The sequence below is a fragment of the Jaculus jaculus genome, chromosome 2 (genome assembly GCF_020740685.1).
Source record: "Jaculus jaculus isolate mJacJac1 chromosome 2, mJacJac1.mat.Y.cur, whole genome shotgun sequence".
Lineage (NCBI taxonomy): Eukaryota > Metazoa > Chordata > Mammalia > Rodentia > Dipodidae > Jaculus > Jaculus jaculus.
The window spans coordinates 12,568,152-12,691,696 of NC_059103.1; the positions used below are offsets into that span (position 1 = coordinate 12,568,152).

Genomic DNA, 123,545 nt, shown 5'->3' on the forward strand with positions numbered 1-123,545 from the left:
ATCTTACACTGTATTCCCTGGCTGGTCTTGAACTCACAGCCAATCCTCCGACCTCTGCCTCCCGAGTGCTGGGATGAAAGGCATGCGCCACCACACCTGGCTACAGCCTAACTTTTTCAGCACACACTGTGTATATAGATGTGGGTGTGGTGTCTGATATGTTTGTAACATATGTAAGTGTACAGGTGTGTCTATCATGTGCACATGTATGTGGAGGCCAGAGGAGGATGTCAGGTGCCTGCTTTTCATTCACCTGCCTGTTTCCTTGAGACAGGGTCTCTCACTCAACACAGAGCTGCCATTTCCTTTTTATTTTGCTTTATGTATTTATTTATTTTTCTTTTTGGTTTTTTGAGGTAGGGTATCACTCTAGTCCAGGCTGACCTGGAATTCACTATGTAGTCTCAGGCTGACCTTGAACTCACAGTGATCCTCCTACCTTTGCCTCCCAAGTGCTGGAATTAAAGAAGTGAGCCACCACATCTGGCCAGAGCTGTCATTTTCAATGTAGAGCCCACTATTTCTTACTTCTTATTTTAAAAAATATTTTTGTTTCTTTTCAAGCAGAAAGAGAGAGAGGGAGAATGGGTGCACTAGGGCCTCCAGTGGCTGCAAACTCCTGGCACATGCTCCACTCTGTGCATCTGGCTTTACATAGGTCCTGGGGAGTCAAACCTGGCTGGCTGGTTAGGCTTTTCAAGCAGTCACCTTAACTACCAAGCCATCTATCCAGCCCTTTATTATTTATTTCTTGATTTATTTTTATTTGTGTTATTGCTATTTGTTTTTTCCAAATAGGGTCTCACTCTAGGCCAGGGTGACCTGGACTTCATTATGTAGTCTTAAGGTGGCCTGGACCTCACAGCAGTCCTTCTACCTCTTGAGTGCTGGGATCAAAGACGTACACCACCACACCTGGCTACTTATTTATCTTTCATTGTGTACTGTTTTTTGAAATTATGATTAATTAATTTGCACATTGGTCACATTCTCCTCATGTTATCTTTGGTTTGGTTTGGTTTTTCAAAGTAGGGTCTCACTCTGGCCCAGGCTGACCTGGAATTCACTATGTAGTCTCAGGGTGGCCTCGAACTCACGGTGATCCTACTAACTCAGCCTCCTAAGTTCTGGGATTAAAGGTGGGCACTACCATGCCCAGCTGCATTTGTTTTTTAATTGAAGGAACACACACACACAAAAAGGCATCAAAATACAATGATGGGCTGCAGAGATAACTTAGCACTTAAGGTGCTTGCCTATGAAGCCTAGGGACCTAAGTTTGATCCCCTAGAACCTACACAAACCAGAGGCACAAGGTGGTGCACGCATCTGGAGTTCATTTGCAGTGGCTGAAGGCCCTGGTGCACAACCCCATTCTCTATCTGTCTCTTTATCTCCCTCTCTCTGTATGTGTGTGTGTGAAATAATTTTTTTTTTTAATAGAAGGGCTGGTGGGCTGGAGAGATGGCTTAGTGGTTAAGTGCTTGCCTGTGAAGCCTAAGGACCCCAGTTCAAGGCTTGATTCCCCAGGACCCAAGTCAGCCAGATGCACAAAGTGGCACATGCATCTGGAGTTCATTTGCAGTGGCTGGTGCCCTGGCATGCCCATTCTCTCTCTCTCCATCTCTTTCTCCCTCTTTCTCTCTATCAAATAAACATAAAAATAATATTTTTTAAAAAAAAGTACAAGGGCTGGAAAGATGGCTTAGCAATTAAGGCACTTGCCTGCAAAGCCTAAGAACTCATGGTTGGCTTTCCAAATCCCATGTAAGCCATACACATGAAGTGATGCATACCTGCAAGGTTTACATGCACACAAGGAAGTGCACACGTCTGGAGTTTGTTTGCAGAGGCTGGAGGCCCTGGTACACCAGTTCTCTCTCTCTCTCTCTCTTTCTCTCTCTCTCTCTTTCTCTCTCTCTCTCTCTCTCTCTCTCACACACACACACATACACACGCACACACATTAAAAAAGGCCAATCTGGGCTGGAGAGATGGCTTAGCGGTTAAGCGCTTGCCTGTGAAGCCTAAGGATCCCAGTTCAAGGCTCGGTTCCCCAGGTCCCACGTTAGCCAGATGCACAAGGGGGCGCACGCGTCTGGAGTTCGTTTGCAGAGGCTGGAAGCCCTGGCGCGCCCATTCTCTCTCTCTCCCTCTATCTGTCTTTCTCTCTGTGTCTGTCGCTCTCAAATAAATAAATAAATAATTTTTTTTTAAAAAGGCCAATCTGTTGGGCTTGCTTCAAAATAAATTAAATATATATATATATAAATAGCCAGATGTGGTGGCACACACTTTTAATCCCAGCACTCAGGAGGCAAAGGTGGGAGGATCACCTTGAGACTACATAGTGCCACCCTGAGACTCCATAGTGAATTCCAGGTCAGCCTGGGCTAGTGTGAGACCCGACCTCGAAAACCCAGTACCCATTAACACCAGGTGCACAAAATGGCACAGATGTCTGGAGTTCATTTGCAGTAGCAGAAAACCCTGGTATGCACATTCTCTCTCTCTCATATAAATTAATAAATAAAAAGTTCAAGCCAGGTGTGGTGGCACATGCCTTTAATCCCAGCACTCGGGAGGCAGTGGTAGGAGGATTGCCACGAGTTCAAGGCCACCCTGAGACTATATAGTTAATTCCAGGAGAGCCTGAGCTACAGGGAAACCCTACCTTGAAAAACCAAAAAAAAAAAAAAAAGTTCAACTTTTGTGAGGCGTGGTGGTGCAAACCTCTTAATCCCAGCACTCAGGAGGCAGAGGTAGGAGGACTGCCATGAGTTTGAGATGATATAGTGAATTCCAGGTCAGCCTGGGCTAAGTGAGACTCTACCTTGAAAACACACAGCACACACACACACACACACACACACACACACTCATTCACTCACTCTCAGCCTGGGCTGAGACCTTACCTTGAAAGTACACACACACACACACACACACACACACACACACAGTTCAACTTTTGAGCTGGAGAGATGGCTCAGTGATTAAAGGAGCTTTCTTGCAAAGCCTGAGCCTGTGTCGATTCTCCAGTACACAGATGCATCTGGAGTTTGTTTGCAGTGGCAAGAGGCCCTGGAGTGTCCTTTCTTTTTCTCTCTCTGCTTGCACATAATTTTTTTTTTTTAAGGTCAGGGGCTAGGGCTGGAGGGATTGCTTAGTGGTTAAGGCACTTGCTTGCAAAGCCAAAGGATCCAGTTTCAATTCCCCAATACCTGCAAACAAACTGCAGACACATATGCTACCTTGTGCATCTGGCTTATGTGGGCCCTGGCATGCCCATTCTGTCTGTCTAAATAAAATTAAAATTAAAAATAAAAGCCAGGCATGGCAGCACACACCTTTAATCCCAGCACTGGGGAGGCAGAGGTAGGAGGATTGCCATGAGTTTGAGGCCACCCTGAGACTACATAGTGAATTCCAGGTCAGCCTGGACCAAAGTGAGACCCTGCCTCGAACCCCCTCCCCAAAAAAGTTTGGGGCTGTGGCTGCAGACATGGCTTAGTGGTTAAGTAAAGTGCTTGCCTACAGAGCCAAAGGACCCAGGTTTGATTCCTCAGGACCCACATAAGCCAGATGCACAAAATGATGGTGCATGTGTCTGGAGTTCGTTTCCAGTGGCTAGAGGCCCTGATGCGCCCTTTCTCTTCCACTTTCCCTCTCTCTCCCTCTTTCTGTTTCTCTCTCTAAATAAATAAAATTTTAAAAAATATTTTAAAATATTCAGGGAAAATAGATAGTGGTTAAGACGCTTAACTGCTAAGCCTAATGACCCAGATTTGATTCCCCAGTACCCACATAAAGCAAGATGTATAAAGTCGTGCATGCATCTGGAGCTCATTTGTAGTGGCTGGAGGCCCTGGTGTGTCCAACCTCTCTGTTTGTCTCTCTCTGTTTGCAAATAAGTAAATAAAATTATATATTTTTAAATGTTCAACTTTGGGCTGGATGTGGTGGTGCACACCTTTACTCTCAGCACTCAGGAGGCAGAAGTAGAAGGATCACTGTGTGTTCGAGGCCAGCCTGAGACTACAGAGTGAGTTCCAGGTCAGCCTGGGCTAGAGTGAGGCCCTACCTAGAAAAAAACAAAAACAAAAATACCAAAACAAGGGCTGAAGAGATGGCTTAGTGGTCAAGGCACTTGCCTGCAAAGCCCAAGGACCCACATGAGCCAGATGCACAAGGTGGCACATGCATCTGGAGGTCGTTTGCAGTGGCTAGAGACCCTGGTGTACCCAGTCTCCTGTTCTCAATCTCTCTCTCCCTTCCTCCCTTTGTCTCTAATAAAAATATAAAATATAACTTAAAAAATAGCAAAACAAGAAAAGTTCAACTTTGAATCCCAACAGTCTGGCCCTGAACCCTTCAACCTTCTGCCTCGGCCTTCCAGGTGCTGGAATTACAAGTGCCACCACACCTGGCAGAGAACTTGGGGAGGTATTTCTCTATTTACTTACTTATTTATTGTGCTTTTATTTTTGTTTTGTTTTTAGAGAGAGAGAAAACTGGCGCACCAGGACCTCAGCCATTGCAATCCAACTCGAGCTTGCACCACCTAACGTGTGACCTTGCGCTTGCCTCACCTTTGTGTGTCTGGCTTATGTGGGATCTGGATAGTTGAACATGAGTCCTTGGGCTTTGTAGGCAAGTGCCTTAACCACTGGACCATCTCTCCAGCCCTTGTTGCTTCTTTCCAGGTAGAGTCTCTAGCCCAGGCTGACCTGAAACTCACTTTGTATCCCCAAAGTTAGCCTTGTATTTACAGCAATCCTATCTCAGCCTCCCAGTGCTAAAATTAATGGTGTGTACCACCATGCCTGGCCTGGTTTTGGTTTTTTGTTTTGTTTCCATTTGTGTGTGTGTGTGTGTGTGTGTGCGCGCACTAGGTTTAAAGGTGTGTGCCACCACATCCAGCTTGGTTTTGGTTTTTATTTATGTATTAGACAGAGACAGAGAGACAGATAGAGAGAGAATGGGTGCTCCAGGTCCTCTAGTCACTGCAAACAAACTCCAGATTCACGCGCCACCATTTGCATCTTGCATCACAGGTACTCAGGAACTGAACCTGGGTCCTTAAGGCTTGCAGGCAAGTGCCTTAATTTCTAAACCATCTCTCCACCTCCTCTCCCCTTTTTTTTTTTTTTTTTCTTTTCCCCAAAGTAAGGTCTCTGTTCTAGCCCAGAATTCTGACCTAGAATTCAGCATGTCGTCTCAGGGTGGCCATGAACTCAAGATGATCCTCCTACCTCTGCCTGCAGAGCATTGGGATAAAAGGTGTACGGCACCACATCCTATGTGGATTTTTGTTCCTTTGTTTTTCCAGGTAGGGTCTGGCTTTAGACCAGTATGTCCTTTCAGGCTGGCTTTGAAAATTCTGCCTTCTGAGTGCTGGGATTAAAGGCATGTGCCACCACACCCAGCTAAATTCTGTATTTCCTGTTTGTTTGCTTCAAGGTAGGGTCTACTTCCAGCCCTGGCTAACCTGGAACTCACTCTATAGTTCCAGGCTGCCATTCAACTCACAATGATCCTACCTCAACCTCCCAAATGCTGGCATTTGGTTTTTGAGGTATAGTCTTGCTTTAGCCCAGACTGACCTGGAATTCACGATGTTGTCTCTGGGTGGCCTTGAACTCACAGCAATCCTCCTACCTCTGCCTGCGGAGTGCTGGGATTCAAATTTTGCAATACCATGCCTGGTACATTATTCAGAGATTTTTTTTTTGTTGTTGTTTTTGTTTTGTTTTTCGAGGTAGAGTCTCACTCTCTAGACCAGGCTGACCTGGAATTCACTATGTAGTCTTAGGGTGGCCTTGAGCTCACAGTGATCCTCCTACCTCTGCCTCCTGGGTGCTGGGATTACACCCAGCTCTATTCAGAGAAATTCTTAATCAGTCTTTTTGCTCTTATTCATACCTTCAACTGAGAGGATAAAGGCCACCAGGTTTCGGAGTGATCTGTTTTAGTGTGCCACTTCAAGCCTCAAACACCTCTTCCAGATACAAGTTGCCTGTGTCAAAATGTTGAGGGGCTCAGAACTGTGTAGCTCTGGTGGAGGTGCAACCAGCGCTGTGAGGTCATGACTGCACCAGTCCTTTCCTGTCCAGATGACAGCACCCCAAATTACTTCTTCCCAGCCTATGGCTCTTACCCTCTTTCCCGCCCTCTCTTCTGCAGTGTGCCCTGGTCCTTAGAGGGCCTGACAAAGGTGTCTTGTTTTAGTGTTGACTCTCAACAGCCGCTTATTTTGAGCTGTATTGAGTTTTGAGTCTTCTCAGTGTCTACTGCCATCTCTATAGAGAAGCATCTCTGGCTAGCAGTGGGAGGGGCGCTCATATTCTTTCCTCCACTGCTGACCATTTTTTTCTTTCTTTAGTTTTTCTTTTTGGTGTTTTGAGGTAGGGTCTCACTGTAGTCCAGGCTGACCTGGAACTCACTATGTAGTTTCAGGGTGGCAATTCTCCTATCTCTGCATCCTGAGTGCTGGAATTCTGGAATTAAAGGCTGTGCCACCACACCTGGCTTTTTCTTTTCTTTTTTAATGAGAGACAGAGTCAATTAGCACACCAGGACCTCCGGCCACTGCAATCTACCTCCAGACACGTGTGCCACCTTGAATATGTGGCCTTACACACTTGCATCACCTTGTGCATCTGGCTTACATAGGACCTGGAGAGTAGAACATGGGTCCTTTGGCTTCGCAAGCAAGCGCCTTGACCGCTGAGCCATCTGTCCAGCCCCTGCTGACCATTTTTTTTTTAATTTCATTTTATTTATTTGAGAATGAGAGAGAACGAGGCAGAGATAGAGAGGGAGAATGAGAATATTGGCATGCCAGAGTGCATGTGCCACCTTGCACATCTGACATTACATGGGTACTGGGGAATTGAACTCAGGTGCTTAGGCTTTGCAGGATAGTATCTTAACCACTGAGCAATCTCTTCAGCCCCCGTTGACCATTTTTAATCATCATGTGTGTGTCTATGAGAAGTGTGTTTATGTGTGTGAGTACAGACACAAGTGTGCCACAACACATGTATAGAGGTCAAAGGACAAAGACAGGTTTCTTGTTCCACTGCAGCGTATGGTAGGCTAGCTAAGCCCAGTGCTCCTGGGAGTTCTCCTGTCTCCACTCTCAGGTGTGCGCCACCATGCCTGAACTGAGGTCCTCATGCTTACCCAACAAGCACATTACTTACTGAGCCATTTCCCCAGGCCCTTGTGTGTGTGTGTGTGTGTGTTATGTTCACTTGTGTTTGGAAACCTCAGGGTGTTAGTCCTTGCCTTCTACCTTGCTGAGACAGGGTCTCTTAGGCTGGAGGGATGACTTAGCCATTAAGGTGCTTGCCTGCAAAGACTAAGGACCCAGGTTCAATTCCCCAGTACCCACATAAGGTCAGATGCAGTGGCATATGTATCTGGAGGCTGGAGGCCCTGGTGCACCCATTCTCTCTCTCTCTTTCTTCATTCTCTCTCTCTCTCTCTCTGTTTGCAAATAAATAAAACAGTTCAAACTAAGAAGAGATGGGTCTCTCGTTTTATCACTGAGAATGCCACACTAGGGAACCTGTGATTTCAGGACTCTCCTGACCCCACCTCCCATTGCCTTAGACATATCGGGATCACAGACAAACAATCTGCTTGCATCCAGCTTTATGTGGGTTCTGGGGATTCAAACTCTAGCCCAGGTCTCAGGCTTGCACAAGTGCTTTTAACTACCGAGCTATTGCCCCAGCCCTTGATTTCCAAGATAAAGTGTCATGTAGCTGAGGCTGGCCTCAAATTTGCCATGTATCCAAGAATGACTTTGAACTCCTAATCTCCTGCCTCCACTTCCTAAACCAAAGGCTTAGATTACAGAACCTTTCTTTCTTCCTCTCTTCTCTGGGTTCCTTTTTTTGTTTGTTTGTTTGTTTTTCAAGGTAGGGACTCAGAGGCCTCAAACTCTTGGCAATCTTCCTACCTCTGCTTCCCAAATGCTGGGATTAAAGGCGTGCACCAGCACACTGGCCTCCTCCTTCTGGGTTTCTTGAATGGGTGGAGGAGTCTTTAGTCACTACCTCTCTTTCACTGTCCCACTGAAAGCTATGAGGTTTTGTTGTTGTTGTTGTTTTGCATTTTTCAGGTAGTGTCTTGTTCTAGCCCACCCTGTCCTGGAATTCACTATGTTGTTTCAGGGCGGCCTTGAACTCACAGTGATCCTCCTACCTCTGTCTCTCCAGAGCTAGGATTAAAGGAGTGCATCACCATGTTTGGGTTCTTTCTTTTTGTCTCTGTGTGTTTATTTTCATGGTAGGGTTTCACTCTTGCTTAGGCTGACCTGGCATTCACTATGTGTCAGAGTGGCCTCAAACTCAAGGCTATCCTCCTACCTCTGCCTCCTGACTGCTGCTCTCTTTTTTTTTTTTTAATTAATTAATTAGAGTAAGAGAAAAAAAGCAGACAGAAAGAGTACGGGTACACTAGGGCCTCTTGCCTCTGCAAACCAACTCCATACACCACTAGCTTTACATGGTTACTGGGGATTCAATCCAAGGCAGTTAGACTTTGTAAGCCTTTAACTGCTGAGCCATCTCTCCAGCCCCAATTTTTGTTTTTAGATACACTATTTTCTCACTGATTTTTTTTTAAGACTGTCAAATTGATTGGCTTGTGTTTTTTTTTTTTTTTGTTTTGTTTTGTTCTGTTTTTTTTTGTAAGCAGTCTTTCCCTAAGTTGGCCTAAAATTCACTCTGTAGCCCAGGCTGGTCTTGAACTTTATGGCCATCCCAAGTGCTAGAAAGTCATGCACTACCAATAAGGTTGATTGACTTAATGAACTCCAGACGCACGTGCCACCTTGGGCATCTGGTTTATGTGGGTCCTGAGGAATGGAATGTCTATCCTTAGACTTTGCAGGCAAGCACCTTAACAGCTAAGACCTCTCTCCAGCCCTGACTGATTTTTTTTTCCTTCCTTTTTTTTTCCCCTCCGTGGTAGGGTCTCCCTCTGTTCCAGACTGACCTGGAATACACTATGTATTCTCAGGGTGACCTAGCTCTCAGGACGTTCCTATCTCTACCGCTCGAGTGCTGGGATTAAAAGCGTGCGCCATCACGCCGGGCTTTTTTTTTTTTTTAATTATTTATTTATTTATTTGAGAGCGACAGACACAGAGAGAAAGACAGATAGAGGGAGAGAGAGAGAATGGGCGCGCCAGGGCTTCCAGCCTCTGCAAACGAACTCCAGACGCGTGCGCCCCCTTGTGCATCTGGCTAACGTGGGACCTGGGGAACCGAGCCTCGAACCGGGGTCCTTAGGCTTCACAGGCAAGCGCTTAACCGCTAAGCCATCTCTCCAGCCCTTTTTTTTTTTCTTAAAACAAGATCCCACCCCCACACCCCGGAGGTAGTGTCTCCTTGTAGCCCAGATTGACCTTCTTTTTTTTTTTTTAATTTGGTTTATTCGAGATAGGGTCACACTCGAGCCCAGGATGAACTCGAACTCGTGATCCCCCTGCCCCCTTCCCGCAAATGTTGAGATTACAGGCGAGCACCGCCAGGCTTTGTGCCTGACTTTTTGGGTTTTGTTTTGTTTTGTTTTTCGGTAGGGTCTCGCTCTAGCCCAGGCTGGCCTGGAATTCACTATGTAGTCCCAGGGCGGCTTCGAACTCACGACGATCCTCCTACCTCTGCCTCCGCAGCGCTGGGATTAAAGGCGTGCGCCCTCACGCCCGGCTCGGAGCCTAACTTTTAATGTAACTTCTGTGCAGCCCACGCGGGACTGCCCGAGAGTGAAAAGCGGGTGTCACACTGGCGGCATTTTTCGAAAGGGAGACGAAATCTCGCGCCAGTCTCCAAGCGTGAGCGTTTCCACCCTCACAGCCGGCGCGCCTGACGCGTCGCGCACGCGGTGACGTCACGGCGCGCCCGACGGCGTCGCGCGGCGCGGTGCACGCTGGGATATTTAAGTCTTCTCCGCGGCGCGGAGCCGCGATGTCTCCAGCGGTCGAGGCGGCCGGAGTAGGCGAGCGGCGGTGGCCCATAGCGAGCGCCAGGGAGGGCCGGGGCCGGGGTCGGGGCCGCGGCGGGCCAGTGGGAGCGGCGCTGCTCGGCCTGTCGCTTGTCGGCCTCGTGCTGTACCTGGTGCCGGCGGCGGCAGCTCTCGCCTGGCTGGCCGTGGGGGCCACCGCGGCCTGGTGGGGACTGAGCCGCGAGCCCCGGGGTCCGCGCGCCGCCGCCGCCTCCTCCACCTCCTCGGTCGTTCGCGACGCTCGGCGCCAGCGGACACTGCTCGCTTCGCCCCCGGCCAAGTCGGTAGCTAACGGAAATCTCCTAGAGCCCCGGACCCCCCTCGGACGACCTGACCCCGCCGAACAGCTCCTCATGGGCAGCTACCTCGGCAAGCCCGGCCCGCCGCAGCCTGCCCCGGCGCAGGACTCCAGGGAGCTGCGGGACAGAACCGGCCGCCGCCTGCCCGCCCGCTCCCCGCCGCCGGCCCCCGCTGCCCGGCGCGTCCATCATTTCCACCCCGCGCTGCCCACTCCTCTCCTCCGATCCCCCAGGAGGCCTTCCCACCGGTGAGCCACCATGATCTTGTCTACCCGCGCCTGCACCTGCGGCCTTTAAACCGAGGCCCTCGCTCGCCTCTCCCTCAGGCCCAGACAGGGTCTCGTAACTCAAGCTGGCCTTGTGCTCCTGATCCTCTTGCCTCCACCTACAAAAATGCCGAGATCAAAGGCTTGAGGCCAGGCATAAAGTGAGATTTTCTTTTACATCCAGTCCCGAGTAGTCTGAGTGGTTGTGACCTCTTGTAGAGTTTGTCGGGATTCTCCTGTTGTCACCTCATTTAGGATGAGCCATGCCACTTTTTGGTTTTTGAGACAGGGTCTCACTAATGTAGCCCTTGCTGGCCTGGGAACCCGCTATGTAGCCCAAGCTGGTTTCAGACTTGTAGGAAATCCCTTCTGCCTCAGCCTCCCAAGTGCTGGGATTATAGGTGCCACACCTACTCCCCCCAGTGCCCAGGGCCTCCTGCCACTGCAAATGAACACTAGACACATGCGCCACTTTGTGCGCCTGGCTTTATGTGGTTACTGGGGAAATGAACTCAGGCCATCAGGCTTTGCAAACAAGTGCATTTAGCTACTGGGCCATTTTCCCAGCCTCTTCTTCCAGTTATTAAAACTGCCTGAGGGGGAAAAAACTGCCTGAGGGCTGGAGAGATGATTTAGTGGTTAAGGCACTTGCCTTCAAAGCCAAAGGACCCAGGTTTGACTCCACAGGACCCACGTAAGCCAGATGCACAAGGGGGCATACACATCTGGAATTTGTTTGCTGGCGCTCCCATTCTCACTGTCTACCTGCCTATTTCTGTATCTCTCTCTCTCTCAAATAAATAGAAATAAAACTGCCTGAATGTTAGTAAAGCCAAGATTTAGGAGAATACTTAGTAACTCACAAATATACTTCTGCATGATGTTAAAGGGAGTTTTCTTTGAGTTGCATTGATAGTGTATTTAGCTGGGGTTTTTTTTTGGGGGGGGGTGGGCTTCAGGGTAGGGTCTCACTCTAGCCCAGGCTGACCTGGAATTCACTATGTAGTCTCAGGGTGGCCTTGAACTCACAGCGATCCTCCTACCTCTGTCCCCAGAGTTCTGTGAAGGGTCTTATGTGACCCAGGCTACCCTTGAACTCATTATGTAGCTGAGGGGTGACTTTGAGTTCCTGATCCTTCTGTCCCTGCCTCCTGAATGCCATGCCAGGATTTTTGTCTTTCAGTATACCCAGTTTAGATTTCTGTTTATTTATTTATTTTTATTTTTGAAGGTAGGGTCTGTAGCTTAGGCTGACCTGGAATTCACTATGCAGTCTCAGGGTGGCCTTGAACTCATGGTGACCCTCCTACCTCTATCTCCCAAGTTCAGGGATTAAAGGCATGCACCACCACACCCAGCTCCAGTTTAGATTCTTTTTTTGGGGGGGGGGGTTTGAGGTAGGGTCTCACTCTAGCCCAGGCTGACCTGGAATTCACTGTGGAGTCTCAGGGTGGCCTTGAACTCACGGCGATCCTCCTACCTCTGCCTCCTGAGTGCTGGGATTAAAGGCGTGCGCCACCACGCCCAGCTAGATTCTTGATAAATGTTTCTAGTTGAGATGGGTACTGGTTAATGTTTGGCTTTAGCCAAATTATTGAAAATGTTTCTCCCAACAACACATGTTCCCACCACACACACACACACACACACACACACACACACACAATATTTGTATGGGTAAGGTTTTCAATTTCTCTCAGAATTATCCAAGTCCATGACAGCTGTTGAGCCTTTGGATGGAATCAGAAAAAGTTGCTGTACAAATGGTGTGTTCTCTGTCTTAAGGGTTGGGTGGTTGTTGCAGTGGCAGAGTTAGATTAGCATGCACAGGTTCAGTCCCGACCCTGCAGACGAACAGGGAAAGGGGTTGAGAGAAGACAATCAGGAGGGAGATTGAGATTGAAGCTCTCTGGAAAAATGTCCACACACCTGTGTTTCTGTCCCTGTTTGAGCTGATACTCTTGATTCCTTTCTAAGGTTCTTCGAGGTTCCAAAACATTTCCCCCAATCTCCACAGGGATTGTGGGACATTATCCAATCGGTTTGTCATAACACCCCGAAGACGCTATCCGATCCAGCAGGCCCAATATTCCTTGCTGGGGGCACTGCCCACAGTGTGCTGGAATGGTGGGCACAAGAAAGCAGTGCTGTCTCCTCAGAATTCTAGGATGGTGTGCAGCCCCGTGACTGTGAGGATTGCGCCTCCAGACAGCAAGAAAATGCATTCTCCATTGTGAGTATTATTGTATCTCTAATTAATCTCTCCTCCTGTGTACTTTATTTTAATTTTTATTTATTTGTTTGCAAATGGGGTAGGAGGTGTGGGGCCAGAGCCTCTTGCTACTGCAAACACCAGACACTCAAACCAGTTTTTGCACCTGGTCTAAATAGGTGGCTTGGGGACTAAACCTATGCTAGGCTGCCAGGCTTTGCAAGCAAGTACCCTTAACTGCTGAGCCATCTTCCCAGGCCCACCCACCCTTTTTTTTTCTTTTTGGTTTTTCAAGGTAGGGTATCAGTCTAGCTCAGGCTGACTAGGAATTCACTATGTAGTCTCAGGGTGGCCTCGAACTCTTGGCTATCCTCCTACTTCTGCTTACCAAGTGCTGATATTAAAGGCATGGGCCACCATGCCCATCTTCCCCTTTTTTATTCTATAATTGTTTGACAAAACAGCAACAAAAAAGGGCTGGCGGAATGGTTCAGTAGTTGAAGTGCTTGCACAAGCATGGGGACCTGAGTGGTTCCCTAACTCCCACATAAAAAACCCTGCATTTCTCCATCTCTCTCTGAAATAGAGTCTTGCTCTAGTCCAGGCTAGCCTGGAACTCATTAGCCCTGGCTGACTTTACACTCAGGGTGGCCTGTCTACCTGCCTCTGCCTCCTCTGTGCTAGGCTAGTAGGCAGGAGCCACCACATGGACGGTGTTAAGCTTCTGCTTGTTGGTTATGTTCTGGTTCTAGTGAGTTATTGCTGTGGTGTGTGGCATGCTGGGTAAAATAGCTTACTGCTACAATCCTGTCTTTACAGGCCAGACCAGATGATCAATTCAACACTGTCCTCGCCATCAAATAATACCCCTGACCCATGTGCGAAGGAGACTGTATTGAATGCCCTCAAAGAGAGGAAGAAAAGGACTGTGGAGGAAGAAGACCCAGTATTCCTAGATGGCCAGGAAAACAAGAGAAGGTAAGAGGCCCAGAAACACTAAACGGGCCTCCCTGTGGAATCCAGAGAATTGGTTGAAATACAGATCATGTCTATGAAGGCACAGAAGCCAACTCCAAACTTAATGGGCCCTTTGTTTGGCTTTCATTGTAGTACTTCCTAAGGTATGTAAATACTGAAATACTGAAGTTCTAAAGATAAGCTGAGAACTCTCACCTGTGTTCCCCTCTTAGGGTCTCCCCCTGCCCCTCCAAGGTAGGGTCTCACTCTAGCCCAGGCTGACCTGGAATTCACTCTGTGGGCTTGAACTCACAGCGATCCTTGTATCTCTGCCTCCAAGTGCTGGGATTACAGGTGTGCACCACCATTCCTGGCTCACTTTTTCTTTTTCTTTCTTTCTTTCCTTTTTTTTTTTTTTTTTTATTTATTTATTTGAGAGCAACAGACACAGAGAGAAAGACAGAGAGAGAGAGAGAGAATGGGCGCGCCAGGGCTTCTAGCCTCTGCAAACGAACTCCAGACGCGTGCGCCCCCTTGTGCATCTGGCTAACGTGGGACCTGGGGAACCGAGCCTCGAACCGGGGTCCTTAGGCTTCACAGGCAAGCGCTTAACCGCTAAGCCATCTCTCCAGCCCTTTTTTGTTAATTTGCAAGCAAAGAGAGAAAGGAAATGGGCATGCCAGGGCCTTATACCACGGCAAATGAATTCCAGACACATATGCCACTTTGTGCATCTGGATTTTACATGGATAGTTGGGATTTGAACCTGGGCCACCAGGCTTTACATGCAAGCACCTTTAACCTCTGAGCCATCTCTCCAGCCCTTTTTTTCTGGTTTCCTAAGACAAGTTCTTACTATGTAGCTAAGGTTGGCCTCAAACTTGCAGTTCTCCTGCTTTGACCTCTCCCCAGTGCTGGGATCACAGGCATGTATAACTGCCCAGCAAACACCTACCTTTAAAGTTACTTTGTTAAGTTTCAGTTTCAAGAACACTTTTAGGAACACATACTTATCAAGCTCACACTATGTGCTAGACCCTGTTCCAGGTGACCAGTAAGTAGGACATAATCCTTGCACTCAGGGGACTTCTGAGCAAGACAATTTATGGCTGTTTTGTTTTGTTTTGTTTTTCAAGGTAAGGTCTCCCTCTAGCCCAGGCTGACCTGGAATTCACTATGGAGTCTCAGGGTGGCCTCTAACTCCTCCTACCTTTGTCTCCTGAGAGTCACCACACCTGGCTCTGTCTTTGGTATTTTAAAAATATTTTTATTATGTTTAAAAATTTTTGAAGAATATTTATTTGAGAGACAGGAAGAAAAGAGGCCTGAGACTCCATAGTGAATTCCAGGTCAGCATGGGGCTAGAATGAGACCCTCTCTTGGTGGTGGTGGTGGGGGGTCTTGTGGGGGAGGCTGGCCTCAAACTCACAGCAATCCATATGCTTTTGCCTCCCAAGTGCTGGGATTAAAGGTGTGCACCACCATGCCTGTCTTGTCTCTTTTGATGGACCTGACTAGTTCAAAGCTCTGGAAGCACCTTTTACTACCTTTATTACAGGGCACTCTTAAACTGACCATTCAGGGGTACAGTATTTTGAAACAGTGGAATTTATACTCGGTAGAGGTATTTCAAGATCCCAGGAACATGAGAAACACTTCAAGGGGCAGAGGAGCTCATGGGATTTCTATTGCGAACATTTTGGTTTGTCACAGGCGCCATGATAGCAGTGGGAGTGGACATTCGGCATTTGAACCCCTGGTGGCCAATGGAGTCCCGGCTGCTTTTGTGCCTAAGTAAGTAGAACCCTTCAGAAAGAAACAGCTACTGGGACACGGTCCATGTCCCAGCTGTCGTCCTGTGGATTAACCCTTTGGCTTCTCACTTTGCGTCATTCCTTCCAGTTCACATACTTAAAGTCAGGAGAAACCTTTTAAAATACCTGCCATATTAGCTTGTCAGTAAACTGAACACAAGGCATTAATGTGAGTGAGCTGCTAAGGCTAAGAGGGATTATGAATATGTTGAGGACATCATTGTTTCAGTTGATCCTTTACCAGGGCCTGAAGGCTTGTGCAGTAGATGAAATGTAATACAAGCTGGGTGTGGTGGCACATGCCTTTAATCCAAGCACATTGGAGGCAGAGGATCACCATGAGTTCAAGGCCACCCTGCCACTACACAGTGAATTCCAGGTTAGCCTGGGCTAGAGTGAGACCCTACCTTGAAAAACAAAACAAATTTAAAAAAAAAAGTAATACAAAACTAAGACATGTTCAATTTCTACATTTGAATTTAAGTAATACATTGGAGAAAAGAACTGGATGGAAGGGAAAGAGGCTCAAATGTGGCAACAAGGTTACGGGTATCTTAGGTGCTTAAGTGAGCAGCATGATGAGCCATCCTGAACTTACTGTGCTCCCCATGCTGCTTGAGGAAGACAGCACAAGGCTGCCGAGTGTCAGCTCTGCTTTCTGTAGCGCAAAGCTTTGTACAGTTCATTGTACCGTGCTACACAAGATCATGCAAGCTCAGCTTCTGTCCCAGTCAAGCCACCAAGATGTTAAGGGGATCTGAAACAACATAGGTGGTGTTGAGGGAGGGAGCTTGAAGGAGCTGACCTAGAGGAGAGCAATCTCAGGAGAAGTGAGGACACCAAGGAGCTAGCTAAGGTGAGAGGTGGCCCTCCAGTAATAAAGGGCTCTACATTAGAGGTAAGGTGACTGCGGGTTTAGCTCCATTCAGGGTGAAAGAAGCAGCTCCATGTCGGTGAAGAGGAGGTGCATTTGGACAGTCTTAGAGGGGCTAGTTTGCATCTGGTGTGGATTGTCTTGGGAGCTACCATGGGGTAATGTTCTGTTGCAGAGTTGAGTAACTGTCCTGCAGGAAGGATGCCTGGGGGATTTCTGTTTTGGTTGGAGGCTGAGAAACAATAGTTGTTCCTTTTAACCCTGATTTTTCTGAACAGTTTTGTAGGAATGTGACTGGAAAGCAATGAACTATATATAAACTTTAAAATATCTTGTTTTGCCCTTTTTGTGCCTCTTGGAAGTCTAATCCTCCACACCCACCCAGCCCCAGGCATCTGCTGGTGTGCTGTCTCGCACGGTAGATTAGTGTACATGTTATAGACTAGTTAACAAACAGAATCACAGTTCAAGTTCTAGTGTTGGATTTTCCTTCTGATTCTGTCTGGTACATTTAGGCAGGCCATTAGTACGCATTCAGAGCATTATTGTTCCCTTCAGGTCTGTTCAGAAAGTGTCAGAACTGTGGCGGAAACCTCAGAAGAATGTGCCTTTGGTAACACATTGCCTTTATCCATGTTGTTAGGCCTGGCTCCCTGAAGAGAGGTCTTATTTCCCAGAGCTCAGAAGACCACTTGAACAAGCGATCGCGCACCTCCTCTGTGAGCTCCCTGGCAAGCACATGCACAGTTGGCATTCCCAGCTCCAGCCGCAATGCCATCACCAGTTCCTACAGCTCTAGCCGAGGCGTCTCACAGGTGTGGCAGCAGCTCTCTCTTTTTAAATTTATTTATTTATGAGACAGAGAGATAGAATGGGTGTGCCCTGGCCACCAGCTGTGTACGAACTCCAGACACATGTGCCCCCCTTATGCATCTGGCTCACCTGGGTACTGGGGAGTCGAATCTGGGTCCTTAGGCTTAGGCAGGCAAGTGCCTTAACCATTAGGCTATCTCTCCAGTCCTGCAACAGCAGCTCTGTGGCCACAAGGTCACAAGCGTATGATGGCTGACCACCTTTTATTTGTCATACTGGGGTTGTCTCTAAACTGACAGAAGATCCAGAGCCGTAAATAGCAAGTGAAACATAGACAAGTGGTTCTGAACAGAAAGACCTGAAAGTAAGCTATCGCTGCAGGTTTACAAAGAGCAGTTTAGTAAATGTCATTAATCACATTGAAAAAATGGACTGAATCTGAACTGCATTGGGTCATAAAAGAGATTTATAGGCAATTTAGAATTAATGTAAGTTCTTTTAAACAAGATATAGTCATTCTTGTTCAGAAAGGGGGAGTGTGGTGTCCACTATGCAGAGAAGAGAGAAGGCTTTGCTGCTAATTGAGCCTGAACTCAAGTCTTGGCAGTGACACTTTGTAGCTGTGGGATCTTTGGTAAACTGGTCTTTCTCATCTTTAAACCTTGTTGTAATAACTGAAGGTGAAGCGTGTCAGTAGTGGGTGCTCTGTATATAATGGGCATTCTGTGTAGTGACTCTTGAATGTGTGTGTGTTTTATTCCACAATGCTTTCTTCTCCCTCCCCCCCCCCCCTTTTTTTCCCAAAGGTAGGGTTACTACCTTGTGCCACCACACCTGGCTCCCTTATTTTTGTTTTGTTTTATTTGCTTTTCAAGGCAGGGTCTCACTCTAGCCCAGGCTGACCTGGAATTCACTAGTAGTTTTAGGCTAGCCTTGAACTCACAGTGAACCTACTACCTCTGCCTCCCAAGTTCTGGGATTAAAGGCAAGCACCACTACACACAATTTAAGAACATTTTCTTTCTTTTTTTTTTAATTTAATTTTATTTTTATTGTTTATTTGAGAGAGACATGTACAGAGAGAAAGAGGCAGATAAGACAGAGACAGAGAGAATGGGCACATCAGGGCCTCCAGCCACTGCAAATGAACTCCAGATGCTTGTGCCCCCTTCTGCATCTGGCTAACGTGGATCCTGGGAGATCGAGCCTCGAACTGAGGTCCTTAGTCTTCACAGGCAAGCACTTAACTGCTAAGCCATCTCTCCTGCTCTTAAATTTTATTTTTATTTATTTGGGGTGAGGATGGGCATGTCAGGGTCTCCAGCTATTGTTTAAAAAAAAAAAAAAAAACTCCAGGTGCATGTTTCACCTTGTGCTTTCTTGTGTTTTATATGGGTCCTGGAGAATCAAACCTGGATTCTTTGGCTTTGTGGGAAAGTGCCTTAACTGCTAAGCCATCTCTCCACTCCAAGAACATTTTCTTAATAGACAAAGCCTGCCTTCCTATCCACTCCCCATCAGCACACCTTCCTTTCACCCTTCTTGAGTATTAGCAGCATGTGTAATGTGTAGTTCATTTTATATGCACTTACATGTATGCATTCTATTGCATTTGACTTTGGTCAGCAGTTTACCTGGGAGGTTCACCCATCTTGAGGGTTACAGTATGTTCATTTTCATTGCTTTATACTGTACAAAATTAATAATCACTGTTTAACCATCCCACCATTGTGCACTTCAGAGTTCTATTTGGGCTTCTTGGATATATATATAAAATAGGTACATACACAGTTTAGATGTTGCTAAACAATTCCTAAGAGTGTTTCATTATGCTTCTACCAGCAGTGTGTAACGTTCTGTTCTACTCCACAATCTCCCAGCTTTTTCTTTAGGTAGGTCTTACTCTAGCCTAGGCTGACTTGCAATTCACTATTTAGTCTTAGGCTGGCCTCGAACTCCCAGTGATCTTCCTTCCCCATCCTCCTCAGTGCTGGAATGAAAGGCATGTGCCATCACGTCTGGAAGAAAATTTGTTTAGTTATGGCTGCTCTATGTTCTTCAGGATTTTTGTCAGAACAGTGGTGACATCAATAGGCTCACTTGTCACTCTGACTTTCAGCTATGGAAGAGAAGTGGTCCCACCTCATCCCCGTTCTCCAGCCCAGCCTCCTCCCGCTCTGAAACACCAGAGAGACCAGCTAAGAAAACAAGGTAACACCATTGTCCTACAGTTCACCATTTGCACATGGACAAATGAGAGGGAGGAGATGAGGGAAGCAGATTTGGTTCTTAGGCTCTATGAGACTCTGATCCCGCCAATCAAAGAAGTCCAGTGCTAGAAGGGCAGCTAAGTACCCACTGAAGTTGCTTTCCTGTTAGGCTGTCTCATTAGTGCATTGATTTTAGAGGCTCCTGGGAGGGTAGTACAGAGAAGAGAATGTCAGTGGGGAGCCCTTGGTCCCTTACCCCAGCTGGCCGTTGGGTATTTCAGTTGCTGGAGCTCAGCACCCTTGGGAATCAGATCTGTGTCTGATCCTACCAGCTACTCAACTTTCTTCTACTTTGATCTGTCTGCCATGGGGCCTGCTTCCTCACCAGCCTTGCTCCCAGCCTCTAACACTAACCTGCTGTTGGAGAGCTTGACAAAGATGCAGGACTCCCCGGGACATGGCAGGCTGTGGGTAAGGTTTTGAAGATTAATGTTTTGGGGTTGATTAAAGATGCAGTTCTCATCAGCTGCTCCGTTTGTCTCTAAGAATTTTCACTGGCCATCATGACATTCCAAGTTATTTAGTTACGGTCATTCTGGGCTTTGGCCAAGTGGTAGGTAATTAAGAGGGAATGAAGTGCCATCCAGCACCAGTGTCTTCCAAACTCATTTCAGCTTTTTCAAATTCTCAACAGAGAGGAGGAGCCATGCCATCCTTCCAGTCCTCCAGCATCCCCGGGGACGGACAAGGAGTCCCAAGGAGAAAAGGGTAAGCAGATGAGCAAGCAATGTGGCCCTGCTGGGACAGGGGCGTGCTGGTTGAAGTGTCTGTGGAGGAAGTGCGGCTCAGGGATATTGAAAACAAGTTGAGCATTGCTCTGTGTAGAGCCCATCAGAGGACCACAGTGTGGGAAGGGAGAAAGACAACAAAGTCCAGTGTAGAAATGTGAATGAAAGCTGGGCGTGGTGGTGCACACTTTTAATCCCAGCATTCGGGAGGCAGAGACGTAGGAGAAGCAACATGAGTTCGAGGCCACCCTGAGACTATATAGTGAATTCCAGGTCCACCTGAACTAGAGTGAAACCCCTACCTGGAAAACAAACAAACAAAAACAAAACAAAACAAACAAACAAAAAAAACGGATGGAGGTGAACTCAGTGTGGGAATGGATCTGTGAGCAGCAAGATGCATTTGATACAATTCTAATTGATTTCCTCTTGACTATGAGAAAGAATCTTGTAGGCGCTGGGGAGTTGGCTCATTAAGTAAAGAACTTGACACACAAGCATGAGGACCTCAGTTCAGATCCCCAGAACCCATGTTAAAGCTAGGCATGGTGGCATATGCCTATAGTCCAGAATTGGTAAGGCAAAGACAGAGGGATCCCTGGGGCTTCGTGACTAGTCACTCTGGCTGAACAGGTAAGCTCTGAGTTCATTGACAGCCCCTGTCTCAAAAAGTAAGGTGGAAAGCCATTGAGGAAGATACTGCTTATTGACCTGTAGCCTGTATGCTTGCACACACAAAAGAAACAGTCCATCCAGACCACCCAACCACAGAAGACAGGATCTTTTCAGACAAAACTGTCCTCTCCTGGACAGGGACGAAGCCACCAGCAGGCCTGTGTTTTTCTGTCTTCAGTTGTAGATACGACCATGAAGAAGCAGCAGAACGCCTGGACCTCCCCCTGCACGCCTGGCAGCTCTGGCCCGCGAAAGCGGAAGATTCAGCTGCTGCCCTCCAGGCGAGGGGATCAGCTGACCCTGGTATGGCTTGTCCACCTCCCTCTGCTCTTGCAGATTTGAGAAGACCAAAAGCGAGTTCCTCCACCTTCTTTTGGTCAGCCTGAACTGGCTTTGTTCTCTTTGTCAGCCTCCACCCCCCGAGCTGGGTTACTCCATCACTGCTGAAGACCTCGACCTGGAGAAGAAAGCCTCGCTCCAGTGGTTCAACAAGGTCCTAGAGGACAAGACTGGTAAGGAACAGCACGGGCATGCTCCAGAGAGGCCACAAGTGTCGGTCTCCTTTGATTTTGTTGTTGGAGAGTTTCCTTGGATGAGTGTTTTGTTTTTATTTTCTTTGTTGGTTTAGTTTGGTTTAGTCTCATGTTGTAGTCGGAGCTGGCCTCAGAATCCAGTCTTCTGCCTCAGCTTCCTGAGTCTTAGATTGTAGGTGCGCTGCCTCTCACCCAGCTCTCGGACTCATCTTGCCCACCAGGTAGCACGTTATCACCTTTTCCATGGAACCTAGAAAATGTAACTTTTTTATGTATGTACATATGTGTGTGAGGGCTACAGGTTGACATTAGATTCTTCCTCCAATAATTCACTTTATTTTTTGAGATAAAATGTCACTGAATCTGGGGCTCACTAATGCAGCTAGACGAGGTAACATCAAGCCCCATAGATTCTCCTGTCACTACCTTCCCAGAGTGGAATTACAAACAAGTACCAAACAGCTCAGCTTTTACATGAGTGTTGGGAATTTAAACCTAGGTCTTTATGTCTGTGTGGCAAGTACTTTACTGACTGGTTTGTTTTTGAAGATGGTCTTGTCTAGCCAAAGCTGGCCTCAAAGGAGATCATTTTGCTCATCCTCTCAAGTGCTAGATGACAGGCTATGTGCCACCATGCCCAGCTTTCTTTGTCCTTTGTACTCTGAGATGGCTTCTTGAGTGCTTGAGTCTTCACTGAAACTTGTGTTCCAGTGACCAGTGAGGTTAAAGGATGCATTTCCTTAGAGGAGTGCTCTGGGCTCAGAGCTTCCTGTGGCACCTGGAAAGTATTGCTCCATCAGGATCTTCTGTTCCTTCCTTAGATGTTGCCTTGAATTCAGTGGATGAGACTCCGCCTACCACTCAGCCCTTCACCTTCGCCTTGCCTACTTGCTCACCGCCCCCCCTCCCAGCTTCCAGTGCTGACCCACTGGTGGAGAGCTCAAAGAAGATGCAGGAGCCCCCTGGTCCATCCTCGTCAGGTGAGGAGCACTCAGCAACCAAATCCAACTCCCCTGTGAGGACAGGCTTTTGTTTGTCATGAAGGGTGCATGAGGCCATGAATGGCTGGAAAATGCTCCAGAGGTTAGGTCCCCACCCCGTGACCATTCCAGGGATGCAGGAGGGCAGGCTGGCACACCAAAAGCTGGGTTTGGGCTTGTGGTTTGATGTCCCCTTGCTTGACTCCAAGCTTTGCTGAGTCATCTGTAAAGTGAGAGTCACACTTCCCTTGTGAGGTGTCTGCCGTGTGAATGTGGCAACCCCCTATGTCTGAGCTTCCTACACCTAGACCTAGAATGGCCTGAGTCTCTTTTCCCTGTCCCAGGATTTCCCTGGCAGGTGGGAACTCTGCATGGCCACACTGCCTTAAGTGGGAGTGGGGGGTGGGACTCTATTCCTTTGGGGTCAGGGCCTGCCACTGGGCATATTGCCCAGTTTTTGAACGTGGCATGTCTGTTAGATGAGTAAGCCATGTTTGTATGGAGCTCAGGGGCCTTACCCTTCATGATCACACAGATAGGCCCTGTTGCATCTTTCTGTCTTTTCTGGGTATAGAAATGAGAACACCTTTTGAGTCCCTGACAGTGAATGGGCATGGGAGGTTAAGTTCACACACGTCCATGGAACTAACGTGACTTCTCATTCTCCCCAGACCCTGTTGAAGCAGCAGCCCCCTCACCTCCAAAGACACCGAGCCCCACGGCCGTCCTTGTCTCATCGTCACCAGGGCCCCTGCCAGGCACCTCTTCTTCACACTCCAAACCCACAGCCACCTTCCTGGGGCTGTCCCCTGCGTCTTCCCTGGCAACACTCCCTGACACCAAGTCACCTGCAGCCCCACAAGCTGAACCAACTGCCAACGTCTCAGCGCCCCCTGCCCCTTGCCCCACCCCCAAGCCAAGCATGCTGTTTGGGATGCTAACCAGCCCGTCCCCCAGCCTTTCCTCCCCTGCCATTTCTGCCCCATCTGTTGCTTCTCCCATGTTCAAGCCCATCTTTGACGCTGTACCTAAAACTGAGAGTGGTAGCCCCTTGCCAACTAGCTCCTCGGTGACGGCCGCAGCCACAGCCGCATCCAGCAGTTCCCTTTCCACCACAGCCAGCACCTCGGCCCTGGCTTTCAACCCCGTCTTTGGTAACCTGGGGTCACTTCCTTCAGTGTCCCTGTCAGCACCCTTCTCCTTGAAGCAGACCACTGCTCCAGCCACCACTGCAGCACCATCTGGTCCTCTCTTCACTGGCCTGGCCACAGCCACCTCCACAGTGGCATCCAGCACCACAGCCTTGGCTTCAAAGCCTGCTTTTGGCTTTGGGGTGAACACAACGGCCAGCACCTCCTGCAGCACGGTGACTTCTGCCTCTCAGCCCCTCCCCTTTGGGGGAGCAGCCCCTGTGGGCGCTTCCACCTCCGCCCCAGCTCTGGCCTCCATCTTCCAGTTTGGCAAGCCCCCGGCTGCCTCGCCGGCCTCCACGGGGAGCAGCACTTCCTTCAGCACTGCTCAGGCAGCCACCGGCAGCACTGCTGGCTTTAGTGGCTTTGGGAGCCCCACCACCGCCGCCGCCAGCAGCCAGCCCACACTGACCTTCAGCAGCATAGTCCCCCCCACGTTCAACATTCCCTTTGGCTCCAGCACCAAGCCCACGCTCCCACCCTACCCAGGAGCCAGCCCTCAGCCCGCATTTGGGTCCACCGAGGTGTCGCAGCAAGGGACCACCAAGCCAGCCCTCACCCCGAGTTTTGGCAGCTCTTTCACTTTTGGTAACTCTGTGGCCGCAGCCCCGTCACCGGCCCCTTCCAGCTTTGGCAGCACTGCACAGTCAGCTTTTGGTGGTCTGAAAGCCTCAGCCTCCACCTTCGGCGCTCCGGCCAGCACACAGCCAGCCTTCGGCAGCACCACAGCCGTGTTCTCCTTCGGAGCAGCCACCACTCAGACCACCAGCAGTGGGACCAGTACCTCTGTGTTTGGCAGCTCAGCTCCCTCCCCATTCACTTTTGGGGGCTCAGCAGCCCCCGTTGGTAGTGGGGGCTTTGGGCTCAATGTGGCTACCCCAGGTACCAGCTCTGCCTCTGGAGCTTTCAACTTCGGAGCTGGACAGAGTGGGACTGCAGGCACGGCCACCCCCTTTGGAGGGGGCTTAAGTCAGAAGGCCCTGGGCGCGCCCAGTCAGAGCACACCCTTTGCCTTCACCGTGGCCAACACACCTGAGAGCAAGCCTGTGTTTGGAGGTAAGAGCGGGGCCATGTGCAACATTGCCTTCCAAGTAAGTGGCAGGTGACAGGACATGTTTTCATATACATGCATGCATACATACATATATATGTTGTGTTTTGTTTTGTTTGTTTCTTGGTTTTTTGAGGTAGGGTTTCTCTAGCCCAGTCTGACCTGGAAATTCAATGTATTCTCAGGGTGGCCTCAAACTCACAGCAATCCTCCTACCTCTGCCTCCCGAGTGCTGGGATTAAAGGTGTGTGCCACGACTGGCTTTATTTATTTATTTATTTATGTTTTATTTATTTGAGAGAGACAGACTGAGAGAGAGAGGAGAAAAAAAAAAGGCAAGCCAGGGCCTCTAGTCACTGCAAACAGAATCCAGATGTATGTACCACCTTGTGTCTGGTTCCCTGGGTACTGGAGAATCGAATGTGGGTCCTTAGGCTTCACAGGCAAGTGCCTTAACTGCTGAGCCATCTTTCCAACCCTTGTTTTGGATTTTTTGTTTGTTTGTTTGTTTAAGGTAGTCTCACTCTAGCCCAGGCTGACCTAGAATTAACTATGTAGTCTCAGACTGGCCTGGAACTCATGGCATCCTATCTCTGCCTCCTAAGTGCTGGGATTAAAGGCATGCGCCACCACGCCCAACATTGTTTTGGAGTTTTTGAGATAGGGTCACACTTGATCCTCCTGCCTCCGCTTCCTGAGTGTGGAGATAACAGCCATGCATTGCAGGCGTCAAGGAAGACTAGTGCCTGTGCCCAGAAGGCCGTGTGAGATGCTCACAAGCAGGGTGGTGACGCAAGCCTGTAACCACAGTGCTGAGGAGGCAGAGAGCATAAGCATCCCTTGGGTTCATTGGCTACCCAGTCTAACCTTGTTTGTGAGCTCTAGGCCAATGAGAGACCCTGTCTCAAGGGAGGAGGGCAGTGTGAAGATGACCCCTGAGGTGATCCTCTGACCACAAATATGTGCACCCACAGACACAGTCAGGCCACATATGCAATCAGTAAATAGGGGGAGAAGCTCTTGGAAAGTGAATGAGGATGGATATTGAGAAAAGGAGTGTAATAGAGAAGATAAAGAGATTTGGCTTGTGGTGAGAAGTTGTCATGAACCTTACGAGGTTGAGGTGACTGAAATGAGGTGGCTGCTATAACCTAGTCTGGTGAGTGTTGAGGGAGCACAGCAGGTGGATGGGATGGAGCTGGAGCCCTTCCTGAAAGTAGCGATAGGTAGAGGAAAATGCCATTGGGCCACTGTGGGATCATGAGTCTTCTCACACATGAAGTCACTAAAGGATGATGCAAAAAGGCATGCTAGGCCAAGTCCTCAGCGAGATAAAGAGGCAGTGATCGGAAGTGGCAGATGGTCCTGACAAGGAGCAAGACTGAGCCTAAAAGGTTGAGATCTGAATTTGAAAGGAGTTGGGTTGTCCTGTAGTTCCAATGTTCAGGAGACTAAGGAGGAGTGCGGGAAGTCGCAGGCCCCCAGGGCTACGTTACCTAGTACTGCTGTCTAAAAGACCCAGATGGGAAACGAACGGTTTGAGCCTTTGAAGGAGGAAGAGACGTGGTCAAGAAGCAGCATCAGTGAGCAAGGAAGGCCTGAGATGGTTGCCTGTGTGCAAGAAAGTCACGTGCAGGGCAGCTGGGGTACCTGGTGGAAGGGAGGTACAGGAGGAAGCATGGCAAAATTAGTCAAGATGGAAGGTCCGTCCCACTGCAGCGGTAAGGACAAGGACAGCAGGCAGGCTGGCGGCTCCTCCAGCACCGGTGGAGTAGGCATGGACAGACAGCGGCCGGCCTGCCTTCGCAGCTCTCTGCTCTCATCTTTCTAGGCACATCCACACCCACCTTTGGGCAGAGCACCTCTACCCCTGGAGTGGGTGCCACGGGCAGCACCCTTTCCTTTGGAGCCTCCTCAACACCCACCCAAGGCTTTGTTGGAGTTGGGCCTTTTGGTAAGCAGCCAGTCTCTGTTGCCAGCATGACACCCTTGTTTGTCTGAGAGGAGAAGAGAGCTGGGGGTGGCAGGTTGCTGACTCTGTTGGCAGCTTTACCTGGATATAGAGACTGCAGCAGGATTCAGAGCCTCTTCAAGCAGGTGGCATTCGGCATTCCCAGAGCATGAGGAAGCCAAGCGCAAATGGTCGTGTGGACCTCAGTTGCTGGGAATTTTCCTTTGGATGGCTTCCTCTTGCCCGGGGCAGCTTGGGAGCTTTTACTGCCATTGGTCTGACTTCCCAGAGCTAAATCATTAGCCAGACAACCTTCTACTGGAGCAGCTGCCCTAATAAGGTCTCGTGCGCTCTCTCCAGGGTCAGCGGCTCCCTCGTTTTCCATTGGTGCGGGATCCAAGACCCCAGCGGCTCGGCAGCGACTGCAGGCCCGAAGGCAGCACACTCGCAAGAAGTAGCCTGCCCCCGCCTGTCCCCACCCCTTGCCCGGATCTGGACCTCAGCACCTGCTAGCAAGAGCCGCTGCCCCTCCAAGTTCTATAAAGCAAGCCCAGCCCGGGTCTCCTGTTGCAGCCACCAGAGCAGCCTAGACCTTCTCCCTTCCAGAGGAAGTAGGCACCCTGGAGAGGGCAGGAGGCAAGGCAGAAGCCTGGTACCTTGACTTGAACAGTTGCACCGGTGAGGCTGGAGAACTAAAGAAACACCTGTACATACTGTCCTCTTGCTCCCCTGGCGCTTGTTTAGTGTAGAACATAGGTGACCTCCCCCCGCCCTGAGAGCCACCTCTGCTGGAGGGAGAAGTGGTTCTCTTCCGTGGATTCCTTGAGGGGCTCTATTTCCCCATTTCTTGCTGCTCTGGCCCTCACTGATCCCCTTCAGGATTTACGGTGAATCTTGCTTTGCCTTGGAGACTCAGTGGGCGCTGCTCCGCCGCCTCCTACCTAGTCTGTATGTTTCATCTCCGGCACTCTGCCAGGCTGGCCTCCAAAAGGTTGGTGGCTCAAGACTGAGCCTGGTAGAGCCAGGGAAGACCCTCGCTCCAGGAGGAGTCCCAGGGTAGGTAGGACGCCCTCTGCTGCTTCTAGCTGCCTCCTCACCTGCCCGCCACTCTGCCTCTCCAGGATTGTGTGTTCCAAGCCTTGTCCTGTGCTAGTGTCTGATGCTCGTGTGTGTTGCTCTTTGAATCGAGTTTGGAGGAAGAATTGAATTGTATGTGTGGCGGCATGTTGGTAGTGCCGGACTTAATGTCGAAAGTCTCCTGGGCCTGGCTAATTGAATGTGGAAAGTGGCGCCACTTGACGGCCACAGTGCTGACTCCTGAATTTTCCATTGGTGTTTTGACTTTAAGGGCTGGCAGCCCAGGGGATGGGGCCCTGGGGAAGCAACGACCTTACCTCCACTGGTCCTCCCCATCTACCTTACCTCGTGAGGGGCGCGAGAGCGCACCCAGTGTGTGCTGGGAGACCTAGATTGACCACACTGTAGTCATACTGTAGAGTCTAAACAGCAACCATGCCCTTTCTTTTCCCTCATGTCCTTTCCTTCCAAAACCTCACCCCAGACCCCAAAGCCTGGCTGCCACGCCTGTCTTCTTTGAAAGTAGTATGAATGCGTGTGTCTAAATTAAAAGAAAAAAAATATTTAAACATTTTTTAACAAAATAAATTTATTTTTGTATTTAAGCTAAATTGCCTTTTAAATTCCTTCAAGCTTGGTTCACTGAGGTGGTAAAGTATAAATGCTGTTGTTGACTAGGAATTAGCTGTAGTTAAGTTATGCTGTGAACAGGAGCTCGGTGGTGTTCCCAGAGCTCTTCTGAGGAACAGAGCTCCTTCTGGACACATGTAAATGTAATTCTGTTTTATAAACAACGTGATGTAGCTTGACCAGTCCCCTTCCCTTCGTGACAGGGGTTGAATGTTCTGTGGCAGGGACTGCCCCTCCCACCCAAAGAGCTGTATGATGGGTCAGGCTGGGCTGTGTGGAACTGGGGAAGGAGTTGGACCTCAAGTCCCAGATGCCTACTGAGGAAAGGGGTTTGGTGGGAGTCTGGAAACAAAGCCTCTACCTGTACCTCAGGTAAGGGAGAGCCTCCCTTCAATTTAGTCCAAGCTAGTTACCTCAGCTCCACAGCAGGCCACGGTCCAGGGCCCCTGAAGAGGAGTCCTGGCGCAGCCTCTGCGTGTGTGGGCACGTCCATCTGTGCTGTCAGTGGACGGGCAGGAGGCTGCAGCTTTCCACTACAGACTTACTTCCTGTTGAGTCTAGCTGGGATTTTTAGTATGAGTGTGAGATTGTTCTTGCTTATGTCATTACGAATAAAAACTGTGATCTGTCATAGACCCAATTCTGCCTTTTATTTATGTGGGTGCCTCTTCTCATTGGTGGAGCAACCCCATGAAGGAGGGACCAGAGGTCCAGGACATCCACTCTGTCCTTCCCCTTCAGACAGACTCCTGGACAACTTCCTACAGCAGTATTCGGGGCCCAGAGTTCGGCCTCAGATCCTCGTGGCCCACACTTCTTTGTCCACCACGGCACCTGCTACATGTGTGGTGGCGTGCAGGTGCCATCGGCGGCGGCGGCTGCTTTTCTCCGTCTCTTCTTTCTCCTTGGGGCTGGGCCAGAAGTCCCTTCTGGTACCAGTGTTTCAGTCTGGGGGGCTGAGCTGGGAGAAAGGCCAGATGTTTACCCACCTCAGTCATCTAGCACCTCCCCACCAGCCCCCACTCCCTCTCGGCTTACCTTTGCACCTCTGCCCGTTCAAACACAGCAATGAAGAAGCCACCTGTGAGCGTGGTCTCAGGGGAGGCCCGGAGGCAGTGTTCAGCTCCTGGAAATGTGTGCAGGCCTCGGTGGGGCCAGAAGGGTAGGACCGGGGCCAGCCTGTGGGGGGAGAGACTGTTCAGACCCTGGTGAGGAAGCAGCCTGCAAGCCCCCAGGCCCAGGGCGCCATTACCTGAAGGCCCCTGAGCTTTGCTGCAAAGCCTCACAGACCACATCTTCATTCTCCTCTTGGCAGAGGGAACATGTGGAGTAGACAAGGCGCTTCAGAGAGGGGAAAGAGAGTGCGTGGCACAGAGCTCGCTGCTGGAACCCTGCCAGGGCACTCAAGCGCGCCTTGCTAGGTGTACCTGCCCCGTGTTCTTCCAGCTGCCGGCTCAACATACCTATGGGGAAGAGTTGGAATTACAAATTATTTAATACTGAAGTCCCCCACTTTACAGATGAGAGCATTTTGCCCAAAGTTCTAGGACCACTAACACCATAGCAGCAGGCTACAAGGAGAGTGGGGACCATGACCTCACTACCCGATCTCACCAGAACCACTACACGAAGGATCCAGCAGGATGTACTGGACCTGGCTGTAACGCTGGTCTGAAGGCAAGACTGCAAGGAAGTCCTTCTCAGCTAACTCGCAGCAAGACACCCCAGCGCGGGCCAGCAGTGTGGCCATGGCTGCCAGCCGCTTGGCATCCAGATCAAAGGCAAAAATCTTCCTAGGGAAGAGGGCAGAGGTGAGCACAGTGAGAAGTTAGGGAGCGTGGAGGCCAAAGCTCTGGCCCACGCAACAGTAAGACTGCACTAGGGCAGGACCTGCGGCCGCAGAGGGGTGGCTCAGCGGCAGTGCATACTTAGCCTGTTCAAGGCCTTGACGTCCACGTCCCAACACTGTCCCGCTCCAAAAAGAAGCTACAAAGTGGGCATGGAAGAGGCAGGAGGATCGCCATCAGTTGGATGCCACCCTGAGACTACATACTGAATTCCCAGGTCAGCCTGGGATAGAGTAAGACCCTACCTCAGAAATCCCCAAAACAAATCAAAAAGCAGCCCAGGATTGCTGTCACAGTTAACTAGCCAAGGAAAGGCTTCATAGTTGAGGGATCCTTGCCTCACACTAGTGACCCCTGAGGAACTTGGCTTGGAGCCTTGATCACCCACTGAAATAAAAGAGCCTTATTTCTTCCAATCTTCCCTGTCCTATGCTGCCCACTTACCCCTGGTTCTTCATAAGAGCGGCCATGTGACTGGTCTTATTGCCAGGGGCGGCACAAGCGTCAATGACATGAGAGCCTGGTGGGGGAGCCAGCAGCATGGCTGGGAGGCAGCTGGCCTGGTAGGACAGAGCAGAGCAGGCAGCTGGGTGAGCAAAGAACCCAGTCACTCCCACACCCTTCTCTTCCCCAACCATCCTCTCCACCTTGTCCTGCAGAATGAGGTGGCCGGCACGGTACAGTGGGTGCTCATGGAGATGTGTCCCTGTAGGAAACACGAGCAGCTCAGGCAACAAGGGATCCAGGAGAAACTGCTGCCCTTTAAGAGGCCGCAAGTCCTCCAGGCTGCTGGGGAAGAACCATTAAGTTTAGCTTTTTGTTTCATGGGGTTTTCTGGTTTGTTGTCTCTGTCTCTCCCTCTCTCTCTCTCCTAGAAGCCCCCAGTGAGGGGCTGGGAAGCATGGCTCAGTGGTAGAGCTCCTGCATAGAATCCCCCAGTGAGGGGCTAGGGGTCTGACTCACTGCTATAGTGACTGCCTAGAATCCCTGGGGGTGTGAGTCAGTGGTAGAGCTCCTGCCTAGAATCCCCCAGTGATAGGCTGGGGGTGTGGGTCAGTGGTAGAGCTCCTGTCTAGAATCCCCCAGTGAGGGGCTGGGGGCATGGCTCAGTGGCAGAGCTCCAAATTAAAATCTGCAGGTCAAAGATTAGAGAATAAACGAGTCACAAGAAGAATGCAGAATGAGAATCAAGGAGTATTAGTGTTTAAGGGGAAAAGATAACAGTCCTTGAAAGAAGATGGGAAACTGCTAGAAAGATAGGGAAAATAAAAAACTAAAGAAAGCAGTCACTACCCTCAGTATCTCTTCCCTGGGACCTCTACTTCCCCAGCACAGCACAGGAACCCAGCACCTAGGGAAATGAAAGCACCCAGGCCGAATGCTAAGCTCTCACCTGGAAGCCTGACCCTGGTAGGAGAAACCTTGTCTCTTGAAATAATCAATCGCATCCTCGGGGCAGGTCTTGAGAGTGTTCACACGAGCATACCGAGGCACCTGGGAGGCTAAGGAGGAGCATCAGTAGGCAGAAGCTCAGCTCCTCCTGTGGGCACGAAGGCCATCGCTCTTCTCCCAGCCCCACCATTCCCTCCTGCTCACCTGGGCCAGACCTGGATCCTTCTTGCAACAGGTCCTCATTCTGGCTCACACCTCGATGAACCTTGAGCCTGGCCAACTCAGCCTTGAGCCTGGCTTGGTGCCGGCTCAGCATAGCCTTCCATCGGCCCCCACCCCCTCGAAAGCCCTTTCCCAGCAGCAATTCATACACTAGCACCTAGGCAGGGAAAACAGAGCGTGAAAACAATATTAACAGAGTGTTGGAACTGGGAGGACTAAACAGGCCATCTGTCCAACTGGCTATGTCAAGGGACTTTCCTTGTCTGATCACCTAAGAAATTAATGGCAGAAACAGGTGCGGTGAAACACTTAAAATCCAGGAACTCCAAATGGTAAGGATTAACAAGTTTGAGACCTGCATAAGCTACCTATGAAGTTTAAGGGCAGCCTGTACAACTTACAGAAGCCCTTGCATTTCAAAAACATTTTTTAAAAGGCTGGGGTTGTGGCTCAGTGGTAGAGCTCCTGCCTAGAATCCCCCAGTGAGGGGCTGGGGTGTGGCTCAGTGGGAGAGCTCCTGCCTAGAATCCCCCAGTGAGGCGCTGGGGTTGTGGCTCAGTGGTAGAGCTCCTGCCTAGAATCCCCCAGTGAGGGGCTTGGGGGTGTGGCTCAGTGGTAGAGCTCCTGCCTAGAATCCCCAGTGAGGGGCTGGGGACGTGGCTCAGTGGTAGAGCTCCTTCCTAGAATCCCCAGTGAGGGGCTGGGGGTGTGACTCAGTGGTAGTGCCCATGCCTAGAATCTCCCAGTGGGGGGCTGGGGGCGTGGCTCAGGGGTAGAGCTCCTGCCTAGAATCCCCAGTGAGGGGCTGGGGGCGTGGCTCAGGGGTAGAGCTCCTGCCTAGAATCCCCAGTGAGGGGCTGGGGGCGTGGCTCAGTGGTAGAGCTCCTGCCCAGAATCCCCCCAGTGAGGGGCTGGGGGCGTGGCTCAGGGGTAGAGCTCCTGCCTGGAATCCCCCAGTGAGGGGCTGGGGGTGTGACTCAGTGGTAGAGCTCCTGCCTAGAATCCCCCAGTGAGGAACTATCCTGGTAGGAGGCAGGTCCTGGCTTTAATTCCCAGTACTACAGAAAAAGAAGGCAGATCTGGGACTGAAAGCCTCCCAGGCCCGGACTTTTATCATGGGCTGCAATTTCAGAGCTGCGGACTCGAACCTCCATGACAACTGCCACCATCACCCTTGGCTTTCAGGCGTCCTGTTCACGGCCGCTTTGCCCTCTAAAGCACCCTCGTCCCAGCTCGATCCGGCAGGCAGAGGCGTGCGGTGCATCGTGCGGCCCCTCACCTTGGCCAGGTGCGGCCGCAGCTTCTTCTCGGCGCGGAGGAGGCCGGCGCTGGCGATCACGGCGTCCAGCACGGAGGAGTAGCGCTGCGTCTCGCACACCAGCGCGTACAGCTGCTTCACGTTCTGCAACCGGCGGACGGAGACACGCTGTACCGCCGGCGGGAGCGGGGGGAAGGGCAGGCGGCGTGACCCGCTCCCGACCCCGCTCCCCCGCCTGGCCCGCACCCGGCTCGCTACCTGGAAGTTGCTGGAATACACCAAGCCCTTGAGGGAACCCTGGCGGTTCTCTACGCCCGCCAGCACCGCGGCCGCCGTCCCGTACAGCCCCATGCTCTCGCCGCTCCGTGTCTTTACGGCACTGTCGCAAAGCGCAGCGGGCTTGGCGGCCGCCGCCAGGTCCACAAGGATGAACTTCCGGGGTCAAAGGCCATAAGCCTTCCGTGTCGTTTCTGTCCAAGTCCGACAACTAAAAACTAAAAGTAAGAGCCGAAGTGGTGGCGCAAGCCTTCAATCCCACCGCTCCGGAGGCAGAGAGAATATATATATATATATATATTTTGTTGTTGATGTTGTTTTTCAAGGTAGAGTTTCACTTTAGCCCAGGCTGTGACCTGGAATTCACTCTGTAGTCTCAGGCTGACCTCGAACTCACGCGATGCTCCTACCTCTGCTTCCCGAGTACTGGTATTAAAGGTGTGCTCCACCACACCCGCCTTAAATAAAATATCTTTTTTTAAGTAAAAATTCTAGCCTGCTCGTTTAAACTATATATTTTTATTTTTATATTTTATATTTATTATATATCTTATATATATCATATATATTTTATATATATCATATATATTTTATTTTATATATATATATATATATAATTTCGGGCGGTTAAGGCATTTGCCTGTGAAGCCTGAGAACACAGGTTCGATTCCCTGTACCCATGTAAGCCAGATGCACAAGGTGGCGCATGCGTCTGGAGTTGGCTTACAGTGGCTGAAAGCCCTGGTGCACCCATTCTCTCCCTTCCTCCCTTCCTGCATTTAGCTGTTAAGGCAATTGCCTGCAAAGCCTAAGGACCCAGTCTCAAGTCCCTGGTACCCACATAAGCCAGCTGCACATAGTGGCACATGCATCTAAAAAACTCAAAACATACATATATTTCATTTGTCCATTTATTTATAGGAGAGACTGAATGAAAGAATGGGTGCACTAGTGCCTCCAGCCACTGCAAACGGGCTCTGGACAAACGTGCCACCTTCTGTAGCTGACTTATGTAGGTACAAGGGAATTGAGCTTGGGTCCTTAGGCTTCTCAGGCAAGCGCCTTAACCGCAAACCCATCTATGCAGCTCTTAGCCTGGTCTTTCTGTTTTTGTCACTGTTGCCTTGGTTTTGGGTTTCTGGAGACAGGGCCTCTCACTCTGTGAAGTCAGACTGGCTTGCAGCTGTGTACCCCAAGCTGACCGGGAACTCTCAGCAAACTTGTCTCTGCTGCCCTCCCTGCTGAGGTTAAAGGGTTGAATCAACACGGCTGAGGCCCTTTTTCTATTTCTTTTATTTATCTATTCATTTATTACTTATTTTAAAAATATTTTTTTAATTCATTTCACAAAGGCAGAGAAAGAAACAGAGAGAATAGGCACAGCAGGGCTTCCAGCCATTGCAAATGAACTCCAGATGCATGTGCCACCTTGAGCATCTGTTTTATGTGGGGGTTGGGGGATCAAATCAAAGCCCTTTGGCTTTGCAGGCAAGCTCCTTAGCCAGCTTTCCAGCCCCCATTTATTACTTGAGGGGGGGAATGGGCATGCCTGAACTCCTTGCTGCTGCACATGAACTCCATATGCATACACCACTTTCTGGGGAATTGAACCAATGTTAGCAAGCTCTGGAAGCAACCATCTTCCCAGCCCACTTTTCTGTATTTCTCTCTCTGTCTTTTGAGGTAGGGTCTCACTCTAGTGGAGGCTGACCTGAAACTCACTACGTACTCTCAGGGTAGCCTCGAACTCACAGTGATCCTCCTACCTCTGCCTCCTGAGAGCTGGGATTAAAGGCATGTGCCACCACACCTGGCCTTTTTTTTTTTTTTTTTTTGAGGTAGGGTTTTGCTTTAGCCCAGGCAAGGTCTTTGTCTCAATGGACTGAGCTCTGAAGACATCCAATAAGCCACAAGGACATAAACCTTGACTAGGAAAGTAGTGTAGAGGTGGACCTCTTGCCTAACATGTATGAGGTCCTGCGTTCTATCCCCAGCACCAAAAGCAACCACAGAAAATACTGAACTGCTGGTAGTAAACAAAAGGCAAGTTGTGGAAGCTGGCATCAAACTCAGCCTCCCAGGCACTGGGTTTACAGACCTGTGCCACCATGCCAGGCTTTTAACCCACTTTTTTTTTAAAGTATATTTTATTTACTTATTTGAGAGAGAAAGAGGCAGATAGAATGGGAGCTGGGGTGGTGGCACACGCCTTTAATGCCAGCACTCGGGAGGCAGAGGTAGGAGGATTGCTGTGAGTTTGAGGCCACCCTGAGACTCCATAGTGAATTCCAGGTCAGCCTGAGCTAAAGTGAGACCCTACCTCGAAAAACAAAAATATAGGGCTGGAGAGATAGCTTAGCGGTTAGGCGCTTGCCTGTGAAGCCTAAGGACCCCGGTCCGAGGCTTGGTTCCCCAGGTCCCACGTTAGCCAGATGCACAAGGGGGCGCACGCGTCTGGAGTTCGTTTGCAGAGGCTGGAAGCGCTGGCGTGCCCATTCTCTCTCTCCCCCTCTGTCTGTCTTTCTCTCTGTGTCTGTCGCTCTCAAATAAATAATTTTTTTTTAAAGTGTGTTGGGGGCTGGAGAGATGGCTTAGTGGTTAAGGCACTTGCCTGCAAAGCCTAAGGACCCATGTTCAACTATTTGACTCTCCCGGTCCCACGAAAGCCAGTCGCAAGGTGATGCAAGTGCACAAGGTCTCACATGTGCACTAGGTGGTGCACACACCTGGAGTGTCATTACAGTGGCTAGAGGCCCTGGTGTGCCAATTCTCTCCCTCTTTCTCTTTGTCTCTCACATTAAAAAAAAAAAAAAAAGGCAAGTTGGCTGGGCGCCTGTGTGTGTGTGTGGTGGAGATATACCTCCATCATCAAGAGTTTACTAGCATTATAAGACCCTAGGATCAGCACTCTCCCCCCCCCCATCCCCAAGAGAAACATCTCTGCTCTGTCCATTCTCTCTTTCCCAATGGTCAGGCTCTTGGGAGATAATTCAGCTAGCTCCAATCTTAGTTGGTAGTGGACACCTACCTATTTGCTGTGATCCAGAGCAGGTCACCATGACTAACTTGTCTGCCAGGCACATCTCATATACATGCCTGGTGGTTAGCACTAAGCCACACCCCGTCCTGACTTTGAAGAAGTGTCATTTCTTTCTTCACTACCAGACAGATGACTCATAGAAGTCTTTAGGATGGGAGCAGAGGCACCCAGTGACAAGCAGATGGGGTGGGAGTGGCATCTGTTCCAACCATGGCTAGCCAGAGCTGCGTTTAAAGACCATAGAGGCTGGGGGCATGGCTCAGTGGTTAAGCCTTAACCTACCAAGAATTCCTCAGTGAGGGGCTGTGGTGTGTGGCTCAGCAATAAAGCTCTTGCCTAGTGTGTTCAAGGCCACTGAATTCCACCCCCCAGCATTGCAAAAATAAAGACTTGAGGGCTGGAGAGACAGCTCAGTGGTGAAAGGTGCTTGCTGGCAAAGCCTGGTGACCCAGGTTTGATTCCCCCAGTACTCATGTAAAGCCAGATACACAAAGTGGTGCATGCATTTTATAGTGGCAGGACACCCTGGCACACCCATATTTCCTCTTTCTCTCTCAAATAAATTTAAAAACTTAAACAGTATATGTGTGTGTGTGTGTGTGTGTGTGTGTGTGTGTGTGTGTGTATGACATTTAAAAACAAGAGGGCTGGGGATGTCACTCAGCCATAGAGCACTTGCCTAGCAAGTGGGTTTGATTCCCAGCACCACAAATAATAATCAAGAATCAGGAGGAGGGCTGAAGGGATGGCTTAGCGGTTAAGGCACTTGCCTGCAAAGCCAAAGGACCCAGGTTCAATTCCCCAGGACCCACATAGGCCAGATGCAGAAGGTGGCACATGTGTCTGGAGTTTGTTTGCAGTGGCTGGGGGCCCTGACACGCTCATATTCTCTTTCTCTCAAATAAATAATAAGGGCTGGAGAGATGGTTAGCGGTTAAGCACGTGCCTGTGAAGCCTAAGGACCCCGGTTCAAGGCTCGATTTCCCAGGCCCTCTGTTAGCCAGATGCACAAGGGGGCGCACGCGTCTGGAGCTCATTTGCAGTGGCTGGAAGCCCTGGTGCGCCCTTTCTGTCACTCTCTCTATCTGCCTACCACCCCCCCCCCGTCACTCTCAAATAAATAAATAAAAATGAACAAAAAAATAAAAAATTTTTAAATAAAAAGAAATAAATAATAAATAAAGAGAAAGAGGAAGGAATGGCATCAAATTTATTGTCCTTACTAGTTGTGGCTCCCGGTGCTAAGCAGGAAGCATGCTTCCTCAGGAGGGTCAGGGCTGCTCAACTGGACTTGGGGATGCCAGGCTTGGCTCTGCTAACCCTGGGTGATGGGGAAGGGACCATGGCCCTTTCTCCCCGTCGTCAGATCTCCACAGGTGCGAAGAGCGGATGCATGCAACATAACCACTCGAGTCCCTGTGCCCAGACAACCAGCTCCACGGCAGCCCACGGCTTGGCGGGCTTACGGGGACAACGGGTGGCCAGGCCCACTGGGTGGGGGCAGCACCATGGGCAGAGAGTTGCTACCCTTCTCGTGCCAGCATGTGTCCAGGATGGGGTACAGCTTGCCCTGGAAGTCGGCCTGGAACGTGTAGAGCAGCCTCAGCTCGTCGGGCCGGTCGGCGTCGTAGAAGGCGAGCTCACCGTGCTCGTAGTGCAAGTAGACCCCGATGCGGTGCGGGTGGCCCGCCACGGGCAGCGGCACCCGCGGACAGCCGAACGCCTCATACACCCTGCCCTCCTTGAGGCCCAGCAGCCACACGCCGTGCTCTGGAGACTTGTTCAGCTTGCCCTTGCGGCTGGCCGTGCCCTTGATGACCCCCAGGCGCCAGTCACTCTTGCTGCCCACCACCACCTCCCAGTAGTGGCGGCCGCAGGAGAAGCCCCGGCTGGCCAGGACGCAGGTGCTGTAGTCAAAGCCCTCGGGCTGGCTGGCACGCCGCTGGGCCAGGAGACCGCACTGCACCACGGTGTTGCCCTTGGAGAGTTCCAGCAGTGGGTGGGCGGTGGCAGGGTCGAGCCTGAGAGACTCCGGGGCTGCAGGAGAGACCAGAGAGGCCCGTGGTTAGGCCACAGAGAAGGCCGAAGACCCTGCTGGGGACATGATGGCGAGGGAACTGTGTTCTCTGTGGCACCCCCCACCCCCGGGGCCTGCAGGGGGCAGACACGAGGCTCTGTTGCTGTCTGGACGGTTGGAATGGATGAGGGGATGGGTGGGAGTGTGAGTGAGCAGACTGACAGGTGGGGAAGGGGTGGTGGGTGGGTGAGGTGGATTGGTGGAATAGATGCAGGGACAAGGTGGGTGGGTGGATGGGATGGACAGACTGGATGATGGAGGGAGGGACAGAGGGGTCACTGGATGGAGTGGAGGGACGGCCGGTGGTGGACAGGTGGGTGGATGGCTGAAGCACATAGGCCCACCTCACTGCTGCTGGTGTAGCTGCTTATGGAAGAACCTAGAAGGTGCTGGCCTGTTAGTGCGTCCCCCGCCAGCCCTCCAGGTTCTCCTGGGCACACATAGCAACAGCAGTACTAGAATTAAAAGAATGTGCCACTATGCTGGGTTGTTTTATTTTTTTGGGGGGGGAGGGGGGGCTTTCAAGGTAGGGTCTCGCTGTAACCCAGGCTGATCTGGAATTCACTATGTAGTTCGCCAGGCTGGTCTTGAGCTCTCAGTGATCCTCCTATATCTGCCTCCTGAATGCTGGGATTAAAGGTGTGTGACACCATGCCCGGCTATTTGTTTGTTTGTTTGTTTTTCGAGGTAGGGTCTCACTGTAGCCCAGGCTGACCTGGAATTCACTATGGAGTCTCAGGGTGGCCTGGAACTCACGGTGATCCTCCTACCTCTGCCACCCGAGTGCTGGGATTAAAGGCATGCATCACCACGCCAGACTTTTTTTTTTTTTTTTTTTTTTTTTTTTGATAGCAGATGTTTTCTTTGCTGGTCTAGTAGCCTGCTCAAGGACACACTGTCTTGGCTCACCTTTGTGCTAACTACAAGCTAATCACTTGACTCCAAAATCATGCAAACAACACTCAATGCTCACAGACTGAAATTTCTTTTTCACGCCCCACGCCTTTTAGAAGTGAGACCAGGTTCTCCTATGTTGCCCAGGCTGGCCTGGAATTTGTAACCCTCCTGCCTCAGCCTCACAAGTGCCAGGGTTCTAGATCACACACACACACACACACACACACACACAGACAGGAATTACCTTATTTTCTCTGGTTCAATCGATAAACTAGATGGACAGCAGTTTGGAGGCGGGGGTGCTCACCTGGCAGAACTTTCCGGAAGAGCCTTTTCCACACTGTCAGCTTGATGTCAGCCTGGTGGAGGCCTGGCTTGAAGGAGATGGGGTTGAATGCGCTTTCTAAGGGCCGGGCCTGCTGGATCTCTGCTCTGAAGGTAGTTAGTCCTTATAATGAGAGAATGCTGTATGCGCAGCCACCCCTTCCTCCCACATGGGAAGCCACCCAGGCCGAGCCACGGCTCAAGCCACACACTCCTGATGTCCGCCATTCTGTGCTGTGACACCCGCCTCCAAGAGGATCTGCCTGCTTCCCAGGATGGGAATCTGAACCAGCCTCCACAGGCTGGCGTTTTGAAGCTCATTCCTCAGCTGGTGGTGTTATGGAGCCTCTAAGAGGTGGGGCCTGGCTGGTGGAATAGGTCACTGTGGCGGGCCTTTTGAAGATGACACAGACCACAGCTCCAGCATGCTCACCTGCTGGCCTCCACCATGTGGACAATCCCCCACTACACACTCCCCGTGCCTTGAAGGCCACCAGGTTTTTTCCATCATGCTGGGCTGGAACTGCTTCACGCAAAAATTAAAATAAAAATTGGGCTGGAGAGATGGCTCAGCGGTTCAGTGCTTGCCTGTGAAGCCTAAGGACCGCGGTTTGAGGCTTGATTCCCCAGGACCCACATAAGCCAGATGCAAAGGTGGCGCATGCATTTGCAGTGGCTGGAGGCCCTGGCGTGCCCATTCTCTCTCTGTCTCTCTGTCACTCTCAAATAAATAAATAAAAAAAATTAAAATAAAATAGAAAAAAAAAAAGAAGCTGGAGAGATGGCTTAGCAGTTAAGGCACTTGCCTGTGAAGCCTAAGGACCTTGGTTCAATTCTGCAGGTCCCACGTGAGCCAGATGCACATGGTGGCACAAGCATATGGAATTCATTTGCAGTGGCCAGAGGCCCTGAAGCACCCATTCTCTCTCTCTCTCTTTTTTTTCCTCTCTCTCTCTCTCCAATAAAACCTTTTTGTTTGTTTGTTTTTGCTTTTTCGAGGTAGGGTCTTGCTCTAGCCCAGGCTGCACTGGAATTGACTACATAGTCTGAAGGTGGCCTTGAACTCGTGGCGATCCTCTTACCTCTGCCTCCCGGGTGCTGGGATCAAAGGTGTGTGCCACCACAGCCAGCTTCTAATAATTTTTTTTTTTTTTTTTTAGAGGTATGGTCTCTAGCTCAGGCTGATGTGGAATTCACTATGTTGTCTCAGGGTGGCCTCGAACTCATGGTGATCCTCCTACCTCTGCCTCCCGGGTGCTGGGATCAAAGGCATGTGCCACCATACCCGGCTAATAATAAAACTTTTAAATTAAATAAATTAAAAAATATGACATTGCTTCACACTGTGAAGCAAAACAAACCTTTCCTCCCTGAGGTTGTTTCTGTTGGGTATTTAGACCGCAGTGATACAAATGTAGCTAATTCAACAACTGTTCTCAGACACCAACCAGCAGCCTGGCTTTGGCCTGGTGGACTCGTTAGAAATGGAGGTTCTTGAACATATGTGTGAGTGCTCACACATGTGTGTCTGTGGATGCACACACATATGTGTGCATATGCGTGTGGAGGCCAGAAGACAACCTCAGGTGTCATTCTTCAGGTGTCATCTCAGTTTTTTTTTCTTCCCCCAGAGGCAGGGTCTCACTCTAGCCCAGGCTGACCTGGAATTCACTATGGAGTCTCAGGGTGGCCTCGAACTCTCGGCGATCCTCCTACCTCTGCCTCCTGAGTGCTGGGATTAAAGGCGCGCGCCACCACGCCCGGCTCACACCAGCCTTTTATGCAAATGCTAGGGAATCTGAGCTCAGGTGCTCAAGCGCTTGACCCCACTGCACCATCTCCCCAGGCCCATCAGCTGCTGCTCTGGTTTGGAACGAATGGAAGAACCGGCGGAGACAAGATGCCCGTGCCTGGAGCCACTGGACCCTGGGAAACCTCTCCCTCAACAGCTCCATCTGAGTTCATTACCTGGAAGCCATGGAGTGGTACTTCTGGAAAAGAGAGAAATGGGTTATGGCTGTGCAGCAAGTATGCACTGTGGAGAGCACAGCACTCAGGGCCTCCCCCCACCCCATCCACTCACCTGGATGAACTCGTTGTGACTCTCCCTGCCAAACTGCTCCAGCACCTGTTCAGCCTGGGCTAGCCGCTCTCGAGTACCCTGGGCCTGCTCCAGCTGCATGTCCAGGGAGGCCACCAGGCCACGCGTGTGACCCTTGACCCCCTCCAGACAGCGGGCCTTCTCCTCGTCCACCAGGTGGTGCAGCTCCTGGAACTCTCGGCGAATCACCCAGCAGAAGACATCGGACTCATTCTGGGACAGAGAGGACCAGTCACGGCCGAGCTACTTGGTTGGAACCAGCCTCAGGGTCCCCAAGGCCTTCCTGACAGGAGTTCGGTTTAGAGGCCAAGTGGACTGATGATAGCCAGGGCGTTCACAGTGTAACTGGGAGACCTGGGGACGGCCAGCTACCATGTTGGAGTGGCTCTCTTTTCCTTGTCGTTTGTTTTCAATTTTCAAAGTAGGGTCTCACTGTAGCCCAGGCTGACCTGGACTTCACTATGGAGTCTCAGGCTGGCCTCGAACTCACAGCGATGATCCTACCTCTGCCTCCCCAGTGCTGGTGTTAGAAAGTGTGCCATCACACTGGGAAGCTCAGCTTTTTGTTTTTCTTTCTTTTTAATGTTGGGATTGAATTCAGGGTCTCATGCATGCTAGGAAATACTGGGCTACATCCCCACGTCATCTTTTTACTTTGCGTGTGTGCATGTGTACTGTGGTACATGTGCATACACATGCGCATGGAAGCCAGAGGACGTCTGTTCGTTTTCATGCATCTGAGCACTTCCTGGAGTAAGCTAAGGTCTCTCTCTCAACCTGGAGTGGTTATTTTCACAACCACCCGCCGCCCCCGCGCCCAGCAATTCTCCCGTCTGTACTCCCCACACGGGACTGGGGTTTACAGTCATGTGTGGCCGTGCCCAGCTGTTTATGTGGGTGACAGGAATGTAACAGCCAGGCTCAGGTCCTCATGCTCACACTTCAGGCACTCTTAAACAATAAGCCATCTCCCCAGTGCCTATTTTATTTTATTTTATTTTGAGGCAGGGTCTTGCTCTAGCCCAGACTCACTTGGAATTCACTCTGTAGTCTCAAGGTGGCCTTGAACTCTCGGCGATCCTCCTACCTCTGCCTCCCGAGTGCTGGGATTAAAGGTGTGCGCCACCACACCCGGCTTTTATTTTTTATATGGAGACAAGCGTCTCAGTAAGTTGCCCAAGATGGCTTTAAACTCACTCTACAGTCCAGGGGGACCTTGAAGTGGGATCCTTCTGCCTAACCTCTCAAACTTCAGGCTCCTGGCTCTGTTTTTGCCTATTTTATAGTGCTGGGGATGAAACCCAGAGTCTTGCACATGCAAGGCAAGCACTCTACCACTGAGCCACGCCCCCAGCCCCTCACTGGGGGATTCTGGGCAGGAGCTCTACCACTGAGCCACGCCCCCAGCCCCTCACTGGGGGATTCTGGGCAGGAGCTCTACCACTGAGCCACGCCCCCAGCCCCTCACTGGGGGATTCTGGGCAGGAGCTTTACCACTGAGCCACGCCCCCAGCCCCTCACTGGGGGATTCTAGGCAGGAGCTCTACCACTGAGCCACGCCCCCAGCCCCTCACTGGGGGATTCTAGGCAGGAGCTCTTCCACTGAGCCACGCCCCCAGCCCATCGCTGGGGGATTCTAGGCAGGAGCTCTACCATTGAACCACGACCCCAGCCCCTCACTGGGGGATTCTAGGCAGGAGCTCTTCCACTGAGCCATGCCCTCAGCCCATCGCTGGGGGCTTCTAGACAGGAGCTTTACCACTGAGTGACGCCCCCAGCCCCTCACTGGGGGATTCTAGGAAAGTGCTCTGTGGCAGCCCTCTTAAGGGTGAGGAGAGCTGAATGAGACCATGAATAACATTTTAACTCCTCCACCTCCAGCCCCATGGGTGGGCCTCTCATTTAGGTAAATGGGCAATGAAGACTTTCTCTCCAGCCTTTTTGTCTTTTTCTTTTTGTTTTTTTCAACATAGGGTCTTGCTGTAGCTCAGGCTGACCACCTGGAATTTGCTATGTAGTCTCAGGGTGACCTGGAACTCATGGTGATCATCCTATCTCTGTCTCCCAAGCGCTGGGATTGAAGGCGTGCGCCACCACGGCCCTCAGCCTTTTTTGTTCTAAGGATGTAGAGGGCACCAAGACAGGTTGCCAAGGTCAAGTACACATAGGTGGCACTAGAGGGTGGTGGGACAAAGTCAAGCCCAATCTTTGGGATGTTTATCTCATGGACTCCAGTCCTGCCTTATCTCAGTCCCAAGGACATTGAGCACAAAAGCCAAGTTCCAGTCATTCCTGAACTGGGCTGATTTCCCTTGGAAGGAACAGAGTCCTCTCTGCCTGCTCCACATGCTTTGAACTTGGTTTGTGTGGAAGACACTCCCTTTCTGTAAAGGGCAAATGGTAACGGGGCTTGTTTAGAATGTAGTTCATGGCTAGAACACTGCACATGCCTGGCATGAACAGGGCACTGTGTTTATCCCTACTACTGGAAAATGTAAAACAGTGTACTGGAGAGATGGCTTAGCGGTTAAGGTGCTTGCCTGCAAAGCATAAGGACACAAGGTGACTCATGCGTCTGAAGTTCGTTTGCAGTGGCTGTAGATTCTGGCATGCTCATGCTCTCTCTCTGCCTGCCTCTTTCTCTCTCACAAATAAGTAAATATATAAAATATTATTTTAAAAAAGTAAAAAGGGGGCTGGAGAGGTGGCTTAGCTCTTAAGGCACTTGCCTGGAAAGCCAAAGGGCCTAGGTTCAATTCCCTAGAACCCATGTAAGCCAGGTGCAGAAGGTAACAACACATGCATCTGGAGTTCATTTGCAGTGGCTAGAGGCCCTGGTGCACCCATTCTCGCTACATATATCTTCCTCTTTCTCTCTCTCCAATAAATAAGTAAAATAAAAAGTTTAAAAAAATATGCAAACAAGCCAGGTGTGGTGGCGCATGCCTTTAATACCAGCACTTGGGAGGCAGAGGTAGGAGGATTACCATGAGTTTGAGGCCACCTTGAGACTGCAGAGTGAATTCCAGGTCAGCCTGAGGTAGAGTGAGACCATATGTCAAAAACCCAACAGAAGAAAAAATAAAGTTAAGCAAACAAAAAGCCCCAGGAAAACTTGGGCTGAAGGCATTACTCAATGGTAGAGCCCCTGCCTAGAATCCCCCAGTGAGGGGCTGAGGGCGTGGCTCAGTGGTAGAGCTCCTGCCTAGAATCCCCCAGTGAGGGGCTGGGGGCGTGGCTCAGTGGTAGAGCTCCTGCCTAGAATCCCCCAGTGAGGGGCTGGGGGCGTGGCTCAGTGGTAGAGCTCCTGCCTAGAATCCTCCAGTGAGGGGCTAGGGTGTGGCTCAGTGGTAGAGCTCCTGCCTAGAATCCCCAGTGAGGGGCTGGGGGCGTGGTTCAGTGGTAGAGCTCCTGCCTAGAATCCCCAGTGAGGGGCTGGGGGCATGGCTCAGTGGTAGAGCTCCTGCCTAGAATCCCCCAGTGAGGGGCTGGGGACTGGTTCAGTGGTAGAGCTCCTGCCTAGAATCCCCAGTGAGGGGCTGGGGGCGTGGCTCAGTGGTAGAGCTCCTGCCTAGAATCCCCCAGTGAGGGGCTGGGGGCGTGGCTCAGTGGTAGAGCTCCTGCCTAGAATCCCCCAGTGAGGGGCTGGGGGTTGTGATTCAGTCATAGAAAGCTTGCCTAGCATGAACAAAGTTCTGGGCTCCATCCCCAGCACTGCAAATAAAGAAAGAAAGAAATAAACAAAAACATAAATAAAATATGGGCTGGGGATGTGGCTCAGTAGGTAGAGTGCTTGCCTAGCATGCATGAAGCCCTTGGATTCAATGTCCGGTACCACATAAATTGAGTGTATGCTTGTAATCCCAGCATTTAGGAGGTGGTGACAGGAATATCAGAAGTTTAAGACCATACTCTATTATTTACTAAGTTTAAGGCCAGCCTGGACTACATGAAACGGTATCTCAAAATAAATAGATAAGGAGAAAAAGAAGAAAAAATTTGTGTCTGTTTTCATTTTTTATTGCACTGGGGATGGAACCTAGCGAGGGCCTCACAAATACGGAGCAAATGCTCTACCACTGAGCCACATCCCAGCTAAATAGAGAGGAATCTTTTTTCTTTGGCATGTGTATGTACGTTCACACGTGTGTGGGAGCATGTATGCATGTGTGCACTGACGTTCTTCCACCACTCTCCATTTTATTTATCAAGACAAGGACTCTCCCTTGAGTCCTAAGCTTGCAGATACAGCTAGTCTAACAAACCAGCTTGCCTTGAGAATCTGCCTGTCTCTCTCTCTAGAGGGCTGGGATTTTAGGCATAAGACTCCACACCTCACCGCTGGCCACATTTCTGTAAGTTCTTGGGATCCAAACACTGGTTCTCATGCTTGTGCTGCATGAACTTTTAAAATATTTAATACCTTTAAATTTTTTTTAAATATTTACTTATTTGAGGGAGAGAGAGCCAGATGAGAGAGAGAGAAAGAGTGGGTGCACCAGGGCCTCTAGCCACTGCAAAGGAATTCCAGATCATGTGCCACCTTGTGCATCTGTATTACATGAGTACTAGGGAATCAAGCCTGGGTCCTTAGGCTTCACAGACAAGGGCCTTAACTGCTAAGCTATCTCCCCACCCCCTTTTTATTTTATTTTATTTATGTATTTATTTTGGTTTTCTGAGGTAAGGTCTCACTATAGTCCAGGCTAGAATTCACTATGTAGTCTCAGGATGGCCTTGAACTCACAGCAATCCTCCTACCTCTGCCTCCCGAGTGCTGGTATTAAAGGCATGTGCCATCACACCCAGCCCCTTTTTATATTTTATTTTATTTTAAAAATATCTATTTACTTATTTATTTGAGAAGGAGAGGGACAGAATGGCACACCTAGGCCTCTAGCCACTGTAAACGAACTCCAGATGCATGCGCCCCCTTGTGCATCTGACTTATGTGGGTCCTGGAGAGGCGAACCAGGACCCTCTGGCTTTGCAGGCGAACGCCTAACTGCTCAGCCATCTCTCCAGCCCCCCTTTTTATTTTTTTAAACAACTTTATTTTTTATTATTTGTTTGTATTTTTATTTATTTGAGAAAGAGGCAGATGAGAGAAAGAGACAGAGAGGGAGAATGGGCATGCCAGGGCTTCTAGCCACTGCAAATGAATTCCAGACATATGTACCTCCTTATGCATCTGGCTTACATGGGACCTGGAGAATTGAACCTGGGTCCTTTGGCTTTGCAGGCAAGTGACTTAACTGCTAAGCCATCTCTGTAGCCCAAGAACTTTATTTTTTTTTATGAGACACAGATATAGTGTGCGTGTGTGTGTGTGTGTGTGTGTGTGTGTGTGAGAGAGAGAGAGAGAGAGAGAGAGAGAGAGAATTGGCATTGGCATGCCAGTTCCTGCAGCCACTGCCATCAAATTCCGAGAAATGTACGCCACCTAGTGCACTTGTGTCACCTTGTACATCCGGCTTATCTGGGATCTGGAGAGTCGAACATGGGTCCTTGGGTTTCACAGGCAAGTGCCTGAACCACTAAGCCATCTCTCCAGCCTCATGAACTTTAATCAAGCCATTCCCTAGCCCTAGAACTGGGATATGCTGGAAGGTAGGGGTGGTGCCTGGTCTTAGGATATGGGGCAGAGGGGGAGAACTCACGACAATCCGGGTCCTGTTGTTCACCAGTTTGGCAATGTGCTCATCCACCTTCCTCTGTTCTTGCTTCAGGTCGGAGATGAGGGCCGCCAGCTCCTCCTGTAGATGACAAGCCAGGGCGCATGAGCAGCTGGCCTCCCTGCTTCATGGGCAGCCTAGGACCTCTCCCTTCTGGGGAGCAACCTAGTGGCCATGACAGTGCAACCAGAGCTGCCCACGTGCCCTTGACCCCCCAAACAATCTTCAAGGAAGATAGGTATGGTTGCAAATGTGGAATTCCAGCACTCAGGAGGCTGAGGCAGGAGAATCAGGAGTTTGAAGCCAGCTGGGCATAGTGGCACACGCTTTTAATCCCAGCACTCAAGAGGCAGAGGTAGGAGGATTGCCATGAGTTCGAGGCCACCCTGAGACTACATAGTGAATTCCAGGTCAGCCTGGGCTAGAGCGAGACCCTACCTTGAAAAACCATTAAAAAAAAAAAAAAAGAGTTTGAGGCCAACCTCGGCTATATAGTGAGACCCTGTCTCAAAATCAAAAGTAAACTGGGTGTGGTGGTGTGCGCCTTTAATCCCAACACTTGGGAGGCATAGGTGGAAGGATCGCTGTGAATTCGAGGCCAACCTTGGACTACATAGTGAGTTCCAGGTCAGCCTGGGCTATTAAAAAAGCAAGTATAGCCAGGCGTGGTGGCGCACACCTTTAATCCCAGCACTCAGGAGGCAGAGATAGGATTGCTGTGAGTTCGAGGCCACCCTGAGACTCCATAGTGAATTCCAGGTTAGCCTGGGCTAGAGTGAGACCCTGCCTCGAAAAAACAAAAACAAAAAATAAACAACAACAACAAAAACAAATATACAAAATAAAATAAAAGAGAGCTGGGGTGGCTGGGAAGCTGGCTCAGCAGTTTGGACCTCAGCACCCAGGTAAGAAGAAGGACATGAGGCCTGGAGATACAGCCCAGCAGTTAAGGTGTTTGCCTATCAAGCCTAATCACCAGAGTCCAAATCCCCAGTATCCACATAAAGCCAGATGCACAGTGGCGCATGGATCTGGAATTCATCTGCAGCAGCAGGAGGCCCTGGTGTGCCCATTCTCTCCTTCTCTCTCTTTTTCTCTCTCTTTGCTTGCAAAAAAAAAAAAAAAAAAAAAAAAAAAAAGCCAGGCATGGTAGCACATGCCTTTAATCCCAGCACTTAGGAGGCTGAGGTAGGAGGATTGCCATGAGTTTGAGGCCACCCTGAGACTACATAGTGAATTCCAGGTCAGCCTGGGCTAGAGCGAGACCCTACTTTGAAAAACGAAACAAAACAAACAAACAAAAAATCTTTTTAAGGGTACTAAATCTCACTCACTACATAATCCAGGCTATGAGAACTCATTATGTGCTCAGGCTGTCCTTGAACTCATGATCCTCCTGCCTTAGTCTCTCTTGAGTGCTGGGATTGCAAGTGTGTATGACCATGCCATTCCTTTCCCTGTGGCCAGTTAACAAGGACCTGTTCTCATCTCTCTCTTCCTCGGGAAGTGGCTGTTGGTTCCCTCCTGGGACTGTGGTGGGATGGCCATCAGTCTCAGGGTGCACAGCAAGGGCACCAGGCCACTGATCCCTATGCTTTCTGGAGGCTGTGTTGTTGCTGCTGTTGTTGTTTAGAATATATTTCATTATTTATTTGAGAGAGAGAGAAGGCAGAGAGAGAGAGAGAGAATAGGCACACCTCCAGCCACTGCAGACAAACTCCAGATGCATGCACGCCCTTGTGCATCTGGCTTACATGGGTCCTGGAGAGTTGGACCATGATCGTTTGGCTTTGCAGACAAATGCCTTAACAGCGAAGCCACCTCTCCAGCCCCGCCTTTTTTTTTTTTTTCTTTTTCTTTTTTTGGTTTTTCGAGGTAGGGTCTCACTCTAGCTCAGGCTGACCTGGAATTCACTATGTAGTCTCAGGGTGGCCTTGAACTCACGGCAATCCTCCTACCTCTGCCTCCCTAGTGCTGGAATTAAAGGCGTGCACCACCATGCCCAGATTGCCCCCCCCGTTTGAATTTTTTTTGTTTTTTTAGAGAGAGTGAGAGAGACAGAGAGAGAGGAGAGAGAGAAGTTGTGTGCCAGGGCCTCAGCCACTGAAATCGAACTCCAGACGCTTTCGCCATCTAGTGGGCATGTCCAACATTGCTCTTCCCACACCTTTGTGTCTCTGGCTTATGTGGGATCTGGAGAGTAGAACATGGGTCCTTAGGCTTCCACAGGCAAGCACCTTAACCACTAAGCCAGCTCTCCAGCCTTAGGCTTCTCTTTCTTATGCAAAGGAAAGAGATAAAGAAAAATGGCATGCCAGGGCCACCAGCCACTACAATCGAACTCCAGATGTATGCACCATTTTGTGTGTCTGTGCAACCTTGCAGGCTTGCATCACCTTGTGCATCTGGCTCACATGGGACCTGGAGAGTCCAACATGAGTCCTTAATCTTTGTAAGCAAAGCTGAACTGCTAAGACATCTCTCCAGCCCTGACTTGCAACTCTTAATTTTTTGAGGTAGGGTCTCCCTCTAGCCCAGGCTGACCTGGAATTCACAATGTAGTCTCACAGTGGTGTAGAACTCATGGCGATCCTCCTACCTCTGCCTCCCAAGTGCTAGGATTAAAGGTGTGCACCACCATGCCCGGCTGACTTCCAACTCTTAATCCTCCTGCCTCAGTCTGCCAAGTGCCGAAATGGCAGGCACCACCACACCCTGCTTCACTAACACGTTGTACCCATTCATCTTGCTGACTCTTCAGACCTGTAGATACAGGAAGCTGATCTTCTGTTGTTTGCTTGTTTTGTTTTGGAGGTAAGGTCTCTTGCTAGTCCAGACTGGCCTCAAACTCACAGAAATCTTCCTCCCTCAGCCTCCCAAGCGCTGGGATTAAGGGCGCGAGCCAACACGCCTGGCAGGAAGCTGAATTTAAAGATGACTTGTGACTCCCAGAAGGCCACAGTCAGCCAGTGTTCCCTCTGTCCCCTCCTCAGGCTCCTCAATCTCTATCCCTGTGTGTGTGTGTGTGTGTGTGTGTGTGTGTGTGTGTGTGTGTGTAGTTTCTGCATGCATGTGTGTGTTTCGGCATGGAGACCAGAGGTTGATGTAAGGAGTTTTCCTCAGACACTCTACCTCATTTGTTTATATTTACTTTGGTGTGTGTGTGGAGTGTGTGTATGTACAGTGCATGACATGTGTGTGCAGTTGCACACACCCCATGCTCACACATGCACAGACCAAAGGAGAATATCCGGTGTCCTCCTCAGTCGCCCTTTGGCTTGTATCCTCAAGAGTCTCTCACTGAACCTGGAGCTGCCATTTTCAGTCAGACTGGCTGACCAGCAAGGCCCAGACAGTCTGTTCTCTGCTCCTCACAGGACTGGGAGTAGAGGCATGAGTGGCCATTTTTATGTGGGTGCTGGGGATCAAACTTGGGCCATCTTAGGCCTTCATGCTTGTGCAGCAAAAGACCCCTACTTACTGAGCCATTTCCAAAGCCCTCCAGCTTTTTCTTTTCTTTTGAGGTAGGGTCTCACTCTAGCCCAGGCTGAACTGGAATTCACTCTAGCTCCAGGCTGGTCTTAAACTCAGAGTGATGCTCCTACCTTTGCCTCCTGAGTGCTGGGATCAAAGGTTGAGCTTTTTGTTGTTGTTAAGAGAGAGAGAGAAAGAATTGGCATGCTAGGGCCTCAACCACTGAAATCACACTCCAGACACTTGTGCCACCTAGTGGGCCTGTGCAACCTTGCACTTGCCTCAGCTTTGTGCATCTGGCTTACATGGGATCTGGAGAGAGATGGAACATGGGTCCTTAGGCTTTGCAGGCAAGTGCCTTAACCGCTGAGCCATCTCTCCAGCCCTGAGCTTTTTTTTTTTTTTTTTTTTTTTTTTTTTGAGGTAGGGTCTCACTCTAGCCCAGTCTGACCTGGAATTCACTATGTAGTCTCAGGGTGGCCTCGAACTCACGGCAATCCTCCTACCTCTGCCTCCCGAGTGCTGGGATTAAAGGCGTGCACCATCATTCCCGGCTATGAGCTTATTTTTTGAGACAGGTCTCTTGAGGAACCTTGAGCTTAATTCCACTAGACTGGCTAGCCAGCAAATCTTGGAGATGCACATGTCTCTACCTTCTCAGAACTGAGATTACAGGCACATGCTAGCCTGCCTCGCATTTTGTTGTTTTGCTTTTTCAGGTAGGGTCTCACTCCAGCCCAGGCTGACCTGGAATTCACTATGTAGTCTCAGGGTGGCCTCGAACTCAGGGTGATAATCCTGCCTCTGCCTCCTGAGTGCTGGGATTAAAGATGTGCACTACCACGCTCAGCCCATGCCTGGCATTTTTACATATGTACTAGGGATCTGATTTCAAGTTCTTAAGTTTACAAGGTGAGTACACTTTGCTCACTGAGGCATCTCCCCAACTCCTCCCTCCCCAGTGCTTCTTGGGGTGTCATCTGTGGCTTCGTTCAGTCTGCAGACAAACTCTCTTGCTTGGTCTTCTCCCCAGTGCCTTGAGAGTTCAGCCACACGCAGAACACTGCACATCTCTCCCCTAGGCTTCAGATACTCCCATGATCCTCATTCTCACATGCCTATTACTGGGGGATTCCAGGCAGGAGCTCTACCACTGAACCATACACCCAGAACCTCACTGGGGGATTCTAGGCAGGAGCTCTACCACTGAGCCACGCCCCCAGCCCCTCACTGGGGGATTCCAGGCAGGAGCTCTACCACTAGCTACATCCTCTTGGATTAGGTTCTTTGCTTCTTAAAAATTTGTTTCCAAGTGTTTTTTTTTTTTTTAATTTGAGAGCGACAGACACAGACAGAAAGACAGATAGAGGGAGAGAGAGAGAATGGGCGTGCCAGGGCTTCCAGCCTCTGCAAATGAACTCCAGACGCGTGCGCCCCCTTGTGCATCTGGCTAACGTGGGACCTGGGGAACCGAGCCTCGAACCGGGGTCCTTAGGCTTCACAGGCAAGCACTTAACCGCTAAGCCATCTCTCCAGGCCCTGTTTCCAAGTTTTTAAAAGACAATAAATTGCACTCGGGAGTCAGAGGTAGGAGGATTGCCCTGAGTTTGAGGTCACCCTGAGACTCCATAGTGAATTCCAGGTCGGCCTGGGCTAGAGTGAGACCCTACCTCAAAAAAACAAAAAGGAAAAAAAAAGACAATAGAATTATTCTATAGAGTAAATGAAATTTCATAGGTGAAACTGTTTGACAAACCTCAATCCAATAACCTAAGACAGTATTATGTTTTTTTTTTGTTTGTATGTGTTTTTAAAAACGTATTTCATTTATTTATTTATTTGAGAGAGAGAAAGAGAAAGAATACAAATACATAGAGAATGACCTTCCAGAGCATTTAATTACTTCAAATGAACTCCAGATGCATGTGCCACCTTATGCATCTGGCTTACATGGGTCCTGGGGAATCAAACCTGGGTTGTTAGGTTTTACAGGCAAGAGCCTTAACCACTGAGCAATTTATCCAGCCTCTTGTGTGTGTTTTTGTTTTTAGATTTATTTTATTTTATTTATTTTTTTGAAAGCAACAGACAGAGAAAGAAGCAGAGAGAGAGAGAGAGAAAATGGATACACCAGGGCCTCTAGCCACTGCAAATAACTCCAAATGCATTCACCACCTTGTGCATCTGCCTTATGTGGGTACTGGGGAATTGAGCCTTGAACCTGGGTCCTTAGGTTTCACGGGCAAGTGCTCAACTGCTAAGCTGTCTCTCCATCCCTTGTGTGTGTTTTTGATGTAGGCTTCCACTCTGTTGCCCAAGTTGGTCTTGAACTCTCAATTTTCCTACCTCATCCTCTCCAGTCCTGCACCTCCATGCTGGGTTCCTGATTTATTTCCTGGCTGTGTGCTCCTCAGCCTGTGTTTGGGGCCCAGTGTTTTGTTCCCTGCTGCGTTTTGGTGCCTGCAGAAGTAACTGGCTTCTAGTAAGTGCTCAGAGCCTATTTGTTAGATAGTGAAGTCCTCAGCCTATGGAGCAGTAGCTTTGTCTCAGAAAGCAAAAGTCAGGCTGGGGAGACGGCTCATTGGCTAAAATCACTTGCTGCAAAAGTGTGACAACCTGGATTCATGTCTCCAGAACCCACATAAAGTGCATATGGCAGCACGAACATCTGCCATTCCAGTGTTCCTACAGCAAGGTGGGTGATGGCCAGTGGAGAATTCCCAAAAGCGGTGGGCCGGCTACCTGGTGAGCACAGCTACAAGGAGACCCTGCCTCAATTGAGAGGGAAGGCCAGGGTACACCCAAGGTTGTCCTCTGACCTCCACCCACGTGCTGGAGAACAAGCAGCACGGTATGTGTGCTCCCCCACTCACACATCACACACACACACACACACACACACACACAATTTTTAAAAGGGGCTGGAGAGATGGCTTAGCGGTTAAGGCACTTGCCTGCAAAGCCAAAGGACCTCGGTTCTATTCCCCAAGGACCCACGTAAGCCAAATGCACAAGGGGGCTCACGCATCTGGAGTTTGTTTGCAGTGGCTGGAAGCCCTGGTGTGCCCATTCTCTCTTTCTCTCTGCCTCTTTCTCTCTCTTAAATAAATAAATAAATAAATAGGGCTGAGCCGGGCATGGTGGCGCACGCCTTTAATCCCAGCACTCGGGAGGCAGAGGTAGGAGGATCACCGTGAGTTCAAGGCCATCCTGAGACTACAGAGTTAATTCCAGGTCAGCCTGGACCAGAGTGAGACCCTACCTCGAAAAACCAAAAAAAAAAATTAAAAAAAAAATAGGGCTGGAGAGATGATTCAGCAGTTAAGGTGCTTCCCTGCAAAACCTGACGACCCAGGTTTGAGTCCCCAGTACCCATGTAAAGCCAGGTGCAGAAAGCAGTGCACTCACATGGAGTCCCTTTGTAGTGGCTGGAGGCCCTAGGGCACCCATTCTTTCTATCTCTGTATCTGTCTCTCTCTGCTTGAACATAAACAAATACAAATTTTAAAACAATTTTTAAAATACAACAGAGCTGGAGAGATGGCTCAATAGTTAAGCCACTTGCTTGCAAAACCTAATGCCCTGGGTTCAATTTCCCAATACCCACATAAAGTCAGATACATAAAGCCGGGCGTGATGGCACCTGCCTTTAATCCCAGCACTGGGGAGGCAGAGGAATGAGGACTGCCCGGAGTTCGAGGGCACCCTGAGGCTACAGTGGATTCCAGGTCAACCTGGTCTACAGCAAGGCCCTACGTCGAAAAACAAAACAAAATAACAACAAAAAGTCAGATACACTAAGTGGCGCATGCATCTGGAGTTCCATTTGCTGTGGGCAGAGGCCCTGGTGCACCCATTCTTTTTCTCTTTCTCCTGCTTGCGAATAATAAATACCCAACAGGGCCTGGGAAGATGGCTCAGAGAGGCTAAAGGTGTTTCCTTGCAAAGTCTATTGGCCCACATTCAATTCCCAAGCCACCCATGTAAGCTGGGCACAAAAAGTGGCACAGGCATCAGGTGTATGTTTGCAGTGGCAAGAAGCCATGGCATGCCCATGTGCACACAGACTTGTGCAGATAAATGATTTTTTTTTAAGACGGGTGATGTCACTCAGTGATTGAGTGCCTGCTTAGCTATTCACAAGGTCAAGCAGTGCAAACAAAATGCAGCTATCCCGAAATGCAAAAAAAAAAAAAAAAAAAAAAAAACAAGGATAGGCTTGCACAAGATACTGGAAGATTCCTCATGATTCCTGTGGCTGTGCTTTCCACAGTACCTACTGTGAGCAGCTGCTAAAAACAATGAATGGGGGGGAGGCTGGAGAGCCGCTTAGGGGTTAAGCGCTTGCCTGTGAAGCCTAAGGACCCGGGTTCGAGGTTCGTTTTCCCAGGACCCACGTTAGCCAGATGCATAAGGGCGCGCACGGGAGGCCTATTCTCCTTCTCCTTTGTCTGTCTCTCTCATATCTATCTCTGCTTATTTTTGCAAATAAATAATTTTTCTTCAAGGAAGAAAAAACAAGGAATGCATGCCTGCTCCAGGACAGAATCTAGGTCTAGCTGCAAGTCCGCCTTCGTGCCGCGTGGCGGCGCCAGAGAGCACGGGGGTGGGGAGGCCTCCGCCGCGCCGCGCTCGCTCCCCGGGCCCCGCAGCCCGCCCCGCGCACCTTCATGCGGCTGTAGACCGTGGAGGCCGGCGTGACTTGGTGGCGCTGGTGCGAGCCCAGCAAGCCACAGAGGCCGCAGATGAGCTCCTGGTCTTTCTCGCAGAAGAGGCTGAGAGGGTTCCGGTGGTGCACGCAGACCGCGGGCTCCGCGTCCCCGGGGAGCCGGAGGGCGTCGATCACTCGGGCCAGGGAGACATTGGGAGGGGAGCTGCTACCATCCACCGACTGTCGACACACCGGGCAGCGCAGCTCCGCGTCCAGGTGGCGACGGGACAGGGACACCAGGCAGTCCTTGCAGTAGGAGTGGCCGCACTGGAGCATCAGGGGTTCCTTGAAGACCTCCAGGCAGATTGGACACTGCAGCTGGTCCTGCAGCTCGGGCACCCTCACCTGCCAAGCCATGCGGGCTGCTAGCTGCAATAAAGGTGGCCAGGTTCCGTTCTGACTCCTCCCGTCTCCCAGTAGCCCACCATCCCCAACCTCAGGACTGCTGGAAGCCTAGGTGCGGGGAAGCCAGTGCGTAATTCACCGTGACCTTGGGCCTCAGTTTCCCCAAACGAAAAACAAAAGGCTTGGGCTTAACCGGTTAAGGCATTTGCCTGCAAAACCTAAGGACCCAGGTTTGATTTCCCCAGGACCCACATAAGCTGCATGCACAAGGTGGCGCATGCATCTGGAATTTGTTTGCAGTGACTGGAGGACATGGCAGGCCTATTCATTTTCTCAATCTCTCTCTGTCTGTCTCTGCCTCTTTCTTTCTCTCAAGTAAATGACATTTAATTTAATAAAAAAGAAAAGAAAAGGGCTTGAATGAAACAAATGATCATTCAAGGGCCTAAGGATATAGCTCAACAGTAGAGCACTTGTCCAGCCTGTCTGAGGCCCTGGGTTCAAGCCCCAGTACCCCACAACAGCAAGCCATGTGGAGATACGACTCTACCCTGTTTTTGGATTCTATCTCTTTTTTCTTTCTTTGGTTTTTCAAGGCAGGGTCTCACTCTGGCCCAGGCTGACCTGGAATTCACTATGTAGTCCCAGGGTGGCCTCAAAATCACAGTGACCCTCCTACCTCTGCCTCCCGAGTGTTGGGATTAAAGGCGTGTGCCACCACACCTGGCCCGGATTCTACCATTTTTAAAAAGAAATTTTATCTACGGACTCTGTGTACGCATATGTTTACGTGTGTGATGTGTGTCCATGGCACACATGTGAAGGTCAGAGGACAACTTTCAGGTCTGTTCTTGTCCACCTCCTTTGAGGCTGGGCCTCTCCCATTGTTGCTCACTGCTGCCCTCCTGAGCTTCTGGGAAATTCCCCTCTCCACCTCCCTCCTTGGCCAAGCCACACTAGGATTGCAGACGCCCACTACAGCTTCTGGCTTTACGTGGAGTCTGGGGACCCGAACTCAGGTACTTGGAGTTGCATGGAAAGAGCTTTTATCTACTGAGATGCATCCCCATCCCCTTGGCCAAGCTTGGGCTTGATCCCAGGTTCTTTTTTTTTTTTTTTTTTTTTTTCCCCAAGGTAGATTCTCATTCTAGCCCAGGCTGACCTGGAACTCACTATGTAGTCTCCGGTGACCTCGAACTCAGGGCGATCCTCCTACCTCTGCCCCCGGGGTGCTGGTATTAATGACGTGCACCACCACACCCGGCTTCCTCTTTTCACTGTGTATTTTAAGACACTGTCTCACAAGTTGTCCTGAGTAACAATTCATAGCTTAGTTATCCTGAATGACATCTTCAGGGGTTCTGCTGTGTCTTCTACCCTCTGCGGCAAAATTGTAGAGCATTATGTGGACACACTGTCACAGAGAGTGTGGGATGGAGGACTCAGTGCTGTTTAACAGGGAGGACAACCTCCACCCCCACCACCCCACCAGCTAAAGTTGGTAGCAGACCCAGGGAGCACGCCTACATTTCATTACCTTGTTTCTTACTGTCCGCGGAGTCTCTCACAGGGCCTCAAGGCAGCATCTCTGTACGATCACTTTAGTGTTCTTCTTCCTTGGATATGACTGGAAGACGCACAAGCTTGGGCACCCGACTCCGCCCCTTCCTCCTCCCCGTTCCCAGTAACACACCCATGTCCCCAAGGTCACCCAGAATCAGGTGGAAAGGGGGCCACATCACGGGACTGGGGCGGCAGCCTCTCCTGGGTCCCCTCTGATAACCTCGACATTCAGATGGTGGCTTTGTACAGGATGGGGGAGGAGGCAGAGCTTGAGTCAGAGGGACTGGGCATGTCCTCCACACTTACAAACCCCAAAGCAGAGCAGACATGGGCTGTGACAGGCTGCATTCTGAATCCCTTTTGAGAATTTTGAAAGCATTGCATTTAATTATTTTTTCAATTGAGTCATAGCAATAAATAAAAAAAAAAACTTTAAAAAATTATTTATTTATTTGAAAGAGGCAGAGAGGGAGAAAGAGAGAATGGGTGCGCCAAGGCCTCCAGCCACTGCAAAAGAACTCCAGACGCGTGCACCCCCTTGTGCATCTGGCTTATATGGGTCCTGGGGAATTGAACGGAGGTCCTTTGGCTTTGCAGGCAAATGCCTTAAATGCTAAGGCATTTCTCGAGCCCTTGTTTTGTTTTCGAGGTAGGGTATCACTCTAGCTCAGGCTGACCTGGTATTCACTATGTAGTCTCAGGGTGGCCTTGAACCCTTGGTGATCCTCCTACCTCTGTCTCCCGAGGGCTGGGATTAAAGACCTGCACCACGATGTCTGGTTCTTGCTAAGTATTTTTAAAAAATTACATTTTACTTATTTGGGAGAGATTAAAGGCGTGTGCCACAACGCCAGGCACAGAACAAGCAGTCATAACCGCTCAGTCATGAGGTAAGTAGGTGCTGCTTTAAACCACCATCTTCGTGGTCGCTTAAGTCATCAACATTACACACACAAGCCCAGAGAAAAAAGCCTGCAGCCTCTTGTGCCCCACAATGCATTGCAGGCTCCAGCGTCTCGTGCCCCACAATGCATTGCAGGCTCCAGCGCCTCGTGCCCCACAATGCATTGCAGGCTCCAGCGCCTCGTGCCCCACAATGCATTGCAGGCTCCAGCGTCTCGTGCCCCACAATGCATTGCAGGCTCCACCGTGCTCCCCAGCATGCTTTGCGCTCCCTGCCACCACCACCACCCCCCCCCCCGCAGGCCTCTCCCTCCCCATCACGTGCCCCACGCGTTTCCGGCACGTGCCCGTGGGTGCGGCGGGAGGTTCAGACCCCGCGGGTTTGGCGACGGTTAGGTTGGAACGAGTGCAGCGATGAGTGTCTTCTCGCGGCCGCGGTACGGAATCCCACCGTCGTCGTGCGAGGACTGCCGGGTACTCGCCGTGCGCTCTTGGGACCTCGCGGTCATGGGAGGCAGCACCCGCAGCCCGGGAACCCTGGAAGGGGACGATGTCCCCGGCCGGGTGAGGGCAAGGACCCAGATGGTGAAGATGCCCAGGGGGCCCGGGCAGCCTGCGGGGCGGGGGGTGGGGGCGGCCAGCTTCTGAGGCCTGTGTGTTTCTCTCCACCAGTCACCCTTCGAGCGCTTGAGTCAGAGGATGCTGGACATTTCCGGGGACCGGGGCGTGCTGAAGGATGTCATCCGAGAGGGTACTGGGGATGCCGTGACACCCGACGCCACGGTGCTGGGTAGGGACGAGGTGCAGCTTGGCCACCCCTTGGTCTCTGGAGAAACCATAGTTTAGCTATTTATTTATTTGTTCACTTTTTAAAATATTTTATTATTTATTTCAGAGAGAGGGCAGAGAGCAAAGCTCTTGAACATGAAAGCGCAAAGGCATTCAGAATTCATGAAGAGTCTTCCCTGTGGGTCAAGGTGTCAGGCGGCTTAAACTCATTTAATTCCTTTGTTTTGAGACAGACTGTCATAGCTCAGGCTACCTTGGAACTTGCTAAGATTTTTTTTTTTTTTTTTTTTTTTTTTTGTCTTTTTCGAGGTAGGGTCTCACTCTAGCTCAGGCTGACTTGGAATTCACTATGTAGTCTGTCAGGGCGGCCTCGAATTCACAGTGCTCCTCCTACGTCTGCCTCCTGAGTGCTGGGATTACGCCATCACACCTGGCTTATTTTTTTAATTTTTATTATTTATTTATTTTTTCGAGAGCAACAGACACACACACAGAGAGAATGAATGAATGGATGAATGGACACGCCAGTGTATCCAGTCACTGCAAACGAACTCCAGACGTATGTGCCCCATTGTGCATCTGGCTAACGTGGGTCCTGGGGAATTGATCCTCAAACCAGTGTCCTTAGGCTTCACAGGCAATCACAAAACCACTAAGCCATTTCTCCAGCCCTTGTATTTGTTTTTTTTTGAGGTAGGGTCTTTCTCTAGCTCAGGCTGACCTGGAATTCACTATGCATTCTCAGTCTGGCTTCAAACTCACTGCCATCCTCCTACCTTGGCCTCCTGAGTGCTGGGATTAAAGGTATGTGCCACCATACCCGGCGCTTGCTAAGTGTATATATATTTTTAATTTTTAAATTTTATTTATTTGAGGGGGGAGGCAGATAGAGAGAGAATGGGCACACCCAGGCCTTCAACCACTGCGATTGTACTTCAGAATCATGTACCAGCTAGTGCATCTGTCTTACATGGGTCTTGGGGAACCAAACCTGGGTCCTTAGGCTTTGCCAGCATACGCCTCAACCGCTAAGCTATCTCTCCAGCCCACTTGCTAAGTATTGAAGATGACCTTGATCCCCCTGCCACCCCTCCTCAAGTGTTGGGAGTGCAGGCATGAATCCCCGTGACCTGCTAATTGTTTTGTTTTTCTTTGATACTGGTATTATGTATGGCTTGGGAGGTGTCTTTGGTCTGTTTTTCTCATGCTAGTATGTCTTTTCCTCTGTCCTAGTGAAATATTCTGGATACCTGGAGCACATGGACAAACCCTTTGATTCTAATTACTTTAGGAAGACCCCTCGGCTGATGAAACTTGGAGAGGGTAAATTCACAGAAAGAAAGTCATAAGTCATGTGGACAAGATAGAAAGCGCTGAGCCTTTGGACTTTGGCTGTCAGGACACAGGCTCCTAGTGGTATTTCTGAGGCTGGATTTTTGGAAAATGCCTGGGTTATGTTCAGCCTTTCCCCTTGAGACTTAGAGAATTGGGAGAGAACCTGTCCATCATGGTTGTCTTTGCATCCTAACTAACTCACTGGGCATCTTTTTAAACTCAGGAACCTCCTCCCCAGCCTCTCAGGTGTTGGGGTGACAGGCTTGAGCCACCACACCTGGTTCTACGGTGCACTTTTCTTTGTTCAGGCATGAGATCAGCATGTATCGAATGCTTGCTTTCCACTGTGCCTGGTGAATAAGAAGTGATACTCTGATGATGAGGACATCTGACTTTAAGGACCTCACTGGGGGAGATTGGCCAGCAGTAGACAACTGACCTGGTAGAAATGGATGAGAGCAAGACAGCTCTGAGGAGAGCTGTGGGTTTGATTATGGAAGCTTGATGGTTAATTCCTGCTAGAAGGGTCCCAGAAGAATACCAGAGAGAAGGCTTGAAATGAGCCCTGAGGTTTTTTATGATTTCTGTGGGGTTTTTTTTGGGGGGGGGGGAAGGGTCTTGTAGCCCAGACTGACGTGCAATTCACTATGTAGTCTCAGGCAATCCTTCTACCTCTTCTTTCTGATTGCTGAGGTTAAAGCTATGTGCCACCATGCCTGGCAAGCCCTGAGGTTGGAATAAGATATCAGTTGAGGTAGAGCTTAGGCATGGTTGGGAGGAGACTTGATGGGAACGGCCCAACTAGCAGAAATGTGGAGCCCCACTGCTGCTGCTCCTGGGAAGCTGAAGCGTGGGGTAGTGGTGACAGCAGGGTGCACGGCTGAGCAGTGAGTCGGCTCTACCTTGCAGAAGGTTTGGCTTACCATATGGAGAGAGTTGAGCTGGGAGTGGGAAGAACAGGGTGCTGGGCCAGCATTGGTGAGGGTCTCTGTCCCTTCTTCCAGACATTACCCTGTGGGGCATGGAGCTGGGCCTTCTGAGCATGCGGAAGGGGGAGCTGGCCAGGTTTCTGTTCAAGCCGACCTACGCCTATGGCGCGCTGGGCTGCCCTCCTCTCATCCCCCCCAGCGCCACTGTCCTGTTTGAGATCGAGCTGCTTGACTTCCTCGACTCTGCTGAGTCAGACAAGTTTTGTGCGCTCTCAGCTGTAAGTTCCCAAGCATAGGCTTTCCAGCACTTTCCAAAGAGAGTGGTAGGATTGTGTTTGGGGTGGTTCTTTTAGATAACCTGTTCTGAGTCCCACTTCCTCAGCAGTGGTGATAGAGGATCAGCCTCCCCACCCCCACTGTCTGTTTCTGTCTCTCTCAGGTAAGTGTGCAGGGCAGGTAGGGCAGGGGCTACTTGTGCATTAGCTGCTTGAGCTGACTGACTGTGTGTGTTTATTTGAGAGAGAGAGAATGGGCGCACCAGGAAACGAACTCCAGATGCATGTGCCACCATGTGCATCTGGCTTATCTGGGTTCTGGGGCATCAAACCTGGGCCCTTAGGCTTTGCAGACAAGCACCTTAACTGCTAAGCCATCTCTCCAGGCCCTGACTGACTTTTTAGTTTTCCCTACAAGGTAGTGCATGACCAGTTGCTTTTCAGCAAATTAAACTTTGGTAGCTCATAACAAGGATGATTGGGGAGTGTGGGAATGTCTGGTAGTAGAGTGCTTGCCTAAGATCCCCAAATGAGCGCCTGGGGGTGTAGCTCAGCTGTAAAATGCCTGCCTAGGTTCCCTCAGTGAGGGGCTGGGGGCGTGGCCCAGTGTTACAGTGCTTTCACAGCATGCACAGGTGTTGGGTGCCATCCTCAACACTGCAAAAGAAAAGGTGTGGGGGGCACTTCTGTGCAACTGATGGTCCTGCCCAGGCCTCTGGAGAGTGAAAGATGGTGAAGTAACTGGACAGCAAGACTAGGACGTGAGGCATGGGCTGCAGCAGTCTCAGGAAGATTGGACGCATGGTCACTGTCCTCAAAACTGTGTCTTGTCTTTTCTGTGCAGCCTTTCACATCTCTCTTCCATAGAAGCTCAGCTTACATTCCTGTCAGTGATCACACACATTGCCTTTGTCTTGCAGTTATACACTGGCTGCATATGTGGCCGTAGGTGTCCATCCATTCCAGGTTTTGCATCTCCACAAAATATATTGTCTAGGGCTGGAGACGTGGCTCAGTGGTTTAAGTGCTGCCCTGATTCAGTTCCCCATGTAAATCCAGATGCACAAAGTGGCACATGCATCTGGAGTTTGTTTGCAGTGGCAGGAGGTCCTGGTGTGCCTATTTTCTCCTCTCACAAATAAATAAATAAATAAATGGTCTCGTTCACTCTAAGCTGTCAGTGCCCAAGTGAGGACCTTCCGTTTTCCTCATCTTTCCACAGAGGAGAGAGGAGAGGCACTTGCATATGCCTGGAGTTCTGTAGAAGATTCTGATGTGAAGGCAAAACGTCAGGACTCTGACCTCCTAGGGCCCTGAGCAAACCAACACTTGCAGAACTTTTTTTAAATAAAATTTTGATAATTGTTTCTAGACACGGGAGATGGCTCAGAGGGTAAAGGTGCTTGCTGCTTAAGTGTGAAGGCCCAAGATGGCCAGAGTTTGATTCCCCGGGAGTGGGAGCATAGACCTGAGAATCATTTGGACTCACTGACTGGCAGCTCTGAGTTGAAGGGAAGACTCCATTTCAATGAGATACACAGATGAGTGATAGAAGAGGGCACCTCATGCTCCCTGGCTTCCTCATGTGCATACATAAGGTATGCATATACAATACATAGACACATTAGTAAAATATATATATGGCTGGAGAGATGGCTCAGCAGTTAAAAAAAAGATGGTTCTGAGCTTGCAAGGCCCCTCAGCTTCTAAGTCCATGGGCACTGCTGCTTTAGGGGACGTCTTAGGAGGACAGGACTTGTTGTTTTCTGACCCTACTCTGTTGAATGTGCTAGTCGTAACTCCACGTGTAGGGTCTCTGTTTGGACTCGGAGGTGACCCCTGCACATGCAAGGCAGTAAACAAGGGTCACGCTCTGCTAGGGCCGTAGTCCTAGCTGTGCTGTGCCTGCCTTTGTGCCGCGCTGGCTTCTGGCTTCCTTGCCAGCAATTTCTGTCTGGTTTCTAGGAACAACAAGGAGAGTTTCCACTTCAGAAGGTCCTCAAGGTGGCAACTACTGAGAGGGAGTTTGGCAACTACCTTTTCCGTCAGAATCGTTTCTCTGATGCCAAAGCGAGGTACAAACGGGTAAGAAGGCATTGAAAGAAGAGGTGTACTTCCTGAAGACTTCTTTCTTAAAAACATGGACTTTGGGGCTGGAGAAATGGCTCAGAAGTTAAAGATGTTTGCTGGAAAAGCCTGATGATCTGGGTTTGATTCTCCAGTACCCATGTAAACAGAGATGCACAAAGTGGCATGAGTCTGGAGTTGTCTGCAGTGGCTGGAAGCCCTGGTGTGCCCATACTCTCTTTGTCTGCCTTTTTCTCTCTCTCAAATAAGAAAAAAATAATTAAGAGCTGGGCATGGTGGCACACGCCTTTAATCCCAGCACTTGGAAGGCAGAGGTGGGAGGAGCGCTGTGAGTTTGAGGCCAGCCTGAGACTACATAGTGAATTCCAGGTTAGCCTGGACTAGAGCTTAAACTCTACCTTGAAAAACACTAATAATAATAATTTTTAAACAAACATGGACTTACTTTCTCACTACTCTTCCTGGACAGCCATTAAAGTCACATAGGGCTAGGGAGTGCTTGCTGTACCTATACAAAGGGTTTGATCACCAGTACTGTATAAATCAGTTGTGGTGGCATGTGCCTCTAATTTCAGCACTCAGGAGGTAGAGACAGGAGGATCAGAAGTTTAAGGCCATCTCAGATATGTGAGTCTGAGAGTAGCCTGGGCTGCTTAAGACTCTCTCCCTCCCTCCCCCACCCTCTCTCTCTCACACACACACACACCCCTCCAGACTTTTAAAAAACATATATATTTTATTTATTTGATAGAATGAGCATGCCAGGGCCTCTAGCCACTGCAAACAAACTCTAGATACACGCAACACCTTGTGCATCTGACTTTTACGTGGGACCTGGAGAATCAAATCTGTGTCCTTTGGTTTTGCAGGCAAGTGCCTTAACCACTAAGCCATCTCTCCAGCCCATCCCTACAAGTTTTTATATATTCATCCTGTGTCTTGTATGCTTTCATGATTTCTGTAGTATTTGGTATATGTTGGCTTGTTCCTCCTCCTGACTCCTACTTTTCCTTTTCCTCAGGCCTTGTTACTGCTCCACCGGCGTTTGGCTCCCCCCGAGGAGCAGCACCTTGTGGAGGCTGCCAAACTTCTCGTTTTCCTAAACCTGTCCATCGTGTACCTGAAGCTAGAGCGACCTGCCATGGCCCTGCGCTATGGAGAACAAGCTCTGCTCATTGACAAAAGGAATGCCAAGGCCCTCTTCAGATGTGGACAGGTGAGCTAGAGAAGTGCCCAAGAAAAGGTCGTGCTCAGGCTCTATTCAGGCTCTGCCCAAAATACCATCTCTCCTCCTGTTCTGAAGTTCTGTCCCTTCCCCACAGGCTTGTCTCCTCCTGAATGAATACGAGCAGGCCAGGGATTTTCTAGTGCGTGCTCAGAAGGAGCAGCCCTGTAATCACGACATCAACAATGAGCTGAAGAAGCTGTCGGGGTGAGCCGTCTGGGCACTGAGAGAGGTGGCTGCCTCTATCCACCAGGACATGGGACTGGGTGGGAGGCAGGCCCCCAGTCCCAGTTTTCTGACAGATTCATTACCCTAAACTGACAGTTCCCAGTGAGGAGGGGGACAAGCTACCACTCTCCATTTTCAAGCATTTTTCACCTCCATATGGTACCACCTTCTAGTCAGTACCCCCTAGAGCAGAGGGCCGGGTGACTATTTTCAGAGGTAGCCCTCACTTGGAGTTCACTCTGTGGCCCAGGCTGGCCTCTAACTCATGACAATTCCCCTACCTCAGCCTTCAAGTGCTGGGATTACGGGTGTGAGCCACCACACCCAGCTTTTGAGGGGCATGTGTATATATATTTGTGTGTGTACATGTGTGTGCCTATGGAGGGCAGAGGAAAACCTCAAATGTTCTTCAGGTTCCACCTACCATTGTAGAGATGAGTTCTGGCACTGGCTTGGAGCTTGTCAAGTAGGCTAACCTGGTTGACCAGTAGGCCCCAGGGATCTGCCCCTCTCTATCTCCCCAGCAGTGGATTGAAGGTATACACCACCATGCCTGGTTCTTTTTACATGAGTTCTGGGGATCACACGCAGGTCCTGACTCTTGCAAGCACTTTACCAACTGAACTATCTGTTAATTCCCAGTGTGACTCTTCGCTCACACTGATAATACCCCAGTACTTGTGTGTGCTCCATGCACATGCTGGGAGACAAGAGACTATTGTGTGTCCTCTTATGGCTCAGACTCTTGAGGTGGGGTCTCTCCCCTCAACCTGGAACTGCTCTCCACCAGCAAGCTCCTGCAATTCTCTCTTCTGTCCTCACTGCTACTCCAAGGACTGGGTGTACAGCTCTGTGTGGTAATACCCAGCTCCTTTTTTTTGTTGTTGTTTTGTTTTTGGTTTTTTGAGGTAGGGTCTCATTCCAGGCTGACCTGGAATTCACTATGTATTCTCAGGGTAGCCTCAAACTCACAAGTGATCCTCCTCCTTCTGCCTCCCAAGTGCTGGGATTAAAGGCAGGCACCTCCACACCCAGCTTTTTTTTTTTTTTTTTTTTTTTTTTTTTAAATAGTAGCCACCTATGAGGACAACCATTACTTTGAAGATGTAGTGTTAATTCCCTGGTCTCTTTACCCTAAACATCCATTCCTGATTACTTGTCTCCAGAAGAGTGTGCATTGCTTCTAGTTGGATTTGCTTGCTAATTTCTTTTTTTAAAATATATTTATTTGTTTATGAGAAAGAGACAGAGAGAAAGGGAGAATGAGCACGCCAGGGCCTCTAGCCACTGCATACGAACTCCAGACACATGCGCCCCCTTGTGCATCTGGCTTACATGGGTCCTGGGGAATCAAACTTGGGTCCTTAGGCTTTGCAGGCAAATGTCATAACCGCTAAGCTGTTTCCCCAGTCCCGACTGCTACATTTCTGACTTACCAGAGCTTTCCAGGAGTTTCCTTTCTGATGTGTATAAAAGCATCCTCTCAGGTTAATGCCAAATTTTTAGGATCTGACCATTCCTTAGCAATAAAATCTCAAAGCTTTTTAAGTTGCATGCTAGCGAGTGTCGGGGCCGCTTTAGGCAGGCCAGCCTTAAACCTGGAGTTCATTGGCAGCTCCAGCCTTCGCAGCTGCTGTCTTTTCATCTGGTGGCATTGTATCCAGGGGCTCACTGAGCAGGCTTGGCTTTGCCTGTGCCCTGTCTCCTGTTCTCATTAGGCCTGCTGAATTTTCAGTGTTCCTTACCTGAGCAGGGAATTCCAGCCACCAGATGTCACCTCCTGCAAACATATAGCGTGCCTTTTCTCTACAGCTCTTACAAGGACTACATGGACAGAGAGAAAGAAATGTGTCACCGAATGTTTGCTTCCTGTGAAAATGATTGTGCTGTGGGAAGGAAGTGAAGGTAATCGAGGGCCTGGGTAGCTTCTGGATTGGGCCCACTGGGGACAGACGTCGTTTCCTCAGCCCCCAGGGACTGGTAGCTCTTTGCAGCTAAGGATCAAGCTAATGTACAATTACAGGACCGAATGCACTGTTGGGAGTCTTCTCTCACAGAGGAGTTCACTGTGGGAAAGTAGCAAGTTTGGAGGTTAAGTTTATATATTTGGGAGGTGTAGAGTTTTAACACTTTATAAACATTTCTTTATGCTTTATGTTATAACAGTTGTTGTTGTTGTTAAGGTAGGGTCTCATAACCCAGGCTGACCTGGAATTCACTATGTAGTCTCAGTCTGGCCTTGAACTCATGGCGGCGATCCTCCTACCTCTGCTCCTGAGTGCTGGGATTACAGGAGTGCACCACCACACCTGGCTGTTACAACATTTTGTTTTGTCTTTGTTTTTCGAGGTAGGGTCTCACTCTAGCCCAGGCTGACCTGGAATTCACTATGGAGTCTCAGGGTGACCTAGACCTCATGGCAATCCTCCTACCTCTGCCTCCCGAGTGCTGGGATTAAAGGCGTGCGCCACCACGCCCGGCCTGTTATAACATTTTAAAACTGTTTCTCTCTCTCTCTCTCTCTCTTTCTTTCTTTCTTTCTTTTCTTTTCTTTCTTTTTTGAGGTAGGGCCTCATTTTAGCTCAGGCTGACCTGAAATTCATTATGTAGTCTCAGGGTGGCCTTGAACTCATGGCAGTCCTACCTCTGCTTCCCAAGTGCTGGGATTACAGGTGTGTGCCACCATGCCTGGCAAAACCATTTCTTTATGCTTTGTTAAACTCTTCTCAAAGACATTTGGAACATGAAACAATGAATACAGTTATTAATGTGACAATTTAGCTGAATTTGGTTTTCTTTCCTTTCTTTCTTTTCTTTCCTTCCTTCCTTCCTTTTTTAGACAGTCTCACTGTATATCCCAAGCTGTCCTGGAGCTCACAGTTCTTCTGCCTCAGTGTGCAATATAAGGGTTACAGGTGTGCGTCACTATGCCTGGCCTCAGGCTGCATGCGTGTGCACATGTGTGTGCGTGCATGTACCAGGTGTTGAACTCAGGGCCTCACACATGCGAGGTGAGTGTAGAAGAGCAACCCAGGCTTTTCTTTTTCGTGTGTGTTTTTTTTTTTTTTTAATTTTTATTTATTTGAGAGTGACAGACACAGAGAGAAAGACAGATAGAGGGAGAGGGAGAGAATGGGCGCGCCAGGGCTTCCAGCCTCTGCAAACGAACTCCGGATGCGTGCGTCCCCTTGTGCATCTGGCTAACGTGGGACCTGGGGAACCAAGCCTCGAACCGGGGTCCTTAGGCTTCACAGGCAAGCGCTTAACCGCTAAGCCATCTCTCCAGCCCCGTGTGTGTGTTTTTTCAAGCTAGGGTCTCTGTGTAGTCTCAGGGTGGTCTTGAACTCAAGGCAATCCTCCTACCTCTGCCTCTGCAGTGCTGGGATTAAAGTGTGCGCCACCACACCTGGCTCTTTTTTGATTTTTCAAGGCTTACGTGGGATCTGAAGAGTCAAACATAGGTCCTTAGGTTTTGCAGCCTTAACTGCTAAGACATCCCTCCAGCCCTCAGGCTTTTCTTAATCTGGTTTTTCACCTTCCATCTCCAATCACTCTCCAATCTCACTTTCTCATTACTAAGGAAGACAAAATACGGGTATTAAGGGGTAAAGTTCAGCTGTGCCTCTTAAATTCTGTTTATTGCTAGAATTAGAGATTTGAAGGTGTCAGAACTAATGCGCAGAGTGTAACATTGCTATCAATTACACAGGGGACTTAGCAGGCACAGGGAAGGGTGTCCCCAGGAATACATGAGATAACCTTTCAGTCTGCCCTGCTATTACTTAAGAAAATTAATGGAAACAAAATCACCTGCCTGAAACACCTGCTCAGCCAGGCCCAGAGCTCCAATCTCTTGAGAGAAGTTAAACAAGGAACAAGAAGGAAACAGCTGCTGAGCGGCTCCTGGCGGTAAATTTCTCCTTTGTTGCTCCATCCCTCTGGGTCTCCACAAAAGCGGCTTATGAGTGGGGGTTGTGAAAGGCCTATTCATCCCTGTGCATGTGCACTCAGGCTCTGTGAACCCATGCTATCTGCCTGGCAGATGCCGCCAGTCTGCATCAGAAGTACACATTGGCTCTCTCACTGACATGATCTTGTGCCCCAGCCTGCAGGTCTTTGGGGCATTTCGGAGTATCACAGTTCTTTTGAACTGAACCATGAGCCCGAGGATCTCTCTTCTCTCTCCTCTCCTTGGCTTTTACCACCATCATATCCAGTAGACACACAAGACTGGTAACTGGTTGTTCCTCAGACATGTTTGTGTACACATGTGTGCCAGCACAAGTGCACATGTGTGTATGTGCATGGAGGACAGCTTCAGGTTGTTCACGGTAGGGTCTTATACCGATTAGGCTAGACTGGCCAGCACACCCCAAGGATCCACTGGTCCCTGCCTCCAGCAGCGGGATTATGAGTGCGTGCCACCACTTCTGGCTTTGTTTTACTGACCCAGCTCTCATCGCTGTGCTTGCGAGGCAGGCACTTTACTGACTGGCTTCCTAGACATGCTGCTTTAGTTACTGCAGGCCCATTTTGGAAGCAGATGCTGGAAAAGGCCGATGGGCCACAGGCCAGGTGTGCAGCCCAAAGGAGCTTAAGACTGGTCATGTTTGTCTCCCTGCAGAGCCCCAGTTCTTGGCGTGCTGACTCTTTGGGTCTGAGATGGCATCAGGCATATTCCTGCTGCCCTTCTGTTCACATCATATTTAGATCTTGTCATCGATGTTCTCCCTCCCTCTCTTCTGCTGTACTTGTGGCCTGTCAGTCACTTGGAAGAAGCTAAAAGCCTGGTCAGCTTGATCTTGACAGTTTAGGGTCATTTTCAGTTGTGCTCTTGTTAGATGTTAGCTCCCGCTGACTTGTAAGGTGACTTCCTGTTGAGTGAGTGTCCTCTTTGTTGTAATTTCAGGTTAAAGGTAACTTGAGTGTTTTATTTCTTTTTTTTTTTTTTCGAAGTAGGGTGTCTCTCTAGCCCAGGCTGATGTGGAATTCACTCTGTAGTCTTAGGGTGGCCTTGAATTCACAGTGATTCTCCTACTTCTGCCTCCCAAGTGCTGGGATTAAAGGTGTGTGCCACCACACCCAGCTTAGTATTTTATTTTTAGATGGGAGACCCTCTTGTCTTTTCTCATCTGTGCACCTAACAGCACCAGTGATGGGTTTGGATCAAGTGTAAAGGAGCCAATGTGAGATAGCCTCCTTTCAGATGTACTCTGTAGGCTCTTGCATTGGCTGGCATGTCCTCTTCTGATTGCAGGGGACAGAAACCCAGTTTTTAATGAGGTGGGGGAGCACATGTGTGTGCATGTGTGTGGAAGCTAGAGGATAACCTTGGGTGTCGCCCTCAGGAACACCACGTCCTGCTTTGAAGCAGGCCCTCTCAGTGCCCTGGAGCTCACTAAAGAGACTAGACTGGCTGCCCAGCAAGCCCAGGGATCCTCAGTACCTGAGCACTGGGGGTACAGGTCATGCTGTGGTGTGTGGATTCTGAGGCTGGCACTTGGAACCTTGTGACTGCAAGGCAAGTGACTTACTCACCAAGCCATATCCTCAGCCTTGAAACCCATTCTTAGTATAAGCCAGCAGAGTTCACTGACAGGGTTTTGGGAGTAGCTCTTACGGTCCAAGCAGGAGGGTGTGCAGTCCTTAGCTGCTAGAGATGGGCAGTTGTGAGGGACCTGGGCACCCTCCCTCCTCTTCATGTACCAATGCTGGAAAACCCCAAGGCTAGACTCTGGCTTGTTTGGGGGTCTCTAGAACCCCAGGTGTAGCATCTGTCACAGCATCAGATAGTAAAGGAGGCTGGGAAAGATGATGTGACATTAGGTGGCTCAGGGGATGGAGATGTTGGACAGATTGGCAGAGATGCCCGTGGTGGTTACTCAGCTGTGTCCAGATACACTGCTCTTTGGGTGGGACCCGGTCTTGCTCCTGGTGTGGGAGGAACAGATGCGGTGGAAGTTTATCTCTTTCCCTCAGGCCTTCACATGCCTGGATGCTGCTAGCTGACCTGAAAGAACATGTGAGACTTCTTCATAGGCTCAGCAGAGCAGTCAGACTGCACTCTCAGATTGGCGGTACTGCATTGAAGTGCCCGGAAGGGCTTGACAGCCTTTGCTAACTGCCTCATGGGGAAGACATCCCTAAAGTGCCATCTCTGAAGCAGTGATGTGACCAGGGCACCACAGCATAATCTCAACAGATGTGTCATAATTGGGAACCCTTAAGGGTGACTGTCTCCTCATTCCTGTGTTTCCACTGTGTTCCCCCCCCCCTTGATAGGGTCTTGCTGTAGCTCAGGCTGACCTGGAATTCACTATGGAGTCTCAGGGTGGCCTTGAACTCAACACGACCCTCCTGCCTCTGCCTCCTGAGTGCTGGGATTAAAGGTGTGCGCCATCACGCCCAGTCTCCACCTTGCTCTTGAGTGCAAGCTTTTACTATGTCCTTCCTGTCCTAAGAAGCCAGCGTGTGAAACCTCGGTCACTGCATTGTGTGTGGAAGGAGGTGAAAGGGCGCACTCTCACTGTTGTCCCCAATTTAAGTGCTTCACATGCAGTGGGTAAGAATTACTGTGGTTTCTAGAGGCCAGTACCAATAATCAGTTACAAAAGGACAGGATTTGGTCTGATACAAGGATTTATTAACTAAATGTCCTGCACTGGGTTTTTCCAACACGGGACCACACAGAACACTTTTGACTGCTTTTGAAGAATGGCCTTGGAGGAAGCACCTGCTGGGATGGGTGGGGCCTTTCTCCACTCTGTTCTACATGGTAGTTGGTCTTGAGAGGGGCGCATTGCCTTTAAGGTCTGTTGGATCAGAACTGGAGGCCCTGAGAGGTGGATGACTGTGAGATTAGATGGCCTTCCTGATTATTTGCCTCAAACCGTTGCTATCCGGTGCTTGTGGACTTTAAAGGCAGATTGAACAGCGCCCATCTTTTTTTTATTTTTTATTTTTGGCTTTTTAGGCTGACCTGGAATTTATTGTGTAGTCTCTGGGTGGCCTTGAACCCACAGCGATCCTCCTACCTCTGGAGTGCTTGGATTAAAGGCATGTGCCACCACACCCATCTAACAGCTCCTGCCTTTTATGCACTTGTAATAGAGATGAAATGTGACATGCCGTGTATCCATAGCAGGAGATAAATCCCATCAGGAAAGAAGTAGATCAAAGATTTTGTTGCCAGATGTGAATTTTGGCTGCTGAAGGAACGTCATCCTGGGCAGCGACCAGGTGTCCCACCATGCTTTTCACACCAATAGCAAGGTCGTGACCCCCCCCGTGGTGCTGGCTATCTTCAGCACATGGGAAGGCTGGGCTGTCGAGGGGGGAGCTGATGGGACCCATCTGTTAAGTTGCGTGCAGCAGCAGGAGCCTCTATCATACCTGTATGCACACACAGTAAATATAATGTTTTTGAGGTAGGGTCTCACTGTAGCCCAGGCTGACCTGGAATTCACTATGGAGTCTCAGGGTGGCCTCGAACTCATGGTGATCCTCCTACCTCTGCCTCCTGAGTGCTGGGATCAAAGGCATGCACCACCTCACCTGGATGAATACATTTTTTTTTTTTTTTAAGAGAGAGAGAGGGCGGGTGTGGTAGCACATGCCTACGGGAGGCAGAGGTAGGAAGGTCGCTGTGAGTTCGAGGCCACCCTGAGATTCCATAGTGAATTCCAGGTCAGCCTGGGCTACAGTGAGACCCTATTTAGAAAAATCAAAAAAATAAAATAAAAGAGAGAGAGAGAGATAAAGGATTGGCGTGCCAGGACCTCTAGCCACTGCATTCAATCTCCAGATGTGTGCGCCACCTTGTCCACGTGCATGACTTTGTGTACAGGCATCACCTTGTGTGTCTGGCTTACGTGGGTTCTGGGGAGTCGAACCTGAGTCCTTAGGCTTCACAGGCAAGTGCCTTAGTCACCAAACCATCTCTCAAGCCCCTAAATAAATTCTTTAAAGAGAAGTTGCAAGGGTAGAAAAAAATCCCATGGATGGGGCCTGTGCTGAGAATGCTCAAGAAGCTTCAGAAGAGTGAGTGGGCAGAGCTCAGGAGAGGCACAGGGCTGCCTACAGACCTGGTCACACCCAGAGCACGGCAGGAAGTGCTCCCTCCCCACCAGCCACTTAACAGGGCATGGGTACAGTGCCTCTGGCTTGTTGTGTGTTGTTTTTCTTCTAGATTGTTGGACAGTACTGCTTATCATTTATGAGGTTTCATTAGCTTGTTAACTTGGATCATATATTGTTTTTCATCTTGTGTGTGTATGGGCTGGTGTGTGCCATGGCACCTGTGTGGAGGTCAGAGGTCAACCCTGGAATGTTGGTACTTGCCTTCCACCTTGTTTGAGACAGGGTTTCTCTTTATTCCTGCAAAAGTCATACTAGGGGTTGTGAGCTTTAGAATTCTCCTGCCTCTGCCTCCCATTGCATGTTTGGGATTACAGACATGTACCACTTGTGTGCAGTTGTGGATTCTGGGATCAAACTCCAGTAGTCAGAACTGAGTGTGGTGGCACACACCTCTAATCCCAGCCCTCAGGAGGCAGAGGTAGGAGGATCACCGTGAGTTTGAGGCCACCCTGATACTCCATAGTGAGTTCCAGGTCAGCCTGGACCAGAGTGAGACCCTCCCTCGGAAAACCAGAATAAATAAACAAGCACACAAACTCCAGTGGTCAGACATGTGCAGCTGGCACTTCTAAGCACTGAGCTGCCTTCTCCGTCTTCTAAGAAATGTTTTCGTGGGTTGGAGAGGTGGCTTAGATGTTAAGCCTAAGGACCTTGGTTTGAGGCTCATTTCCCCAGGACCCACGTAAGCCCAGATACACAAGGTGGCGCACACGTCTGGAGTTTAGTTTGCAGTGGCTACAGGCCCGCACCCATTCTCTATCTGCCTCTTTTTCTCTCTCTCTGTTGCTCTCAAATAAATAAATAAAAAATTTTTTAAAATTATAAGAGAAAGAGAAAGGCACATAGCGATAGACATTGGGCGCACCAGGGCCTCCAACCACTGCAAACAAAGTCCAGATATGTGCACTACCTTGTGCACCTGGCTTATGTGGGCACTGGGGAATTGAACATTGGTCTTTAGGCTTTGCAGGCAAGCACCTTAACCGCTAAGCCATCTCTCCAGCCCTTCTCCATCTTTTATGTGACCATTACTATAGCGTCTGTATGAGTAGATGTTGTCCTCACTTTATAGAAGATGAGTCAGACCTGAAGCAGCCAAGTGGCTTGCCAAGGTTACATGGCTAGAGAGTAGGAATGTGGAAGTCAGACCCTGGCAGCCTGGCCAGAGCTACCAGGCAGAAATCAACCAGAACAGCCCACAAGGGGAAGCTAGCTTTAGCTCTCAGTGGCCCCCCTGGGCATTTGCCCACATAACTGAATTTTAGGTTTACATTGCCAGATTTTGGTTTATCAGTTTGGGACATGTATCTATGTACTAGCTGCTACTTTATATATACGTATGTATGTACGTCCGTCCGTCCGTCCGTCCGTCCGTCCGTCCGTCCATCCATCCACACACACACCATCTCTATTCCCTTGAAGTTACTACTTTTATACCTCATCTGTTAGTGTGATGAAAATAACATGTTCACCTTGGTGGTATTGGTTCCAAGAAGACTGTAAAATATACTCTGTTCTGTATGTTGAGGCCATGACTAACTGAAAGCAATGCTTATGTTTATATGACTTGTGTATCCCCTGCAGTTTCTAATTGCCTCCCCCACCCCCGCACTGAACCACTTGCCTATATCATATTATGTACTTTAAAGTGTAACGGAACCACATCATCTTGCATCCCGCTCTGCACATGGGCCTCACTGCTGGAAACGTCCATATTTGCAGAACAGTCTGTACAAATTGTTCTGCAGACTGAGGTCCAGCTGCCATCTGGGGCTTCTTTGATCTCCAGGGACCCTGTTCTTGGTTTACTTCCTTGTCCTCGTACACTGGGGCAACTTTGGAAACTGAATGCATAGGAAATGAGCTATGTGAATTCTGTTTGTTTGTTTTTTTTCTTTTTGGTTTTTCAAGGTAGGGTGTTGCTCTAGCCCAGGCAGATGTGGAGTTCACTATGTAGTCTCAGGGTGGCCTTGAACTCACAGTGATCCTCCAACCTCTGCCTCCCGAGTGCTGGGATTGAAGATGTGCTCCACCAGACCTGGCTTCTTCTTCTTTTTTTTAATGGTTTTGCTATGTAGCCCAGGCTGGCCTGGAGCTTGGCAATACTCCTTCCTCAGTATTCCTGAGTGCTAGGCTTACCACACCTACCTCCATGTGAATCTTCATATGTCCAAAAAATGTTTCATCAAGCTTTTACACTGTGTGTGTGTGTGTGCGTGCGCGCGCACGTGCGCGCGTGCTAGGGGGTGATGTTCGTTTTGTCTTTCAAGATAGGGTCTTGATCTAGCCCAGGCTGACCTGGAATTCACTATGTAGTCTCGGGGTGGCCTCAAACTCACAGTGATCCTCCTACCTCTGACACCAGAGTATTGGGATTAAAGGCATGCACTACCATGCCCAGCAAACCTTTGTACTGTTAAAAAAAAATAATAATTCTAGGGCTGGAGAGATGGTTGAGTGGTTAAGCACTTGCCTGTGAAGCCTAAGGACTCCTGTTCGAGGCTCGATTCTCCAGAGCCCATGTTAGCTAGATGCACCGGGGGCGCACACATCTGGAGTTCGTTTGCAGTGGCTGGCAGCCCTGGCGCGCCCATTCTCTCTCTCTCTCTCTCTATCTGCCTCTTTCTCTCTCTGTCACTCGCGAATAAATAAATAAATATGAACAAAAAAATTAAAAAATAATTCTATTTATTTATGAGAAGAAAGAGAGAAAGGGAGGGGATGGACATGCCAGGGCCTCTTCCAGCACTGCAAATGAATTCCAAGTGCATATGTCACATTGTGCATCTCCCTTTACATGGGTACTAGGGACTCAAATTTGGAGCGTTAGGCTTTGCACCTTAACCTCTGAGTCATCTCTCCAGCCAAGTCTTTGCTGTTGATTAGCAGTGGATAACTGAGTTGGGGAGGTCGTTCAGTGTTAGGTGCTTGCCTGCAAAGCCTAACAACTGAAATTCAATTTCCCCAGGACCAGTTGCACAAAATGGCACATGCCTCTGGAGTTTGCAGTAGCTGAAGGTCCTAGTGCATCCATTCTCTCTGTCTGTCTCTCTCTGCTTGAAAATAAATAAAATAGAAGAAATGTATAACTCAGGGCTGGGGTAATGGCTCAGTTGGTAAAGCACTTGCTAAGCTAAGCACCCACTCTGTGGCTCTTACGGTCTTTACCCCCTCTTCCACAGTGTTTCCTGCCATGGAAAGCCTCTTGGCAGTTTGATTTAGTGTTGTTCCCTGTAGCCTCTGGATTTCTGCTTTGATGGGTTTCGATCAGTCACCATGTTTGTCACTATCAACCTGGGGCTGGTTGTCAGGCTAGCAGCAAGAGCAGTGTTCATGTTACCACTTCCCCTGCAGTTTCTCCTGGGCTATGGCAGATGTAGTAGAGTTGGCACATCTCATGGTGGACAGTCAGCTATCTTCTTATCAATGGATCTTGGGTTTTCTCTATTTTTTGCTGTTATCTGTTAAACAGGAGATTCTCCAAACAAGAGTGAGAGTAGCTTGAGTTAAAGGGGGTATGCAAAGTTATTTGAGAGATTTTTGGTGTGCAAGCTTCCTTTCCAGACAGCAGTGGGGCTTCTCTCTAGGGGCTATTGAGTTTCATGACATGGAATTCTGACTTGTTTTCCAGTACCAGATAGAGTTCTCTCCCACTGACTGGGCCTTGGTCCACTCAGAAAGCAGTGTTACCGTCAGAGACTGTGGACCACTATTGCACAAGAATGTACTTCTTGACCAGCTGGTTGATTTCATAGTCTGAAGGGTCCCCTGCTTATTCATGCTGTTGGTGACCACTTTCCTCCAGTGGCTCCCATAGAGCTTTCCAGCACTGTGAGGGCCAGCCAGGAGGACGCTAGTTTCCCTTTCAGTCTCGTCATGGTATTCCAATGTCCCGTGACAATGGCCTATGGTGTCTTCAGCAGTAGGGTCTTTCCTTTTACCTATGGCAGGTAATCAAGTGTTTTGGCAATGGCGTGCATTGTTTTGGAGGACCTCATGTGTATCCCTGACCCACAGCTCACTGTGGGCTGGGGAACAACCCAATTCTGGGCCTGGGAATTTATCAGCCAGAGTCCTTGATTTTTATTTTATTTTATTTGGTTTTTCGAGGTAGGGTGTCACTCTAGCCCAGGCTGACCTGGAATTCACTGTGTAGTCTCAGAGTGACCTCGAACTCAAGGCTATCTTCCTCCTGAGTGCTGGGATTAAAGGCGTGCGATACCACGCCACAACCAGCTCCAGAGTCCATGATTTTTTTTTTTTTTTGAGTCTATGATCTCAATGTTAAGCTTTGTTCACCTTCTACCCAGACTGTCCCCCTTCCCCTTTACTGGTGGTTATATCTTATAGAATGCCAGCCAGAATGAGGGTTTCTATGGAGCTGATTCATGCTGTCTTAACTTTTGTGTAATTCCCTCCTCAATCCCCACACCTCCAAAGTTCTGTCTGGACCTAATAGTAGTTGTTGTTTTTCTTTGTGTGTGTTTCTCTCTCTCTTTTTGTTTGTTTTGTTTTTTGGAGGTAGGGTCTCACTCTAGCTCAGGCTGACCTGGAATTCACTATGTAGTCTCAGGGTGGCCCTGAACTCAAGGCACTGACTCCAGAGTGCTGGGATTAAAGGCGTACGCCACCACGCCCAGCTCAGGACCTTAGTTTTTTGAGGAGAGGAAGAGAGGGAAGATGGGTGCACCTGGGCCTCCAGCCATTGCAAACTACAGATAAATGCACCACCTTGTGCATCTGGCTTACGTGGATCCAGGGGAAATCCAACTGACGTCGTTTGGCTTTTTAGGCTAGTGCCTTAACCACTAAACCATCCTTCCAGCCCCAGGACCTAAGTTTTAATGGCTAGCACTGAAATAAAAGCCAAGTGTGGAGGTGTGTGCATGGAATCACAATGTGGGCAGCAGAGGCACAAAGCCCCTTGAGATTTGCAGAGATCTGTGGGTTCACTAGGAAACCCTAGCTCAAAAATTAAAGAGAGGATTTCCATGATACAGCTTATGAGATTGCCATCCATGAAGAGGTGAAACTTTATGATGATTCTCAGCTGTCCTTGAGTCACTCATGCTCCCATAAGTAGCCCCTCACTTGTGACATAAATTACCCAATAAACTCACTGGTTTCCCCCATCCCAAATTAAGATGGCGAGCCTTATTACAGACACCTGTTGATCTCTGGCCTCCATATGCGCATACAAGTGCCACACAAATGCAGACATTCCTATGCACATCATATGTGAAAAAAAAAATACATAGCTGGGGCTGGAAAGATGACTCAGCAGTTAAAGCTCTTGCCTGCAAAGCCTAAGACCCAGGTTAGATTCCTCAGTACTTATATAAAACCAGAGTCCATTTGTGGTGACTGGAGGCCCAGTATGCCCATTCTCTGTCTGTTTCTCTGCCCCCCACCACTTAAAAATAATATTTCTTCCAGGCATGTGCCAGGCTGGACATGGTGGTATGCACCTTTAATCTCAGCACTCAGGAGGCAGAGGCAGGAGGATCGCTGTGAGTTTGAGGCTACCCTGAGACTGCATAGCGAATTCTAGGTTAGCCTGGGCTAGAGTGAGACTCTACCTCAAAAAACAAAACAAAACAAAGTGTGTGCCACAATGCCCATCTCTCAAATAATCTTTTTTTTTTTTTTTTTTTTTTTTTGAGAGCAACAGACACAGAGAGAAAGACAGATGGAGAGAGAGAGAATGGGCGCGCCAAGGCCTCCAGCCTCTGCATACGAACTCCAGACGCGTGCGCCCCCTTGTGCATCTGGCTAACGTGGGACCTGGGGCACCGAGCCTCAAACCGTGGTCCTTAGGCTTTACAGGCAAGCGCTTAACTGCTAAGCCATCTCTCCAGCCCTCAAATAATCTTTTTAAAAATGTATAGCTGAACATAGACTTTGGAATGATGAGTCTTTGCTCCAATTATAATAGCCCTAGGTTCAAAGCTCCTCCTTAAGACCCTTCATTCTCCAACGCAAAATTCCCCTGACCGCCAAAGCCCACTTGCTAAGTAAGACCTTTCACTGCCTTCTCAGATCCCTTCTTGCGTCACGACTCCCCCATGAAACCTTCCCCACCCCATCCTGAGGCCCTGTGCCTGGCACCCCTGCTTTCCTCGTCGTTCTTTTCACCAGTGCATTTCACAGGCCGTCAGTGCCAAGGAGGTTGCATCCTCTTTCAGCGTCCTTTAATAGCTCTCTATTGCTTTTTTATTTTATTTATGAGAGTGAGAGAATTGGGCACCAGGGTCTGTAGCCACTGCAGTCGAACTCCATACACATGTGCCATCTTGTGTGTATGCGTCATCTTGTGCACCTGGCTTACCCACATGGGTTCTGGGGAGTCGAACCTGAGTCCTTAGGCTTTGCAGACAAGCGCCTTAACTGCTAAGCCATCTCTTCAGCCCCCTCTATTACTTTTTTTTTTCAAGGTAGGGTCTCATTCTATCCTAGGCTGACCTGGAATTCACTTTGTAATTTCAGGCTGACTTTGAACTCACATTATCCTACTACCCCAGTTTTCTGAGTGCTGGGATTAAAGGCGTACACTACCATGTCCTGCTCTCTATTGATTCATCAGAGCTTCATGGCAACATATCTGGAGTCCCTTTATGGGCACATCCTCCAGTGAGGCCCTGGCTATGACATTTTGCCTTCACCTTGCTCTCATCACATGTCCCCTTCTTTCATTGTTTTCTGATGCTGCGGCTCCTATTGGTAGGTGTTGGGCCACTCACAGGGATCCTATGTCATCTAAGTCTTCTCAGAGTTTTCTGTCTCTGTCTTGCATACCAGCCCTGGAAATGTATTTCATTTTCCAACTCTTTCATTTCTCTCTCTCTTTATATAAACACACACACACACACATATAATTTTGGGGGGTTTCAATGTAGGGTCTCACTCTAGCCCAGGCTGACCTGGGATTCACTATGTAGTCTCAGGGTAGCCTCGAGCTCACAGCAATCCTTCTACCTCTGCTTCCCATGCACCACCATGCCCAGCTATCAGTAATAATATTTTTGAATCCTAGAGTGGTGTGAGACATGGTCTTGTTGAGATCCAGTAACTTCAGGAGCTGATCAGGGAGCCTTGGCATGTTTCTTTGGGTTTTGTTTTGTTCTGGTGAGTGCTGTGCGTGTATGTTCATGTGTGTGCTATACAGGTGTGCGTGTGTGCTGGGGTCAAAAGACAACCTTGTGTGTCATTCCTTTAGGCACCACCCACTTTTTTTTGAGATAAGGTCTCTCATTGGCCTTAAGATCACCATTTAGGCTAGGTGGCTGTCCAGCAAGTTCCAGGTACCTTCTTTCTCCACCTCCCCAACTCTGGGATTACAAGCACACACCATCACACCTGTTTTTATGTATATATATTATTTAGTTATTTGAAGGAGAGAATGGTCCCGCCAGGGCCTCTAGCCACTGCAAACAAACTCCAGACACATGCACCACTTTGTGCACCTGGTTTCTGTGGGTACTGGAGAATCAAACCTGGGTCCTTAGGCTTTGCAGGCAAGTGCCCTAACAAGCTCTGAGCCATCTCTCCAGCAACCCCCCACCCCCATGTTTTGTTTTGTTTTTAAACAAGAGTTTTGAAAATTGAACTCAGGTTCTAATGCTGTCAAGGCAAGTACTACACCACCAGAACAGTCATTCCAGTTCCTTGTTTTGTTTTTGAGCCTGGGTCTTACTGTCTCAGCCTGGGCTGGCCTTTCACTTGCGGTCCTCCTGGGTGAAATGACAAGCATAAGCCACCACGTCTAGACGTGCCTGTTGGAGAGCACGTCACCTTCCCTTTGTGATGCCCTTGAGCCTGGCCCACACGGGCAGAGGTGAGTAGTGTGCACATTTGCTCTCCTACTTGCCATGGCCAAGGCCGTTGACCATTGCTCTCAATTCAGTAAAAACACGAAGTTGGAGGCTTTCATATACTGTTCAGGGTTTTTGTCACTGCCGGGAACATGACATGCAGCTCTGACCGTGGAGGTGGTGTGTGTTTACTTCCTTTGACTGGAGCAGGGGCTTCCGGCAGGATGCTGTCTGCTCACGCTGAGAACGGCCATCCTCAACTGCGGTCCTTTGTCATTAGAGCGGTTCGTAGGATGTTCTTCATTCAGTCAGTCCTAGGGGAGAAAGGACCTTGCTTGAGTTTCCTCACCTTCCCTGAGCAGCACGATCCTATAGTAAGCCATTTAAACTCTCTAGCCAACAGTCCTAGCAGCTGTACCTGAGAGGCATTTACATCGCCATCTTTTTCCATAAGCCTCAGTCTGATTTCCACATGGGTGTAGTGCTCAGAGTCTGTCCTTCGCTTGGGCCTCCACCTGTGTCATGTGCAGTGTGAGCGGGCAGGCATTCTGTTTGTGGGTTCTCTTTGGCATATCCAGTCAACACTGCCTGAAGAGCAGGTTTCAGTACCAGGTGAAGGAAACATCCTCTAGTGAGACACAGTGCCCACCTCCATAACACGCAAAGCTCCAACCACAGCAGCCAGGTCTGTCAAGTGTCACCTTAGTTCCCTTTTGCATTCCCAACTGTGGCCTCCCTTAGAACTTAGTTTACAAATTTTACTTTCACAGTGCAGAGTAGAGGAAGTGGTCCCAGGTCAGATGTAAGATCTCTTGCTGTAAAACATCCAAGTACAGGGGACACAGTTCTTCTTGAGCCCAAGTATCCATCCCCTGTACAGTGCTTCATGGTGTCGGTAAACTCATTGAACCTACCCTGCATTTGTGCACGAAGAGGAGCGTTTCAGCCTTAAAGGTTGAGGAAGGAGGAGGCTCCAAGATTCAGGCACTTCCCTTGTGGAGGTCTTTGTACATAGGTGTAAGCAGTGTGACTGCTTTGTTGGACTTGATGCATCTGCAGAACTTTAAATAGAGTCAGCCACTTTTCTCAGTTGGCACAGGATACCCGTGTGGCCATGGCTTTCCACCCTTTTCTCAGAGTGGAGGAATGTCTCCTTTCTGCTCTCCATACTTAAGGAAGCTGAAGTCTTGGGGCCGTGGAATTAGGAAGACTGAGCCATGTCACCAACCAGCCTTGGGAACAGTGTCTCTTAATGGGCTTCTACACTGTGTGTGCATGTGTGCGAGTGTGCATGCACACACATGTAGCCACACTCATTCTTGTGCATGCCATGGCACATGTGTGGACAACTTCAGGCATTAGTCTTTGCCTCCCACCTAGTTTGAGGCAGTCTCTTTGCTGTTCTCTGCTGCACATACCAGCCTAACTGCCCCATGAGCTTCCCAGGTTCTCCTGCCTTCACCACCCATCTTGCCATACGAGTGCTGGGATTACAGACACTTGCACTATAGTATCTGGTTTTACATGGGATCTGGGGATCCAGACTCAAGTCCTCACTCTTACACAGTAAGTGCTTTACCCACTGAGCCATTTCCCCAGCCCCTCAACAGACTTTTAAAATACATATTTTTGCCAGGTGTGGTGGTACATGTCTTTAATCCCAGCACTGGGGAGGCAGAGGTAGGAGGATCACCAAGGGTTCAAGGCTACCCTGAGACTACATAGTGAATTCCAGGTCAGCCTGGGCTACAATGAGACCCTACCTCAAAAAAAAAAAAAAATTATTCATCCATTTGCAAGCAGAAAGAGACAGAGAATGGGTGCACCAGGGCCTCCACCTGCTGCAAAGTCCAAATGCATGCGTCACTTTGTGCATCTGGCTTTACGTGGATACTAGGGAATTGAACTCGGGTCATTAGGCTTTGCAGGCAAGTGCCTTAACTGCTGAGCACCTGACTTTCTTCAAAAGTACATTTCCTGGAAGTCACTGCAGCTCCTAGGAGACACAGGTGGAATGGAAATTCTACTCCTGGCTGACGGCCTGTACCAAGGTCAGCCGTGGGGGCAGAGGAACAGTGGGCCCACAGAGGCCTTGGGACTGGGAATGCTCTTCACAGAAAGCCTTCTGATGTCCCAGCTCCTGTCCGGTTGCCAGAACCCCAGGGGTGATCTTTGTTGCTTTACACATAGCTTGCGATTGGATGGAGCCAGGAATCTCTAACCTCCTCCTTCCTACAGAGATGAGGAGGAAGCCTTTCGTCTCGACCAGAGTCTGTGATGAAGCTTTGTGTGTGTCCTCAACAGCTAACACCTTGTTGAAATGTAGTTTTGAAACTCCACACAGGACTCGTTCTTCTGGCTTCCTTTTCCCATCTCTCCTGTGTTTTCCTGATGGCAGTGGAGCTGTCCACCTCCCCTCCCACCCCCACCCCCGTGACTGGCTGGCCTGCTGGCCTTTGTTGCCAGGTGAGGGCTGTGCTGCTTAAACCATTAGACACGCTCTTGATCTGCCTGACTGCTGAGAGATGCCTTTCTCCCTGCTCAGAAGGCGCCACTGAAGTCACCCCTTTGTTGTCTGACTATAAATACCTCCCCTTGGGTCGCTCCCATTTCACCATAACCCCTTCCTGCGAAGGCATTTCCCTGTCACATTTCTTTGGCCCTTCACCTCTCTCCTGGCAGCGGCAACAGGCCCACAGCCTGCTTCCCACTGAGATCCGCTTTAGTGCTTTCTGTGGTCTTTGTGGGTGAAGGATCAATGGGGCTCTTATCTCAGGAGATAACTAGATTCCCATTCTGGTCTACAGAGTGAACAGTCATGGAAATGTCCTCATTTCTTTCCAGGGTTAAGGAACAAAAGGCAGATTCTCGATGTTAGAGTTCTGGCTGTGACATTAGCCACGTCCTTTTGGCCCTCCAGCCCCTGTGTCATCATCCATCTTGAAGGTTACCTGTGCTCTTCCAGGTTGCATTTCATTGAGGCTGCCAGGTCTTGGCTTAGTCTGTTCTCATTTATTGGGTTTGTTATTAGCTACATGAGCCTGCCTTCAAGGTTGTGGGGATCTTGACCATAAGTTGGATATAAAGGCATCCAGGGACTGGGGAGATGGCTCAGTGAGTAGAAGGGCTTGCTGCGCAGCCTGATCCCTGGAGTTCAGAGTCCAGAACTCACATAAACCAGACGTGGTAGCACACACGTCTGGAATCTCAAAATGCCTATGGCGTGTGACAGAGTAAGAAGAATCCTGAAGCTCAGACCAGCTAGTCCAGTGTTCTCAGGGCTGGAGAGGTGGCTTAGTGGTTAAGGCGCTTGCCTGCAAAGCCAAAGGACTCATGTTCCACCTTCCAGGTCCCACGTAAGCCGTGATGCAAGCGTGCAAGGTCGTACATGTGCACAAGGGGTGCATGTAACTGGAGTCGGATTGCAGTGGCTAGAGCCCCTCGTATGCCAATCCTCCCACACACACATACAAAAAGAACCCCTGACTCAAGCTAACAAGGTGGAAGGTGAGGACTGACACCCTGAGGTTGTCCTCTGACCTCCACATGTGCACTGTGTTGCGCAAGTACCCGCACACACACACAGCGTCCAGGCTAACAGGGAGAAGAGAGCCCAAGCCATAAGGCTGCAACCATGTCTCCTTGCTCCATCTGAGGTAACGAGATGCCCCGCCTAGTTCCCTGTCTCCTGCTAAGGCTGTGGACTGCCTGTGTGACTTCAGGTGACAGCTCCGACTGTTTTCTGACTTTAGCATATGCGCTGGGGATCAAACTCCGAGCCTCCCACATGCTGTGCACGCACTCTACCACTGAGCCCCAACCCCAGCCCAGGCAAGGGTTTTCAGGAGTGATGAACTGGGAGCAGAAGGTCCTCTCTGGCACAGAGGAACGGCCTGTGTTCATAGGTGAGAGGGAGGTGACAGCAGCCACCACAGTGGTCGTCAGCATTGTAGGCTGAGATGGGGAAGCAGGCCTCTGGGGGCCATACTGTGTGACGCCCTGATGTCGGAAGACCTCTTTGGTGAACTAAATATGAGAATACATGAAACCCTCAAACCTCGACTTCTGAGCTAGGGGTTTTCCTCCCGCTCAGACAGCAGCACAACCTCCTTAGCGCTCTACCTGTCTGGGTCGGCTGTGTGGGGGAACAAGTTCGTGGGATCAGGGAATCGGGACGAGGATGCCTGTGGGTCGTCGTCCTCTGTTGCGTCCCCTAGTAGGTCACAGTCTGCTCAGAGCTACTAATCTAGTGCAGCAGACTCAGAAGCTTGTGTTCTAAATATTTTCACTTCCGCCTGCCTGTCTTGGAGAAAATCATAGCCGCCTTCTCTGGAATGTTCTCTATGTAGTTATTTCTTCTGTGGGCAGGCAGGAGAGAAGCAGCGATGGTACCATGCACAGGAGGAGAGAAGGGTCTGGATGCAGACGGCAGTGTGAAGAGGAGAGATGGTTGTTGGTGTTGGGGTGGGACCACATGAGGGAAGGAAAATGACCCCACATTTGGGGCTTTGATAGCTGGCTCCACACAGTTCCTGACAACTAGTAGGTTGTCAAAACAGCTGTTTAATTTGGGGCTGGAGGACATCTAGACAGAGGTGAGCAGCAGAGAGCTGGAGGGGCCCCTAAGGGTCAGAGAGGAAGCCTGGCTGGAGGAGGGATGGCAGCAAGAGCGCATGCAGGCGCAGAACAGAGGCGAGCGGCTCCGGATGGAGTCTGCTGTGAAGTGGTGCTGGTGGTGGTCAGGATAGCCCTTAAGCTGCAGCTGTTGGAGGAGGTACTGAGGACTGTTGGCATGGGTAGCCAAATCCTGGCAAGGGCAGCTTGAGGATGGCACTCCCTTCAGGGTATGAAGCCAAGGGAAGGGGCAGAGAGCTAGCCCAGTGGACCAGAAAGAAGCTGTGGGGACTGCAACAGCAAGTGAGATAGAGGGTCGCCAGAAAACCCAAGATTGTCTGATATGCCCAGGGTGCTAGGATTGTCCAACTAAGACATTCCTAGAAAGGGAGGCAGCTAAGGCTTCCAGAAGGGTCTGCATGAATCCACCTTTACTGTGTACAATATTTGCTCATTTTCTGGGGCTTTGAAACAAGAATCAGAGCTTTTGCTTTGTTAGGGTTTCTGTGTGTTCATGTGTATGCAGGTGAATGTGTGTGCACATGCGTGTGGAGGCCAGAGGACAACCTTCAGGTGTTTCTGAGGCACTGCCTATCTTTTTGAGGCAGGGTCTCTTGCTAGCCTGGTGCTCACCAAGTAGGTGAGACTGGATGGCCAGTTAGCCCCAGGGGTCCTCCTGTCTCCACCACATCAGTGCTCGGGTGTCAGGTGTGTGCCAACACAGACCCAGCATTTTTATGTAAGTTCTGGGGATCAAACTCAAGTCCTCACACTTGCAAGACAAGCAATTCACTGACTGAGCCATCTCCTAGCATGTTAAAAAAAAAATTTTTTTTATTAATTTGCAAGCAGAGAGAGAGGAGAGAGACAAAGAATGGGTGTGCCATGGGCCTCCAGCTGCTGCAAACAAATTCCAGGTGCATGCCCCACCTTGTACATCTTGCTTTATGTGGGAACTGACTTTGTGGGCAAGTGTCCTAACTGTTGAGCCATCTCTCTAGCCCTCTTAGCATGTTCTTATTTTATTTTTATAGACAGTGTTCTGCTGTGTGGCCCAGGCTGGCTTCAAACTCCAAATCCTCCTACCAGCCATGCATCACTATGCCCAGCATTCATCCCTGTTTTCAAAGTGCTGACCCTCAGAGCTTCCAGAGGCTTCTCACAAATGCTCATGCCCATCCAGGACCGAGCGGCTGCCATGGAACTGTGAGGAAGTGCTGTAGTGCTGGCCACCGTGGGAATGGACCGCTGCCTCGCAGCCCTGACCCTCGGCTCTTTGTCCTCTGACTTCCATCCCTGCGAACATCCTGCCGGCAGCCTGCCGCGTCCCCACTCCCGTGTCTCCGTTACATTTTCACACTCTTCTTCAGTTACGGCTCATTATTCGGGTGTTGACTGTGGGCGCCGACGGTGTCACCCGAGTCTCCATTTCGTGCTCGCCGTGCCTTCTCCCAGGGCCGTGGAGGCAGCTCACGTAGTATTCACGTATTCAGCTGCAGTCTGCCCTGCTGGACCCCGTTTGTGTGCTGCCTGTCTCGCTCCCATTGTCTTCCCAGGTCCCTGGCGTCTCTGTCCTTGGGCCATAGATGCCCGGCAGCTTTTTTCTCACTTTGCCCTTCTGAGAGCTATGTGTATCAGGCTTCCAAAGTGAAAGGCAAGCAATTCTATCCTGAGACATTCTCCATTATGCTAAGGTGTTACTTGTTACGGGTTCCAATTTGTAAATCAACTCATGAGCCATGCAAAGCCAGGTGTCTGCAGGGACCCTGGGCCCTTGTGCTAAGAGAATATTGATTACAAGCCTTCTTTACTGGTAAAGCCATTTCATGGGACACGGACTAGATTAAAGGTATTTTTCTCTCGTCCATGCATGATCATGAAACGCTTTCCATGGAGCCTACCCAAAGGAAGGGGGTCAGCATAGGGCTGGGGAGATGGCTCAGCGGGTAATGTGATTGTCATGCAAACGTGAGGACCTAAGTTTGGATCTCCAGCACCCATGTAAAAATGCCAGGTGCATGTGTGGTCAGAGCTGAGGAAGCAGACCGAAGGATCCCAGGGACTTGCCAGCTAGCTAGTCCAGTTGAATTGGTGAGCTCCAGCTCCAGGTTTAGTGAAAAACCCAGTGTGGTGGTTTGATTCAGGTGTCCCCAATAAACTCACGTGCTCTGGATGCTGGGTTCCCAGCTGGTGGCAGTTTGGTAATTGTAGTCTTCTGGAGGCTGTGTATTACTACGGTGGGCTTAGGAGTGTCACAGCCAGCTTCCCCTTGCCGGTGTTTGGCACACTCTCCTGTTGACTGCTGTCCACCTGATGTTGACCAGGAGGTAATGTCCAGCCTCTGCTCATGCCACAGTTTCCCCTACCATCATGGAGCTTCCTCTCAAGTCTGTAAGCCAACATAAACCATTTTTCCCACAAACACAAAGTTAACCATGACACCCTGTGTCAAAAACTAAGGTGAGGGCTGGAGAGACGGCTTAGTGGTTAAGGCATTTGCCTCAAAGCCAGAGGATCCCAGTTTGACTCTCTAGGACCCACCTAAGCCAGATGCACAAGGGGGCGCATGCATCTGGAGTTGGTTTGCAGTGGCTGGAGGCCCTGGTGCACCCATTCTCTCTCTCTCTCAGCTTCTTTCTCCATCTCAACTAAGTAAATTAATTAATTAAAAAAAAAGTGGAAGCTGGGCATGGTGGTGTATGCCTTTTATCCCAGCACTCAGCAGGCAGAGGTCAGAGAACTGCCATGAGTTTGAGGTCACCCTGAGACTACCTAGTGAATTCCAGGTCAGCTTGGGCTAGAGTGAGACCCTACCTTGAAAAACCAAGCAACCAAACAATGACAAGAAAAACCACAGTAAGCCAGGTGTGGTGGCACATGCCTTTAATCCCAACCCTTGGGAGGCAGAGGTAGGAAGATCGCTGTGAGTTCAAGTCCAGCCTGAGACTATATAGTGAATTCCAGGTCAGCCTGGACTAGTGCAAGGCCCTACCTTGAATAACAAAAAAATGAAAAAACAGTATGTTTCCTTAGAACTCAAGCCCACTCTGCAGCAGTAACCACTACCACTAGTTCCCATGTGTCCTTTTGAAGGCTTTTGGAAAATATCCAAGAATGTTGAGCGTATAGTTATTTTCTCTACAAATAGAATTATACATTTTGTACTAGAATACTTTTTTTATTTACTTGAGAGGGAGAGGTAAGGAGGGAATGGGAGTGCCAGGGCCTCCAGCCACTGCAAATGAACTCCACACACATGTGCCTCCTTGTGTATCTGGCCTATGTGGGTACCGGGAAATGGAACTTGAGTCCTTAGGCTTTGCAGACAAATGACTGAGCCATCAAGCCATCTCTCCAGCCTTAGAATACTTTTAGAATGTGTTTAAGGTATTTCTAAGTTAGCAAGGAAGACTCATTTGAGACAGAGGGAGAGAAAGAGAGAAACGGGCACGCCAGGGCCTCCAGCCACTGCGAACTCCAGACACATGCACCACCTTGTACATCTGGTTTATGTGGGACCTGGAGAATTGAACTCAGTCCTTCAGCTTCACAGGCAAGTGCCTTAACTGCCTCGCAAGAAATGAAACAGAAAATTATCTGTAAAGCATCTGGTTCCAGAGTGACAAATAGGTCACTTTCAGCAAGACAGTTTGCTCTGTAACCATGAGGAAAGATGTTCACATGAGGACATGCTGTTGCTGTTCATGAAATGTCATTTCATATGCACCAAAGTGGAACAGGTAAGCTCTCTGCATCCCATTCATCCATATGACCTGGACGTAAGTATCATGAGCATTCAGGAAAACCACCACAATGTCTGCTATTTCAATAAAACACTGTCAACAGTATTATGAAGCCAAGTGTGGCAATGGCTACCTTTAATCCCAGTTCTCAGGAGGCTGAGGCAGGAGGACTGCTGCTGAGAGTTTAAGGTCAGCCTCAGCTGTATAGTGAGACCCTGTCTCAAAAAACAAAAATGGGTATTATGATACCTTCACAGCACAAAAGATAGTCATTTCTTAAAAATGAGTCATGGCCCAGGCGTGGTGGCTCACACCTTTCAACTCAGCACTCGAGAGGCAGAGGTAGAATGATTGTCACAAGTTCAAGGCCACCCTGAGACTACATAGTTCCAGGTCAGCCTGGACTAAAGTGAGACCCTACCTTGAAAAAAACAAAACAAAACAAAACAAAAAACAACAACAAAAAGTCATGGGCTGGAGAGATGGCTTAGCAGTTAAGGCATTTGCCTGCAAAGCCAAAGGATCCAGGTTCAATTCTCCAGGACCCATGTTAGCCAGATGCTCAAGGGGGTGCAAGTGCCTAGAATTCGTTTGCAGTGGTTGGAAGCTCTGGCGTGCCCATTCTCTTTCTCCCTGCTCTTTCTCTGTCAAATAAATAAATAAATAACATAAATAAATAATATTTTTAAAAGGTCTCTCGCCCAGCCATGCATGGTGGCGCACATCTTTAATCCCAGTACTCAGGACACAGAGGTAGGAGGACCATCGTGAGTTCAAGGCCACCCTGAGATTACATAGTGAATTCCAGGTCAGCCTGAGCTAGAGCAAAACCCTACCAAAAAAAATAATAAAAGTCTATCCCTTTCCTCTTCTTCTGCCTTCCCTCTTCTTCTCCATCCTTCTTTCCCCCTCCCCTTTCCCTTATGGTCTTTTGAAACAGGAGCTCCCTGTGTGGATCAGGCTGGCCTTGAACTTGCAGCAATCCTCCTGCTTCTGTCTAGGATTATAATCATGTACAACCATGCTAGGCCCAAAGAACTTTCTTAATGCTCTATGCAAATGAGAAGTTTTGGTCTCCCCTCCCCTGCAGGGGTACCTGCTGTTGTGGCCCAGGGGAGAAGGTGGCAAAACTGGTTCCTCTCCTGCCTCAGCAGTGGCTCTCCCGTAAGAAAGGAGTGAATATTGGACATGGTGGTGCATACCTTTAATCCCAGAACTTGGGAGGCAGAGGTAGGAGGCTATCCTGGGACTACATAGTGAGTGAATTCCAGCTCAGCCTGGGCTAGAGTGAGACCTTACCTTGAAAAACCAAAGGGAAAAAAAAAAGAAAGAAAGGAGTGAATGAGCCACTGCCCACACAGCTTTTTCCACCAGGACACAAGTATGAGGTAGGACCCTGGGTTTTTGATTTCTCTGAACCATCCAGATTCACTGGTCCTGCTTTCCTGAAGCCATCAGGTAGGCCATGTACCATAGCTCATGGCACCTATGGCCTGTATCATCATTGCACAGTTCTGTTCCCTCAACCACAGATGCACCTTGGGCTTGGCTCGGTTGTGTGACTGACTGCCCTTTGCAACATCCTGTTCTGGTCGCTTGTCACTGAGGCTGCTGAAAGGTCGTGTTCCTGACTGCTCTGTTTGATTTCCAGATCCTTCAACTACCCGCAGCAGTCGAGAGATGTGGTCACTCGCACTCACTTGGCAGCCCGCGTACTAACACTGGAACAATACAGAGAAGAGTAGCACGGCTCCCGCGCAAGGATGACACGCAAATTCGAGATGTGGCCACCCCATCAGTGTTTGGCGGGGATGGCAGAGCTCCTGCCTGGCACACTGTCATGTTTCCACAGGTGCTGTTTTCTCTGCCATAAGTTTATACACAGAAGCAGCGGGAAGTTACTGACAAGTACAAAACTACTGGTTTGAAAGGGCTAGTTCTTGGTTTTTGTTGCTTTTTTATGGGAATTGGTTCTTGGCTTTTTTTCCCCAGCCTCAGCCCTTCCTTCCGGCTCCAGTGTACCTGGGTAAATACAAATAGAGATTGCTTTGTGTATTTTGTTGGATTCTGGATTTTGAAGAGAGAATTATGTCACAAATGTTTTTGTTGTAAATAAAACACGTCCGCATCCTAGTAGGACCTAGTTGGATTATTAATTGTTTTGGCCAGGATTCAAATTCCACAGTGAGGTCTAGAGAAGCCACCTGCAGAGATGGGCAGGATGAGAATCAAGTGTGCTTTGGCATTTTTGGGGGTCGGGAGGTTCCTGGTAGTTTCACTGTAGCTCAGGCTGACCTGGAATTCAACTGTGTAGTCTCAGGGTGGCCTCGAACTCAACGGTGATCCTCCTTCGCCTACCTCTGCCTCCGGATTGCTGGGATTAAAGGCATGCATCACCAGCCTTTTTACTTATTAATTTATTTACTTATTTATTTATTTATTTTGGTTTCTTGAGGTAGAGTGTTATTCTAGCCCAGAATGACCTGGAGTTTACTGTGTAGTCTCAGGGTGACATTGAACTCACTGTGATCCTCCTACCTCTGCCTCCTGAGTGCTGGGATTAAAGGCATGTGCCACCATGACCGGCTTTTTAGAAAAAAAAAAAACACTTTGTTGTTTTTTTATTTTCAATTTTTTTTATTAACAACTTCCATGATTATAAAAAATATCCCATGATAATACCCTCCCTTCCCCCCTTTCCCCTTTGAAACTCCATCATATCCCTTCTCCATCTCAGTCAGTCTCTCTTTTATTTTGATAGCGTGATCTTTCCTCCTCTTATGATGGTCTTGTGTAGGTAGTGTCAGGCACTGTGAGGTCATGGATATCCAGGCCATTTTGTGTCTGGGGGGAGCACATTGTAAGGAGTCCTACCCTTCCTTTTGCTCTTACATTCTTTCTGGCACCTCTTCTGCAATAGACCCTGAGCCTTGGAAGGTGTGATAGAGATATTACAGTACCGAGCACTCCTGTCACTTCTTTCCAGCACCATGATGCCTTCTGAGTCATCCCAAGGTCACTGCCATCTGAAAAGAGAAGATTCTCTACCAAAAGTGAGAGTAGCATTAATATAAGAGTATGAACATTAAGAGAAGTGCTTACTGGGCAGTTTGATAAGCATAGTATATACATTTAGCCAGACAGCAGCAGATGTTACATGCCTAGGGCTCATGACTACCCCTGTTTTTAAGTTTTTAAGTTTTCAGTATCAGGGAAATATTCCCTCCCATGGAGTGGGCCTCCAGTCCAATTAGAGGGCAGTTGATTTCCACCATGACAGACGTGGTGCCACTATTGAACCCGTTGGCTCATTTGGCCTGGCTGGCCAAATATAAGGCTTGCAGTGTCCACTGTTGAGTATCTTCACTGGTGTTTTCTCTTTCTCCCATTAAACTGCATGCAGCATGGCTTCTTCCAGCTTTCTGTCAGCTGGTCTACATGGAGGAGGTTATCAGCTCAGTTCCAGCAGGACTTCTCAGTGACCTTGCAGCCCAAGTTTGTGGAGTCTTCAGCAGTAAGGTCTTACCATCTATTCCTGGTGGGAAACCAAGGGCCTCGGCAATGGCCTATAATGTTTTGGGGGCATCAGGGACCTCCCTGGCCAACAACTCACTGGAAGGTACCCCCTCCCTGGCACTGAAAATTTTCTTATTTTTTTAAAGGGTGCGTCTCACTCTAACCCAGGTTGATCTGGAGCCCAACTCTGTAACCTAGGCTGGCCTCGAATTCCTCATGATCCTCTTTAGTGCTGAGGTTATAGTGTGAGCCACCACATCTCAGGTTTGTTTTCAAGAGTCACAGCAGTTTTCCACTCACCTGATGATAAAACACATGCACACCGGGGTGCCCTTGAAACCTTCTTTCTCTGGGGAGCTGTTTCCAGACAAGCTAATTGGAAAGCTGAAGCCAATTAATCCTCCTGTTAGATACCTGGGGCATGCTGCTCACCTTGACCTCTCCAGGGCCAGGAGAGAGGGAGTGGCTCAGAAGTCTCTCCCTGTGTGTCCTGGGCTCCCTCCCTCCTAGAGCTGAGGTGAAAGTGTCCCTCCTGAGCCTTGTCCCTCTCTCTCAGTTACCTCCCAGCTGTTTGTTCCCACCAGTCTGTGAAGTGCTGTAGCTTCCCACAGCTTTTACACCCATGCTGACCCCAGCCCAGGCCTTTTCTGACCATCGCGAGGCCCCTCATGGAGCCTTTCTGGCCCTGGTCCCCCTGTATATGTATGTTTTTCAAGGTAGGGTTTTGCTCTAGCTCAGGCTGACCTAGAATTTTTTATGCAATCTCAGGGTGGCCTTGAACTCGTGGTAATCTTCCTACCTCTGCCTCCTGAGTGCTGGGATTAAAGGCGTGCACCACCATGCCTGGCTTGTATAACCCTATATATCTACCTCTTTCCCTCTGTCAAATAAATAAATAAAATATGTTCTTCATGCATGCCAAAAGACAAACTTAGTCATTACCACACCTACTGTAAAGGATGAAGCCTTTAAAAAAACACCTACATGCCCACTCACCCATTGCAGAGCTGGTGTGAGCCCTGACCCAGGAGGCCCTACTGTGCCCACACCTTCCAGGGCCTCACTTTCCACTGGCCCCAGCTCTGTAGAACCCACATTCTTGCAAAGTGGGCTGGGGCACTACCCAGAAAGGGAAATGAGGGGGGCTGAGAGGAGTATGGGCCAAGAGGGCTCCTTAGCTCCCATCCAGTCCTCCTGTTGCTGCCTTCAGCCCGGGAGTAGAGGTTCGCCCAAGAGCTCGAGAACCCTGCTGAGGCTCCTCACCATACAACCACAGCCTGGATTCACATGGCAGCAGGTAGCTCTTGGTTTATCATGGTTCAGGGGTCCTCACATCTGTCATCGCCTAGCCTACTTTATTGAGCCCTATGGCAGTGACCCCTGTGATCTTCTACCCATTCTACCCAATGTGTGTGTGTCTCTCTCTCTCTCTCTCTCTCTCTCTCTCTCTCTTTCTTTGGTGAGGAGTAGATACTGGGTCTCGCTATGTAACCCAGGCCAGATTCAAAGTCAGGATCTTCCTGCTTCAGCCTCCCAAGTATCAGAATTATAACTGTGCGCCTTTATGCCTCTAGCTTCTGGGTAAGCACTCTACCACTGAGCCACGTCCTCAGGCCTGACCTTTTTTTTTTTTTTTTTTTTTCGTGAGACATGGCCTCTATAAGTTGCCCAGACAGCTTCAAACTCATTCTGTAGTCCAAACAGGCTTTGAATTTTTGATCCTTTTGCCTCAGCCTCCATAGTGGCTGGGATGGCAAACGTGCAGTACCGCAGTGGGTGCCCAGCCCCATCCCCTTCCTGGCCTCCCACATCCAGCATATTGTCGCCATCTCCCTGTGCAAAACCATGTTCACTTCTCTCTCCTTCCTGTCCATCACCCACAAGCAGGCACGCCACTGCGCTTCCAGGGCTCTTGGTGACTGAGAGAATCACGCAATCAGACTCTCCTGTTGGATAGTCTGGTGACAGGGAATGACCACTGTCACCTACAGGCAGCCAGGGCCTAAGCCTCTCTGTGATGCCTCACCCCAGCCTGGAACCCCTGCCGGGTGGCCATGAGTCACACGTGCACTTGCCTAGGATGGACCTTGAGAGCAGGGTTGGAGGTGTGGCAGGGGAAGGCAACTGCTCCTACCCATCACCAAAGAACGATTCTCCTCAGGCTGGAGAGATGGCTTAGTGGCTAAGGTGCTCATCAGCAAAGCCCGTCGAGCTGGGTTCAACTCCCCAGTACCCACATGAAGCCAAATGCACAAAGTGGCACATGCATCTGGAGTTTGTTCGCAGCAGTCGGAGGCCCTGGCGTGCCCATTCTGTCCCCCCTCTCTCTCTTTCTCTGCTTGCAAATAAAAAATAATTGGGCTAGAGAAATGGCTTACTGCTTAAGGTGCTTGGCTGCAGATTCTAAGGACCCAGGTTTGATTCCACAGAACTCACATAAACCAGGTACACATGGTGGTGCATGTGTCTGGAATTTGTTCATTTGCAGTGGCTAGAGGCTCTGGTATGCCCATATTCCCTCCCTCCCTCCCTCCCTCTGTGTGTGTGTGTATAATCATAACATAAAAATATTTAAAATAAACAATTTAAAAGAAGAATGATACTTTTCTTCAACAAAGGGTGCAGCTTTGAGAGGGATGCACATGACCCCAGGAAGGAGACTTGTCTAGCCAACCAGACCAGCCACATCAACCCGGGTGGCCAATGGAGTCACGGAATTAGAGTCAGACCACCCTCACATCCACTTGCCTAGGATAGAAAGGGCTGGCTTAAGTAAGATAGAAAGGGGATATAAAGGGAATAAAAAGGGAGGGAGGGGCACTTAATAGAATGGTATTGTATATATGTAAGAAGAACAGATGAATGCGGGTGGAAAGGCCTAAGTGAGGTAGGGGAAGAGACTGAGTAAAGAAAATGTAGGGGAGGGCTACTCATAATCTAAGAGGGTAAGAATAGGTCATATGGAAACCTACTTTTTTGAACAGTGGAACACCCAGAAGCCATAGATTGTTTCAGTGCCAGGGATGGGATACCTTCCAATGAGTTGGCCAGGGAGGTCCCTGATGCCCCCAAACATTACAGACCATTCCATGGCCCTTGGTTTCCCACCAGAAATAGATGACAAGACCCTATTGCTGAAGACTCCACATACTTGGGCTGCAAGGTCACTGAGAAATCCTGCTGGAGCTGAGCTGAAAACCTCTGTGTAGAACAGTTGACAGAAAGCTGGAAGAAGCCATTCTGCATGCAGTTCAATGGGAGAGAGAGAAATCACCAGTGAAGATACTCAACAATGGATACTGCAAGCCTTAAATTTGGCCAGCCAGGCCAAATGAGCCATCAGGTGCAATACTGGCATGTCTATTATGAGGGAAACCAGTCGCTCTAATTGGACTGGAGACCCACTCCATAGGAGGGAACACATGCCTAGTACTGAAAACCTACAACAGGGGTAGTCATGAGCCCTAGGGATGTAATGGCTGCTGGTGTCTTGCTAAATGTATATACCATGTTCACCTAACAGCCTGGTAGGCACTCTTAATGTTCATACTCTTATATTAATGCTACTCCCACTTTTAGTTAGAAAATCATCTCTTTTCAGATGGCAATGACCTTGGGATGACTCAGAAGGCACCATGGTGCTGAGAAGTTGACAGAGGAGTGTTTAGCACTTAAATATCTCTTATCACACGTTCCAAGGCTCAGGGTCCATTGTGGAAGAGGTGGCAGAAAGAATGTAAGAGCCAAAGGAAGGGTAGGACTCCTTACAGTGTGCTCCTCCAGACGCAAAATGGCCTGGCTATCCATGACTTCACAGTGTCTGACACTCCATACACAAGACCATCACAGTAGGAGGAAAAGATGGTGACATCAAAATAAAAGACTGCCAGGCATGGTGGCTCACACCTTTAATCCCAGCACTTGAAAGACAGAAGTAGAAGGATCCCCATGAGTTCAAGGCCACTCTGAGACTACATAGTGAATTGCAGGTCAGCCTGGGCTAGAGCAAAAACCCTACCTCAAAAAACAAAAAAATAAAAGAGAGACTGATTGAGAGGGGAAGGGGTATGATGGAGAGTGGAGTTGCAAAGGGGAAAGAGGGAATTACCATAGGTTATTGACTATGATTATTACGGAAGTTGTTAATATAAAAAATTTTAGGGCTGGGTGTGGTGGCGCACGCCTTTAATCCCAGCACTTGGGAGGCAGAGGTAGGAGGATTGCTTTTAGTTCAAGACCACCCTGAGACTACATAATGAATTCCAGGTAAAGCTGAGCTAGAGTGAGACCCTACCTCAAAAAACAAACAAACAAACAAAAATTTTAAAGCCAGGCATGGTGGCGCATGCCTTTAATCCCAGCACTCAGGAGGCAGAGGTAGGAGGAGGATTGCCGTGAGTCTGAGGCCACCCTGAGACTACATAGTGAATTCCAGGTCAGCCTGAGCCAGAGTGAAACCGTACCTTGAAAAACCAAAAATAAATAAATAAATAAATAAAATAAAATTGTAAAAAATAAAGGGCTGTCTAGGGAGGGCCAGACACTTTCAGAGCCACCTTCCTAGTCATCCCATTTGGTGGATACGTTTGTGACCTCCTCTGGTACCTGGCCTTCATAGCCCCTACCTCTGGGCCTACCCTACCTGTAGTAGTTCCCAGGAAGGACATGCCTCAGGTCACACAAACAGGGCTGATAGATCTTGGCTTTTCATTTCATTTTATTTTGTTTTTAAGACGGAGTCTCATGTAGCACATGCTGACCTTGGACAGACCCTCCAGCCTTCAGCTCCTACATGCTAGGGCAACTGGCATGGGCCACCCAGGGACTGAATCCAGGCTCATGCAGGGCAAGCGTGCTGTCAATTGAGCTACATATCCCCAGCCCTGCTAGGTCCAAGCTTCTAACTGGAGTAGGCCAGCAGAACCTTGTGCATGCTTAATAGCAAGCACTCTACCATCAAGATACAGTCCTAGCTCTTGTTTGTTTGTTTGTTTGTTTGTTTCTAGGTAGTTCAGGCTGACCTGGAATTCACTATGCAGTTTCAGGGTAGCCTTGAACTCACGGTGATCCTCCTACTTCTGCCTCCCAAGTGCTGAGATTAAAGGCTGCCACACCTGGTCTTCTTTTTATACTTTATTTATTTATTTATTTGCAAGGAAAGAGAGAGGGAAGAGATAATGGGTGTTCCAGGGTCTTTAGCTACTGCAGAAGAACTACGGATGCATGCACCACTTCGTGTATCTGGCTTTATGTGGGTGTTGGGGAATCGAACCTGTGTCATTTGGCACTGTAGGCAAGCGTCTTAACCACTGAGCCATGTCTCCAGCCCTCTTTCGTTTTTTTTCGAGGTAAGGTTTCACTCTAGCTCAGGCTGACCTGGAATTCACTATATAACTATATAGTTTCAGGGTGGCCTTGAACTCATGGTGATCCTCCTATGTCTGCCTCCCAAGTGCTGGGATTAAAGATGTGTGCCTGACCAAAAAAAAAAAAAAAAAAGTAAATAGAGTTGTTTAGAACTATGATAGCAATCATAGTTCATATTGTTAAATACATGCATAGACTAGTTTTAAAATATACTGAAAAAAAGTGTTTTCATCTGCCTTGAAAGCTTAGTCTGTCCTGAACTCTAATCAATATTTTTTCTTCAACTCACACTCCTCTTGTATACTCGTTCCAGGATTTGCTATTTACAAATATTACAAATGCTATAGGCAAGAAACCACCATTAAAAGTTAACACATATGTACCCTTTAAACATATATATATACTCTTTGAAACTTACATTGTTTTCCCCAAACTCTTAGAAAAAAAAAATCTTAATTTAAAAAAAAAAAAGATGTGTGCCCGGCTTCCAGCCCTCTTTTTATACTTTTTTTTTGTTTGTTTGTTTTGTTTTTTTGTGGTAGGGTCTCACTCTAGCCCAGGCTGACCTGGATTTCACTATGTAGTGTCAGGGTGGTCTTGAATTTAACAACAATCCTCCTACCTCTGCCTCTCAAGTGCTGGCATCAAAGGGGTGCACCACCACACCTGGCTATACTTTTTATTTTGATTTGTTTTTTCTAGGTAGGGTCTCACTCTAGCTCAGGCTGACCTGGAATTCACTGTGTAGTCTCAGGCTGGCCTCGAACTCATGGCGCTCCTCCTATCTCTGCCTCCCAAGTACTGGGATTAAAAGCGTGCGCCACCACAGCTGGCTCTTTTTATACTTTTATTTGGAGATGGACTCTTCAGTTGCCCAGGCTGGCCTCGAAATTGTGATCTTCCTCCCTTAGCTTCCAAAAGCTTATCTTTCCTAAAGGGTTTGAGCTCGCCTTCAACCCCAGCCCAGAAGGGCTTTTCAGACTCTGGCTGAGCACACTGATCGATAGGTGGCGACATATCCCACTTTGTGCTTTTTTTTTTTTTTTAATAAGGGGCCACTGAAAAAATGACCAGGTAAAGGCCCAGCAGCCTGTTCAAAGGTTCCTCCCCACTTACCCTGAATAGAACAGGTCCTGAGCACACAGCCACAGGAGTAGAGAGAGGATCCAAGCCACGTTGTAATCCAGGGCACCTGAAGACCCGAAGATGTGTTGGGATGGGAACAAGGACCGAGAGACAGGATGTGACCGCGCACGGACCCTTGCGTCCACCCATGGATACAGTGGCCCTTCTTCCCCAGCAGAAGCCGGAGCTGCACAGACAGCGGGGAGACGCTCCTGTTGGCACGTGCTCCCTCCTGAGGAACAGTGTCGGCCTGGCCACTCGGTGCGTGGGTGACCTACGTAGTGGCAGTGTGTGTGTGTGTGGTGCATACATACATGTCTAGCCCAGGGAGACAAGCACTCTAGAAAGAAATGTCAGCAGATACATAAACATATAAGATAATAAGAATATTGTAACTTTCCAAGAAATGTTCTTTTTTTTGGGGGGGGGGAGGTTTCGAGGTAGGGTCTCACTCTGGTCCAGGCTGACCTGGAATTCACTATGGAGTCTCAGGGTGGCCTTGAACTCATGGTAATCCTCCTACCTCTGCCTCCCGAGTGCTGGGATTAAAGGCGTGCGCCACCAGGCTGAAATGTTCATTTTTTTTCCTCATGTTTTCCCTGCCCACCCCCCGCCCCCACTGGGGATTGAACTCAAGGCCTCGTGTATGCTGGGCAAGTGCTCTACTTCTGAGCCATAACCCCAGCCCCATAGTAGAGGATCCTAGGCAAGCAGTATACTGCTGAACCATGTCCCCAGCACCTCACTGGTCGAGTCTAAGCAAGCTCTGCACCACTGAGCCATAGTCCTGTCTCTTTACGTTCTTTGGGTTTTTTTTTGTTTTGTTTTGTTTTGTTTTTTTGAGGTAGGGTCTCACTCTCACCTAGGCTAGCCTGGGATTCACTATGTAGTCTCAGTCTTGAACTCAAGATCCTCCTGCCTCTGCCTCCCGAATGCTAGGATTAAAAGTGGGCACCACCAGGACCGGCTTTTCTTTTCATTTTTATATTTATTTATTTTTGAGGCAGGGTCTCGCTCTAGCCCAGGCTGACCTGGAATTCACTCTGTAGCTCAGGCTGGCTACAAACTCACAGCAATCCTGCCTCGGCCTCCCGAGTGTTGTCACTAAAGGTGTGTCCCACCCTACTCAGCCTTCTTTGTCTTTTTCTGCTTTCTTTTTTTTTTTTTTTTCCCCTGCTAAGTTGCCCAGGCTGGCTTTGAACTCGTTCTATAACCCAGGCAGGTCTTGAACTTTTGGTCTTCCTGCCTCAGCCTCTCAAATAGCTGGGATGACAGGCCTGTGTCATCACCTCTGACTATAAATGCAATATTGTTGGTTCACAGCTATTCAAACTAAAGGCAGATGGGGAGAGAAGGCTTGAATTAACATGCCCTGTCCTCGCCTGGCCTCTCCACCAGTTTTTCTTGCTGGATTCCCCCTTTATGCTCACACCAAGAACTATCTTGTAGAAAAAAAAAAAAAAGACATCAAACCCAGGACCTTACCTTCAAATACGGAGTGAACCCAGGGGTGGGCTGGCATTGTGGCTGTTCTCAAAAGCAACTCCAGAAGACAAGAACAGCTCCAGGATGTACCACCCTGGGGGAGGTGCAGAGGGGCTTTACAGCATCCCAGGAAAATCCAGGCACCATCCTGCCTGCTCCTGCCCCAGGGTTCCCAGGGACCCTGGAAGGGCTGAGTTGGAGCAGGTGAGCAGCCACGGGCAGCAGGAGAACTTGTCACTCAGCACTGGGGACACAGTGGACCTCGGTGGATGCCGATCAGATCTGAACCCAAGGGCCAAAGCTACTGTTTGGGTTCTTTATGGCTCAGAGGTGGGTCAGTGAGCAGAGGCCGCTGGAACCAATGTTCTTGAAGGGTTAGCCTTTCCCAACTCACCTTGTTTATTTGGTTTTCTGAGAAGGGCCCCTCACTGATCATAAAACTCTTAACGTATTGTCATCAGGGTTCCCCCCCGCCCCCCCCCCCCCCCGAGGTAGGGTCTCACTCTAGTCCAGGCTGACCTGGAATTCACTATGGAGTCTCAGGCTGGCCTCAAACTCACGGCAACCCTCCTACCTCTGTCTCCTGAGTGCTGGGATTAAAGGTGTGCGCCACCACACCCGGCCTTGTCGTCAGAGTTTTAATGGACTCAGCCACCTGCCCTGGTGCCACAGAGAAAGAGGGAATGACCAGGCGGAGAGAAAGGAGATTTAGTCAATGTGACCATATGTACGGATGAGCTTTGGGGCTTAGACCGAGGAAGAATTGGGGCTGAAATGAGAGATCTGCGTAATTAAACTACCCTGGCAGAGGTGTGACTGACTGCTCATTGTCTCAGCCCTGGTTGTCAAACAAGTCCTCATTGCTTAATGGGACAGTCCTGTTCCTGTGAGATAATTGCTCCCGTGCAGAGGCGATCTCGTTAAGGGAATCTATCTGTGAGAATCTACAGCTCTAGGAACTCAAGGTGACTGCAAATTCAGAACAGTGACTAGAATCTTCTGAGCATCTTTTTGGGGATCTGGAACGGGACATTGTAAAGTTGACAGTAAGATGCGTCATTGTCTCTTTCTTTCTTTCTTATTATTTATTATTTATATTGTATTATTTTTATCATCAACTTTTTTATTTATTTTTATTAACAACAACTAACAATATCCTGGGCTGGAGAGATGGCTTAGCGGTTAAGCACTTGCCTGTGAAGCCTAAAAGGACCCTGGTTCGAGGCTCAATTCCCCAGAACCCACGTTAGCCAGATGCACAAGGGGGCGCACGCATCTGGAATTCATCGGCAGTGGCTGGAAGCCCTGGCGCGCCCATTCTCTCTCTCTCTCTGCCTCTTTCTTTGTCTGTCACTCTCAAATAAACAAATAAAAATAAACCAAAAAAATTAAAAAATATATAAATATAAAAAAAACAATTAACAATATCCCATGGTAATGCCCTCTCTCCCCCCACTTTCCCCTTTGAAACTCCATTCCCCATCATATCCCCGCCCCCTCTCAATCAGTCTCTCTTTTATTTTGATATCATGATCTTTTCCTCCTATCATAATGGTCTTGTGTAGGTAGTGTCAGGCACTGTGAGGCCATGGGTATCCAGGACATTTTGTGTCTGGAGGAGCACGTTGTAAGGAGTCCTACCCTTCCTTTGGCTCTTACATTCTTTCTGCCACCTCTTCTGCAATGGACCATGAGCCTTAGAAGGTGTGATAGAGATATTGCAGTGCTGAGTACTTCTCTGTAATTTCTTCCCAGCACCATGATGCTTTCTGAGTCATCCCAATGTCACTGCCATCTGAAAGAGAAGGTTCTCTACCAACAGTGAGAGTAGCATTAATATATGGGTAGCATCATTGTCTTTTATCTTCGTGCCTTTGTCACTGAAGGGTCATGAGCTGCTTAGGTACCCCTAGTGTCTAGATAGACCCTCCCGGAGTGAGGAGCTATACCTGTTACTGAAGTCTTTCCTTACTATGTCCCCATTCCTCCTTTTTTTGGTATATTTTTTAGAGAGAGACAACAGGAGAGAAAGACAGAGACAGAGAGAGAATTGACATGTCAGGGCTTCCGCCACTACAATTGAACTCCAGATAACGCCTGCATCACCCAGTGGCATGTGTGACTTTGCGCTTGTGTCACCTTTGTGTGTCTGGCACAAGAGGGCGCATGTGTCTGGAATTCGTTTGCAGTGGCTAAAGGCCCTGGCACACCCATTCTCTTTCTCTTTCTCTCAAAATAAATAAAAATAGGGCTGGAGAAATGGCTTAGCGGTTAAGGCACTTTCCTGGCAAGCCAAAGGACCATGGTTCGATTCTTCAGGCCCCACGTAAGCCAGATGCACAGGGTGGCACTTGCATCTGGAGTTCGTTTGCAGAGGCTGGAGGCCCTGGTGTGTCCATCTTTCTCATAAATAAATGTGTTTTAAAAAATAAACAAAAATAAATAAATAGAGTTGAACATGGGTCCATAGGCTTCACAGGCAAGCCCCTTAACCACTAAGCCAACTCTCTAGCTCACTCCCTTTTTAAAATTTTTAGGTTTTTCAACGTAGGGTCTCACTCTAGCTCAGGCTGACCTGGAATTTACTATGTGGTCTCAGACTGGCCTCAAACTCACAGAGATCCTCCTACCTCAGCCTCTCAAGTGCTGGGATTAAAGGTGTGCACCATGACCGGCCCCATTCCTCCTCTTTGGAATGCGAATGTTTACTCTGTGCCATTATGTGTTGGAAGAATGTAAATTGTGTTTTCATTTTACAGGCTCACATTTAGGGACGGGGATTTTTAAATATAAATTTTATTTATTTGAGAGAAAGAGATGGTGGAGAGAGAGAGATAAAGAGAATATGAATGGGCATGCCAGGGCCTTCCGCCACTGCAAATGAACTCCAGACACGCACACCACCTTGTGCATCTGGCTCATGTGGGTCCTGGGAAATGGAACCTGAGTCCTCTGGCTTTGCTGGCAAACACCTTAAGCACTAAGCCACCTCTTCAGCCCAAGGATGGGGATTTTTAAACTGGACTGAACACATTTTGCATCATGAGATGGGCATGAGTCTGTGGGGAGCAGAGGCACACTGTGATGGTTTGGTTGCTAAGTGTCACCCATCCCATAGCCTCACATGTTTGTGAGACTCACTCTTGATCTCCAGCCTTTGCAAGACGCAGCCTTGCTGAAGGGGGAGGGGGATGTCACTGGAGAGCAGACTTTGGAACTATATAGTCCAGCCTCCCCACTTCTCAGTGCTAGTTTAGCTCACTCTTGCTGCTTCCTCCTCACTGCTGATGCCTGATAATGTGAGCCTGCTTGCAGCTCCAGCTGTGCTTTCCCTGACGTGAAGGCGCTTTCCATGTAGGCAGAAAATAAACCTTTGGCCCAGCAAACAAGAAGGAAACTATTATACCTAGAATCCCCCAGTGAGGGGCTATGAGGTGTGACTCAGTGGTAGAGCCCCTGCCTAGAATCCCCCAGTGAGGGGCTGGGGTGTGGCTCAGTGGCAGAGCTCCTGCCTAGACTCCCCCAGTGAGGGGCTGGGGTGTGGCTCAGTGGTAGAGCTCCTGCCTAGAATCCCCCAGTGAGGGCTGGGGGCGTGGCTCAGTGGTAGAGCTCCTGCCTAGAATCCCCAGTGAGGGGCTGGGGGCGTGGCTCAGTGGTAGAGCTCCTGCCTAGAATCCCCCAGTGAGGGGCTGGGGCGTGGCTCAGTGTAGAGCTCCTGCCTAGAATCCCCCAGTGAGGGGCTGGGGGCGTGGCTCAGTGGTAGAAATCCTGCCTAAAATCCCCCAGTGAGGGGCTGGGGGTGTGGCTCAGTGGTGGAGCCCCTGCCTAGAATCCCCCAGTGAGGGGCTGGGGGCGTGGCTCAGTGGTAGAGCACCTGCCTAGAATCCCCCAGTGAGGGGCTGGGGGCGTGGCTCAGTGGTAGAAATCCTGCCTAGAATCCCCCAGTGAGGGCCTGGGGTGTGGCTCAGTAGTAGAGCCCCTGCCTAGAATCCCCCAGTGAGGGGTTGAGCAGAGCGAGCTAGGCAGGAGAATACTTGTTTAGCATATGCAATATGCTGTGTTCAATCCCCAGCACCTTGGCAGCAATTATAACATTTTATTTATTTATTTTTGGTTTTTCACGATAGGGTCTCACTCAAGCCCAGGCTGACCTGGAATTCACTATGTATTCTCAGGGTGGCCTCGAACCCACGGTGATCCTCCTACCTCTGCCTCCCGAGTGCTGAGATTAAAGGTGTTCGCCACCACCCCTGGTCTAATGATAACATTTTAGGAATGAACCCTCCTTGAAGCTGGGCATGAGGCACAAGCCTGTTATCTCAGCACTCAGGAGGCTGAGGTAGGAGAGTCATGAAGGCAAGGCCAGCCTGGGCTAGACAGTGAGTTCCTTGGCGCGACAAAGGAATCAAGTGACTGCATTGGTTACGGAAAGGACAGGGCAGGCTGAGGACATAGTTCACCCAGATCGTGGGGCTCATGGGTTTCACCAGATCACACCCCCAATATGGAACCCCAGGCAGGTTCCAGGGGACAGTCCCTACCCAGCCAGTGCTCACAGAACTCTCACGGCACTGGCCATGAACATCAACTCTGGTGACCCTGCACCTTGCCTGATGCCATCAGGGCGTGTTGGGGGGCCCACAGCAAGCAGAAAGTTGTTTGGAAATGAAGTTAAGAGTTTGAAACATAATCGGGAGGACTGAAGCCCTCAGCAGTCAGACACACCTACAGTCCTCAACCAACTTGGGTTCCCATCCCAGCGATGACCATTTAGAGGAAGACCCCCCACCCACTGACAGCTGATGATTATCCACTGACCTACATACCCCTGTCTCTAACATGCACACATGTGTACACACACACACACACACACACACACACACACACACACAGGGCCAGCTTCTCAATAGAACCTACCCCACCCTGCTCAGCATTTGGGGAGTGAGACGGCCGCCTGGAGGGGCCCGACCCCATTCAGGCTCAGCCATCAATGGCACAGTGTTCCAGGGAACACAAAGAGCCTCACTCAAGTCCCGTGGCATAGATGTGAAACTCACCAAGGTATGTTTCCAACCTCAGAATGCCTCAGCCACCCTTTCATGCGTCACTGGCTCCTTCTTGATTCCATGAGGAATCCCTTCCTCACTCTGCCCTCCACTCTCCTGTCCCGCTTCCCTCCCAAGCACACAACTCTCTCCCCAGCAGCCCACTCTTCCCCGGCCCAGGTGCTCCACCTCCTTCTCCCTAGGAAGCGGTAGGACCAGCACGCAGGCGTGAAGCAAGCCCCCTCACCTTCCAGAAGCCCTGCCTTTCGCCTCCCGCTCCTTCCAGATCTTTTCACAGTGCTGGGATGGAACCCAGGGCCTTCTGTCTGCTAGGCAGGCGCTCTGCCACTGAGCCACACGCCTCCCCTTCCTCCCTGGGGGGGTTGCAGGCAGGTGCTCTACCACTGACCCAATCTCGCTGTTGTGTGTTGAAGGCTGGCTCAATGTTTACCATGTAGTCCAGGCTAGCCGTAGACTCCATCCTAGTGCCTTAGCTTCACCAGTACTGGCATTGCAAGTGTGTGCCACCACACCAGACCAGGAGTGTTACCAGTTTAACCATATTAACTTCTACTCTGCCAGCAAGAACGTCTTTCCGCTTAGTTAGGTCTGTCGTCCTGTTCCATATTCGCTGTTTCACTGTGTTCCCACCCCCTTTTCCTTTAGAGGTAGGGTCTCAACTCAACCCGAGCTGACCTGGAACTCACTCTTTTCTATTTTATGTTTTCATTTTTATTTTTACAGAGAGTGAGACACAGAGAGAGAAGGAATTGGCGCACCAGGGCCTCAGCCTCTGAAATCGAACTCCAGATGCTTGCGCCACCTAGTGGGCATGTGTGACCTTGTGCTTGCCTCACCTTTGTGCGTCTGGCTAACATGGGATCTGGAGGCTAGAACATGGGTCCATAGGCTTCGTAGGCAAGCATCTTAACCACTAAGCCACATCTCCAGCCCTGGTTTTTTTGTTTTGTTTTGTTTTCCCCTGAGGTAGGGTCTCACTCTAGCCCAGGATGACCTGGCATTCACTCTGTAGTCCCAAGCTGGCCTTGAACTCATGGTGATCCTCCTATCTCTGCCTCCTGAGTACCGAGATTAAAGGTGTGCGTCACCAGCCCAACTAAAACCACTTTTTTGATCCAGATGTCATGGTGCACGCCTTTGATCCCAGCACTTGGGAGGCAGAGGTAGGAGGATCACCATGAGTTTGAGGCCAGCCTGAGACTACATAATGAATTCCAGGTCAGCCTGAGCTATAATGAGACCCTACCTTGACAAAAACAAAACAAAAAAGTTTTTTTTGTTGTTGTTGTTCTTGTTTGTTTGGGGTTTTTTTTGTTTGTTTGTTTGTTTGTTTTTCAAGGTAGGGTCTCCCTCTAACCCAGTCTGACCTGGAATTCACTATGTAGTCTCAGGCTGGCTTTGAACTCATGGCGATCCTCCTACCTCTGCCTCTCAAGTGCTGGTATCAAAGGCATGCACCACCATACCCAGCAGAGAGGGGAGTTGGGGAGAATTGGTGCACCAGGGCCTCCAGCAGAGGTAGGAAGATTGTTGTGAGTTTGAGGCCAGCCTGGGACTTCAGAGCAAGTTTCAGATCAGCCTGGGGTAGAATGAGACTCTACCTCCTAAAAACCAAAAAAAAAAAAATAAGTAAAAATAAAAGCATAGCAGGCTACTTGGGAGCTGTAGTTGACTTTCACTTTCTGCTTTACATTCTAATAAACTTTTGCTTGACCTAAAAAAAATTTTTTTTTCCTTTCTTTCTTTTTTTTTTTTTTCAAGCAGAGAGAAAAAGAGGGAGAGAGAATGAATGAGCATGCTAGGGCCTCTAGCCACTGCAAATGAACTCCATATGCGTGTTCACCTGGCTTTATGTGGGTACTGGGAAATCAAATCCAGGTCATTAGGCTTTGCAGGCAAGTTGCCTTAACTGCTGAGCCATCTCTCCAGTCCCAACCCCCAATAAAAAATTAAAAAATAAAAAATAGAAAGTTTAGCAAAGCGACTGAATAGATGAGACCACTTGACCTTGCATTTTTCACCCTCATAAACTTCTCAAGAAGTAACCAGATTGGGGCTGGAAAGATGGCTTAGTAGTTAAGGCACTTGCCTGAGAAGCCTAAGTACCCAGGTGTGATTCTCCAGGTCCTATGTAAGCCAGATGCACATAGTCGTGCACTCATCTGGAGTTCATTTGCAGTAGCAAGAGGCCCTGGTGCACACATTCTATCTCTCTCTCTCTCTCTCTCTATCTCTCTCTCTCTCACACACACACACACACACACACAAATACAAACATTTAAACAACAGAAAAATCCTCTAATCCCAGCACTTGGGAGGTAGAAGTAGGAGGATCACTGAGTCACCTTGAGACTGAAGAGTGAATACCAGGTCAGCCTGGGCTAGAGAGACACCCTACCCCGAAAAACCAAGGAAAAAAAAAAAATCTCTTACAGCATAAAATGGGAGTTCCAGGCCACAGTTGACAAACATGAGACCACCAGCCTCGGGGTGGAAAGGGATTTTCTGACAAGTTTGAGCCTCCAGAGCCAGCGACAGAAGACCAAAACCCCATCCAGGTAGAGCGGGAGGATGGAAAGACTGCAGGAGCAGCACAGAACTTGCTAGGGGCCCTGGCCTGGGTATGTCCTGGGGGAGCTCAGGTAGGCTTCCTGGAGGAGGTGGCCTTGTGCCCGCTGGGTGCCATGGGGCTGGGCCGAGCAGCCCAGGGGGGGCGTGGACTAGCCTCCTGGGTCAGAAGGTGACAGTGCGTGGGGTGGACGCCCGCCTCCTGCCCGCGCGGCCCGCGATTCCAGCGCGGTCAGCAGAGCGGAAGCGCAGCGCGGCGGCGCCAGCCCGAGGCGGCGGGGAGCAGCTTGGAGCGCGGCCCGCGCGGCGCGGGTTCGGATCCGCCCGCGTTTGTGTTGGCAGCGGCCCGGGGCGCGCGGCCGCCGCGATGAAAGGGGCCTCTGTCTGCGCAAGCCACCGCTAGCCTTTCCCCCTAATAGAATCCGCACTTCGCTTTTAAACCGAGCCGAGCCTGCCTTGGGAACGTTCCCTCCTCCTTCCCAAAATACATGTGCGTGAGTGTGTGCTTGCAAAAAAAAAAAAAAAAAAAAAAAACAGCTCGCGGTGAAGGTCAGGGCGGTGCGAACCCGAGGCAGATAGGGACCAAACAGAGAAACAGAAAGGTCTTTCTTCTGGCCAGGGTCACTATGACCGCTCGGGGGTCCCCCTCACTCCCACCCACCGGCCCTACCCCAGGAGGGATGGAGCTGTTTGAAAGTCCACGTGGGAAGTAGGGTGGGTGCCTTCCCCAGCCAGAGTTGGTCAGCAGAATTGTCACCAAATGACCCCAAAGCGGGACCTCCCAGTAGGATAGGAACAGAGACATGACCTAGGAAGACATGAGCTCCTTTGGCTTCGAAAGACATGGATCTGCTGAGTGGGCTTGAAACAGTATGGCGAGGACTTGGAGGGATGGCTTAGTGGGCGCTTGTCTGCCAAGCCTAAGGACCCAGGTTCGATTCCCCAGCACCCACGGAAGCCAGATGCACAAGGGGGCACATGTGTCTGGAGTTCATTTGCAGCCGCTAGAGGCCCTGGTGTGTCCATTCTCTCCCTCCCCCTCTCAAACTAAATAAATAAGTATTAAGTGGGGGGGGGGAGGGTATTACCATGGGATTTTTTTTTATTTTAACAATTTTTATTAACATCTTCCATAATTATAAAAATATCCCATGGTAAAAAGTATCCCATGGTAATACCTCCCCCCCACGCACGTTCCCCTCTGAAATTCCCTTCTTCATATTACCTCCCCATCTCAATCATTGTACTTACATATATACAATACCAACCTATTAAGTACCCTCCTCCCTTCCTTTCTCTTCCCTTTATGTCTCCTTTTTAATTTACTGGCCTCTGCTACTAAGTATTTTCATTCTCACGCAGAAGCCCAGTCATCTGTAGCTAGGAACCATGGGATATTTTTTATAATCATGGAAAATGTTAATAAAAATTGAGAAAAATAAATAAATAAACAAACATTAAAATAAAAGTATGGGGAGAAGATGGGCAGGGTGGCACATCCTGGTAATCCCAGCACTTGAGAGCTGGAGGTAGGAGCATCAGAAATTTGAGAGATGGCATCCTCGGTTGCACAGCCAGCGTGAGGCCAGCCTGGGCTATACGAAACCATCCTTCAAAAGTACAAACCAGAGCCTGGCACGGTGGCGCACGCCTTTAATCCCAGCGCTGGGGAGGCAGAGGTAGGAGGATCACCGTGAGTTCGAGGCCACCCTGAGACTCCATAGTGAATTTCAGGTCAGCCTGAGCTAGGGTGAGACCCTACCAAGAAAAAAAAAAAAAGAAAAGAAAAGAAACCAAACCAAAACCAAAACCAAAAGAACAAATGGGCCTCCTGTCAGTAGACCCGTACTCCCTGTTCCTGGCTCCTGGTTTCCAGACCTCTGGTCCCCTGGCGTGGGCTGCTTGCACCCTGCGGCAGGGCATCAAGAACAGAGTTCTTGAACCACCTCGGGCCCCTCAGCCCCGGCCCGGCGCAGGCACAGAGGAACGGGCGGCATGGGCGACGCCACGGTGACGGAGACCCTCGCTGACGATGCTCCACGACAGCAAAGCAGAAATCGGGGAGCTGCCCAGAGCCCGACACTGGAGTCCACTTAAAGCACACCCTCCACGGCTCCGGGCATCTTGCACAAGAGGGGGGCGGGAAGGTTGTAAGAGCCACAGAGTGGGAGGGAAGGGCCAGAGGTCTCCCCCACTTTACAATGCCCGCCTGATGCTCTCACATCTCAGAACCCACAAGCCCATGGTGAACAGCAGCAGTGCCCTGGGCAGAGTGGGGGCAGGCAGGAGTGATGGCACCAACATGCCATGTGTCCGTACAAAGTTTCTACTTAATATTAAAAAAAAAAAAATTAAAAAAAAAAAAGAACAAACCCACAGTGCATATAGTAACAGTGTAGCCTCTGTCTTTCAAGCGGAGGAGAGAGGCAGAGACCCAGGTATCATCATGCCCCGCTCCGGGGAAGAAAGCCTTCCAGGGAGAGCCAGGAGAAGGTCCTGGGTGTTCTTGGCCGCCACGGCGCGGAGTAGAATTTCCATCTTGTCCTGTGCAGGATTTAGGGAATGGGTCTTAGCTCAAAAACCCACAGGCTCTCCCTGTGCTTCCCATGTCAGAGTAAATTTTCTTGAATAAATGTTTATTCTTCCCTTTCTATATCTTAGGACCGATTCCAAGGAGCGCTGTGGTGGGCAAAGTCCCCAGTCTGCACCCCCACTGGACCAGGACCATGAGGAGAACATGTCTTTGCTTGGAAGAGGAGGAGGGAGGTCGTGTTAACGCCGCAAATCTAGACCTGGGGTTACCCCAACCGAAGCCAGGACACCCAGAAGAACCAGACAGGGTATTGCACGCTTGTGATTCCAGCACTTGGGAGACCAAGGCAGGAGGACAGCGAATTCAAGGCTACGTAGTGAGTTCCAGACAGACCAGGCTGGACAACAGTGAGACCCTGTCTAAAAAAAAAAAAAAAAAAAAAAAAAAAAGGGCAGGAGAAGAGATGGCTCAACGGTTAAGGCACTTACCTTAAGAGTCTAATGACGGGAGTTTGATTCCCCAGGACCCATATAAAGCAAGATGCACAAAGTGGCACATGCATCTGGAGTCTGTTTGCAGTGGCTGGAGGCCCTGGCACACGCATTCTCTCTGTGTCTCTTTCATCTCTCTCTGCTTGCAAATAAATAACAATAATAATCCCAGCATAGTGGCACATGCCTTTAATCCCAGCACTTGGGAGGCAGAGGTAGGTGGATCCCTATGAGTTCGACTCTAACCCTGAGATGTCATAGTGAATTCCAAATCAGCCTGGGCTCCAGCGAGACTCTACCTCAAAAAACAAATAAATAAATAAGGCTGGGCATGGTGGTGTGTGCCTTTAATTCTAAAACTCAGGGGGCAGAGGTAGGAGAATCACTGAGTTCGAGAACAGCCTGAGACTACATGGTGAACTCCAGGTCAGCCTGGGCTAGAGTGAGACCCTATCTCAAAAATGATGATGATGATGATGATGATGATGATGATGATGATAAAGGGAAAGGGGAGAGGAAAGAGAGAGAAGGAAAGAATGGGAGAAAGAAAAAGTATGCCCGTACTCCTGACTGCTCCAACTTTTCTCTTCTTTCTTTCTCTCTTTCTTTCCTTTTCTTCCTTTATTTATTAGCCAGAGAGGGGGAGAAAATGAGAGAGAGAGAGGCAGATTGAGAGAATGGCTGCACCAGGGCCTCCAGCCATTGAAAATGAACTCCAGACGCCTGCACCACCTTGTGCAGCTGGTTCACGTGGGTCCTTAGGCTTTGCAGGCAAGTACCTAATGGCTAAGCCATCTCTCCAGCCCTCCTCCTCCTCCTCTTCCTCCTCCTCTTTCTTCTTCTTTTTCTGAGGTAGGGTCTCACTCTAGCCCAAGCTGATCTGGAACTCGAGCTGTAGTCCTAGACTGGCATGAATGTACTGATAGCGATCTTCCCACCTCTGCCTTCAGAGTGCCGGGATTAAAGATGCATGCTACCACGGCGGCTTTTCCTCGGGCCTCTTCCAGTCTAGAGGTACAGCGGCCTTCTGTTGCCATGTGGGCAGATTCTCAGTGTTCTCTCTGGGTGAATGACAGGCTCCAAAGTTTCAGTGCTTGTGGGAAGCTGGGGGAGACGCATACCTGCAGAAGGACCCCAAACGTTTTCACTGTGGTCACGTCAGCAAGAAGGGTGATGGGTACACTCCTTTCATCCCAGTACTCAGGAGGCTGAGGCAGGAGGATCACAAATTCAGGGCCTGCCTGGACTACATAGTGAAATGCCGTCTCAAAAACAAAACAAAACAAAACAAAAAGGCCGGGCGTGGTGGTGCACACCTTTAGTCCCAGCACTCGGGAGGCAGAGGTAGGAGGATCGCGGTGAGTTCGAGGCCACCCTGAGAATAGAGTGAATTCCAGGTCAGCCTGGGCTACAGTGAGACCCTACCTTGATAAACAAAACAAACAAACAAAAGAACCCCACAAAATAATAAAAATAAAAATAAAATCAAGTTGGGCATGGTGGCACATGCCTTTAATCCCAGCATGGGGTGGCGAGGGAGGTGGGAGGAAGGACAGAAGTAGGAAGACCACTAAGAGTTCAAGGCCAGCCTGAGACTACATAGTCAATTCCAGGTCAGCAAGGGCTAGAACAAGACCCTACCTGGAAAACTAAAAAAAAAAAAAAAACTTAATTAATTGATGGGTATGTATGTGTGTGTGTGTGTGTGTGTGTGTGTGTGTGTTGGTACACATATGCCACAGCATGTGTGCAGAGGTCAAAGGGCAGCCTCGAGGTGCCTGTGCTTTTTTCCCACCCCACTGTCTTTGAGACAGGGTCTCTTGCCTTTGTCAATGAATGAGAGGAGAGCCTCGCTGGTTTCACCTCCTCTTGTCATAGGCACATGGGGATCACACATGGAAGTGTCTGGCTTGATGTGGTGCCGGGGAGAATCAAAATCAGAAGGTAGGGTCTACAAGCAAGATCCTTCAACCGCTTAGCTATCTTCTCCACTTCTTGGTTTTCTAAACAGGGTCTCAGGTAGATAGCCCAGGCTGGCCTCAAAGTCTCTATGTAGCTGAGGATGGCCTCCAACTCCTGAGTGCTGGGATTGGCCCAACATATCCTGGTGCTGGCATTATAGTGTAGGCCACCATGCCTGGCACATGGCTCAGTGGATTAAGCAATTGCCATTCAAGCTGGAATATCCAAATTTGATCCCCAGACTGCACGTAAAAGCCAGGGGCTGGGGGGAGGTAGGGAATTACCGTGGGATTTTTTTTTTTTTTAATAATCATGGAAAATGCTAATAAAAATTTTAAAAAGAAAAAAACTATCAAAATGACAGAGGGACGTTATCAGAGTTATAACCCAAAGATGTTTGATTAATTTTTTTTTAATTTTTTATTTATTTAATTGAGAGCGACAGACACAGAGAGAAAGACAGACAGAGGGAGAGAGAGAGAATGGGCGCCCCAGGGCTTCCAGCCTCTGCAAACGAACTCCAGATGCGTGCGCCCCCTTGTGCATCTGGCTAACGTGGGACCTGGGGAACCGAGCCTCGAACCGGGGTCCTTAGGCTTCACAGGCAAGCGCTTAACCGCTAAGCCATCTCTCCAGCCCAATGTTTGATTAATTTTAACACATCCACATTGATTACATCTTGGATGGCAGAAATAAAGGAATTTTTGGAATAGCTGTCAAAAAAGAAAAAAAAAAAAAAAAAAAAGGGGGCCAAGGCTGGCAGCTACATACAGTCCCAGCCCACTGACCCTGGTCTGACAGATAGATGGGAGGAGGAGACAGGAGAATTTTCTGGAGGCTCCAAGCAAGCCCAGCAAAGAAGAGCCAAATGAGGGTTGGAGAGATGGCTTAGAAGTTAAAGCAGGTGCCAGTAAGGTTGAAGGACCCAGGTTTGATTCCCCAGGACCACGTGGTACTTTTTTGCAGTAGCTAGAGATCCTGGCATGCTCATTCTCTCTATCTGCCTCTCTTTCAAGTAAATAAATAAATAAATTTTCTCTTTTTTTATATTAAGTAGGAAGTTTGTATGGACACATCATGTGTTGGTACCAGCGTTTCCTGCCTGCCTGCCCCCCACTTCATTGAGGGCCCTCCTCAGTGGGATTGTTGGTGTTCGCCATGGAGTTGTGGGTCACGAGTTGTGAGAGCAGCAGTCAGTTACTGTGGGGTGGGGGCAAAATATTTTTAATTTTGTTTATTTGAGAGAGAGAGAAAGAGGTAGCGGGCAAGAGGGAGAGAGAAAATGGGCATGCCAGAGTCTTCAGCCACTGTAAACAAACTCCAGAAGCATGTGCCACCATATTCATCTGGTTTATGTGGGTCCTGGGCAATCAAACCTGGGTCCTTTGGCCTTGCAGGAAAATGCCTGACTGCTAAGCCATCTCTCCAGCCCTAAAATATATATATATTATTTTTTTCTTTTTCTTTTTCTTTTCCTAAGGTAGGGTCTCACTCTAGCCCAGGCTGACCTGGAATTAACTCTGTAGTCTCAGGGTGGCCTTGAACTCACGGCGATCCTCCTACCTCTGCCTCCCAAGTGCTGGGATTAAAGGCGTGCGCCACCACACCTGGCAGTTTTTCAAGGTAGGGTCTCACTCTAGCTCAGGCTGACCTGGAATTCACTATGTATTCTCAGGGTGGCCTCGAACTCTCTGCAATCCTCCTACCTCTGCATCCTGAGTGCTGGGAAAAAATATATTTTTAAAGCCAGGGACCACACAGTGAATTCCAGGTCAGTCTGGGCTAGAGCAAGACTCTACATCAAAAAACCAAAGTGGGGGGGGACAACAACAACAGGGCTGGAGAGACGGCTTAGCAGTTAAGACATTTGCCTGCAAAGCCAAAGGACCTCGGTTTGATTCCCCAGGACCCATGTAAGCCAGATGCACAAGGGGGGCATGCGTTTGGAGCTTATTTGCAGTAGCTAGAGGCCCCGACATGCCTATTCTCTCTCTCCCCCTCTCTCTCATAAATAAATAAAAATAAAGTTTTGGGGGGGCTGGAGAGATGGCTTAGAAATTAAGCTCTTGCCTGTGAAGCCTAAGGACCCTGGTTCGAGACTCGATTCCACAGGATCCACGTTAGCCAGATGCACTAGGAGGTGCACGCATCTGGAATTTGTTTTCAGTGGCTGGAGGCCCTGGCGTGCCCTTTCTCTGTCTATCTATCTATCTGCCTCTTTCTCTCTATCACTCTCAAATAAATAAATAAACAACAAAAAATAAATAAAACACAGCTCAGTGGAGATGAAATTAGCAACAGTTTTAATAACAAATAAAATTTGCTTTTTTAAAAAAAAAAGCAGCAGAATGAAATCCAGAGAGAAATCCTGCACATGTACACACACACACACACACACACACAAAACTGACATGAAGAAGCCGGGCGTGGTGGCGCACGCCTTTAATCCCAGCACTCAGAAGGCAGAGGTAGGAGGATCACCGTGAGTTCAAGGCCACCCTGAGACAACATAGTGAATTCCAAGTCAGCCTGGGCTAGAGTGAGACCCTACCAAAAAAAAAAAAAAAGAAAAGAAAAGAAAAGAAAAAAACCTGGGGAATCAAAGAGGGCTGGGGCTAGCATAGGAGACACAGCCATCGTTAGTCACCTAATATCTTGCTATAATCCTCCAATGTTCCCTGTGAAGCTCTCCAGACAGGCTTCTGACGGTCACAGTGGCCAGCATTCCATGTCACATGTTATGACCTTGTTCACTCCGCCAGCAGAGCAGGCGCCCTCAGTAACCGCCCTTTGCGGACGGGAGATTTACAGCCCAGAGTGGATCCTGTTTGGTCTAAAGTCACACAGCTAGGCTGGTCAGAGGCAGGATTTGAACCCAGATTGCTCTAGAATCTCTGTTTGTCATCTTTTTTAAAAAAATATATTTTAATTTATTTACTTGAGAGAGAAAGAGACAGATAGAGAGAGAGAGAATGGGCGTGCCAAGGCCTCCAGCCACTACAAACTCCAGACATGTGCACCACCTTGTGCATCTGGCTTATGTGGGTCCTGGAGAATCGAACCGGGGTCCTTAGGCTTCACAGGCAAGCGCTTAACCGCTAAGCCATCTCTCCAGCCCCCTTGTTACCTTTTCATTAGGCCTCTGTTACGCTTCTCTAGGCAAGCGTACTACCACTAAGCTATACTTCCAGCGCTCTTATGTTGCCTAGAAGGTAAATGTCACGTCTAACCCGTCCAACCTTGAAAGAGTTCGCTCCTCATGGCGTGTGTTCCGGGGGACATTGATAACAGCCAGTAGAAAAGTCCTGAAGTGGAGGGGGGTGTTGGGAAGAGGGATCAGTGAGTAAAAGGCCCACTGTGCAAGCGTGAGTACCTGAGCTTGGATCTCCAGCACCCACCCCCAGGGTGTGCGCACCTGTAATCCCAGCCCTGGGAAGGCAGAGGTGGGGGCTCAGTGGCTAGCTAGTCTAGTCCAATCAGTTAGCTCTAGGTTCAATGAGAGACCCCGTGCCAATAAATAAGGTGGAGAGTAACTGAGGAAGACACCTGATGTCAGGCTCACGAGACAAGACAAGATGGCTCACTCTTGTGACCTCAGCACTCACTTGGGAGGCTGAGGTGGGAAGAGGAGCACTGTGAGTTCGAGGCCAGCCTGGGCTACAGAGTGAGCCTGGGCTACAGAGTGAGCCTTGGCTACAGCTGAAACCCTGTCTCAAATTAATAATAATAATAGAAAAGGAGACAAGAATGGAAGGAGAAAAGTGGAAAGAGGAAAGGAAAAGGGAGGGCTGGGGAGATGACTCAGCACTTAAGGCTCTTGCCTCTAAAGCCTAATGACCAGGGTTCGATTCCCCAGGACCCACATAAAGCCAGACGCACAAAGTGGTGCATGCATGTGGAGTTTGTCTGCAGTAACTGGAGGCCCTGCTGTGCCCAATCTCTCTATTTCTGCCATCTCTGTGCGCCTGGATCTTTCTGCTTGCAAATAAAATAAATAAATAATATATATTTTTTTAAAAAGGGAACTTCTGGCCTAGAGCTGGGCAGGCAAGGGAGAAAAGTAAATCCCTCAGGGTGTGGTGCGGGCAGAGCTACTTCTCAAGTCTAATTAGATGAATTAAATACCTGTAGTCCCTGCCAAAGCTTCAGTGCCCAGAGCATGGATATGATGCCCAAGAACAAGCAGGGCACTCTGCCACCCCTGGCCTGAGCACTGCTGGACACTCACATCCCGAACATCACATGAGCAAGACGCTGGGGACAGCTTATGACAGCGCTGAGCTTGGACATGAGACAGAATGCAGGCTTTGCCATTGTGACCCAAAGAGACCCTGGTTCAAATCCCTGTGTGTTAACATACAGCCAGGCTCTGTACCGGCTAGGTAGCCCAGGCTGACCTCAAACTCCCAATCCTCCTGCCTCAGCCTCACAAAGGCTAGGATTATGGGTCTGGAACACTAAATCCCAGTAAGCTTCTTTTTTTTTGGATTCTCAAGGTAGGGTCTCACTTTAGCTCAGGCCGACCTGGAATTCACTATGTAGTCTCAAGGTGGCCTTGAACTCATGGCGATCCTCCTACCTCTGCCTTCCGAGTACTGGGATTAAAGGCATGCGCCACCATGTCCAGCTGTATTTTATTTCATTTTTATTTATTTTATTATTGTTTTTGTTGTTGTTGTTTTTTCAAGGTAGGGTCTTGCTCTAGCCCAGGCTGACCTGGAATTCACTATGTAGTTTCAGGGTGGCCTCAAATTCATAGCAATCCTCCTACCTCTGACTCCCGTGTGCTGGGATTAAAGGCGTGTGCACCATGCCTGACTAAATATTTTATTTTTATTTATTTATTTGAGAGAGAGATAGATAAAGACACAGAAATAGGCAGGTAGAGAGAGACAGAATGAGTGCACCAGGGCCTCCAGCCACTGCAAATGAACTCCAGATGTGTGTGCCCCCTTGTGCATCTGGCTTACATGGTTCCTGAGGAGTCAAACCTGGGTCCTTTGGCCATCTCTCCAGCCACCACCCTTCCCAGTAAACTTTTGTATTTAATTTTTTTCTTTTATTTATTTGAAAGCTGCAAGAGGGAAAGAGATTGTTTTTTGTTTGTTTGTTTTTTCGAGGTAGGGTCTCACTCTAGCCCAGGCTGACCTCGAATTCACCCTGTAGTCTCAGAGTGGCCTTGAACTCATGGTGATCTTCCTACATCTGCCTCTGGAGTGCTGGGATCAAAGGTGTGCACCACCATGCCCAGCTTTTTCTTTTTTTCTTTTTTGACAAAGGGTCATCTTAGGTATCCCAGGCCTTGAACTTGATGTGTAACAGAGGATAACCTTGAACTTCTGATCCTCCTGCCTCTACCTCCAGTCTCATAGGATGACAGGCCTGTACCACGTCCCTTGTTCTATACAGCGCTAGCGGGTGGAAGCTAGACCTTTGAGCATACGAGGCCAGCCTGAGCTACACAGTAGGACCCTGTCTCAAAAATCCAAAGCAAAGTCCATACCTGTGAGGTGGCTTATACTTGTAATCTCAGCACCTGGGAGGCTGAGTCAGGAGGAGTGTGAGGCTAGCCTGGGCTAGAGTGAGATCCTGTCTCAAACAAAAAAAAATGAAAAACCCCAAATAAGCCAGCCATGGTGTTGTATGCCTGTAGAATCAGGAGTTCAAGGTCATCTCTGGCTACAGTGAATTCAAGGCCAGCCTGGGCTACATGACATCTTGTCTCAAAAGAACACAAAGGGAGCAGGCACGGTGGTGCATGTCTTCAATCCCAGCACTCAGGAGGCAGAGGTCGGAGGGTGGCAATTAGTTCGAGGCTACATACAGGTCAGCCTGAAGTACAGTGAGATCCTACCTTGAAAAACCGAAAAAAAAAAAAAAAGGGTGGGGGGTACTGGAGAGAGGGCTTAGTGGCTAAGGTGTGTAGCCTCAGGACCCATGTTTGACTCTCCAGATCCCACATGAGGAGACACACAAAGGTGAGGCAAGTACAAGGCCGCACATGCCCACTGGGTGGTGCAAATGTCTGGAGCTTGATTCAGTTGCTGAGGCCCTGGCATGCCAATTCTCTCTCTCTCTCTCTCTCTTAAAAAATAAAATAAAAGGAAAGGAAACAGATGAATTGGAAAGATGGCTTAGCCTGCAAAGCCTAAGATCCCAGGTCCAATTCCCCAGTACCCACATAAAACCAAATGCATTCGGTAGTGGCGCATGCATCTGGAGTTCACTTGCAGTGGCTAGAGGCCCTGGCCTGCCCATTCTTTCTCTCTGTGTATCTTTCTCTCCAAATAAATAAATAGATAATAAATAAGATATTTAAAAAGAAAAAAAGAAACAGGAAAAAAAAAACAGCTGCTTTTCAAGTTTGCTGCTCACAGGTCATCCATTCCCCATGACTCCTGCGGACGAGACACCAGGCCTCATCCACAGCTAGAGCCCCCTCCTGACCCTGGAGAGAGGCTGCAATGCTGGCAGGCAGGGAAGGGAGTGATCGTGCCCCAAATAGGTCACTTTTCCAACTGGACACTTTTTTTCCATAGTTGCTGACCCAGAGACAGTTGGAAAACTGGCTGGCCTGAGGAGGAGGGACAGAGGACAGAGGAGGGTGTAGAGGTGTGGCCTTGACCCCGTCCTGCCTCCCACAGTGGTTCTCAGAACTGCATGTCCCACATTAGACTTGTCGCTTGCCAGCCGTGGTGTCACCCAGGTCCGCAATCCCAGCACATGGGAGCGAGGCGGGAGGACTGAGAGTTTGAGAGGTCATCCTGCAAACAGTGAGACCTTGTCTTAAAAAAGGGCTGGAGAGATGGCTTAGTGGTTAAGGTGCTTGCCTGTGAAACCTAAGGACCTAGGTTCAATTCCCCAGTACCCACATAAGCCAGATACACAAGGTGGCACATGTACCTGGAGTTCATTTGCAATAACTAGACACCTTGGTGTGCCCATCCTCTCTCTCTCTCTCTCTCCCCACCTCTTTCTCTCTCTCAAATAAATAAATGAAAATTTTTAAAAAGAAGGAGGCGGGGGAGGGGTTGGGAGATAGCTCAGCTGGTAAAGTACTTGCCTTATAAGCATGAGAACTTGAGTTCAATATAAAAAAGAAAAGGCTAGAGAGACAGCGTAGTGGTTAAGGTGCTTACCAGCAAATCCAAAGACCTTAGGTCTGATTACACAGTACCCACATAAAGCCAGATGTACAAGGTGGCACATATATCTAGAGTTCGTTTGTAGTGGTTAGAGGCCCTGGTGTGCACATTCTCTCTCTATCTGCCTCTTTCTCCCCTTTTCAAGTAACTAAATAAATAAATAAAATATTTTTAAAAATACTGAACTGGGCATTCTGGCACACGCTTTTAACCCCAGCACTTGGGAGGCAGAGGTAGGAGGATCGCCGTGAGTTCAAGGTCACCTGAGACTACAGAGTGAATTCCAAGTCAGGCTGGGCTAGAATGAGACCTACCTTGAACCAACCCCCCCCCAAAAAAAAAATTATTTTGAGAGAGAGAGAGAGAAAGAAGCAGAGAGAAAGAATGGTCGTGCCAGGGCCTACTGCAAATGAACTCTAGATGCATGTGCCCCCTTGTGGCGCATGTGTGACATTGCGTGCTTGAGTCACTGCATGTCTGGCTTATGTGGGACCTGGAGATTCAAATATGAGTTCTTAGGCTTTGCTGGCAAGTGTCTTAACAACTAAGCCATCTCTCCAGCCCTCAAATGCATTTTTTTCTTTTTATAAGAAAAAACATTTTATTTTTATTTATTTATTATTTGAGAGAGGGAGAGAGGCAGATAGAGAGAGAAAGAATGGGCATGTCAGGGCCTTCAGCCACTGCAAACAAGCTCCAGATGCATGTGCCTCTTTGTGCATCTGGCCTATGTGGTTCCTGGGGAATCTAACCTGGATCCTCTGGCTTTGCAGGCAAGCACCTTAACCTCTAAGCCATCTCTCCAGCCTTCAAAAGCATTTTTGGTCCTACCCCCATAGAATTCCTGTTGCAGGAGGTCCTGAGGGGACCTGGCAATCTTCGTTGATAAGGTGTTCCCAAATAACCATTTTATTTCATTTATTTTATTTTATGTTTTTTGAATTTTTGTTTTGTTTTGTTTTTTTGTTTTTCAAGGTAGGGTCTCACTCTGGCTCAGGCTGACCTGGAATCCACTATGTAGTCTCAGGGTGGCCTCGAACTCTCAGCGATCCTCCTACCTCCGCCTCCCGAGTGCTGGGATTAAAGGCGTGCACCACCACGCCCGGCTGTTTTTTGGATTTTTGAGATAGGGTCTCACTCTAGCTCAGGCTGGCCTGATACTCAGAGTAATCCTCCTACCTCTGCCTCCTGAGTGCTGGGATTAAAGTTGTGTGCCACCACACCTGGCCCAAATAACCTTTTGCAGACTGAAAATGCCCTTCCAGGGACATCGGCTGAGGGTTTTTCCCACCTTGATTCTTTTTTAAAAAAATATTTTATTTATTTAGTTAATTGAGAGACAGAGGAAGAGACTCAGAGAAGGAGAGAATGGGCACGCCAGAGCCTCCAGCCACTGCTCCACTACAAACGGACTCCAGGTGCATGCGCCCTCTTGTGCATCTGGCTTACGTGGGTCCTAGGGACTCGAACCGGGGTCCCTGGGCATAGCAGGCAAACATCTTAACCCTTAAGCCATATCCCCAGCTCTCCCACCTGAATTCTGATTCAGGGTCTCCCAAAGGTCCTCCTTTTCCTTCTGCCTCAGTTTCCCCTGCGGTCGGATCGCAGAAGGCCCCACGTGCACCAGAAGGCTTATTTGGGGGCCTTCGGCATATGCCGTCCACTCATGTCACACAGCCTTCAAGTGAGGGCGGGGAGGATCCAGGCAGGAGGTCGAGGCGGCCGTCTGAGCATGCTTAGCATTCTGGTCTGCCTCTGATATTCCCAGTACCCCTACTCTGTGCTGGGATTTGAACTGTCCCCCTCTAAGCCAGCCTCAGCCTAGCACCCTGCTTCCTCAGTTGCATCTTGGAACCTAGCGTCTCTGTTTTGGGAGCAGAGGAAAGGCGGACGGAGAACCGGTACCCCGTGAGAAGAAGGGGTGGAAATTTGGCCCTGATGGTCCAAGGAGGTGTGGCAGAGGGTGGTTCTGTGGGCAAAGGGCTGCCTAGCAGCTCCATACACAAGCTCAGCCTAGGCAGGCTGCCCCAGGGCTATTTTTACCCTCGCTAGGAAGGAAATGGAATGATTTATGTGAGGCCTGGCCCCCTTCAAGGCCGGGCTATAAATACACCCTGCCCCACACTCTCGTTCACTTGGACAGAAAGCCTGGTTCCTGTCTTGCATGGCTTCCCTCCCACCTTAGAAGCTCATCCCAGTCCCTCCAGCTTACTGGAAGCGAGTTTATCAGCTCCTGCCATGTTGCCCAGTCGTCTGAAGAAGCCAGCCCCACCAGAGAGGGGAAGAGAGACACGGAGAGGCTTTGAATTTGGGGTTACACTTCCTTCAAGGAACAAGTTACGCTAATAAGAGGGGATAGGAGGAGCTAGGCAGGAAGTAAGGGCAGCAGGCTTCAGGCCCCTCTTAAAAATAGCCATCCTGATTGAAGGGGAGTCTGGGCCCAGGATGGGGCCTGCCCACCCCCGGCTCCTTCCTTTTGTCCAGCCTCAACAACTGCATTCCTCTCTTCCACTGCCTCAGTGTTTTCTTCTGAAAGTAGACACGGAGATGAATTCCTCAGCTGGGAAGATGGCACCGTGTGTAAAGTGCCTGCCTTGCAAGCAGGAGACTGAGTTCAGTGCCCAGTGCCCATGGAAACACCAAGCATGGCAGTACCGCCTATGGTCCCC

At 49.4% G+C, this 123,545-nt stretch overlaps 5 protein-coding genes and 1 non-coding gene across 7 annotated transcripts in view; 4 read left to right on the forward strand and 2 right to left on the reverse strand.

Annotated features, from left to right (window-relative positions):
* Positions 1 to 9,980: 9,980 nt before the first annotated feature.
* On the forward strand, positions 9,981 to 28,977 carry Pom121c (POM121 transmembrane nucleoporin C). The gene is made up of 13 exons (XM_004666268.2): positions 9,981 to 10,564; positions 12,600 to 12,815; positions 13,614 to 13,772; positions 15,465 to 15,545; positions 17,083 to 17,254; positions 19,372 to 19,463; positions 20,157 to 20,230; positions 21,104 to 21,228; positions 21,335 to 21,437; positions 22,280 to 22,438; positions 23,110 to 24,684; positions 26,511 to 26,633; positions 26,991 to 28,977. Exons 1-13 carry the CDS (start codon positions 9,981 to 9,983, stop codon positions 27,086 to 27,088), a joined length of 3,561 nt encoding a protein of 1,186 aa, XP_004666325.2. The 3' UTR covers positions 27,089 to 28,977.
* Positions 28,969 to 33,423, reverse strand: Nsun5 (NOP2/Sun RNA methyltransferase 5). 2 transcript variants are annotated; one of them, XM_004666189.2, is made up of 10 exons: positions 33,315 to 33,423; positions 33,078 to 33,200; positions 31,781 to 31,955; positions 31,578 to 31,686; positions 30,832 to 30,970; positions 30,629 to 30,744; positions 29,952 to 30,130; positions 29,590 to 29,800; positions 29,376 to 29,516; positions 28,969 to 29,298 (listed from the first exon to the last, which is right to left on the reverse strand). In XM_004666189.2, exons 1-10 carry the CDS (start codon positions 33,405 to 33,407, stop codon positions 29,175 to 29,177), a joined length of 1,410 nt encoding a protein of 469 aa, XP_004666246.1. In that variant the 5' UTR covers positions 33,408 to 33,423; the 3' UTR covers positions 28,969 to 29,174. The 2 variants fall into 2 exon arrangements, with proteins under 2 accessions (XP_004666246.1, XP_044998621.1); XM_045142686.1 differs by having other exon boundaries at positions 30,832 to 30,973.
* An 8,211-nt stretch (positions 33,424 to 41,634) lies between these two features.
* Positions 41,635 to 55,988, reverse strand: Trim50 (tripartite motif containing 50). The gene is made up of 4 exons (XM_045144402.1): positions 55,587 to 55,988; positions 47,432 to 47,527; positions 41,754 to 41,984; positions 41,635 to 41,661 (listed from the first exon to the last, which is right to left on the reverse strand). Exons 1-4 carry the CDS (start codon positions 55,986 to 55,988, stop codon positions 41,635 to 41,637), a joined length of 756 nt encoding a protein of 251 aa, XP_045000337.1.
* A 2,868-nt stretch (positions 55,989 to 58,856) lies between these two features.
* On the forward strand, positions 58,857 to 91,369 carry Fkbp6 (FKBP prolyl isomerase family member 6 (inactive)). The gene is made up of 9 exons (XM_045144388.1): positions 58,857 to 58,916; positions 59,115 to 59,232; positions 60,465 to 60,554; positions 61,571 to 61,773; positions 63,736 to 63,855; positions 64,880 to 65,074; positions 65,181 to 65,290; positions 67,124 to 67,216; positions 91,270 to 91,369. The coding sequence occupies exons 1-8, from the start codon at positions 58,857 to 58,859 to the stop codon at positions 67,212 to 67,214; spliced, it is 987 nt and encodes a 328-aa protein (XP_045000323.1). The 3' UTR covers positions 67,215 to 67,216; positions 91,270 to 91,369.
* Positions 91,311 to 91,416, forward strand: LOC123459060. Its single transcript, XR_006635989.1, has one exon. It is a non-coding gene; the product is annotated as a U6 spliceosomal RNA (small nuclear RNA).
* Positions 91,417 to 110,740: 19,324 nt separating this feature from the next.
* Positions 110,741 to 123,545, forward strand: part of Fzd9 (frizzled class receptor 9) — a 33,874-nt gene continuing 21,069 nt past the window's right edge. The window contains exon 1 of the mRNA XM_045142892.1: positions 110,741 to 110,755. Coding sequence (XP_044998827.1) covers positions 110,741 to 110,755 — 15 coding nt within the window. The remainder of the gene's footprint in view (positions 110,756 to 123,545) is intronic.

Bases quoted from the DNA above. Each gene is read 5' to 3' on its own strand.
- Trim50 (XM_045144402.1), bottom strand. From the start codon at position 55,988: ATGGCTTGGCAGGTGAGGGTGCCCGAGCTGCAGGACCAGCTGCAGTGT. The intron at 47,528-55,586 runs GTGCGCGGGGCG...TGTCATCTACAG, and splicing joins CGGTCTACAGCCGCATGAAG to GAGGAGCTGGCGGCCCTCAT. The intron at 41,662-41,753 runs GTGAGTGGATGG...TCTCTTTTCCAG, and splicing joins GTCACAACGAGTTCATCCAG to AAGTACCACTCCATGGCTTC.
- Pom121c (XM_004666268.2), top strand. From the start codon at position 9,981: ATGTCTCCAGCGGTCGAGGCGGCCGGAGTAGGCGAGCGGCGGTGGCCC. The intron at 21,229-21,334 runs GTATGGCTTGTC...TCTCTTTGTCAG, and splicing joins GAGGGGATCAGCTGACCCTG to CCTCCACCCCCCGAGCTGGG. The intron at 21,438-22,279 runs GTAAGGAACAGC...TTCCTTCCTTAG, and splicing joins GGTCCTAGAGGACAAGACTG to ATGTTGCCTTGAATTCAGTG.
- Nsun5 (XM_045142686.1), bottom strand. From the start codon at position 33,407: ATGGGGCTGTACGGGACGGCGGCCGCGGTGCTGGCGGGCGTAGAGAAC. The intron at 33,201-33,314 runs GTAGCGAGCCGG...CGCCGGTTGCAG, and splicing joins TGTATTCCAGCAACTTCCAG to AACGTGAAGCAGCTGTACGC. The intron at 29,801-29,951 runs GTGAGATCGGGT...TCTTCCCCATAG, and splicing joins TCCTTCGTGTAGTGGTTCTG to GTATGTTGAGCCGGCAGCTG.
- Fkbp6 (XM_045144388.1), top strand. From the start codon at position 58,857: ATGAGTGTCTTCTCGCGGCCGCGGTACGGAATCCCACCGTCGTCGTGC. The intron at 58,917-59,114 runs GTACTCGCCGTG...TCTCTCCACCAG, and splicing joins CGTCGTGCGAGGACTGCCGG to TCACCCTTCGAGCGCTTGAG. The intron at 65,291-67,123 runs GTGAGCCGTCTG...TTTTCTCTACAG, and splicing joins GAGCTGAAGAAGCTGTCGGG to CTCTTACAAGGACTACATGG.